The sequence below is a fragment of the Oncorhynchus clarkii genome, chromosome 18 (assembly GCF_045791955.1).
Source record: "Oncorhynchus clarkii lewisi isolate Uvic-CL-2024 chromosome 18, UVic_Ocla_1.0, whole genome shotgun sequence".
NCBI lineage: Eukaryota > Metazoa > Chordata > Actinopteri > Salmoniformes > Salmonidae > Oncorhynchus > Oncorhynchus clarkii.
This window is the reverse complement of record NC_092164.1, coordinates 24,276,489-24,420,667: the sequence shown is the minus strand read 5'-3', so window position 1 is coordinate 24,420,667 and position 144,179 is coordinate 24,276,489. Positions and strand designations below refer to the sequence as shown.

The 144,179-nt window shown below is 44.8% G+C and overlaps 3 protein-coding genes and 1 pseudogene across 3 annotated transcripts in view; all 4 read left to right on the top strand.

The window, feature by feature from the left end:
* Positions 1–27,820, top strand: part of LOC139373251 (aryl hydrocarbon receptor-like) — a 75,508-nt gene extending 47,688 nt beyond the window's left edge. Inside the window, exons 3-13 of the mRNA XM_071113552.1 lie at positions 12,513–12,658; positions 15,350–15,439; positions 18,674–18,797; positions 19,364–19,509; positions 19,743–19,945; positions 21,302–21,411; positions 21,630–21,771; positions 21,876–22,101; positions 22,307–22,536; positions 23,515–25,069; positions 25,518–27,820. Of these exons, the coding sequence (XP_070969653.1) occupies positions 12,513–12,658; positions 15,350–15,439; positions 18,674–18,797; positions 19,364–19,509; positions 19,743–19,945; positions 21,302–21,411; positions 21,630–21,771; positions 21,876–22,101; positions 22,307–22,536; positions 23,515–25,069; positions 25,518–25,643 (3,098 nt within the window). The 3' untranslated portion in view covers positions 25,644–27,820. The remainder of the gene's footprint in view (positions 1–12,512; positions 12,659–15,349; positions 15,440–18,673; positions 18,798–19,363; positions 19,510–19,742; positions 19,946–21,301; positions 21,412–21,629; positions 21,772–21,875; positions 22,102–22,306; positions 22,537–23,514; positions 25,070–25,517) is intronic.
* A 4,206-nt stretch (positions 27,821–32,026) lies between these two features.
* Positions 32,027–110,403, top strand: LOC139373250 (aryl hydrocarbon receptor-like). The gene is made up of 13 exons (XM_071113551.1): positions 32,027–32,687; positions 33,508–33,528; positions 33,653–33,843; positions 57,726–57,841; positions 69,424–69,513; positions 72,000–72,123; positions 74,499–74,632; positions 89,197–89,399; positions 92,912–93,021; positions 100,774–100,915; positions 103,396–103,905; positions 104,137–105,379; positions 107,842–110,403. The coding sequence occupies exons 1-13, from the start codon at positions 32,647–32,649 to the stop codon at positions 108,004–108,006; spliced, it is 3,090 nt and encodes a 1,029-aa protein (XP_070969652.1). The 5' UTR covers positions 32,027–32,646; the 3' UTR covers positions 108,007–110,403.
* Positions 110,404–131,826: 21,423 nt separating this feature from the next.
* Positions 131,827–136,863, top strand: LOC139372278 (leucine-rich repeat transmembrane neuronal protein 4-like; annotated as a pseudogene).
* LOC139373248 (major facilitator superfamily domain-containing protein 6-A-like) overlaps positions 133,671–144,179 on the top strand; it is a 17,010-nt gene continuing 6,501 nt past the window's right edge. The window contains exons 1-5 of the mRNA XM_071113550.1: positions 133,671–133,937; positions 141,578–142,905; positions 143,027–143,097; positions 143,327–143,381; positions 143,518–143,840. Coding sequence (XP_070969651.1) covers positions 141,580–142,905; positions 143,027–143,097; positions 143,327–143,381; positions 143,518–143,840 — 1,775 coding nt within the window. The 5' untranslated portion in view covers positions 133,671–133,937; positions 141,578–141,579. The remainder of the gene's footprint in view (positions 133,938–141,577; positions 142,906–143,026; positions 143,098–143,326; positions 143,382–143,517; positions 143,841–144,179) is intronic.

The window sequence follows — 144,179 nt, the reverse complement described above, 5'->3', positions numbered from 1 at the left end:
TACAGATAATTGTATGTGTGGGGTGCAGAGATGAGGTAGTCTTTCAAAAATCCTGTTAAAGACTATTATTGCACACAGAATGAGTTCATGCAATTGATTATGTAACAGGTTAAGCAAATGTATACTCCTGAACTTATTTAGACTTGCCATATCAAAGAGGTTGAATACGTATTGACTCAAGACATTTCAGCTTTTCATTTTTGATTAATTTCCTAAAATGTCTAAAAACATAATTCCACTTTGACATAATGGGGTATTATGTGTAGGCCCGTGACGCAATATCTAAGTGTAATCCATTTTAAATCCAGGCTGTCTCCCTGTTTTTCCTCACTCTCTACCTCAATCTTCTATGTCACCTATCCCTTCCTCACTGCTTCCTTGTCTTGGTATTTCTTCCTGGTCTCCCTCTTCTCCCTGTCTCCTTCCCTCCCCCTGAGCTCGTCCGTGCTTCATCTTTGGCATCATTGGCACAGGCTTTAGCTTGCTTCTCTCTCTCTCTCTCTCTCTGACTGTTGGCTTTGACATTGAAGGCTAATTATGTTGTATCCATCCATTCATTAACGATCCAGACAACAGTATAAACGGACCTCCAGCGATGCCTGTCCGTGCATTGCAGTCTCTTTGGAGTGTCTCTCTCTCTCTCTCTCTCTCTCTCTCTCTCTCTCTCTCTCTCTCTCTCTCTCTCTCTCTCTCTATTTCTCTGTCTAACTCTCTCTCCCTCGCTCTCTCTCTCTGTAGATGAAACAAAAATACTTGTTTGTCAGATGATTCGGGTGCTGCTGGCTCCAACCACACTTTAACTCTGCATTTATCTACTCTGCATAAGTGGAGAGCTGGATAGGATCCATGCAGCTATAAAATAGGTATTGCTGGTGCCAAGGGGGCCTGTCATGAACCATTAATTCAACATTACCTAAACTGGAGTACAGTATTGAATCTCACTGTACAATTCTACAGAAGACGCGTAGAAGGTGCTACATGTGAAAAAAAAACATATTTTATGATATTGATTTACTTGTAGTATTTGAAGAATACGGCGTAGAACAGGACTTTTTCTCACACTAGACTTGATCATAACTTCATGGAACCTGACTCAAATGTTTTATATTCTGTCCGAACTTCTGTTTTCAAGGTCTGTACGGTTTCCTCCTAACTCATAGTTTGTCGTTAATTACTCACGTCCTTCACCCAGAATCCGTTGCAAAAAAACAACAACATTAACACACTCGCCGAGTGGTGAAACGTCAAGGGGGGGGGGGGGGGGGGGGGGGGCAGGGAGAAAAACAGAGTTTGTATTTCTTTAGCAGCAAGAGGCTAGAAGTTAGCTGCTTCTAGCTCTGGTCTAGCCTGTCATTGGGGTGGGTGGCAGCATGAATACGGCCTATCGACAAATGAAACAACGGCCCGAATTTGACATAGCATGGAGGCAGGGGAATGTTAACAGAGGGATGTCTGGGCCGCACTCTGCGCTCTTCTAAAACTTATCCCACTACACACCGGGGTCAAGGGTCAGGGTCTGTTTGTGCAGCAGGTCTATGGTGCCCACATAAGCAGATAGAGTTCTACATGGACATGTGGTGTGAAGATAGGATCCAAATGGGATCAGATTCCAGTAAATCCAGTTATAACAAAGGCTCTTTATTGTGACACCAAAATGCAAGACCTCTCGCACACCATGTCGCTCACTCACTCACTCTCTCTCTCTCTCTCTCTCTCTCTCTCTCTCTCTCTCTCTCTCTCTCTCTCTTTCTCCTTCTCTTCTCTCTCTCTCTCTCTCTCTCTCTCTCTCTCTCTCTCTCTCTCTCTCTCTCTCTCTCTCTATATATATATATATATATATAGATATATATATATATATATATCTACATATATCTATCTCTTTCTCTTTCTCTCTCTCTCTCTCTCAGGGAAGGGAGTTGTATGTGTTTCCTCTAACAGGAAATAGCTCTGTAAACAGAGGACAGAGTACAGTTTGTCCCATGATCCCCCAGTGTTTAAGGTGTACTGGAGATTGTAGGAGACTGTCTGATGGTTGATGGATAATGGAGTAGTATTATATAGGTCTGTATTCTGCTTCAACGTAGGTCCATAGTTGGGTTCATGAACCTTTAGTCTCTATGACTATTTTAGACGTACCCTAGCCTTCACAGTATACAGCCCTCAAATTCAAATCTGGACCTTGAAGTCCGTTCCACTGCTTTTTGTAATTCTTCCCCTCTAATCAGGTAATGATTTAGACCTGGGACCTCAGGTGGGTGCAGTTAATCATCAGGTAGAACAGAAAACAAGCAGGATAGGATCTGACTACCTCTGGTATAGCCTATGGGGAATGAATTATTCCCAGGTTGTATAATGTACAGTAGGTTCATATTCTGCTGTGGAACCTTGAATAGCAATGTGCTGTAACGTATACCTTAGGGTGACCTTTTGGGAACATGCCTGCTGTGACTTCCAGGAATGTTGCCCCTGTTCTGTAGAGGGTGTTGTTTATGTCACCCAACGTTGGTCTTCAAGGTCCACAGTTGCATTTGAGGGCTTTATTCTGTAGTAAATCTCTGTCCCACCTGCTCCATGACAAACCATAGCTCTGTCCCAAATAGCACCCTATTCCCTTCATAGGCAAAAGTGGTGCACTACCTAGGAAGTAGGGTGCCATTTGAGATTAACCCCGATGTGGCCTAGGCATTTGCCGCCATGTCAGACCGTTATGCAACACCACACAGACGTACAAGATACCAGACCCGGTCTCAGGGAGGGCTAACTCTAGAGATCCCTTCCATCTACACTCAAACTACATCCACTGATTTAGATCAACTAACTCCACTGAGTTAGATCAAACTAACTCCACTGAGTTAGATCAAACTACCTCCACTGAGTTAGATCAAACTACCTCCACTGAGTTAGATCAAACTACGTCCACTGAGTTAGATCAACTAACTCCACTGAGTTAGATCAACTAACTCCACTGAGTTAGATCAACTAACTCCACTGAGTTAGATCAAACTACGTCCACTGAGTTAGATCAACTAACTCCACTGAGTTAGATCAACTAACTCCACTGAGTTAGATCAAACTACCTCCACTGAGTTAGATCAAACTACGTCCACTGAGTTAGATCAACTAACTCCACTGAGTTAGATCAAACTACCTCCACTGAGTTAGATCAACTAATTCCACTGAGTTAGATCAATCTGCTTTTAGTTTTTTTAGCACCTTACTTGTGGAATGAAGGCGCTCCGAAACTGGATGAATCGGTGCCTCTAGGGCCGATTATGGATCTTTTTTTTTTTTTTACTGAAGAATATGTTTATTTTCTACGATTGCTGTGTATTGGCGTGTATACAGGACTCATCTGTAAAAGAGACGTCATTCTCAGCATGACTCCCTGTCAAAATAAAGGTGAAATAAAAATGAAAACGCTCTGTATACGTAGCACACCCATAGTCCATCATCGGGACAGCTACAGCCTACTCCTGTTTATGTGTTCTGTAACAAAGTATGCCACAGGACACATTTACAGTACCATGAGTGCACATGAATGAGGGCCAGAGGTGAGACAGTAATGTCGCTTAGTAGCTGTCCCGCACATATTTTCACCAAATTGTATAATGGAAACCCCACGAAGGGTAACTTGGGGTGGCGTCTAGAGCGTCCGTCTTATTCTGCAAATAGCTCATTGGGTATAAGAACGGTTCATATTGAGAGGCGTAAAGTTGAGATGATCCTATGCTCGTTGACCACATGGAGTCAGAGGAAGCTAAGTAGCCTTTGTGCTTACCTGGGGGCAACTGTCGGACCTTTGTCAAGCCGTATAACAAATGCATAGATACCTTGTCAGAATATCTTGCTGGAGGTACAATATGTTAAGAAATATTTCGGGAGAACAAGTATGCTAATAGGGAATTGATTAAATAATTCCAAGTCACTCTTCAAAAGAGTTGTGTGAACTGGGCCTGTATACTGTATTGTACTGTACAAGGGAACCAAGGGGGTCTGTATGTTCCACTGCTGAAGAGAGAGTGTCGATCTACAGATAGATAGAGCATTGGGCTCCTCCAGAGCTCTGCAAGTTATGACCTGCCCTTAAACAAGAAAGAGAGAGAGAGATATGAGGCTGGATGAGGTTGTGCTAGCCGGCCAGACGACGAGGCAGGCAGGGAAAACAATGGTTCAATTCAGCTCTTAGGTTTCAAAGTCTTCAAAAACCCCAGTGAATGGGTGTGGGGGAGAAGTTAGGGAGAGACAGGGGAAGGATAAGGGAGGGTCAGAGGGTTTGTAGATACGGAGAGAGAGAGAGAGAGAGAGAGAGAGAGAGAGAGAGAAGATAGGGTGGGGGACTGTAGGGGTGCAGGGGGCTTAAATGGTTTATTTTCCTCTACTGTATGTACAGCGTCTGATGCCAGGAGAAGTTGTAGTAGAATCTCGAGAGCACTTAGCATAGAGCCTAGGGGAACCCCTAGCGGCTGATGAGGCCCCATCGCTTTACCTCTTTACTTTAAAGGCCTGGCAAACGAGATGTACAGAGAGAGGGGGGAGAGATAGGAATGGGGTCTGTCGTTTTATTAGGGAACTGACTGGGGGTTTGCTAGCTGCTTTCCCCAGTCCAGCTGGTTCTAATTAACGTCATAGGTAGTGCTACAGTGCAGTGTGAGATGGATGAAACAGAGTCGGCTTGTTTTCCTGCATCAGAATCTGAACCAGTCCAGTTGAGTTCCCACGGTGCTACTACTTCCCCACAGCCATTCCCTCTGTCTTTCTTTCTTCCCTCCTTCCCCCTCTTTCTCTTCCTCTTTGTTCTCCTCGTGTGTTTCTTTCGCTCACTGTTTCCTTCTTTCTCCCTAAATCTGAAGTCCTGCGCAAATGGAAAACAGCTCCGGGTTGGCCACAGAGGGCAGAGTCAGGACGGGGAGGCAGAGAGAATCAGAGAGAAGTTCCAAGTGCATAGACTGGGGGAGGCACCCGAGTATTACAGAGGAGGTCCACTGAGCATGCCCCAACACGCCCACAACACAAAGCCTAGCCTACTAAAGCATTCCTGTAGTACAGAGTACTACATTTACTAGTATACAGTACACTAGTACAGTGTACTTGTCTTACTGTATGTCATTATAACATTCTTTCTAACCCAGTAACACATTGCCACTGTTTTGGAGTTTTTTTTTTTTTTTTGCTAGTGTGAACTGTTGAAAAGGACTTTTGCAATTAACTGATTTATCACCAGAAAGAAAGTTGCTCGGGAACTGAAGAGTTTACAAACCAATGTGTGCTTAGCTTAGACACAGAGGAAATCAATCGGCCGTAGCCTACATTGTATTTCACGCATTTCACAATCTCTAACATAGCTCAGCCGCACGAACAGAGAAAAAGGCGGGAAGAAAAGGTCGCAGATGCCCTTATGTGAAATTGCAGAGTGCATAAAATCTACCTGCTGCGTTATGTTTTGCTGTAAATCATGTTAAGCATAGGAGCCGAGCGCGCCATGAGAGAAATTGCAACTTTTTGGCACGGCTCAGAAAAAAAAACTCCAGAGTTGAGAAACGAACAAGTGGTTATTTAGAAGTACGTGTTTATACATCCCACACACTGGAGCTCTCCTCTCTCTCCCTGGGCTTTGAGCGTACCATCGGGGCAGAACCTCACACGCCGCACACACATACATGCACACGTACACAATCCTCTGTCTCATGTTGTGCACAGTACTTCACTTAAACGGCTACGAAAATGACATGCAAAACAATTACATTGTTGTAGTGTCAATTTTCTCCCAGTTTGAGTCAAGAGTCGACAACAGGATACGGACCCTTTGTGTGGGTCTCTCGTTACCCCTGACTGGTCTTGGTATTGTAGTCCACCCACAGTGAGTGCTAAGGGCACTATCACACATTGGTTTACCTATGAAGTGTATGAAGTTCTTTATGTTTAGGGCAGCAAGTGGGAGGGAGTCATTAGTGCCAAACACCATTTACACACAAAAACGAGAGCAAAGAAAATACCGGGAAGTGGTCCAGTTTGTTAGCTAATAGGGTTCAGGTGCTGTCAAGGATGCAGTCTCGCTCTGCACGCGATGGTCATTAACTAGACGACCATACAAGAGCAAGAACAGATAGGGGAGGATGGGCTTCCCTCTCTCTCTCTCTCTCTCTCTCTCTCTCTCTCTCTCTCTCTCTCTCTCTCTCTCTCTCTCTCTCTCTCTCTCTCTCTCTCTCTCTGTCCCTCTCTCTCTCTCTCTCTCTCTCTCTCTCTCTCTCTCTCTCTCTCTCTCTCTCTCTCTCTCTCTCTCTCTGTCTCTTTCTCTCTCTCTCTCTCTCTCTCTCTCTCTCTCTCTCTCTCTCTCTCTCTCTCTCTCTCTCCCTCTCTCTCTCTCTCTCTCTCTCTCTCTCTCCTCTCCCTCTCTTCCCACCTCCCTCGCTCTCTCCTCCCTCGCCCTCTCCTCCCTCGCCCTCTCCTCCAGTGTAAAGAGTATGAGTCATGGCTCCCTGGCTCTGTCTGGGAAACATCAGCCGTTAGAAGGGGGATGAGCTAGTCACACGGCAGTCGGTGTGTGTTCCTATACTATACACCAGAGTTGGAGGGAGCGAGGGAGGGAGGTAAAAGAGGGAAGGAAAGAGTAAGTGAAAGAGGGAGCTGGAGGCGTGGTAAAGAGGGAGGTAGAGAGGGGGTGAAAGAGGGATGGAGGTAGAGAGGTACAGTACAACACAGCTGAACAGCACTATAGGTGGCTTGTATGGGGATGTATATAAGTATTTGTGCATGTAGACTTTTTGTGGGTTGAACATTTCCACTTCGGTGTGACAGGAAGCCGTTTATATTGGGTGTCATCATTCTATCTGTATTGTAGCAGTCCAAGAGAGGCCCTGCTCTGTAGTGATTAGATGTTAGATTAGATGTCTTTTGGCAGGTAGCTCGAACCTGGTCATTCACACACATACCCACGCACGCACACACACACACACACAAACATACATACAAAATACTGTCGCCTAAGCACGTCCTCAACAAGGCATACAGAATCATCCTTCCACCGCCTGATGACATTACAGTGAGACAACAAATAAAGACAGTCTGTCTGTGTCCTAAATAGCACCCAATTCCTTATGTATAATGTACTACTTTTGACCTTGGTAGGCTACTTGTTGATGGGGTAGACTACTTGTTGATTGGGTAGACTACATATCCCATTACTGTCACCCTGAGATTATATATATATATAGACCATGCTCATCCATTAGGTGCCCAGACCATCCCTGGCCCCTGACTCCCTGGCTCCCTGACTCCCTGACTCCCTGGATCCCTGACTCCCTGACTCACTGACTCTCTGACTCCCTGACTCTCTGACTCCCTGGATCCCTGACTCTCTGACTCCCTGACTCTCTGACTCCCTGACTCTTTGACTCCCTGACTCCCTGGATCCCTGACTCCCTGACTCCCTGACTCCCTGACTCTCTGGCTCCCTGACTCCCTGGCTCCCTGACTCCCTGGATCCCTGACTCCCTGACTCTCTGACTACCTGACTCCCTGGCTCCCTGACTTCCTGACTCCCTGACTCCCTGACTCCCTGGATCCCTGACTCTCTGACTCCCTGACTATCTGACTCCCTGACTCCCTGGCTCTCTGACTCTCTCGCTGACTCTCTCTCTCTCTGAGTAGATCTGGTTATAGCGGTGGGTGGGTAGATTGTATTCCCCTTGAAATTAGAGACATTTTATGGTTCTGTTTGGTTCTACAGAGACTACAGAGACTCACTGGTGGGTTGACCTTCTAATACTAAAATAATGATGAGCCTAGACTGCTGCCCTCTGCCCAGTGTGGACAGCTGTGGTCGGCGGACCGGCTGCCTGCCCTGGGGTGTTGAGGTGGCGGTGGGGGTTGGTGTGTGTGTGTGTGTGTGTGTGTGTGTGCGCGACTCTGTCTTACACTCTCTACTCTCTCTTCATCACTAGGTTGAGTAGCGATGGCTTGAATGTGAGAGTGCCAACGTTGTGGTTTTGAAGGGATATGTTGGCATTTCCCTAGTATTGGAAGCATTCAAAAGAAAATATCAATGGAATATTTTGTTTTGAAGTAAAAATGACAAGAAATGATGACGAGCGTAGAAGGCGTACAAAGTGCATAGAAGGCATCCGATGGTCGGTGACAGGCGATCATTAGGAAAGAAGAACTGGAGCTAGATGACTCCAAAGCCTCTGATCATAGGCTACTCTCCATAATGTACACTGGCAGCAGTAGGAATATCATTTGAATGGTAATTCAGTCCTGATGGATTGAGTTCCGCGGGCTGGGGCAGAGCTCCCGCTGTACGGTCCTACACTGACCAAACCACTTCAGACCATTCTCATTTTTAAAACTTGGTGACTCCTGTCCATTTCCAGCTCTCGGGGCTACAGTCAGCCAGTCAGCCAGTCAGTCAGGAGAGAATAGAGGAATGTGGTGTTGCTTTTTCTGCTATCTGACCGGCCAAGTGGCAATTTTGCGGCCTGGTCTGTTTTCCTCGTTTGGCCTCCCCTCTGCGGAGGCCTGAGTGTGTGTGTGTGTGTGGACCGGGCTGAGCCAGCCCTGCCAGTCATTCCTTTGCTGTGTAGTCAGAGCTTCACGTCAGTTTCGAGGTTAACCCCACAGACCAGGCCACAGATTTTCTGATAGGGAAGTCGAAGCTCGTTTGACTGGTTAAACCCAGTGAACTGCTCCAAGGGTTTGGTTTGGTCTCTGTGCTCCAGTAACAGCAGCAGGATAACAGCACCACAACACATCTAGTCCTGCCAGGGCTGGCTCCCTTTACGTGGGACAGGAAACTGCTATATTGGAGTTCTGGGCCCGTATTCATAAAGCATCTCAGAGTGCTTTATATATAATCATATTCATTATGATCTAAGAGGGGCGGCAGGGCGGCAGGGTAGCCTAGTGGTTAGAGCGTTGGACTAGTAACCGGAAGGTTGCGAGTTCAAACCCCCGAGCTGACAAGGTACAAATCTGTCGTTCTGCCCCTGAACAGGCAGTTAACCCACTGTTCCCAGGCCGTCATTGAAAATAAGAATTTGTTCTTAACTGACTTGCCTGGTTAAATAAAGGTAAAATAAAAAAATAAAAATGATCTAAGAGGAAACATTAAGCCTAATCAGCACTCTGATGCTGAGACTCTGTGAATATGAACCCTGGCCCATATTCTCTCTAGTTGGTTCACTGAATTAAACAGCAGTCTCCCTGGTTCACACGCCAGCTACACATCATATATATGCCATTTAGCAGACATTTTTATCAAAATGGAATGCTTGCATACATTTTATGTACCGTGCTCCCAGGAAACAAAACCCACTGTTCTGGCATTGCAAGTGTCACATTCTACCAGCTGAGCTATAGGGCCACAGTCATGACCCAGTCATGAGCCCTCATTGTTAGCCCAAATAGAAACACTGTCTTCTCTTCCTCCCTTAGTCATTACTGGAACAAACATGGGAAAGTAACCATACCGCATAGCCACATACTGTACATGTCTGCCAAACCCTGAAACGGTGCTGTCTCTCTTCCTCCCGCCCCTCTCTCTCTCTCTCTCTTTATTTTTTTCTCTTTCTCTCTCTCTCTTGTTCGCTCTCTCTCCATCCTAACCCTGATGTATGCTACGTAGTTAAGTACTCTGCAATTTACTGGGCCATATCGATAGTCCATCGTCCTTTTAAATGGTTTGCCTTTGACTTTGCATTTCCTCCAAAATTATCTCCCAACATCTGTGTCCTGTGGGAAAGGTATTTTGGGGTTTTGTTGCTGGAAAGAAACACTGTTGTTTTTGTTCTTCTCTCTCTCTCTCTCGCTCTCTCACTCGCTCGCTCTCTCACGATTTCTCTCCCTTTCTTTTTTCTATATTCTTCTTCTTGTGATACAGAGGGCTTGATAACGGCTGAGGATCCAGAAATAGCATTAGCTGCAGCCTGTAGCTCACAACACACACAGGAAATGACTGGGCGCCCCACCCAGCCTGCAGCCGACCGTACCTCAGGGGCAGAGCTTGCTCCAGGCTAGCCTGTACAGCAACCTCACACTCTAGCCAACTCCATTGTAAACTATAGCAGTCAGCCAAACCGTACCTCAGAGCCAGGGTTAGCTCTGTGATATAGCCTAATGTTTGCCTGGCTACCCAGACTCCTTTCACGCCCACAGACATTAGTTTCTTCTCCGCAATGAGTCTGGACCTGAGTACCTCCCCGACCCTTCATCGAATGCGAAACATATTCGAGGCTGTGTGACTGGTTCAGAAATTGATAGGTTGGGCCAGAGGCAGAACACACGTGAAGCATTAGCTTTGATACTCTGATTGGTTTGAGACGATCCAATCCCTGTTGACTTTGTCTTGTGTACAACACCCTTCGTTCCCCTTGTCACCACAGACGATGAAAGTATGTAGTGAACGACAGAGCAGCGTAAGAATTCAGTGTGAATTGTCAGGCAAGCCTAATGTAGCCTACAGCAGCCAATCTCCCAAGCTAGCTCTGTTCTAGCCAGTGTACAGCAGCCACCCTCTCTAGCTAGTTCTGGGCTAGCCAATGTACAGCAGCCACTCTGTCTAGCTAGCTCTGGGCTAGCCAATGTACAGCAGCCACTCTGTCTAGCTAGCTCTGGGCTAGCCAATGTACAGCAGCCACTCTCTCTAGCTAGCTCTGGGCTAGCCAATGTACAGCAGCCACTCTGTCTAGCTAGCTCTGGGCTAGCCAATGTACAGCAGCCACTCTGTCTAGCTAGCCCTGGGTGTCACTTATCTCTGTGATTGAAAGAATTTGTGTTGGTGAAGCAGCCCCCAGCCAGCCCAGCCAGGCCCAGCCCAGCCAGGCCCAACCAGCCCCAACCAGCCCAGCCAGGCCCAGACCAAGCTGTAGTTCAGGCTGAGCAACATGCTTTATTGATTTAAGATCTGTGGTGAAGGCAGAGAAAGCCCCCGGCTCTTCCAGCCCTCATCAGAAGTGGCTGAGCACAGTGGGTGTGTTGTGTCCAGCCGGGTATGAGGGTCGAGGGGAGGCTGCGAGTGGGAACAAGGAGGCTCTTGTTCTGGTCTGAAGCTACACACGGGAAAGGGGAAGGGGAAAGACGAGAGCTCTACGGTTCAGTCTGGACTGGAGTCTGGTGGAGTCAGTCACCAGTGTGTCTCGACTCCAGTATGTACAGCTATTTGTCACTGTCTGTCTCCTCCGTTTGTTTTTCTCCTTCTCTGTCACTCTGTCTTTGTCTGTCAGCCTCTCTCTTCCTCTCTCTCTCTCTCTCGTCTCGCATTCTCTCCCCTTTTCTCTTTCTTTCTCTATCTGACCTATTTTAAGAAGACCACCTTTGAGATATTAGACTAATGGGCAGAAATAGTCGTAGCTCATCCGGCAATTCTGAAAAGAATTGGCTATGTTTTTTTTCCCGCAAACATACTTGGTGTCTGCTGCTCTGCTTTTAGGGGACACACATATAGATTAGAGGCCTTTGGACATCTGGAGTATGTCTCAAGTCTCCAGTTGAAACATATGATGTACACGCCCGCACTTAGTCCCCAATGAGCCTCGCTCGCTGTCAGGGCTTCTCCTGGGGACGAAAACAAATGAACAAGGGAAGGAGAAAATGGAGTTAGACAAATTGGGAGGGAGGTCTTATAATCCCATCTATTAAGTCTGAAGTCAAAGTTAAGTCCCAAATGAGCCCAAAGCCAATCCTGGCTGACACACAGACACATGCAAGCAAGTGCATGCACACAGACCATATGTTTTACTATCCTTGTGGGGACCCAAAATGTATTTACATTGAAAATCCTATTTTTCCTAAACCTAACCCTAACCTTAACTCCACCTTTAACCCCTAACCCTAATTCTAACCCTTAACCTAATTCTAGACCCTAAACCAAACCCTTTAACTAAGCTTAAAATAGCCTTTGTTCTCGTGGGGGCTGTCTTTTACAATCCTTTACTCTCCTTGTGATGACCTTTGAAGATTTCCGGTACCTTGTATAGGAATACAAGCCCAGACAGACACACACACACACACACACACACACACACACACACACACACACACACACACACACACACACACACACACACACACACACACACACACACATACATACATACAAACACAACCACACACATATACGCACACAACAACAACAACAGCAGGGGTTGGAGAGAGGGAGGGAGAGCTGCCAGAGTGGCTGTAGGAGGCAGCTCTCCTTCCCTCTCTCCAACCCCCGCTGTTGTTGTTGTGTGTGGCTGTGTGCGTATATATGTGTGTGTGTGTGTGTGTGTGTGTGTGTGTGTGTGTATGTGTGTGTGTGTGTGTGCGTGTGCGTGTGTGTGTGTCTGGGCTTGTATTACCATCCTCATTGGTTTGGAAAAATAAGAAGAGAAAGAGTTGCCGACGTTAGCAGAGAGCATGTCAACAAAATATTTGGGAAGTCAGTTCCATGCTGCTTTCTCCCACTGTCCGGACGCGTGTTGCTTTCAGGATTGCGTGCCGGTGTGAAGTTATGTTTCTCTCTCTGTTCTGTTTTGCAGCGACCATGAAGAAAGGCAGTCCAGGGTGGGGGGTGGAGAGAGCGGTGGGGTTCGCAGGGACTGGACCGATCACTCTAGCGAAGAGCACAACTGCTACAACCTCTGTGGATGTGGTCACGTTTTCCGAGGGAAACCTCCTGCTCCAGGTATACAGTGTGTCTACTGTATGTTTACAGTGTCTGTCTGCCTGCCTGCCTGTCTGTCTGTCTCTCCCCCCAGCCCTAGGCCTCTCTCTCTCTCTCTCTCTCTCTCTCTGTCCCTCTGGGGTTTACCTGAGGAAGCTTAGCTGACGTGAGGGGCAAGCACCGACCTGTCCCCCAGCTCACACACACTATATGACGGCTCTCATACCCATCTACATGTAAAGAAACCAACCTCACTCCTTCCCCTCCAGTTATACGAGAAGCTATTTGTTTTACGTCTTGACATGACCGAAACTCCTCCACCTCGCCGAGAGTTAGGGATTACTGTCTCACGTTATCAGCCCAAATATTACGCATACTGTATACCATAGATATAGAACCCCTGTATACAGTCTCGAACAAATATGCCCGATTATAAACTCTTTGATATTTCGACAACCTCCATAGAATGATAACCTCTCGCACATGTATGTTCAATGCCAGCAAAGGAGGGAAAAAGAGGAAGCGGATTCAACCACTTGTCTAAAGCACACATATAGAGTCATCTTCCTGGAGTAAACACCCCAGAGTCCCTGCACTCCTGACTAAATCCTGAGTTTGACTCTCTCATTTCATTACCCGTGGGGCAATGCCTCTGACAGCACTGTCCCATTTCTCATAATGCTAGCAGTATTAGCGTGCTGTCCCATTTCTCAGTGAGGGCTATGCTAGTTCTCATTAGCAATAGCTTTATTGCTAAAGATAACCATCGCCATCTCCAGGGAGGTCTCAACGCGGACCACACACAGCACTATTCTCTCCAGTAGGGACTGGTCTAATAGAGGATAGTGCTAGACTGATTTATGACTGATTCTCTGCCTTGATAGTTTGGTAGTGCTGGGCAGTTTATAGTTTAGTCTTAACTGTCTTCACCAGTCGCTGTCCTGGTGACTACAGCGTTTGTTCTCTCCACACAGAGAACAAACGCTGCTCTTAAGAGACACAATTGTGTGTTGTATTTAAAAAAAAAAAAAAATTGTAAGCCTAAACACCAGACAAAGATGAATGGGGATAGTTTTTTCACTGTGTTTCACTATGTGGTTGATTCACCATGCAGAAAACTTGTTCAGTGCAATCTGGGAGCATATATCGTGAAGATGTTACAAACCACGTTATCGTCTTGTTGTCCTGTAGTCTTTTTCTGGAAATAATTAGAGTAGGTGGGTTAGAATCACTCACTATTACCCTCAAACACACATACAGTGGTGTAAAGTACTTAAGTAAAACATACTTTAAAGCACTACTTTACTTTACATATTTTTGACAGCTTTTACTTTTACTTCACTACATCCCTAAAGATAATATAGTACTTTTTACTTCATACATTTTCCCTGACACCCAAAAGTAGTCATTACATTTTTAATGCTTAGCAGAATAGGAAAATGGTCCAATTCACGCACTTATCAAGAGAGCATCCCTGGTCATCACTACTGTCTCTGATCTGGAGAACTCCCTAAACACAAATGCTTTGTTTGTAACACAGATGCTTTGTTTGTAAAAATGTTTTTACATTTAACCTTAATTTAACTAGGCAAGTCAGTTACAAAAAATCTCTTATTTACAATGACGGCCTACACCGGCCAAACCAAGACCACACTGGGGGGGAAATTGTGCGCCGCCCTATGGGACTCCCAATCACAGCTGGGTGTGATATAGCCAGGATTTGAACCAGGGGCTGTAGTGACACCTCTTGCACTGAAATACAGTACCTTAGACCGCTGTGCCACTCGGGAGCCCCGGAGAGACTCAATGATGTCTGGTTTGCTTAATATAAGCAATTTGAAATGACTTGTACTTTAGATACTTGAGTATATTTTTACAATTACATGTACTTTTGATACTTAAGTATATTTAAAACCAGACTTTTACTCAAGTAGTTCACTTTTACTTTAGTCATTTTCCATTAATGTATCTTTTACGTTTACTCAACTATGACAATTAGGTACTTTTTCCACCACTGCACACACACACAAATACTTTGGCCTGTATTCCTAAACCTGTTAGCTAATGTCTGTGTTTTAAATGCTGAAAACTTGCAGCAGCTTCCAGTAAATCCAGATAGGCCCTTTATTGTGATACCAAAATGCAGGACCTCTCGCACACTCTGTCTGTCTGTCTGTCTGTCTGTCTGTCTGTCTGTCTGTCTGTCTGTCTGTCTGTCTGTCTGTCTGTCTGTCTCTCTCTCTCTCTCTCTCTCTCTCTCTCTCTCGCTCTCTCTCTCTCACACACTCTGGTGGTCTATTGTTTACAAGGTCCAGGATCCTGTGCGTGACAAGAAGCTGTATTCCCCCCTGCTCCGTTGTATTGTCACATTTAACACCTGAACAAAGGAATGGCTAATTACATGGGATGTTTACCCAAACCTGAACAAACACATAGACACACACACACCATGGCTACTTCTCCCTTCTTCAACAGCCGACCAGAATTCCTCCTCTAATTTAATTTGACTCGCTTATTGCCCCTTATCATTCACTACGTCATGGAATTCATTCTTCTTTCTTTCAGTTTAAGTTTATTTGCCCATCTTCATGTCAAATAACGAAGTGTGTCTTGTTTACGTGTGAACTTCATAATAATATAATACTATTAATTTCATAAATAGTAAGTTCATAGTGTTTATTTTTGTCTGACTGTGCCTCTCTGTGTCTCTAGGCCCTGAACGGCTTTGTGCTGGTGGTCACGGCGGAGGGATACGTGTTCTACTCCTCTCCTACTGTTCAGGACTACCTAGGCTTCCACCAGGTAAAATAGGGCCTTTTGTTCCACGCTGACTGACACACAGACAGTGCACCCACATTATGCATATACTGCTTATAAATGTGTTATGTATGGGTTATTCAGGTTTTATGAAGACCCTATGTAGCTACATTTCAAGTCACCTCATAGCAGCCGCATCACCTAGCTAGCTGATGGTATCCAACATGTCAGCTTATAGCAGCCGCATCATCTAGCTAGCTGATGGTATCCAACATGTCAGCTTATAGCAGCAGCCCATATCACCTAGCTAGCTAATGGTATCATACCTGTCACCTCATAGCAACCACATCACCTAGCTAGCTGATGGTATCCAACATGTCAGCTTATAGCAGCCCATATCACCTAGCTAGCTAATGGTATCATACCTGTCACCTTATAGTAGCCGTATCACCTAGCTAGCTAATGGTATCAAACATGTCACCTCATAGTGGAACCCTCACAGGGTTCAATTCTTGGACCGACTCTCTTCTCTGTATACATCAATGAGGTCGCTCTTGCTGCTGGTGAGTCTCTGATCCACCTCTACGCAGACGACACCATTCTGTATACTTCTGGCCCTTCTTTGGTCACTGTGTTAACAACCCTCCAGGCAAGCTTCAATGCCTTACAACTCTCCTTCCTTGGCCTCCAATTGCTCTTAAATACAAGTAAAACTTCAACCGATCGCTACCTGCACCTGCCCGCCTGTCCAACATCACTACTCTGGACGGCTCTGACTTAGAATACGTGGACAACTACAAATACTTAGGTGTCTGGTTAGACTGTAACTCTTATTCCAGACCCATATCAAACATCTCCAATCCAAAGTTAAATCTAGAATTGGCTTCCTATTTCGCAACAAAGCATCCTTCACTCATGCTGCCAAACATACCCTTGTAAAACTGACCATCCTACCAATCCTCGACTTTGGCGATGTCATTTACAAAATAGCCTCCAATACCCTACTCAACAAATTGGATGCAGTCTATCACAGTGCAATCCGTTTTGTCACCAAAGCCCCATATTCTACCCACCATTGCGACCTGTACGCTCTCGTTGGCTGGCCCTCGCTTCATACTCGTCGCCAAACCCACTGGCTCCATGTCATCTACAAGACCCTGCTAGGTAAAGTCCCCCCTTATCTCAGCTCGCTGGTCACCATAGCATCTCCCACCTGTAGCACGCGCTCCAGCAGGTATATCTCTCTAGTCACCCCCAAAATCAATTCTTTCTTTGGCCGCCTCTCCTTCCAGTTCTCTGCTGCCAATGACTGGAACAAACTACAAAAATCTCTGAAACTGGAAACACTTATCTCCCTCACTAGCTTTAAGCACCAACTGTCAGAGCAGCTCACAGATTACTGCACCTGTACATAGCCCACCTATAATTTAGCCCAAACAACTACCTCTTTCCCTACTGTATTTTATTTATTTATTTATTTTGCTCCTTTGCACATTCTTCCATTGCAAATCTACCATTCCAGTGTTTTACTTGCTATTTGTATTTACTTTGCCACCATGGCCTTTTTTTGCCTTTACCTCCCTTATCTCACCTCATTTGCTCACATCGTATATAGACTTGTTTATACTGTATTATTGACTGTATGTTTGTTTTACTCCATGTGTAACTCTGTGTCGTTGTATGTGTCGAACTGCTTTGCTTTATCTTGGCCAGGTCGCAATTGTAAATGAGAACTTGTTCTCAACTTGCCTACCTGGTTAAATAAAGGTGAAAAAAGAAATACCTGTCACCTCATAGTAGCCGTATCACCTAGCTAGCTAATGGTAACTTACATGTCAGCTTATTGCAGCCGTATCACCTAGCTAGCTAATGGTATCATACCTGTCACCTCATAGTAGCTGTATCACCTAGCTAGCTAATGGTATCATACCTGTCACCTCATAGCAGCCCATATCAACTACCTAGCTAATTACACCATCACATATACACTAAAGAGAAATGTCAGTATTGTCACAGTTGAATAATTTGCTGGCCAGTTGACCTTGTTGGACATTCTAATGTGACGCCTCAACTTTGATCATCCCCATAGCATATCAGTCATAACTGAAGTAGCAAGGCTATAATCAGAAGCAGAAGTGCATGGAGTTGAGATTCATATGCCTTCGGCTCGCTTTCCCATCACAGACATTTATACAGACCACGTTTAAATGGATGTGTTTATAAGTCAGAAATTCATCGACAAACAAACTCCAAACTCTCGTTCCGTGCGTACACACACATCATTCCCAGAGAGAGACCTTGACTGAGGCCAAGTACACGTTTTTAGGGAGCCTAAGGGAGAAAAGGGAAAAGAGAACAAGCATCTAATCACATAGCTCTCTCTCCGTCAAGACCTACGTTCCCGGCGTTTTTTTCATGGCGGAGCCATTAATGGATCGAAGGGAATGAGAAAACACATGAGTCATGTGTGCTGGGAACAATAAAGTGTAGCGTGACTGCCGCTTGGCACATTGGGCCCAGAAGCACTGCTTGCCCTCTGTGCAACACGATGCATGAACCCGGGTCATTGGCCCATACACACACTTAACAGTACACACACACACACACACACATTTACAGCCAGGGGTGAACGTAAGGCGGTCCGGTATGGCATCCCGGTAAAATTCTATGATTAGGCCCATAAGCGTGTGCACACATAGGACGTCCCGTACTGGGAAGAAATTAAACATACGTTCACCCCTATTTACAGTGCACACACACACACACACACACACACACACACACACACACACACACACACACACACACACACACATACACACACACACACACACACACACACACAGTGCATGGCCAGGTCACGAGCCTAAAGACAGACGTTACACTGCAGGAGAGAGGCTCTAATGAATATGTTTTTTAATATGTTGATGACTCATGCTCCAAACAACAACACACACGTACGCACACACACCCACAGAGAGTCCTCTTGGAATATGGAGGTTGTTTGTGCCTCTGCACCTGGTGAGCTTTGCTCTTTAACGAGAGATGTACAATCCATCCCACTCCTTTCCCCTTCCCACAAAACATTGAATGAAGCAGACGGTGGAGTATTATGGCTTCCAAACCACTAGAGGGCAGCACCTGTTAGTTCGTATTATCAGGAGACATTTGGAAATGACTGAATCTCTTGCACTTCATATATTCCTCTGGACTCTGTACTGTAGCTGCTGTATATCGTCTTTTACACTCTTGTCTCCCTCTTTGTCCTGTCTCCCACAGTCAGATGTGGTTCACCAGAGTGTGTTTGAGTTGATCCACACGGACGACAGGGCCTTGTTCAGACGTCAGCTCCACTTCGCCCTTAACCCCAACCAGTTTGATACAGAGCCAGGGACAACAGAGAGTGAGTAATGCACTATGTTAGTACACTATTCTGCTATGTTAGTACTCACACCCTGGTTTTTCCCGACTGCCTAAGCCAGGGGTGTTGAACTCATTCCACGGAGGGCCGAGTGTCAGCGGGTTTTGGGTTTTTCCTTTCAATTAAGACCGAGACAACCAGGTGAAGGGAGTTCCTTACTAATTAGTGACCTTAATTCAGCAATAACGTACAAGGACAGACACTCGGCCCTCCGTGGAATGACTTTGACACGTGGACTAAGCCAACCTTTGTGGAAAGATTTGATTTTGCTTGAAAAAACGTTTTGTATAGTTAGCTGAATATACAGGATAATAAACAGGCGGCCTAGCTATTAAGTATTTATTAACTATTAAGTATTTAGCCAGTAACTGAAAGGTCTCTGGTTCGAATCCCAGAGACAACTTCGTGAAAAATGTGCTCTTGAGCAAGGCACTTAACCCTAATTGCTCTTGTCAGTTACTCTAGATAAGAGTGTCTAATAAATTACTAAAATATAAAATATATATTTAAATATACATGTGTCTGTACCGTAACTGTGTGTACTGTAGGCCTGCAGCCTAACAACAGCAGTGACATCACCAGCAACATAGTGAGCTACAACCCGCAGCACATTCCCCCTGAGAACTCCTCCTTCCTGGAGAGGAGCTTTGTCTGTCGCTTCCGCTGTCTCCTGGACAACTCCTCTGGCTTCCTGGTACAGTAAAACTAACAGTCCAACCCCACACGTTAAGAGGCCTAACGTCTACAGATTAACTTTGTATTAGTAGGTAGTGGTTAAAATACGACTTTTGCCTCTACAGAATGAGGCAATACTCAAAACAAAAACTTAGTGTAGTTGTATTTATGATTTATGTTTATCCTCATGTGATCACACAGATTGAGAAGTCCCTTACCTTTCCACCTTATTTCCCTGTGTCTCAACTCCAGGCCCTAAACTTCAATGGGCGTCTGAAGTACCTCCATGGCCAGAACAAGATGTCAGATGACGGGACCATAGACCATCCCCAGCTGGCCCTGTTTGTGGTGGCTACCCCCATCCAGACCCCCTCTATCCTGGAGATCAGGACCAAGACACTTATATTCCAGACCAAACACAAGCTGGACTTCACCCCCACAAATGTTGATACACGGTAACACTCCCATCCACTGTTATTATTAAAGTACACTACAGTATGTGCACATCCCTTAGGGGATTCGGCCATTTCAGCCACATCCGTTGCTGACAAGTGTATAAAATCGAGCACACCGCCATGCAATCTCCATAAACAAACATTGGCAGTAGAATGGCCTGTACTGAAGAGCTCAGTGACTTTCAACAAGTCAGTTCATCAAATTTCTGCCCCAGTCAACTGTAAAAGCTGTTATTGTGAAGTGGAAACGTCTAGGAACAACAACGGATTAGCTGCAAAGTAGTAGGCCACACAAGCTCACAGAACGGGACCATTGAGTGCTGAAGCGCGCAGCGCAAAAAATCGCCTTTCCTCAGTTGCAACACACACTACCGAGTTCTAAACTGCCTCTGGAAGCAACGTCAGCACAATAACTGTTTGTCGGGAGCTTCATGAAATGGGTTTCCATGGCCGAGCAGCCGTACACAAGCCTAAGCTTGTCACCATTGGTCTCTGGAGCAGAGGAAATGCGTTCTCTGGAGTGATGGATCACGCTTCACCATCTGGCAGTCCGACGGATTAATCTCGGCTTTGGCGGATGCCAGGAGAATACTACCTGCCCCAATGCGTAGTGCCAACTGTAAAGTTTGGTGGAGGAAGAATAATGGTCTGGAGCTGTTTTTCATATCTTGGGCTAGGCCCCTTAGTTCCAGTGAAGGGAGTTCTTAACGCTACATCATACAGTGGCATTCTAGGCAATTCTGTGCTTCCAACGTTGTGACAACAGCTTGGGGAAGGCCCTTTCTTGTTTCAGCATGACAATGTCTCCGTGCACAAAGCGAGGTCAATACAGAAATAATTTACCGAGATCGATGTGGAAGAACTTGACTGGCCTGCACAGAGCCCTGACCTTAACCCTATCGAACACCTTTGGGATGAATTGGAACGCTGACTGCGAGCCAGGCCTAATCGGCCAATATCCCTGCCCGACCTCACTAATGCTCTTATGTCTGAATGGAAGCAAGTCCCCGCAGCAATGTTCCAAGATCTAGTGGAAAGCCTTCCCATAAGAGTAGAGGCAGTTATAGGGGGGGACCAACTCCATATTAACGCCCATGATTTTGGAATGAGATGTTCGACGAGTGGGTGTCCACATACTTTTGGCCACGTGGTGTATATCTAATGATGGCGTTATTCCTTTGTGTGCATTATAACATTGACATTCATTTCTAAATGATTTATAAGCATTTGTGATGACTTATTCATGAACGTTACTATGAATAGTAACCACAAACTGTAGAGAAGCGAAGAAGAAAAAAACAGAGTAATTAGCGAGCGTTTCTGATGTTATTCCTCCTGTGCGTTACTGTATGTCAGAGGGAAGGTGGTTCTGGGCTACACTGAGCTGGAGTTGTGTATGAGAGGCTCTGGATACCAGTTCATCCACGCTGCTGACATGATGTACTGTGCCGACAACCATGTCAGAAGTAAGTCGTTATCACGTTTCCCAATTAATATTACGACTTTCCTCTTTGGAGGTTTGAATTAACTAACGGGTGATTGAACGGACAAATGAACGAACGACTGAACTAACAAATGGATTAAACAACGAATTAATGAAATGAACAAAAACGAACGAGTTCTATGTATTTGCTGTACCCGTCCCTGTTGTTGACAGTTCCCTCGTGTCTGTTTCCCTCCTTAGTGATAAAGACAGGTGAGAGTGGTCTGACTGTGTTTAGGCTTCTGGCCAAGAATGGTGTGTGGGTCTGGGTTCAGGCTAATGCCAGACTGATCTACAAGGGAGGGAGGCCCGACTTCATCATGGTCAGACAGAGACCGTTATCGTGAGTAGAGTCATTATCTGGACAATCCAATCCAAGATTACTCTGCTCTGTACTCTGCTGTACTCTATTCTATTTTGTTCTAACACTCCTTTTTATCCCTCAAGAAATAAGGAGGGTGAGGAGCAGCTTCGCCAGCGGAGACTCCAGCTGCCCTTTAACTTCGCCACTGGGGAAGCTGTTCTCTACGAGGTGGGCCTCTCTCTGGACGTAGCTGACGTTCCAACTCAGAGCAAGAGCCCTAAGATCAGGAAGATGGCCGAAGAAATGGCCCTGGACCCCGACTCCCTGCTGGGCTCCATGCTGAAGCAGGACCAGTCCGTCTATATGCAGGTACAGCAATTTACTCTGTTGTACCGTATTCCCTACATTATGCACTATGTTTGACCAGGGCCAATAGGTCTCTAGTATACTATGTAGGGAATAGGTTGCCATTTTGAACACCGACAATGTGTCAAATAATCCCGTAAGGGATGGGTCGCTAAGGATGACTTGACACGGAAAGTATTTTATTCATTTAATTTATTCATCCATACAGACCAGCCCCAGCGAGCCCTCCAGCGAGCCCCCCAACCCTCAGGAGCTGTGCTCCTGGGAAGACCAGGCCTTCAGCAACAGCCACGCAATGGCCAACGTGCCTGGTGATTCCTGGCAGTCCCAACACCACACTGTGCCCAAGCCGGACGCGGGCATCAGGGAGGAGTCCACTGTCCAGGACCTGATGGAAACACTGCAGCAGATCATCGGGGACAACAGCCTGTGTTCAAGGTTTGACTTCTACCATAAAATAAATCATATAAATGAATAAAAAACAACAGTAGATTATAAAATTGAAAGGTGAAGGTAGTTGCTTTGTCTAGCAACACTATCACGACTATAGCAAGTACGTAGGTTTTGTGTGTCAGAGTGCAGTATTTATTTAGTTGCACAGCACAAACGTTTGTTAGCACATTTCTCACGCTGGCTTTAGCCACAGAGGGAGCAGGCCTGCCTAGGCAAGTGTAGGCGGGTTGTCTAGCAACGCGTGCTTGGAGGGAGTCAACTTCTGCATAGCGCCACAAATTTGTGAATTTGTTCGGACCAAACAGCTAACATGACAGCTAAAATAGCTTTGAAAAAAATACGATTTCAGCTAATAGGGAGAAGTATGTAACTATTTACATATAATGAAAATGTGGGTACATTTGTGGACAGAACTTACTCAACCTTTCATTTGTTTTACTTCTTCAACTACCTCAACATATTTTCCTCACTAACAATCTTCTAAACTTCTTCCACTAGACGCATCATCATACTTCTCTCTCCAGATGATCACCTAAAACATTTCTAATTCCTTATGATTAAAAGTGTAGTAGTCTTAGTGTAATTATTTGTGATTGAATATGTGCCCCACAGTCCAAAGTAATGAGGTTGACACAGTCTATCAAAGTAATCAGACCAGATATTTTAATAAATTGAACTTCGAATATATTTCACCGCTTCACTTAAGTAAAATGTTTAAACTTCTTGTACTACCACAAAAATACTTTCAAAGAGCTGAAGCAAGTCACACCATTTTTGTTCATGGAAAATTACCATCTATTTTCTATTATTTATTGTATCTATTTCAAAAAAAATTGGTGAAGCACATTGTATTGTATTGTATTGCTATACTGTAGCTTGTATGAAATGTGCTATACAAATAAAGTTGGATTTGATGTGATTGCGGCCTGGAAGTGGACCTTATCTGATCTTATCTTGTTGCAGCCTGGATGTGGACCCCACGGAGCTGAAGGACTGGGAGAACACTCTGCTGAAGATGAGCTCCAGCAACTGTGAGATGTCCGAGGACCTTGATGACATCCTCAACCATGACATCCTGTCATATGTGGAGGAACATCTCTTCAAGGAGAACGGAGGACTCAAGATGCCCGAGCATCTGGGCTCAATGCTGGGTTCCGTCAGTGTCAACAACCCTCTCCTTGAGGTACCAGAGTGTCTTACAAATGTTGACCTGCAGGGGAATACCATGATGCCTGGAGGAAAGGGCTTCAACTGGGGGGTTGATCACCAGCAGAACCAGTTGCTTGGGATGGGAGGCTTGAGTGCGGCTGAAACAGTGAGTAACGTTCGGGGCACGATGAAGCTGACACACATGGGCTCTCAGATGGGATTGAACAGCCCCACACTCCAGCAGGCTTCCTCCAGGAACACCTTTGCCCAATCCCTGGGAAAGAACCTGGGCCTGGAGAGCCACGCTAACCCTCTGGCCTTTAACCCTTCCCTGACTGGCTCCTGTGCCCAGGTGCGGCAGAACCAAGCCAAAGGTAGGCAGCAAGGCCTCCAGGCCTCTCAGATGCTGTCCAGCCCTGGTAACGGGCTGGCGTCTTATTCCCTGAGACAACAGATGCAGTCAGGCCTTGCCAATCGGAGCTCTGCCACTCAGGTCATCCCTGCTCATATGGGTCTGCCAATCCAGAGCCAGCTGCTGGGGTGGAACATGAATGATCAGCCAATGAGATTTCAGGACCAGAGCTCCATAAGCCAATCAGATCCCTATGCAGTGCCCGGTCAGGAAACTATGTGGATGCCCTTGCCCTCCTCCATGCCCAATACCAACATGGTGGCCGACACCCTGTTGGAAACCTTTGCCCAGAATATTTCAAATCAACCAAAAGACGTCATTCTAGATCCCAACCCGGCTAGCTGCCTACAAGGACACTTTTCCCTGCAGACCCAGCAACAGCAGCAGCAGAAAATGCTGCCCACGATGTTACACCAACAAAATGGACACCAACACAATGTCATGGGCAGCTTTTATAACAGCCAGGTGTCTGACTTCCAAATTGCTCCCCAGCTCCCTATCCCTGGGCTCAAGACCCAGCCACAGCAGAACTCTCAGGCCCAGAACTACAACAGGGATCAAACAATATCAGGCCAGTACAGGCCTCAAAAGAGGCCTGCTGCTGAAGTCACCCCTCCTCTCGTCTCTTCCAACAGCTGCATGTTCAGCAGCACCAACGCCCCCTTGGTTCCTGTCAACGGGGTCTGTTTAACCCCCAACACAGCCCTTGGTTCCCTGGTCCCATCCTCCTGTCAGAGGGCCACGGCCCTCCTCCACGACCATAGTCCCTCCCAGGCCTCCTGCTACTTCCAGGGGAACTCCAGCGGGCCCATCGTGGGGTCCTCGGCAATCCCACAAGGTGACACCAACATCAGCCCTCTCTCCTGTCAGGTGGGGCCTGGTCTAACCGCTGGGGGCCTCACACCAGACAGCCTGCTGGTCCAGCAGCAGTACCTCAACTGCAACGGGCAGACACAGGTAATACAGGCACCAGTATTTGAACGTAACCTTTATTTTGACAGATTGTCCCATTGAGGTAAAAATACCTATTTTTCAAGGGAGACTTGTTTCATTATTACAACCAGATTACAGCGTTTCTAATTGCACCAGTATTTAGGGTTTTACTAGTAGGACAATTACTACGAGCCACGAAGGGGCCTTTGGGAAGAAGGTATCTGTTTCATATTTGTCTTTGACGTATATTGAAGCATTTAGAGCTAATTACTCTGTTGTATGTACTTCTACACAAATTTTGAGATTTTCTTTGTCCATTGTTGGTGGTTTCTTTGAGAAGGGTATAATGAGGATTTTAAAAGCACTCCAACAAGCACAGTTTGCTGTGGGTTGCAGGCATTACATCATCCCCTTGTCTTTCTGATCTGTTGTGGCTAACTTCTTCCTAATTGGTCCATTATTTACCATCCAGGTTACAAACTGTCCAATGGAGGAAAACATGTCGTTCCAGTTCCCGCCCCTGCCCCTGCCCCTGCCCCTGCCCAAAGGAACCATATACTTCACAGAGAACAATCAAACCAACTGTTGCGACTTCTAGAAGGTTCTACAAGGAGGAAGAACCCGCCTTTTCCGCGGCTGAATGGAATTTGTTAAGATACTGATGATGAGCCCTTTCCGCTAAACAAATAAATACACGGACACATACAGACTCACACAGCCAGGTGCCTTTGGGGATTCTACCACCACCATGCCTTACTTCACCAAGGAGACTGGCCAAGATGGCTTCCTTCATTTCTCTTCTATGCGTCTCAAATCGTATGTTTGGATGCAAGATACAAGGCGTTTGGACCAGAGGGTCGCGTGGCTTATTTTTCTTCTGCAACCAGACTCGACTGTCACTGGAGCTCCTCCTTGACTTGCTTTCACCTTGGGTGTGCATGCCCTGGTTAAAAGTAGTGCACTATATAGGGAATAGAGTGCCATTTTGGACCTACACTCACGTCTGGTGGATGTGGAGAAAAGACAGAATATATTTATTGGTTGTTTTGAATTGTACCCCCCTTTTGAATTGTGCCTCGTTGTGACCTCTGATGTTAAAGAATTTCCAGAAGATTTTGGAAAGGGAAGACGAAAGATGATGAAGTAAGCAGGAATATGGAAAAAGAGAGAGCGCGTTGAATGAGATTCCCGGGATTACTTTTAAGTTGTTGTTTTTTAAATCCCGAAATGCATCTGAATATATAGGATCTAGACGAATTCCAAAAGGAAAGGTGAGATAGTCGATGCCTGGTAAATTGACTACAGTATCACCATACGGGCAAGAAGAAGAGCGTTTGCATTTGGAAAATGCTAAATATGTTGGCATATGATATTATGGACAGGATGGATATCATTACGTACTGTACAATATGTATGTATGAAAGATATATAGTTTAAACTGTATCAAATCGTTGTTTTGATACGGGGAGAAAAACTATTCCCCAGCAATCATAATACTTCAATGGCCTGAATGAGAATTGAAAGAAAAGTTTCCCTCAGTTTGCCTTGTGATGACCTTTTGAGACTTGCCACATGTTCTTGCATCACAAACCATGATCCATTTGGATATATCCTATTATTACAACAAGATATGTTAATCAGAATGTAATGACAACAACAAAAATACATTTATTTACTCAGCTTTGTTTCGTTTTTTGAAAAAAATGCATATTTTGTATTTTTATAAGCGTTTAACCAAAACTATAAATATGTAATTGAGCCAGTTCAGTCTTTTCTGTTATTTTGTGAAGTGTCCACTGGGCACACACTGGTTGAATAAACGTCGTTTCCACGTCATTTCAATGAAATTATGTTGAACCAACTTGGAATAAACATTGAATTGATGTCTGTGCCCAGTGGGATTCCTGTGCACCTGCAGTTTTATTTGCTTCCATTGTGCTTCTATTGATACAAAACACCCAAGAAGGGGAGGTGCCTTGGTAAAGTATTCATGCAGAAATGCATCAGATAGTTTAAGTGCCTCATTTGCATAGATATGCAGATGAGAAACATATTTCCAGATGAGAAACTGATTAACCAATCATGGAAAAGCATATAATCACCAGTCAATTTGGAAAGAAAAAGTAGAGCCACTGTTCAAACTGCATTGTTGATATGCTCTCCTATGCCAATGTGGGAATATCTTTCACTTTACTTTACTTTCTTTGATGAATTATTTTATTGCCCTGCAGTTTTACAGGGAAGTAATACAGTATTGGCAGCTACAGTTTCAGAATGATCAATGATCCAATTCAATGTGGATTATTCAATGTATTCTAGGGGGATCGGGTGCTTTCAAAAATTGTACAAAAATACAGAATCTTTAATGAACACCGTTAAGTGTCCATATTGAAAGTATATTTGTCTGTGTTCTTGTCTGCATGCTTCTGCAGAATGTCGGCACTATAACTATTGCACTGAGGCCAAGGCGCCTTTCTATATGCAGTACCATTTTAATGCGTACATACTACTTTTAATTTGTATTTTTAAGTAACGTGGCCTTTATAAGATTCACACCTATTATTATACACTATTTCATACGTATGTTTTCCGCACACAGAACAGTTCATGTCTGTAAAACCCTTTTTGACCTGTTTCCTCAGAACAGTATTTATAAATATTCACCTTGTGGCTTTTGTTGTTGTTGTTTTTCTGCCTCTAACAATGTGTCAGCCATGGCGCTTACGCCTCAATTGTTATATTTCATCTCCACATTATTAAAGGGGGTTAATGACTTTTCATAGGTTTGTCTGTTCTTATCAGAATCACTTTTACTTGTCAAGTACATTTAAATGTATCAGGAATTTGACCTGGTGAGATTTATGTTGTGTTTTTTGGAAAATGTTTTTTTTTTAAATTGATTTTCACAATATTCAATAAATCTTCAATGTGATGGTCAATGGTACAATTTTATCAGCAGAGCAAATAAATACAAATTTAATAAATGTAATAAAATACAGAAAGATAAACAAAAACATACAACGTATAATGTAGATATATATGTATTATACCATACCATAACACTTGAATATGAATATATCAACACATCGTTCTAGATCAGGGATCATCAACTAGATTCAGCCGCGGGCCAATTCTTTCTTGAGAGGATGGTCAGGTGGACAGAAAATTATAAAAAAATATAGAGTTTTAGACTGAAAATTGACCGCAAGAAGCCTAAACAGATAACAGTATTTGACTAAAACATAATCATTTCAAACCTTGATTACATTTGGGAACATTGTCCTGCGTAGAGTGCCGTCTTTCGGATGGGATGTTAAAACGTGTGTCCTGACTCGGTGGTCATTCAAAATCCCATTGCACTTATTGTAAGAATAGGGGTATTCATCCCGGTGTCAAGGCTAAATTCGCAACCTGGCCACATTCCATCATGGCCACCTAACCATCCCTCTCATTCCTAATTATTATTATTTGTTTACGATCACATACCGTATGTTTCTCTATTATGCATGGGAACAGATTTCCAAAATCACTTGGAGCAGATTTTCTGTTGTTTTACATCCAACAAAAAATAAATTAACATTTTTTTTGCTCAGAAAACTTAGGGGACCAAATTAAACCACCCACGGGCCGCCAGTTGGGGTACCCTGTTCAAGATCACACCAGTTGGGGTACCCTGTACCTCAAATCACACACCATGCACCCAACAATGATCAAATATTTAAAATGGCTCTATGTATTCTATCCAGGAATCCCACATTTTATGAAAGGACTGTGGGCTACCTTGCATATCATATGTTATATTTTCAAGTGGCATACAAGAACTGAGCTCATTAATCCATTGAGGGATATTGGGAGGATCCACATCGTTCCACTTAAAAGTTATACATCTTTTGGCCTCAATCATAGCTACGGCTAAATAAATTATTAATTCCCTGAGAGGGGAGTTGTAAATCATATATAGATCACCAAGGATCGTCATCATGGAAGTTAGATGTACTTCCTTATGAAGGACCTTGTGTGAAATACTTTCAATCTCCAGCTACCATTGTTCAAGTTCAGAGCAGACCTATGTCCTGTGTTATAGAGAACCTGTTTCTGTTTTACAGCAAGGGCAGTGTGGGGACAAGTCTTTTTTAAAGAGGTTCATTCTTTCAGGTGTAAGATAAACTCTATGAATGAATATGTACTGACAAAGTTTGTATCTTGTGTTAATGTAAACTCTCTGGGATTGCTCAGTCATTTCAGACCATTGATCTTCTGTGATCTGGGTCCCAAGACACCTCTCCCATTAATTTTTTACCCTTGTGGTATATTTGGAATATTCTATTAATAAGCTATAGTGGCGTGAAAAATGCCCCCTTCTGATTTCCTCTATGTTTGCATATTTTTGATACTAAATATTATCAGCTTCTTGTAGTTGTTGATCAGTCTCTCACATCGTTGTGGAGGAATTTAGGCCCACTCTTGTATGCAGAACTGCTTTAACTTAGCAACAGTTAAGCATGAACTGCTCATTTCAAGTCCTGCCACAACATCTCAATTGGGATAAGGTCTGGACTTTGACTAGGCCATTCCTGAACTTCATATGTGTTGCTTTTTAACCATTTTCATGTAGACTTGATTGTGTGTTTTGGATCATTGTCTTGCTGCGTGATCCAGCTGTGCTTCAGCTTCAGCTTACAGACCGATGGGCTGACATTCTCCTGTAAAATTCTCTGATACAGAGACGAATTCATGGTTCCTTCTATTATGGCAAGTTGTCCAGGTCCTGAGGCAGCAAAGCATCCCGAAACCATCACACTGCCACCACCATGCTTGACCGTTGGTATGAGGTTCTTAATGTGGAATGCAGTGTTTTGTTTTCACCAGAAATAATGGGACCCATCTCGTCCAAAAAGTTGACTCAAGTTTGCCAAAAAGCACCTTGAAGCACATGGAAGATTATCAAGACACTTGGAGGAATGTTCTATTGACAGATGAGTCAAAAGTATACGCTTGGTCTCAGACCTGTTGTAAATGTAGTATTGAGTGAAATTGGGATATAGGGGGACAAATAAGTGTCCTGCCCCATATTTCAATGAACATCATTCCATACCATCACAGATTGACGTCAGAATGGGCTTTCCAGTAAACGTCTTAATATTCTTGGGAGTAAAGCAATATGGAACATATTACATACTGTATCTTGTACTTTTAGAATATGCCCTTCAATCTGAGTCCATGTAGGAGGGTTATTCTCATTAAACCAGAGAAATAGTCATCTAATCTGTGCTGTAGATATTGGAAGGCCTCACTCTTAGACCAGTTAATTGTGTAACCAGTGATGTGTCTAGTTTTGTGAGAAATACTAAGATACAAATAAATATTGTGCACTATATCTCCCACTGAAAATCCTGTGATGCAAGAGTTCTCTAGAATCTTTTGAGTCAGTGGTTCCTAAACCAAGGCAAACACCATGGGGGAAAGAGGACGCCCTTGTCTCGTACTTCGACCAATAGGGAAGCAGAGCAGACACCGTTTAATTTGTGCTCACTCTAGCTTTTGGTGTGTCATATAAAAGCTTAACACAGTTACTGAAATATGCACCAAAATGTAAATTCTCCAAAACCTTGAAGAGATACTACCATTCAACACGATCAAAGGCATTCTCTGCATCAAGTCATACTACAACTGCGGGTTCATCTGACTGTCTTGCTTCGGATAAGATATGAAAAAGGCGCCTTAAGTTATTAATGACATTCTATCTTTAATGGACCCCTGTCATTGTTAATCAATGTTCGTAGGTACTCTTCCAGCCTGAATGTGATGGCTTTAGCAATCAATTTCAAATCAACATTAATGAATGAGATTAGGCGATAAGAAGATGGCATAGTGTGGTCTTTTTTCCAGATTACAGATCAATTAAATCAAGGCCTCTTGTAGAGTTGGAGGCAACACACCCTGTCAATAATATGTTGATGCATTTCCATTAATGCATCTATTAATTGTTGTTTAATTTTTTGGTTAAATTATACAGTGAAACCGTCATGAGCCTTCCTGACTGAAGGCTCATGACTGCCCTCAGTATTTCCCCTTTGTTTATTGGCTAATAAATTCTTATCTCTCTCCGATAGCTTGGGCAGTTTTAGTGACTTCAGGAAAAGTTACTTTTTAAAAATGTCAGATTCTAAATTTTCCAGATGTTTATGTGACTCCTTTTCACCCTAGAGGTGACTGATATTATCTGCCCTCTCAGGTATGCCTGAGGGACCTCATGATTCCTACAGGATAGGAGAAGAGGGAGCAGTCAGAGTATTTATTTCCAATAATTATTTTATCTTTAAAGACATACCTTTTTCAAAGATGTATGTTATGTTATGCTGTGTTATGCTTATGTTACTTTATGTTATGATATGTTATCTGTGAAAGTAGAAGTAAGTTATGAAACGGTGTTATGTCATATTCATTTTGGTCACTAGAGGGAGCATACTCACATAACATTACCACAAGCCCTCTGAAACAGGAAAAATGTTTTTTGAGGTTATTCAAGAGTAACTTTTTTTCTTGTAGTTCTGGAGAAAATACAAGAAAGAAAGAAAAATAACTTTTAGAAGGTTTTGAAATGTCATTTTCTCACCTGAGGAAAGGTCCTCATGGTTATTTTAGTTATAGAAGGGCATACCCAAAATGAGTAAATCAAGATAAATAAACTTCTGCAAGGTTTTCCAACTTCACTAAATATATAATTGCATAGCCGAATAGCCAACCAACTTTACAAATAGTTGACAAGTTGTGCCAGTGACCAAATGGAACCTTGAGCTGATCCTATTTCTGTTAATTGCACGCGCCCTCTAACCTGAGGCCTAATCCTTGCGCGCGCCCTCTAACTCAAGGCCTCTGATTCGCGCGCCCCCACTTCTGATCCTTGCGCGTTCTTGCACAAATCTGTGCCAGTTGTCTGGTCAGTCCAGTCCAATGCGTGTACCCTGGAATAACTGGGTTGTGAGGGGGGCTGTGGGCTCAGGTTGAGAGCGCGCTTTAGCTGCTCGTGCCACAAGAGATTTGCAAAGAAGCGTTAGCGAAAAAGCGGCAATATGTTTCAATGTCGTTATTATTTCCCCCTCTATTTTTTTCCACTAATGTTAACTTTGTATCGAAACGAATGATGACATGGACTTTGCATGATGAGGAAGGCATTTAATAACGGATGTCAACAGCATTTTACGCACAGGTTAAACACCGCGGAAGGGATGCACTTGCTGCCACTTTTTGACGAATGTCAATTTAGCATTGCTTATTTGTTGGAAAACTATATTTCATTGTGATACGGCGTTCAGTTGCATGCAATGGCATTGACATAATCGTTGTCAGTATTTGTTTGTAGGCTTAATTATTTGAACCGCCTGACAAACATCAACGTCATTGATGTAGGACAAGAGGACTGATGAATCGGTGCATTGCTTGATCCATTCTTGAAAACAGTTCCTTCTGGACATGATCTGGGGATGAGTAAATAAGATAGGTTATTAGACAACCATTACCGGGTTTATGTAGATCGGCTCGGTCTACACTTAACATAGAATAATTCGGCTATACCACAGGCTACTAGTAAAGCCTCAACCATGTATGCTGGACGGAAAAGAAGAAAACCGGTGCAAAAAGGGTAAGTGAGAGTTTTTTGAACATTGTATTAGCTTGAATAATAAACTAAAATGGCCCACCATAACGTTGTTATTAGTTTTTATTATTTGATAATATATGAGTCAACGCTATATGACATGATAGTCACTCACGATCCATCCAAATAGCATGTATATATCTTCAATATTCTTTGGTGCAGACATATGTGGAGATATATATATATATATATCCATAGTATATTACTATAATTACTATATTTGATAGTATATTGTGTCAGGATAATGATGCATAATGTTATGCATAATGTCTTGAATAAAAATAACTCAACACGTAATTTGACTCATAATCATGATGAGGTCAAATGGTTGAAGTGATGTTCAATTCAAATGGAGAGAGATGATTCAATATGATGATTCAATTTGATTCGATTTGAATCTTAACGAACCCATGCCAGTGCTCCGGGCACAGGTGCAAGGCGCGTAGGCTCGTGCTCATCATTCTCAGGCCTTAGGTATTTATTTTCGTTTCAGTATTTTTCATAGTTCAATGTGCCCTTATTGTATGGTGTGAAACGTTCAAGTACTTGTAACTTGACTATTCATATTTTTTCACACTGTATTTTAAATGTTATTATTGCTTATCTATAACTGGTAAAAAATTAAAAAAATAAGCTAAAAAGGAGCAAAAATAATCATTAAACTTATAAGGAAATAAGAAAATGATTATAATAATATTGTTATTATTATTGCTATTAGTATTATTGTTGATATGATGATTATTTATTATTAAACGTATAGTATTATTATTAATACCAATATTTAATTATATGATTTATCATTCAGCATCGAAGTGAAAGACCAAAAGTGAGTACTGAGTGGCAATATGTCCACTGTTTACCTTCTTATCAACATTGAGAGAATTAGCTTACTGGCTTCATAATTTCCTCTGTGATTCCCTAATAAACCTCATGTCTCTTCTCCTGCTCAGAGAGAAACAGACAGCTCCGTCTGAAGGGACCAAGTCTAACCCATCAAAGCGCCACCGGGACCGTCTGAACTCTGAGTTAGACCGTCTGGCCAGTCTACTGCCCTTCCCAGAAGAGGTCACCTCCAGCTTGGATAAACTCTCTATTTTACGGCTCAGCGTGAGCTACCTGAGGACCAAGAATTTCTTCTCAGGTGATTGTGTGTGTGTGTGTGTGTGTGTGTGTGTGTGTGTGTGTGTGTGTGTGTGTGTGTGTGTGTGTGTGTGTGTGTGTGTGTGTGTGTGTGTGTGTGTGTGTGTGTGTGTGTGTGTGTGTGTTGGCTGCAGGTAACTGTGTGGAGGTTATAAGCTTAGGATATGCACTGTAGGGACATACAGTTGGGCAAAAAAGTATTTAGTCAGCCGACCAATTGTGCAAGATCTCCCACTTAAAAAGATGAGATAGGTCTGTAATTTTCATCATAGGTACACATAGGTTCATTTCACTATGACAGACAAAATGAGAAAAAAAATCCACAAAATCACATTGTAGGATTTTTAATGAATTTATTTGCAAATTATGGTGGAAAATAAGTATTTGGTCAATAACAAAAGTTTATCTCAATACTTTGTTATATACCCTTTGTTGGCAATGATAGAGGTCAAACGTTTTCTGTAAGTCTTCACAAGGTTTTCACACACTGTTGCTGGTATTTTGGCCCATTCCTCCATGCAGATCTCCTCTAGAGCAGTTTTGGGGCTGTTGCTGGGCAACACGGACTTTCAACTCCCTCCAAAGATTTTCTATGGGGTTGAGATCTGGAGACTGGCTAGGCCACTCCAGGACCTTGAAATGCTTCTTACAAAGCCACTCCTTCATTGCCCGGAAGGTGTGTTTGGGATCATTGTCATGCTGAAAGAACCAGCCACGTTTCATCTTCAATGCCCTTGCTGATGGAAGGAGGTTTTCACTCAAAATCTTACGATACATGGCCCCATTCATTCTTTCCTTTACACGGATCAGTCGTCCTGGTCCCTTTGCAGTAGGTATGGTGTTCTTTGGATGCAACTCAGCATTCTTTGTCCTCCAAACACGACGATTTTAGTTTTTACCAAAAAGTTATATTTTGGTTTCATCTGACCATATGACATTCTCCCAATCTTCTTCTGGATCATCCAATTGCTCTCTAGCAAACTTCAGACGGGCCTGGACATGTACTGGCTTAAGCAGGGGGACACGTCTGGCACAGCAGGATTTGAGTCCCTGGCGGCGTAGTGTGTTACTGATGGTAGGCTTTGTTACTTTGGTCCCAGCTCTCTGCAGGTCATTCACTAGGTCCCGCCATGTGGTTCTGGGATTTTTGCTCACCGTTCTTGTGATCATTTTGACCCCACGGGGTGAGATCTTGCGTGGAGCCCCAGATCGAGGGAGATTATCAGTGGTCTTGTATGTCTTCCATTTCCTAATAATTGCTCCCACAGTTGATTTCTTCAAACCAAGCTGCTTACCTATTGCAGATTCAGTCTTCCCAGCCTGGTGCAGGTCTACAATTTTGTTTCTGGTGTCCTTTGACAGCTCTTTGGTCTTGGCCATAGTGGAGTTTGGAGTGTGACTGTTTGAGGTTGTGGACAGGTGTCTTTTATACTGATAACAAGTTCAAACAGGTGCCATTAATACAGGTAACGAGTGGAGGACAGAGGAGCCTCTTAAAGAGGAAGTTACAGGTCTGTGAGAGCTAGAAATCTTGCTTGTTTGTAGGTGACCAAATACTTATTTTCCACCATCATTTGCAAATAAATTCATTAAAAATCCTACAATGTGATTTTCTGGATTTTTTTTTCTCATTTTGTCTGTCATAGTTGAAGTGTACAGGCCTCTCTCATCTTTTTAAGTGGGAGAACATGCACAATTGGTGGCTGACTAAATACTTTTTTGCCCCCTGTACATATGGCCAGTTATTTGGACACTTCCTTAAAAGAAAATAAAATATAATTATTATATATTATATGATATTATTTTTTTAACCTGTACTCTGCTGAAAATAATGTATTAGGTTGTATTATTCAATTCCTTCTAAATGTATTAAATAATTGTGTTGTCTTGGCAAGGCCTTTCTAAGGAATGTTGCAACGCTGTATCCTTTCACGTTTTCTTCTCAAGACACACCACATACATGATGTGAAGACAATCCTGAACTACTCGAATAAGCTAATCAATGACATACAAAAACGTATCTTTATACACTTTCAATATGGGGTTTTCTATGCCAGAATCCCAACCTTTTCCGCCCTTCCTGTCTTAGGATGATGCTGCAGTGCAGGCGCTGAGTTCTGGAGGTGGTGATGGGTCATGCATAATTAAAAGAAATTGAGCTTAAATCATTTATAAAACAGAGGGAGGACAATGTTTGTTTTAGACAGTCAATTTTAAAATGGCCGTTGAGGTGAGTCGAATGGAAACAGTGGGCATGACCCGACTCTGCCGTGGGTAAGAGCTGTGTTGAAGATGCTGCATGGGGAATGGAAAGTGCATAGCTGGGGAGGAGAGGAGAGGAGGGAAGGGGCAGGGTTGAGATTGCTTATGGGACTATCTTCAAGGCACACCGGAACAAAGCTCAAAGATTGTGGCGATGTTTCACCTCAATCACTTCTGGACCTTACTACCCAATGTTTATGGTTTTAAGAGAAATCATCTGAATAAATGAATAACATCGCGTAGGTTCCCTCCGTCTATTTGGAAAGGGAAGGGAGATTGGAGGTGTGCGTTTGGATCCGCGTGCGCCTGTGGAGACAATAACAGGTTTAATATTGGAGAGGACTCCACTAGGAGTTGTTTTAATGAAAACACCAGGAGCAGAGACTCCCAGGACAGGTAGAGAGATTAACCAAGGAGAAGTCCCTTCCTTCCCTCCCATCCACCACACTGCTTAACATAAACACTTAGGAGAGGAAGAAAGAGGGGAGAAGGATAGGGGAGAGAATGAAAGGAGGGGAGAGGAACCAAAAGGGCTGAATGTAATGAAGTATGATGGCTCCTCCTGAGTCCTCCATTACTGTTTTCCTGGGATCAACAATGTGATCATGTGTGAATATGCCCCGTCTCTCTGTAAGGCGCTTTGGATAGAAGTCGCTGCTCAATGACATATATGATACATTATGTTACACCATACATCAACAATTGATTAAGTGCAATTGGAAGAAACTGTGTTTCATTCAATTGATTGAATACTGAATATTTTATAGCCGCGTTATGTCGGCAGCAATGTAAATGAACTTAAACAATGTAACACTTGAAGGAAAAATACAAATCTGATCACATTTTCTGAATAAATTGTGGCTAGCTACAATAAAGCCTAGTTACAGAAAATTGCTGTGGGTCTTCCTGCATTCGATGGCACCATTTTGCACCATTTCACCCAAACTGCTGTACCAGTGTACCACTATAGATAAGGGTACCACATGCGTATGACACTCGTGTGTAGCCTATGCAGTGAACCGTTTTTTATGTGAAAATAGTACAAATGCTATTTGATGTGCAGGGATTAGAAGAGTTATGTTATGTTTTACAGGCTTTTAGTGAAGAGCTTGTGTGGTTTTTAAATGGAAGTTTAGCATAGCTCTTTAGATTCAACTGGCAACTAATACTTCATCACAGCATTTGTGCTGCGCAGTCAGATGGCTTGGGATTCTGGGTATTGGAATGTGACGTGGCTTTGATTTGATAGGTTTTGACCAATGGGAGCTTGACTGAGGTACAGTAACCTCGTACTGTACATCATTTAACATTGGTAGATCGTTATTTCCATGGTTGTCCACTTTGCCCTGGGTCTGACAGAGACTGTTAATGAGTCTGACCATTGGAGATATTCAGAGTGGCTTTGGAGCGCACAATAGGGCAATCTTTGCAGGGTTTTGTCACAGAGAAGGAGTGATCATGAGAGAGAGAGAGGTAGAGGGGAGAGAGGGATAGGGAGAGGGATAGGGATAGGGAGTGGAAAAGACAGGAAGGGTGGATGTGGGGGTATGGGTCACATAAGGGTGGAAACAGTTAAGCCAGACCGTAAAGCCTGACTTATTTGAGTTTTTCTGGTCATGTTTTTGCTTATGTCATGGTAATAGTCTCGTGTGGCTCAGTTGGTGGAGCATGGCACTAGCAACGTCAGAGTTGTGGGTTCAATTCCCACGGGGGCGACCATTATGAAAATGTATGCACTCTCTACTTTAAGTCCCTCTGGAGAAGTGGGTCTGATAAATGACTCACATGTCAATGTTAAGCTGTTACATGACTCAGCTGAACTGTTTCCAGATGTGCAGCTTAGTGTCGACATTCATTCATATGGTGACAATTAAATATGGTGTAAAGACCAGTTTACAAAGAAATGTTCACACCCTAAGGGCTCTATTGTCATCTGGCGCTAAGGAGGCACAAGTGTCAAACGCATGTCAGTTAGCAATTTCGTTGTCACTTGCATTTTCCAGCCACAGCGCGAGGTTCGGCAATTTGCCTGTCTTAACATCGGCTCCCTTGGGATGAGGTGGTAGGGTTGGCAATATTTGAGTTGTTTCCTTGAAAACAATTGTTTTCTCCCAATTTAATTGAATTTGATTAAAACACCAAACATAGCCAACCCTCCCCTTAAATCAAGACTGGTTTAAGCAACATCACATAGGTGCCTATTTTTTCTCCTGGCCATTAGCCAACTAGCCTATGACTAAAGAGGTTTTCAATGGTCCACTGAGAGTGCTTTGAAATACTTTGAAGGTTTTAGCTTTTTCGTTATTCACAAATCACATACCTGCATACGCCGTTTCACTTATTCAGTAGCCTATCCAGCCACATTATCAAAGAGCGCCCCTCATTCGATTACCGAAGACTATTCCGTCATCCATATCAACGGGTGATATTTTTAAAAATCTGCCTCAAACATAGTCAACGATACAATTGACAGAGACCTAGTATTTTGTATAGACTTGCGAATGTTATGCCTAAAACCATTTAGGCCTAAGTGGCAAATCAAATTATATTGTATTGGTCACATACATCAGATGTTATTGCGAGTGTAGCGAAATGCTTGTGCTTCTAGTTCCGACAGTGCAGCAATATCTAACAAGTAATATCTAACAATTCCACACCAAATATCTAATACACACGTCTAATTAAAGGAATGGAATAAGAATATATAAATATATGGATGAGCAATGACAGAGCGGCATAGGCTAAGATGCAGTAGATAGAATAGAATACGGTATATACATATGAGATGATATGAAAACATCATTAAAGTGGCATTACTAAAGTGACTAGTGTTCCACTTATTAAAGTGGCCAATGATTTCAAGTCTGTATGTAGGCAGCAGCCTCTCTGTGCTAGTGCACTGTGTGTACACAGTGCCACGGAACGAGAGAAGCCATTTAAGATATCATGCTTCTGACCCCATCCTGTTGCAAAATATTGTGGTGTTTTAAAAAAACAGATTGTTTTCCATTTCATATCAAGCCCTGTGCTACCCTTACCGTAAAGCCTAGGCTACTAAGCCTGGTTCAACAGCAATGTGTCATGTCTTTTTTTTTATCCTGGCCTTGCAAAGTCGCCCATCCCTTAAAAGGTGTTTAATGCATTATTCGTCAGAGTGCCTTGACTTGAAAATATACTGCTTGTCCTAAAACATGCACACATGTGCCTACCTGCATACCTCATTTAGCTTGTTCAAGTATCCGTCCCCATCTCCAAAGAGCGCCTCTCATCGGGTTAACAAAGACACTCTCCCCTCCCAACGTATTTAAATGATTCAGTCCTATAATGCGGTGTCAGCGGTAGGCCTGGGCTATATCTTGCTATTTGAGAACGTGCCTCACACATACAATAGAAATACACGGGAGCCAAGTATTTTTTATTTGAGGAGAAGTGCGATGCGTGGAGACGTGTTGGCTAGGCTCTTGCAGCCAATTACAACAATGTTGACTGCCAACACTCCAAACATAGGCTATTGAGCAAACACTGTTTTGTTGTTGTTGTTGTTGCTATTACTCGTTACTGTAGCCTATGCTATTTAACATTTAACTGTAGTATCAATCCACAACGGACCAGGACAAGAATATTCCGTGCCCCCGGCAGAATTGGAGTTGATGACGAACCAAAGACGTCAATAATCTGCAGATCTAGGGACAACAGCATGCCGTATTAAGCCAGTGAGTGGCCAAAGACGTCAATAACCTGCAGATCTAGAGACAACAGCATGCCGTATTAAGCCAGTGAGTGGCCAAGCCCTCGTCACATCTACAACTAGTTTATTCATCAAAACCCAGCCCTTTCACGCCACCGCCAGCTGTGTGAAAATAGCAAAAAATATATATCTCTGACACACCCTCAGAACCTTTAGCACCAGCACTTAGATTAATCCTTGCGTTAGGTTTGTTAATATAGAGCCCTAAAAGTTGTATATTGGTAGACTGTAAATTATGAGATAAGATTTACAAATATGTTTCAGATGAAACTGCCGGTAAATGATGCCTATGATGCCTCAAGCAACCTCAGAGAAATGAGGATATACTAAGTAAATAGAAGATATTTTAAACTCATTTATCAACCGTTGTGCCCTCCATATTGAATGTTCTTAGTCATTTGAAAGAGGGGTTGAGACTGTGTTATACTGTAGCAAAGACTACAACTGGAAATTATTTAGGCCCTGACTGCAGATTATTGTAACAGTGTGTGTGTGTGTGTGTGCGTGCGTGCGTGCGTGCGTGCGTGTGTGTGACCACTGTCTAGGTGTTTTCAAACGCTGAACGCTGTAACCCTGCTACTTTCTCTCAAACGATCTCTCAAACGGGGTGTTTGATCATAGTCTTGCCCTTTTTGTTGGCCTTTTATCTGGGTACTGGGTAGAGCTTCTGCATGTTTCCTTTCTGCTGCCACATGACAGTATGCAGGACCGACGCCAGCTTCAAAAAGATGTAAAACGTTGATTAACACATTTAGGGTGGAGAACAGGAGATCTGATTATAAACTGATCATTTACTCAAAATCAACCATTATGTCATCGTTTGTTCACCATTGATAAACTTGATCAACTGTGTTGATAAGTTTTACCCAGTATAAAACTCTGCAGTCGTTCCGTTTCAATTTGCCCACCTGCTTCTGGATTTTGTTAACATACCGTTTGATTTAGATAAAGAGTATTCCGTCTTTTCGATTGTCTCTCTCCAACTCGCGGAGAGGAGGTGATGATGGTGTTGTTGTATTTTCTGGTTGCCTCGTGCCGTTACACCAACCTGGTCACCCCCGCCTGTGCCTGCCCCCTCTCTAAGCTCTGTTTAATTGAGTGTATCTGTCACGCCCTGACCTTAGAGATCCTTATTTATTCTCTATGTTTGGTTAGGTCAGGGTGTGACTCGGGTGGGAAAATCTATGCTTTCTATTTCTTTGTTGTTTTGCCGAGTGTGGTTCCCAATCCGAGGCAGCTGTCTATCGTAGTCTCTGATTGGGGATCATATATAAGTTGTGATTTTCCCGTTTGGGTTTTGTTATTGTTATTTTCTGTTTAGTGTCTGTGCCTGACGGAACTGTTCGCTTTGTTATTTTTGTTTGAGTGTTTCTTGAAAATAAATATCATGAACACTTTCCACGCTGCACTTTGGTCCATTCTTCCTTCTGATGACAAGTGTTACAGTATCTCCATGTTTCCTATTCCCACTCTGTTGTAAACGCCTCCCGCAGACCGTTGCCACGGTTGTCTCGCTCACAAAGGACGGATTTTCCACTCAACGTGGGTTACAAACGTGCCCGACTGTCTTAAGATAGCTTACGGCACAGCCTTGGATTTGTGTCGAGTTACAACGATAGCTAAACCTCAGTGGCCGGAGTAGAGTAGATCTGCTGTCTAGATCTGGTGGGTTTTTGCCTCAGATCGCCTGTCTTCTTTACATCCATGGTTCGATTGATTTGAATGAGTCTCAACCATGACGGTTCCAGATCACATTGGTAAATGAACTCCCAGTGGTTTTGCATGAGACCCCTTCTCTTCTCACATGGAGAGAGAAGGGGGCCCTGTGCTAACCATCTTATGACTGGTCCATGATGAATTGACTAGAGCCAATGGAAAAGTGATGGATGAGGACTTTGTGGACCACACAGAGCCAGAGAACAAGACAGAGGTTTGTCTGAAACTGGTTAAAAAGCAAAAACCAAGTGAGTGGCTAGAGAGCAAAAACGAACAAAGAACCCCGTTATAGAAAGTTCAGTTCCAGGTCTTGGACATTAAAGAAATATAGCTTTTATAAGTGTAACATTGTTAAACAGTTCTCAGAACTGAGACACAAAATAAAGTGTCACTTTTGTTTTCAATGTCTTACTATCAACATATTGTCATTACATCGAGCTGAAAAGGTGCATTTGAGGATAAAAGCATTTTGGAGTAAAAACAACAGGGTTAATACACTTAAAGAGGGTTTATACTCCTTTGAAAAAGAAAATAAGAAGGGGGGGGGGGTGGAAAACCCCCCAGCAGCACAACAGAATCAAACCTTGTGGACACAAAAGGGCCAGTCTTGTGCTGCTATGTCAAGGTAGCCAGACAGGAATACATTGGTCTTAAAAGGTCGCCTTGGTGTGATTACCAGAGTGTACGTCTCCATCAACTGACCTATTTTCTCATGGTTCAACCTATTGTAGTGCCCAGTGCTATTAGAGAGAGAGATAATGAGATTCAGTAGATAAAGAAGAACTAATAGTCTCTCTCTCTCTCTCTCTCTCTCTCTCTCTCTCTCTCTCTCTCTCTCAAATTCCTGCTCTTTACCTTACACCATCAGTCTGTCAACAAGCTTTTCTTAATTCCTGGAAAAACTGATCCCGTAGTGTGTGTGTGTATGTGTGTGTGTGTGTGTGTACAAAGCACTATCATTATGTTCCATCAATGAACCCCCTCACACACACGGACACACACCGTGCTCCAGCCACAGGCCTCCATATTTTCACAACAACAGCCATGTTTATTTTGGCTAAGCCCGACCCTAGTGCCCCATCCCTCCCCAGTGTGATTGTGTGTTTGCGTGCGTGTGTGTGTGTTGAACTGATCACAGCCCTGGTCCCTTATTAGACTGAAGCTTCCATACAGATCAGTCAAACTGTCTTATGAGGAGTAGAGGAAAACAGACTCCTGCCAACACAGCTTACAGTTCTCTTAATTGCTTTGGCAGCTTTCAGGTAAACTTTGAGCATGATGACAATTTTAGCCAGAGAGAGGCTTACTGTAGATTTGAAATGGAGACATGATGAGCTACGAGTTCCCTCCTCCTTCTCCATCTCTCTCCTCCTGTTAGCACTAGTCACAGCTATCTCTCTCTCTCTCTCTCTCTCTCTCTCTCCTGTTAGAACTAGTCACAGCTATCTCTCTCTCTCTCTCTCTCTCTCTCTCTCTCCCCTCTTGTTAGAACTAGTCACAGCTATCTATCTCCCCTCTCTGTCTCTCTCTCTGTCTCTCTATCTCTCTCCTCCTGTTAGCACTAGTCACAGCTCTCTCTCTCTCTCTCTCTCTCTCTCTCTCTCTCTCTCTCTCTCTCTCTCTCTCTCTCTCTCTCTCTCTCCCCTCCTGTTAGCACTAGTCACAGCTATCAATTCATTTCAAGGGGCTTTATTGGCATGGGAAACATGTGTTAACATTGCTAAAGCAAGTGAGGTAGATAATATACAAAAGTGAAATAAACAATAAAAATGAACAGTAAACATTACGCATACAGAAGTTTCAAAACAATAAAGACATTACAAATGTCATATTATACATTTGTAATGTCTTTATTGTTTTGAAACTTATGTATGTGTAATGTTTACTGTTCATTTGTATTGTTTATTTCACTTTATTTCACTTACAGTGTTGTAACAATGTACAAATGGTTAAAGTACACAGGGGAAAATAAATAAGCATAAATAAGGGTTGTATTTACAATGGTGTTTGTTCTTCACTGGTTGCCCTTTTCTTGTGGCAACAGTCTTTCTCTCTCTCTATCTCTCTCCTCCTGTTAGCATTAGTCACAGCTATCTCTCCCCTCTCTGTCTCTCTCTCTCTCTCCTCCTGTTAACACTAGTCACAGCTACATCTCTATCTCTCTCCCCTATCTCTCTCTCTCTCTCTCTCTCTCCATCTCTCTCCTCCTGTTAGCACTAGTCACAGCTACCTCTCTGTCTCTCTCCCCTCTCTGTCTCTCTCCCCTCTCTGTCTCTCTCCCCTCTTTGTCTCTCTCCCTCTGCCATGACTTGTGAGACAGTAGAATAACTAGAGACAGTGTTGGGACAAAGACTCTCTTATCTGAGCAGGAACCCGTCCCAGCCACGGTACCCACTATTAAGGCCAGGGAATCGTCCATCATTGTGTGTCAGTCACACATTTTGCTGCTTTAAGTGGCAATTAACGCTCATTAAAATCTGATGGAGTGGGGACTGTTCCAGTGCTCTGCTGCCGAGCTGTCACAAGGCATTGCAGTCTCCTGATAGCTATCCACTACTCTACTCGCTCCAATAAAAACTCAAGGGAAAACAGTCTCCACAAAATGAAATAGAGAGGGAATGTGCTGTGACAAAAGCGTCATGCTACTGAAATGAAATCTTACCGTTGTTTAAAAAAAACTGTAATATGACATTTTGTGACATTAATTTGGACTAGCGTGTTCTTTTGACCGCTTATGATCCGACTTTTGTTCACGTAATGTTTTTTTAAAATTTGGTCATCATGACTGGAAGCAGGAGCTTTATTGCCTGTGGTTTGCGTTGGTTTTCAGCTGAGATGCTGCTGACTTAATGGTTGGACCAATTCACATTTGACATGCAGTCTCCTTCTAAAAGCTCCTTCTCCAGAGCAATGCCAGGCCACCGAAGATCCTTCTAAGCTCGGATCCCAGATTCAAGTCAAGTTTATTTGTCATATCCACAGGATACACATGGTGTACACACGGTACAATGAAATGCTGGTTTGGAGGTTCACCTCTCAATAATGTGACAACAAGAATATAAAAAATAATAAAGTATACGTATTTTTTTCTATATAATATAAATACAAGGAAGGCATTCAACACATTTACAGTACAATATTTACACCGGTGTCAGGAAGGGGGATATTGAGAGCAAAGTGTTTAAATTGTGCAGTTTAGCATTAATAAATAGATGTCTTAATAGCAGCAGTCGCGATGTGTGTGTAGCCTGAGTGTGTGTTTGTGTGTGTGTGTGTGTGTGTGTGTGTGTGTGCTTATGTGTGTTTATGTGTGTGTACACGTACCAGCAAAGCGGTGGGAAGGAGAGCGAAGGCTGTACAAATCCACACTGACAGATCCACTACTACCTGGGACTTATTGGTCACGTCAATGTTTACATTGACAGATAGCTGCTTCTGGCAGACATGTAGTAGGGTCAAATAACGTACATCTCTGTGTTTGTGCGTGTGTGTGTGTGTGTGTACATGTGTTGTGCATATGTGAGGCTGTGTGAGTGAGTTCATGTGTGCTACGGTGTGCAGAGTCAGCACAAATGGTCAGTCCCGGATCAAGTGTTCAGCAGTCTGATGGCTTGTCCCTGACCCCATGCTCCGACGCCGTCTGCCAGGCAGTACAGGAGTGAACAGTCTGTGGCTGGGGTGTGTGGGGTCCCTGATAATGTTGCGGGTCTTCCTCAGACAACCCGTTGAGTAGATGTCCGGTATGGATGAGGAACAACGTCCCCAGTGATGGACTCGTTTATGTGACTATTTCCCGCCTGGTCTCTGTCACTTTCACTGTGTGTTTATCAGATCCTTTATTTCCCCTTCTGTTTACTGTGTTTACTCCCAGAAACATTTCATGCGTTGTCCACATGATCAATATTTCATTTCTTCTGCTTTTCAACTATCGTATGGTGTAACCCGAACCCACGCGGTGTACTGTAGGCCTATGGAGCTTATGGAGTTGACTGAAATTGATACATAGGCAGAACGGTGGTATGCTGTACATTGTTGGGAGTCATTGCTACAGGCAGTTACAGAGCATAAACAGCTTTATTTAATCAAGAGGCATATTGATGTTTGTCTTTTGTAATTAGTGTGTAATGAAACCAGCAGACAAACAGGAGATCCATAAATTAGTCCGGTTAGTGCCCGGGCCTCTCTCTCCCAGCGGGGCCACCCCAAATGTGCCTGCCCTGCCCTCTCTGGCCACCCACTGGCGCGCGTGTGTTTGTGTGTGTGTGTGTGTGTGTGTGTGTGTGTGTGTGTGTACTCTCCTCTCTGCTACCCCATGAAACAGTGAGAACCCATGTCAGTGCTGCCAGTTGGCTAGCTACAGTATTGGCGCCCTGTAGGCAACATCAAACAGGATCAGGGCCACCATGCAGTGTGTGTGTGTGTGTGTGTGTGTGTGTGTGCGTGTGTGTGTTGTTGCCCTGTAGGCTACATCATCCAGCGTCAGACACTCCTAGTGGAACTGGAATTGCCGATGCATCAGTTCTTGGAAGTGTTTTGTTGTTAAAGAGGAAGTGTTGTTAATGACGAGTGGTGCACAGCGCTGAGGTTTGGCTCAGCTGGATTCAGAGCTGCTATTCCCTTACTCTACGTAGTGACATTTTACACATAAGAAAACACAGTTACAGTTGAATTCGGAAGTTTACATACACCTTAGCCAAATACATTTCAACTCAGTTTATTACAATTCCTGTCATTTAATCCTGGTAAAAATTCCCTGTTTTAGGTCAGTTAGAATCACCACTTTATTTTAAGAATGTGAAATGTCAGAATAATAGTAGAGAGAATGATATATTTCAACATTTCTTTCTTTCATCACATTCCCAGTGAGTCAGAAGTTTACATACATTCAATTAGTACATTGGTGGCATTGCTTTAAATTGTTTAACTTGGGTCAAACGTTTCGGGTAGCCTTCCACAAGCTTCCCACAATAAATTGGGTGAATTTTGGCCAATTCCTCCTGACAGAGCTGGTGTAACTGAGTCAGGTTTGTAGGCCTCCCTGCTCGCACATGCTTTTTCAGTTCTGCCCACAAATTTTCTATAGGATTGAGGTCAGGGCTATGTGATGGCCACTCCAATACCTTGACTTTGTTGTCCTTAAGCCATTTTGCCACAACTTTGGAAGTATCCTTGGGGTCATTGTCCATTTGGAAGACCCATTTGCGACCAAGCTTTAACTTCCTGACTGATGTCTTGAGATGTTGCTTCAATATATCCACGTAATTTTCCCAACTCATGGTGCCATCTATTTTGGTAAGTGCACCAGTCCCTCCTGCAGCAAAGCACCCCCACAACATGATGCTGCCACCCCTGTGCTTCACGGTTGGGATGGTGTTCTTCAGCTTGCAAGCTTCCCCCTTTTTCCTCCAAACATAACGATGGTCATTGTGGCCAAACAGTTATATTTTTGTTTCATCAGACCAGAGGACATTTCTCCAAGAAGTACGGTCTTTGTCCCCATGTGTAGTTGCAAACCTTTTTTATGGCGGTTTTGGAGCAGTGGCTTCTTCCTTGCTGAGCAGCCTTTCAGGTTATGTCAATATAGGACTCGTTTTACTGTGGATATAGATACTTTTGTACCTGTTTCCTCCAGCATCTTCACAGGGTCCTTTGCTGTTGTTTTGGGATTGATTAGCACTTTTCACAACAAAGTACGTTCATCTCTAGGAGACAGAACACATCTCCTTCCTGAGCAGTATAACGGCTGCATGGTCCCATGGTGTTTATACTTGCGTACTATTGTTTGTACAGATGAACGTGGCACCTTCAGGTGTTTGGAAATTTCTCCCAAGGATGAACCAGACTTGTGGAGGTCTACAAAAATTCTGAGGTCTTGACTGATTTCTTTTGATTCTCCCATGATGTCAAGCAAAGAGGCACTGGGTTTGAACGTAGGCCTTGAAATACATCCACAGTTAAACCTCCAATTGACTCAAACTATGACAAACAGAAGCTTCTAAAGCCATGACATCATTTTCTGGTGAAATAATCTGTCAGTAAACAATTGTTGGAAAAATGACTTGTGTCATGCACAAAGTAGATGTCCTAACCCACTTGCCAAAACTATAGTTTGTTAACAAGAAATGTGCGGTGGGGTCGAAAAACGAGTTTCAATGACTCCAACCTAAGTTGTACGTCAACTTCCGGCTTCAACTGTATGTGTTCTACTATTACAGTATGAACATGTACACTTAAGGCTCGTGTTCCAAACTGTACACTTCCATGTAGGTTAAAAAGCAGTTCTAACTTAACATGTCCTCAGCTCTGTCTTAACATTTCAGAATCCGCTTCCTTCTGTTACCCACATCAGGAAGAGAGACTCATGGTGTTGAGTTGCTAAGCAATGGGGGGGCTGAAATCGCCCCCGGCTCACCCAAAATAGATTACCCCCCATATCCAGCTATGGGGTGTAATTTGGGAGCCAGCCCTGAACAGCCAGGGATTCATTGAGTCCAAGGAGGTTGAATGGTACAGCATGGCTATGTGCTTGGATCGGATAACATTGGCAATGAGAGTCATCAGCAAACCACTGTATTCCAATTCACAGCTCATTGCGGCATCAAAATGTATCCCAGGTATTCCAGGAAGAGGAAGAAGTCCTCTTAGCCAGCTACATAGTCCTCTCCAACTGTACTGTGTCATATGCACTTCTCGCCTGTCCTGATCGGATCAGCTGATTAAAGCCGCATTATGCGACAATAGTAGCATTGCTTGTTGTGACCATGATACAGTGGTACTGTGATCATGTTAGCCGTCTGTTGTTGCTGTGCAGCTGTCCTCACCCTCAGATGAACAAAGTGCTTTCAGACAGTCTTGAAGAGGAAGAGAATGTAATAGTATACTTTAATATCCCATTGGGAAATGCTTTGCAACAAGGGGGTGTGCTTTTTAAAGACGGAATCACAAAGAAGTACCGGGGGGAAAAGAGAAACAAATGACAGATTTTCTCACTCAGGAGGCCTACTATCTTTTGATAAAATAAACATCCTAATTTTAACCAAGTTGACAGCGTCAAGGACATTTCACGGTATATGTTGTTTTTTTAAGTGTTGTTTATACAGACAGACAGCGGGATCTGGCAGGAAGCCAAACACACATGTTTTATTAGTCTCTGAGGACATCTGGCTTCTTCAAGGTTTCTTTCTGGATCATTTCTTTCAGCCATGTGTGCGCTTTCCTTTCAGTTGAGTGTCATCATGATTCATTGATTGATTTATTCAGTCGAGTGTGGTGGAGGTTATTCAACTGGGAGCACTCCCTCTCTCTTTAAGCTTTCAGTATTGTCTTGGGTAGTCAGTCAGTCAGTCAGTCACAAAAGCATTTCACACAGATGTTGAGCGTCTTTGAAAACAAATCATAATCTTGTAATTTGTGACCTTCGTATTGTTTTCCATTCAAAAAAAGTTCTAGTCCCGGATTCAGTCCGAACGCGCTTTGTCGACTGCACCTTTTAAAGGCGAAGTTCCCGTGTTCACGGTAAACACTGCATATGTCAGCTCAGTCGGAAATTACCTTTAAATGGCGCATAGCAGACAAAACGTGATCCGATTGAATCCTGGCCTAAGTTGTATTGTAGTTGTGTTTGGCTGCAGGTACTCTAGCGGTTAGAGCGTTGTGCCAGTAACCAAAAGGTTGCTGGTTTGAATCTGTTAATGTGCCATTGAGCATGGCACTTAACCCTAATTGCTCCTGTAAGTCGCTCTGGATGACACGGTCTGCTAAATGACGTGAATGTAAAATGTTGTATTTACACTTGGTTGTCCTGATTGCGCTTTATGGGCATCCAAACACCACTGTTTCCAGGATAGGCCATCTGCTCTGCTGTGATCCGAGAGCAGGCAGATTAGGGCTTACGTAACACTACATCGCTTTTCAGTTCATGTTATTATCATCTTCGTGTGTGTGTGTGTGTGCGTGCGTGCGTGTGTGTGTTGGAGCAGTACATACTGCACTCTTCAGATGTTGTTTATGCTAGTGGTAAATTAATTAATTAATGCCAGTGGTTCTGTTTTCTAAAATAAAGGATGGTTTGGGTGGGGAAGGGTTTGTGAGTGTTGAGTGTTTGTGCTAAGCTACACCTGTTCTATTTCTACTTCCTGATCCTAAGCCTCCCTGGTGTGTGTAGACGGTTAAGTCGATCCTCCCCACCCAGAGAGGCACTGATCTCACGCTAGAATAGAGAGTGGAAGTAGCCTGGGTACCAGTCCGTTTGTGCTATCATTCCACTCCTTGCCACTCCTTGTTTGGCATGACAACAAAGCACAACGACTGGTACCAAGGCTAAAGTGGAAGCCCTGTAGAGCAACTTTCTGGTGCGGTGTCATAGCACAGCATTAAAGTATCCTGGTCCCAGATCTGTTTGTGCTGTATAACCAACTCCTATGGTCAAGTTTGGCATGACAGTGACCGTAGCAGTTGGCAAGACAGCACTAACAGATCTGGGACCAGCCTGTGGCGTTGTAGTAACGTTGTATAGTGTTGTGTCCCAGGCAGCATCGCTCTCTCTCTCTCTCCTCTACTGCACCTGCTCAGCCACTCAGGAAATCCATGTGCCTTGTTGCATGGAATACTGGCTGTATAATTACTCATGTTTTGATTTAAATGATACAAAAGTTCACATCACGTCATAAGCATAGAATGGCCTTAATCACATCTTAATAATGTTCCTCATTACCAAGCTAAATATAGGGTCATGTAATGTGATTCAAAGTGTTCAGCGATGTTATTGTGCTGCACAGCATGACAGAGATATCAACGAGGCTAAAATACGATTAGCACTCATATGTCCGGGTCCAGCATCTCACCGACAGGCGAAGGGAAACATAACATAACATGAATGGAACAGTCCTCTAATGAGTGAACCATCTCAATATTGTACCATTTCCGTTCAGTCCTGGAGTAATGCTTTAAGATGTGTCCAGAATCTACAACTAGACAGTCAAGGCCTGTGCTCGGGGCTTGAACTATCACTAACAACCAGTGGTGTAGTGGTGGGTAAACGCAGGTAACCTTTTTTTTTGTTTTTTGAGAGAGCGTTTACCCAATTTTTGCAGGAATAAATGTATTGAAAATATAGGGAGCGTTACTTTAGTTTCCATTAACGGAAATCAGCGTTTTCCTACCTTTTTGTTTGTCACCTCTACGTCACTGCTAACAACCTATGATGAGGTTGAATGTTCTCTCCCCTACGGTTAGAGATGGGGTTTAGCAGGAGGATGTTGTCACCTCTACGTCACTGCTAACAACCTATGATGAGGTTGAATGTTCTCTCCCCTACGGTTAGAGATGGGGTTTAGCTGGAGGATTTGGGGAACTCACCTGGGATTGACCTTGTTCGTTTGGGCCATTAGCTACATACATATTTCAAACGTCCCATTGGTGTCTCTTGGCCCATGGTGTGGTGGCGGGCAGTTCACTCCATCCCCTGTGTGTGTGTGTGTGTGTGTGTGTGTGTGTGTGTGTGTTATCCCCACCCCTTTCCCCAGTGTGAGCTCGAGCTGCTTCCTCTCAACACACAGACATACACACATACACACACACAGACAAACAGAGACACACAGACACACACACTTTCTGGGTAATTTTCATTAATAATTCATGAATCGGGGGGGGGGGGGGGTCTGGGTTGGAGGGTTGCATGTGTGTCCCCAACACAAGCTGTCACATTTAACGGGTCACTGTTTATGTCACACACACACACACTCTATTGGTGATGTGCGATTTGTGGGAAGGCGGAGGAAGAGGGAGAAGGGGGAAGAGGGTTTCAGAGAAGGAGAATGAGAGCTAACTGTTAATTGATTCATTTGTGTTCATGGTTGAAACCTATCTGTGACACTATTTAGTAGAGTAGTTCACAGACCTTTAAAATAGTACAGACAGTAGCTGTTTACATTAGTACGGTAACATTCTTTAAAATAGTACAGACAGTAGCTGTTTACATTAGTACGGTAACATTCTTTAAAATAGTACAGACAGTAGCTGTTTACATTAGTACGGTAACATTCTTTAAAATAGTACAGACAGTATCTGTTTACATTAGTACGGTAACATTCTTTAAAATAGTACAGACAGTAGCTGTTTACATTAGTACGGTAACATTCTTTAAAATAGTACAGACAGTAAGAGATAAGAACAACAAATAATTAAAGAACAGGGAGTACAGGACGGGACTGAGCACACACCCCCGAGGGGCCCCCGTGTTGAGGATCAGCGTGGCCTACCCTTACCTACCCTTACCACCTGGGGGCGGCCCGTCAGGAAGTCCAGGATCCAGTTCCAGAGGGAGGTGTGTAGTCCCAGGGTCCTTAGTTAGTGATGAGCTTTGAGGGCACTATTGTGTTGAACGCTGAGATGTAGTCAATGAATAGCATTCTCACATAGGTGTTACTTTTGTCCAGGTGTGGAAAGGACAGTGTGGAGTGCAATAGAGATTGCCTAATCTGTGGATCTGTTAGGGTGGTATGCAAATTGTAGTGGGTCTAGGGTTTCTGGGATAATGGTGTTGATTTGAGCCATGACCAGCCTTTCAAAGAATTTCATGGCTACAGACGTGAGTGCTACGGGTCGGTAGTCATTTAGGCAGGTTACCTTAGTGTTCTTGGTCACAGGGACTATGGCGGTCTGCTTCAAACATGTTGGTATTACAGACTCAGACAGGGAGAGGTTGAAAATGTCAGTGAAGACAATTGCAAGTTGGTCAGCGCATGCTCAGAGTACACGCCCTGGTAATCGGTCTGGCCCTGAAGCCTTGTGAATGTTGACCTGTTTAAAGGTTTTACTCACATCAGCTGCAGAGAGCGTGATCACACAGTCGTCTGGAACAGCTGATGCTCTCATGCATGTTTCAGTGTTACTTGCAAGCATAGAGGTTATTTAGCTCGTCTGGTATGCTCGTGTCACTGGGCAGCTCTCGGCTGTGCTTCTCTTTGTAGTCTGTAAGCCCTGCCACATCCGACGAGAGTCAGAGCTGGTATAGTACGATTCGATCTTCGTTCTGTGTTGACGCTTTGTCTGTTTGATGGTTCGTCAGAGGGCATAGCGGGATTTCTTATAAGCTTCCCAGTTAGAGTCCCGCTCCTTGAAAGCGGCAGCTCTACCCTTTAGCTCAGTGTGAATGTTGCCTCTAATCCATGGCTTCTGTTTGGGGTATGTACGTACAGTCACTGTGGGGACGACATCCTCGATGCACTTATTGATGAAGCCAGTGACTGATGTGGCGTACTCTTCAAAGCCATCGGAAAAATCCCAGAACATATTCCAGTCTGTGCTAGTAAAACAGTCCTGTAGTTTAGCATCTGCTTGCCTGACCACTTTTTTATAGACCGAGTCACTAGTGCTTCCTGCTTTAATTTTTGCTTATAAGCAGGAATCCGGAGGATAGAGTTATGGTCAGATTTGCCAAATGGAGGGTGAAGGAGAGCTTTGTACCACCTTTAATCTCTGTGTGTGGATTAAAGGTGGTCTAGAATTTTTTTTCCCTCTGGTTGCACATGCTGATAGAAATTAGGTAAAACTGCATTACAGTCCCCGGCCACTAGGAGCGCCACCTCAGGATGAGCGTTTTCGTGTTTGCTTATGCCGGAATACAGCTCCTTGAGTGCGGTTTTAGTGCCAGCCTCGGTCTGTGGTGGTATGTAGACAGCTACGAAAAGTGCATGGGTATGCACTCAACCACAAAGCCATATATTTAAAGTATGCAGTACAGTAGCCATCTATCCCCAGTACACTCAGCCACAAAGTCACAGCCAGAGGTAGGGAAGGTTAGAGAATGCCGGTGGTGGCCCGCAACCGATGGAGTTGGTCATCTGTACACTGGCACTGAGGAGCTCCTATTCTGATTGGCTGCCACCACATTATGCCAACAGGAAGTGTGTGTGTTCAGTAAGCGGGCGTCAGGCAGGCACTCCCCTTGTTCTACGGAGTCAAAAGCAATTGCTGTTTCCTAGGCGCCCCGGGCGCTGTGTGTGTGTCACAGGCATCTGCTGCTGCTGTGGTGTCATCGACACGTAACGCGGCGCACAAATAGGCCCTGGTGTTAATGTTTGATGGCTGACATGCCTCTCCTCTGCCGGCTCTCCCTTCAACAGCAGCAGCCTGTGTGGTTCCACGACGCTGCACTCTGTCTCAGAGAAATCTCTCATCGCTCCCCTGTTCATTCACTTAGACAGGTGTGATGTAATGGCGCTTGCCGTCAAGCCAGCACTGGCTATAGCTAACGTTATAGTGGATTTTCTCGCTTGTCTGGGCTGTACGTAGAATGTGCTGGGTTGATTATGAGCATTCCAGAATCCAGTCGATCTCTATGTTGAATGAAAGAGTTGATTCTGTTGAAGAGATGGGATGAAGATGAGTTCAATGAGCCAGGGTTCTAACTGAATCCTGCTCTGTTCTGTCCAGAATAGCAACAAGGAGCCGTCTCTTCTTCTTCTTCTTCTTCTTCTTCAGAAAACCACCGCTACGCTATTTGCACCAGCGTCTCAATTCATGTTTTGTAAGGATGATCCGACCGCCCAGTTTCCCCCAATTGATGTCCAGCCTCTCTTCCACATGCTTCCCTAGCCGCCTGACTCTGGATTTCAGGTAGCTAGGGGAAACAGCCCTGCTAACTAGGAATACTTTTCCTTGTTGGCCGGAGAGAGAGGAAGAGAGAGGAGAGAGGAAGGCAGACTGACACGCTACTGCTCTACTGCTTCATTGTGGAAATGAGACACAGGTCCGTGTTCGTGAGAGCAACGTTGGGCGTGTGAGAGAGAGAGAGGGTAGCATGTTTTTAACTCCAAGTGGACAGATAGACAGGCACTAGACCCTGTGTAGTGTAGTATAATGTACTGTCGTGTACTGTACTGCCTTGTAGTGTAATATACTGTACTGTAGTGTACTGTAGTATGTCCCTTAGCTTGTTCTGTCCCTAACAGAGAAGAATTTCCCAATCCCCTTTCAAACAGGGAATGCTGTGAGGGTCATTGGTGATATTGTGCGTAAACACCAACCTCACATCAATATCAGCGGTTTTGCCTTTGAAGCCGTTATCTGTTGTCCACTTTACAGATGTGCTTGTTCATTTGCAGTTTTAGTGCTTTAAAAAACATCTGCAAAGTGCTGAATCTCATCAGAGAGGCTACAATATACACTTCAACTCACTTTACAATAAGGAATCACTGAGTAATAAAAGGTTCAAAGGTTAAGTAGAGTATTTCTGTCGTCTCTAGTCACGGTGAACCCGCATTTCCCAACCCCTTTAATACTGTTCACGGAATACTATGAGAGTTTCTATCATTTCAAATATTTATTACTCGTTTGGACAAGGAGTTTCTGGGGATCTCTGCATGCAAGGTGAAACGATTAGTATCGCTGTTTTTGCCTTCCAGTCACAGAGACTGTGTTGGGGTCCTGAGAAGTACCATTGGTTGCGTGCTGGCCGCCCGGCCTTATAGCCCTGTCGCTGGTGGAATCCAGCTAAAGCCAATGGGAAAGAGGCCACAGAACTTCCACAATGCCTTTGAAGGAACAGACCGATGTAGACCGAGGCAGAAATCTCTTTCCAAAGCTTCCCCTTGGCTTTTAACGTTTAAACTTCTCCATTTGTCTCCACCAAAACAGAGTCAAATCTTTGTCATTGAGGAGCAGGGGAACATTGTTTGGTCATGTATTAATTAAACTGTGTTAGAGTGCCTTTTTTTGAATTTTAACGGATTAAACAGCTGAAACCTTTTTCTATCACGTTTAACTTATCTTCACCAAACAGAAAAGGAATGCTGATTTCTATTCCTTTACTGATACTTCCCAGTAGATGAGTTTATATCATTGCCAAGCAGAAGGGTTTAGTGTGTCAGTATGAATCTGTGTCTGATTATGAGTCTGGGTGTGAGTTTGGGTCTGAGTCTGAGTTTGAGTCTGAGTCTGAATATGGGTCTGAGTTTGAGTCTGAGTTTGAGTCTGGGTCTGAGTCTGAGTTTGAGTCTGGGTCTGAGTCTGGGTCTGACCTCCAGCACATTGACCTGATGGCGATAGACTTAACCCCCACAACTAAGTCCTAGGATGGTGGGTGTGTTGACCTTGTGACCCCTCTATTGTCCCCTCTAGCCTCACCCCCCAGCCCCCTCAATCAAGTCCTACTCCAGATCACTATAGACCTGTGTGTTGGTCATTTAGAGCATCATGTCCACACACTGCTCAGGTGTCAGGGAGTTGTATAGGGGTCAGAGGTCAGGGGTCACGCTGAAAGACTGTAGAGTCTAATCCCTCTCCTCTCTGTGTTTGGGTGTTACAACTCAAACTTAATTTTCTCCAGTTGAGCGGTAGCCTACATCCAAAATGACACGTTCATTTCGATTTCTAATATGTGTTTCTTAGAGCTACTGTATATGTGTGTGTGTGGTGTTTAACGGTATATCCATATTGTAGAGCCAGGCAACCTCCCCACTGGTTTGAGCCTGTGATCCAGACTGTGGACCATGTGGGATGTGGAGGGGGTACTGTGGGTAGAGTACTCCTAGTTAGTTCTCCAGGGAGGGCAGACTGAGGCTCCAGAGTGATGGGCATACACACACACACACACATTGGACAGAGTGAGGCTCCAGAGTGATGCTCCAGGTTTAGAGGTGCTGTAGAGATGTCACACCTGTTGGTGACTTTTTTCTCACCGTACAACACTAATGCCTTTTCCACGTCTCACACAAGTGGAGAAAATCCCTGTCCTGTCTGTCCTTCACTTTTCTCTCTTTCACTCCCTCTCTTCGTTTTCTCTCTCTTACTCTGTTTTTTCTTTCCTCTCTCACTCCCTCATTCTTGTATTTTCTCTCTCTGTCTCTCTTTCTCTCTATCTCTCTCTTTCCTACTCTCTCTCTATCTCTCTCTCTATTTTCTAAAGCATATTCAGTATACTAATAATTCAGAATACTTTCTCAGTGTTTTATTGTAAGGCTTTAGCTCTTTTCATTCCCACATCTCCTCCTTCTCTTTCTCCCCCTATCCCCTCCATGGTCTTCTCCTCCCCCTATCCCCTCCATGGTCTTCTCCTCCCCCTATCCCCTCCATGGTCTTCTCCTCCCCCCTATCCCCTCCATGGTCTTCTCCCCCCCTATCCCCTCCATGGTCTTCTCCTCCCCCCTATACCCTCCATGGTCTTCTCCTCCCCCTATCCCCTCCATGGTCTTCTCCTCCCCCTATCCCCTCCATAGTCTTCTCCTCCCCCCTATCCCCTCCATGTTCTTCTCCTTCTCCTTCCCCTATCCCCACATGGTCAGTATACTAATAATTCAGAATACTTTCTCAGTGTTTTATTGTAAGGCTTTAGCTCTTTTCATTCCCACATCTCCTCCTTCTCTTTCTCCCCCTATCCCCTCCATGGTCTTCTCCTCCCCCTATCCCCTCCATGGTCTTCTCCTCCCCCTATCCCCTCCATGGTCTTCTCCCCCCCTATCCCCTCCATGGTCTTCTCCTCCCCCCTATCCCCTCCATGGTCTTCTCCTCCCCCTCTCCCCCCATGGTCTTCTCCTCCCCCCTATCCCCTCCATGGTCTTCTCCTCCCCCTATCCCCCCATGGTCTTCTCCTCCCCCCTATCCCCTCCATGGTCTTCTCCTCCCCCTATCCCCCCATGGTCTTCTCCTCCTTCTGTCCAGGCCAATGTTGTCTGCCTCAATGGATCATCCTCCTCTCATAATGAATGTTTGCAAACACATCAGTAGTACTTCAAACTAACATGGGCTCAGTCAGAGCCATTAGCACAGCTACAGAGAGCCAGAATAGACAGCAGCATGCGCTAGACTAGGCTAAAGAAAGCACTCCGCAATGCCTGCTGGGAAAACCTGGAACGCTGGCAGAACCCACATCAGCCTTTAAAGCCCCCTTTAAACTGTTTGAAGTTTTGATTATCAATGCCATATGATTGGTTTCATATTTGTGGTGGTGGATGGCGTTTGTTGTTTGCGAGTCATAATGAATGAGCCTGTTCAGAGATGGTGTTTAATGAATTGTTAATGAGCTAGGGACCTGTCATGCCTGTGTGTTATAAAGCACTCTGACATTCACAGCAGTTCTCTGTAAACACTATTTCAAAGACTTAAGCCCTCTCTCTCTCTCTTCACCTCTCTCTCCCTATTTCTCTCTCACTCTATAGTTGCCCTGAAGACCCACGCTTGCAATGGTTTGAAGGCCAACAGTGGTAACCATGACAACAGCAAGACAACGGGATTGGTGGATGGCTGGATGCCCGAGGGTGAACTCCTATTGCAGGTTGGTGGGCAGGCTCCAGGTGCAGGGCATAAACACACGACAAGCAGTGTGACACCCCAGCTGGGGCCTGCACTACACCATACATTCTGTGCACTGTAACTGTATCAACATATGTTTTGAATCATTGCATCAGAATGTTCCATTATGTCAAGAAATACTATGAGCTATCTTTCCACATACACACATCTATACACACACCACCACCTGTAGCCCAGGCACATCTGGTCTACTCCTCTCTACTCCAAACTGACCAGTAGACATAAGAAGACTACTCCCTCTGTGAAGCTCATCTCTTCTAGCGTGTCTCGCTTCAGATCACGCTGCCTGCCTGCCACAGTGCATAGCTACATGTCTTAGCATTTCCCCAAACTTTCTGGGCTTCTGTTCTGTCCCTTAAGCATGCCACGAGCTTAGAGAGAGAGAGAGAGAGAGAGAGAGAAGAGAGAGAGAGAGAAGAGAGAGAGAAGAGAGAGAGAGAGAGAAAGAGAGAGAAAGAGAGAGAGAGAGAGAAAGAGAGAGGAGAGAGAGAGAGAGAGAGAGAGATGTCCGGCTGAAGCGTAGCTAAGTTAAGTGAGCAGTGCTTAGATTGAAAGCTTTCCCAGGCAGGCACAGTAAGAGCCTTGATAGAGAGGCAGGTGAGACAGGAGACTGCGGGGCTCTCACACACAGCAGGCACAACATGGCAGACATGGAAAGTCTGTCTTGTAGAGGGAGTGCACCACATGGGGACAAGCATAGATATGTACAGTTGAAGTCGGAAGTTGACATACACCTTAGCCAAAGACATTTAAACTCAGTTTCACAATTCCTGACATTTAATCCTAGTAAAAAGTCCATCTCTTAGGTCAGTTAGGATCACCACTTTATTTTAAGAATGTGAAATGTCAGAATAATAGTAGTATTTTGTGAAGTGCACCAATCCCTCCTGCAGCAAAGCACCCCCACAACATGATGCTGCCTCCCCTTTTTCCTCCAAACATAACAATGGTTATTATGGCCAAACAGTTCTATTTTTGTTTCATCAGACCAGAGGACATTTCTCCAAAAGTACAATCTTTGTCCCCATGTGCTGTTGTAAACCGTAGTCTGGCTTTTTTATGACGGTTTTGGAGCAGTGGCTTCTTCCTTGCTGTGCGGCCTTTCAGGTTATGTCGATATAGGACTCGTTTTACTGTGGATATAGATACTTGTGTACCTGTTTCCTCCATCATCTTCACAAGGTCCTTTGCTGTTGTTCTGGGATTGATTTGCACTTTTCCAGGAGACAGAACGCGTCTCCTTCCTGAGTGGTATGACGGCTGCTTGGTCCCATGGTGTTTATACTTGCGTACTATTGTTTGTACAGGTGAACATGGTACCTTCAGGCATTTGGAAATTGCTCCCAAGGATGAACCAGACTTGTGGAGGTCAACAATTTATTTTCTGAGGTCTTGGCTGATTTCTTTAGATTTTCCCATGATGTCAAGCAACGAGGCACCAAGTTTGAAGGTAGGCCTTGAAATACATCCACAGGTCCACCTCCAATTGACTCAAATTATGTCAATTAGCCTATCAGAAGCTTCTAAAGCCATGACATCATTTTCTGGAATTTTCCAAGCTGTTTAAAGGCACAGTCAACTTAGTGTATGTAAACTTCTGACCCACTGGAATTGTGATACAGTGAATTGTAAGTGAAATAATCTGTCTGTAAACAATTGTTGGAAAAATCACTTGTGTCATGCACAAAGTAGATGTCCTAACCGACTTGCCATAACTATAGTTTGTTAACAATACATTTGTGGAGTGGTTGAAAAATGAGTTTTAATGACTCCAACCTAAGTGTATGTAAACTTCCGACTTCAACTGTATAGTAATAGTGTTCTAATTCTATTTCTATGGGGGAAAGTTAAGTACTGCTGGTGCTTATTGGCAGATTGGGCTCTTTCCTTAACATACAGGATCTCAGCCTAGAAAGAAAAGGTTGTACCAGGCCTGCTGAGACCAGCTGATTAGTTTGGACTTGTTTAGAGTAGCTTCAAAAGTTATGTCCATGCCATAGCCTACTTTGGTGCCATCATTCATCCCCAACTTAAAGAGACATTGCTCTATTCTGTCCTGCACTTACAGGGGCCTATTTGGCCCTGCACTTAAAGGGACAGCGTTCTATTCTGCCCTGTTATTTGAGACTGTATCAACAGTTAACTAATGAAACAAATATCAAAATATTGTTTTTGAGTGGAATTGTCCTTTAAAGGGACAATGCTCTATATTCTGCCCTGCTCTGTGCTCTGTACTGGATGTTCAGTCAGGGGAGATGTGATCTGCTTCATCTGCAGCCCCCCCCCCCCCCCTGTTGTGCCATCATGCAGAGTCACACCGTGCCAGAACAGTCAACACAGAATCTCTTAAGACAGGCTGAGCTATAGAGGGAGGGAGGGAGAAAGAGAGAGAGAGAGAGAGAGGCTTTGAGGGGAGGAAATGAGGGAACTATTGTATTTGAGAGAGAAATAATAGTAAATGGAGAGAGAGGGGGCAAGAGAGAGAGAGAGAGAGAGAGATGCTAAATGAAGGCGATGTCGTTATTCATGACATTGCTGTTGAGAGGGCCGGAAAGAGAAGGGAGGAGAAGAGAAGATATGGGGGAGAGGAGAGGCTATTTCTGACCAGGGCTGGCTGTCTTGCTATGTTCCATTTCAGACACTTGGCCATGAATTATAGAGTGACTGTGAGGACATCCATTATTGAAAAGGGAGGTAAAATGAGAGCAGAAAGGTGTTTGATATTCTCCATGTAGCCTAATGTACTTGACCTTTTTTAAGTCCACGTCATTCAGGTTACTTTTTCAGTGGATCAAAATATAATTCCACAAGCATTTGAAGTTCACTAAAGGCATGGGAGAATCAATATCAGTACAACATCAGTATAATATCAGTACATGCCAAAAAGTAAAACAACTGATTGTACAAAAAAGGAATGCACCCTTGTGTGTTCCCTATGGCCTGCCAGTCTGTGACATTGTTTGCCCTACCATACTGTGCCAGTGTTTGCCCTACCATACTGTGCCAGTGTTTGCCCTACTATACTGTGACATTGTTTGCCCTACCGTACTGTGCCAGTGTTTGCCCTACCATACTGTGCCAGTGTTTGCCCTACCATACTGTGCCAGTGTTTGCCCTACCATACTGTGCCAGTGTTTGACCTACCATACTGTTCCAGTGTTTGCTCTACCATACTGTGCCAGTGTTTGCCCTACCATAATGTGCCAGTGTTTGGCCTACGATACTGTTCCAGTGTTTGGCCTACCATACTGTGCCAGTGTTTGACCTACCATACTGTGCCAGTGTTTGCCCTACCATACTGTGCCAGTGTTTGACCTACCATACTGTGACATTGTTTGCCCTACCATACTGTGCCAGTGTTTGCCCTACCATACTGTGACATTGTTTGCCCTACCATACTGTGCCAGTGTTTGGCCTGCCATACTGTTCCAGTGTTTGCCCTACCATACTGTGCCAGTGTTTGCCCTACCATACTGTGCCAGTGTTTGCCCTACCATACTGTGCCAGTGTTTGGCCTGCCATACTGTTCCAGTGTTTGGCCTGCCATACTGTTCCAGTGTTTGCCCTACCATACTGTGCCAGTGTTTGGCCTACCATACTGTGACATTGTTTGGCCTGCCATACTGTTCCAGTGTTTGCCCTACCATACTGTGCCAGTGTTTTCCCTACCATACTGTGCCAGTGTTTGCCCTACCATACTGTGACATTGTTTGCCCTACCATACTGTGCCAGTGTTTGGCCTGCCATACTGTTCCAGTGTTTGCCCTACCATACTGTGCCAGTGTTTGCCCTACCATACTCTGCCACTGTTTGGCCTGCCATACTGTTCCAGTGTTTGCCCTACCATACTGTGCCAGTGTTTTCCCTACCATACTGTGACATTGTTTGCCCTACCATACTGTGGCAGTGTTTGGCCTGCCATACTGTGCCAGTGTTTGGCCTGCCATACTGTTCCAGTGTTTGCCCTACCATACTGTGCCAGTGTTTGCCCTACCATACTGTGCCAGTGTTTGGCCTACCATACTGTTCCAGTGTTTTCCCTACCATACTGTGCCAGTGTTTTCCCTACCATACTGTGCCAGTGTTTTCCCTACCATACTGTGCCAGTGTTTGGCCTGCCTGTCTGTGCCAGTGTTTGACCTGCCATACTGTGCCAGTGTTTGGCCTACCATACTGTTCCAGTGTTTGCCCTGCCAGTCTGTGCCAGTGTTTGGCCTACCATACTGTTCCAGTGTTTGCCCTGCCAGTCTGTGCCAGTGTTTGGCCTGACATACTGTTCCAGTGTTTGCCCTGCCAGTCTGTGCCAGTGTTTGGCCTACCATACTGTTCCAGTGTTTGCCCTGCCAGTCTGTTCCAGTGTTTGCCCTACCATACTGTGCCAGTGTTTGCCTTACCATACTGTGACATTGTTTGCCTGTCCATACTGTGCCAGTGTTTGCCCTACCATACTGTGCCAGTGTTTGCTCTGCCAGTCTGTGCCAGTGTTTGGCCTGACATACTGTTCCAGTGTTTGCCCTGCCAGTCTGTGCCAGTGTTTGTGCCAGTGTTTGGCCTACCATACTGTTCCAGTGTTTGCCCTGCCAGTCTGTGCCAGTGTTTGCCCTACCAGTGTTTGCCCTACCATACTGTGCCAGTGTTTGCCCTACCATACTGTGACATTGTTTGCCCTACCATACTGTGGCAGTTTGCCCTACCATACTGTGCCAGTGTTTGCCCTACCATACTGTGCCAGTGTTTGCCCTACAATACTGTGCCAGTGTTTGCCCTAGTACTGTGCCAGTGTTTGCCTCCATACTGTTCCAGTGTTTGGCCTGCCATGTTCCAGTGTTTGCCCTACCATACTGTTCCAGTGTTTGCCCTGCCAGTCTGTGCCAGTGTTTGCCCTACCAAACTGTGCCAGTGTTTGCCCTACCATACTGTTCCAGTGTTTGGCCTACCATACTGTTCCAGTGTTTGCCAGTGTTTGCCCTACAGTGCCAGTGTTTGCCCTACCATAGTGTGCTAGTGTTTTGCTTGCCAGTGCCAGTGTTTGGCTTGCATGTCTGTGCCAGTGTTTGGCCTGCCATACTGTGCCAGTGTTTGGCCTGCCAGTCTGTGCCAGTGTTTGACCTGCCATACTGTGCCAGTGTTTGGCCTGCCAGTCTGTGCCAGTGTTTGGCCTGCCATATTGTGCCAGTGTTTGGCCTGCCTGTCTGTGCCAGTGTTTGGCCTGCCTGCCTGTGCCAGTGTTTGGCCTGCCATACTGTGCCAGTGTTTGGCCTACCATACTGTTCCAGTGTTTGCCCTGCCAGTCTGTGCCAGTGTGTGGCCAGTGTGTTTGCCCTGCCAGTCTGTGCCAGTGTTTGGCCTGACATACTGTTCCAGTGTTTGCCCTGCCAGTCTGTGCCAGTGTTTGGCCTACCATACTGTTCCAGTGTTTGCCCTGCCAGTCTGTGCCAGTGTTTGGCCTACCATACTGTTCCAGTGTTTGCCCTGCCAGTATGTTCCAGTGTTTGCCCTGCCAGTGTTCCAGTGTTTGCCCTGCCAGTATGTGCCAGTGTTTGCCAGTGTTTGCCCTGCCAGTCTGTGCCAGTGTTTGGCCTACCATACTGTTCCAGTGTTTGCCCTGCCAGTCTGTTCCAGTGTTTGCCCTACCATACTGTTCCAGTGTTTGCCTTACCATACTGTGACATTGTTTGCCCGTCCATACTGTGCCAGTGTTTGCCCTACCATACTGTGCCAGTGTTTGCCCTACCATCCTGTGCCAGTGTTTGCCCTACCATACTGTGCCAGTGTTTGGCCTACCATACTGTTCCAGTGTTTGCCTTACCATACTGTGCCAGTGTTTGCCCTACCATACTGTGCCAGTGTTTGGCCTACCATACTGTTCCAGTGTTTGCCCTACCATACTGTGCCAGTGTTTGCCCTACCATACTGTGCCAGTGTTTGCCCTACCATACTGTGCCAGTGTTTGCCCTACCATACTGTGACATTGTTTGCCCTACCATACTGTGGCAGTGTTTGCCCTACCATACTGTGCCAGTGTTTGCCCTACCATACTGTGCCAGTGTTTGGCCTACCATACTGTTCCAGTGTTTGCCCTGCCAGTCTGTTCCAGTGTTTGCCCTGCCAGTATGTTCCAGTGTTTGCCCTGCCAGTATGTGCCAGTGTTTGCTCTGCCAGTCTGTGCCAGTGTTTGGCCTACCATACTGTTCCAGTGTTTGCCCTGCCAGTCTGTGCCAGTGTTTGCCCTACCATACTGTTCCAGTGTTTGCCCTGCCAGTCTGTGCCAGTGTTTGCCCTACAGTGTTTGCCCTACCATACTGTTCCAGTGTTTGGCCTGCCAGTATGTGCCAGTGTTTGCTCTGCCAGTCTGTGCCAGTGTTTGGCCTACCATACTGTTCCAGTGTTTGCCCTGCCAGTCTGTGCCAGTGTTTGCCCTACCATACTGTTCCAGTGTTTACCCTGCCAGTGTGTGCCAGTGTTTGCCCTACAGTGTTTGCCCTACCATACTGTTCCAGTGTTTGGCCTGTCAGTCTGTTCCAGTGTTTGCCCTGCCAGTCTGTGCCAGTGTTTGCCCTGCCAGTCTGTGCCAGTGTTTCCCCTGCCATTCTGTGCCAGTGTTTGCCCTGCCAGTCTGTGCCAGTGTTTGCCCTACCATACTGTTCCAGTGTTTGCCCTGCCAGTCTGTGCCAGTGTTTGGCCTACCATACTGTTCCAGTGTTTGCCCTGCCAGTCTGTGCCAGTGTTTGGCCTGACATACTGTTCCAGTGTTTGCCCTGCCAGTCTGTGCCAGTGTTTGGCCTACCATACTGTTCCAGTGTTTGCCCTGCCAGTCTGTTCCAGTGTTTGCCCTACCATACTGTGCCAGTGTTTGCCTTACCATACTGTGACATTGTTTGCCTGTCCATACTGTGCCAGTGTTTGCCCTACCATACTGTGCCAGTGTTTGCCCTACCATCCTGTGCCAGTGTTTGCCCTACCATACTGTGCCAGTGTTTGGCCTACCATACTGTTCCAGTGTTTGCCTTACCATACTGTGCCAGTGTTTGCCCTACCATACTGTGCCAGTGTTTGGCCTACCATACTGTTCTAGTGTTTGCCCTACCATACTGTGCCAGTGTTTGCCCTACCATACTGTGCCAGTGTTTGCCCTACCATACTGTGCCAGTGTTTGCCCTACCATACTGTGACATTGTTTGCCCTACCATACTGTGGCAGTGTTTGCCCTACCATACTGTGCCAGTGTTTGCCCTACCATACTGTGCCAGTGTTTGCCCTACCATACTGTGCCAGTGTTTGCCCTACCATACTGTGCCAGTGTTTGCCCTACCATACTGTGCCAGTGTTTGGCCTGCCATACTGTTCCAGTGTTTGGCCTGCCATACTGTTCCAGTGTTTGCCCTACCATACTGTGCCAGTGTTTGCCCTACCATACTGTGACATTGTTTGCCCTACCAAACTGTGCCAGTGTTTGCCCTACCATACTGTTCCAGTGTTTGGCCTACCATACTGTTCCAGTGTTTGCCCTACCATACTGTTCCATTGTTTGCCCTACCATACTGTGCCAGTGTTTGCCCTACCATAGTGTGCTAGTGTTTTGCTTGCCATACTGTGCCAGTGTTTGGCTTGCATGTCTGTGCCAGTGTTTGGCCTGCCATACTGTGCCAGTGTTTGGCCTGCCAGTCTGTGCCAGTGTTTGGCCTGCCATACTGTGCCAGTGTTTGGCCTGCCAGTCTGTGCCAGTGTTTGGCCTGCCATATTGTGCCAGTGTTTGGCCTGCCTGTCTGTGCCAGTGTTTGGCCTGCCTGCCTGTGCCAGTGTTTGGCCTGCCATACTGTGCCAGTGTTTGGCCTACCATACTGTTCCAGTGTTTGCCCTGCCAGTCTGTGCCAGTGTTTGGCCTACCATACTGTTCCAGTGTTTGCCCTACCATACTTTGCCAGTGTTTGCCCTACCATACTGTTCCAGTGTTTTCCCTGCCAGTCTGTTCCAGTGTTTGCCCTGCCAGTCTGTTCCAGTGTTTGCCCTGCCAGTATGTGCCAGTGTTTGCTCTGCCAGTCTGTGCCACTGTTTGGCCTACCATACTGTTCCAGTGTTTGCCCTGCCATACTGTTCCAGTGTTTGCCCTACCATACTGTGCCAGTGTTTGCCCTACCATACTGTGACATTGTTTGCCCTACCAAACTGTGCCAGTGTTTGCCCTACCATGCTGTTCCAGTGTTTGCCCTACCATACTGTTCCAATGTTTGCCCTACCATACTGTGCCAGTGTTTGCCCTACCATACTGTGCCAGTGTTTGCCCTACCATACTGTGCCAGTGTTTGCCCTACCATACTGTGCTAGTGTTTTGCTTGCCATACTGTGCCAGTGTTTGGCTTGCATGTCTGTGCCAGTGTTTGGCCTGCCATACTGTGCCAGTGTTTGGCCTGCCAGTCTGTGCCAGTGTTTGGCCTGCCTGCCTGTGCCAGTGTTTGGCCTGCCTGCCTATTCCAGTGTTTGCCCTGCCAGTCTGTGCCAGTGTTTGGCCTACCATACTGTTCCAGTGTTTGCCCTGCCAGTCTGTTCCAGTGTTTGCCCTGCCAGTATGTTCCAGTGTTTGCCCTGCCAGTATGTGCCAGTGTTTGCTCTGCCAGTCTGTGCCAGTGTTTGGCCTACCATACTGTTCCAGTGTTTGCCCTGCCAGTCTGTGCCAGTGTTTGCCCTACCATACTGTTCCAGTGTTTGCCCTGCCAGTCTGTGCCAGTGTTTGCCCTACAGTGTTTGCCCTACCATACTGTTCCAGTGTTTGGCCTGCCAGTATGTGCCAGTGTTTGCTCTGCCAGTCTGTGCCAGTGTTTGGCCTACCATACTGTTCCAGTGTTTGCCCTGCCAGTCTGTGCCAGTGTTTGCCCTACCATACTGTTCCAGTGTTTACCCTGCCAGTGTGTGCCAGTGTTTGCCCTACAGTGTTTGCCCTACCATACTGTTCCAGTGTTTGGCCTGTCAGTCTGTTCCAGTGTTTGCCCTGCCAGTCTGTGCCAGTGTTTGCCCTGCCAGTCTGTGCCAGTGTTTCCCCTGCCATTCTGTGCCAGTGTTTGCCCTGCCAGTCTGTGCCAGTGTTTGCCCTACCATACTGTTCCAGTGTTTGCCCTGCCAGTCTGTGCCAGTGTTTGCCCTGCCAGTCTGTGCCAGTGTTTGGCCTGCCAGTCTGTGCCAGTGTTTGCCCTGCCAGTCTGTGCCAGGGGTTGCCCTGTCAGTCTGTGCCAGTGTTTGCCATGCCAGTCTGTGCCAGTATTTGGCCTGCCAGTCTGTGCCAGTGTTTGCCCTGCCAGTCTGTGCCAGTGTTTGCCCTGCCAGTCTGTGCCAGTGTTTGCCCTGCCAGTCTGTGCCAGTGTTTGCCCTACCATACTGTTCCAGTGTTTGCCCTACCATACTGTCCCAGTGTTTGGCCTGCCAGTCTGTGCCAGTGTTTGCCCTGCCAGTCTGTGCCATTGTTTGGCCTGCCAGTCTGCGCCAGTGTTTGGCCTGCCAGTCTGTGCCAGTGTTTGGCCTGCCAGTCTGTGCCAGTGTTTGCCCTGCCAGTCTGTGCCAGTGTTTGCCCTGCCAGTCTGTGCCAGTGTTTGCCCTGCCAGTCTGTGCCAATGTTTGCTGTCACTCTGTCAGGGGGCATACATCCAGACCAGATGGCATACAGGCTGGGAAAACAAACAACTAGCTGTGCCATGTTGCAAACTGGAACAGGCTTGCTCTCTCCCTCTCTGATCTTTCAACCAGCCTCTTTCCCTCTATCCATTCCCCGTTCTCTCTATCATTCCCGTGTCCTGTTTTTTCTCTCTCAATCTCTCTCTCACTCCATCTCTCTCTTTTTCGTATCCCTCTCTCTTTCAATCTCCCTTCATCCTTCCTTCCTCTCTCGTGAGCTATTCTCTCTCTCCATTCCCAGTGCGCCTCTCACATCCCCTTGCCACTCTGTGTTTTGTTCTGTCTGCTGACGGCCGCTATAACTACAGCAGGCAGCGTTCTTTCATCCTGGACAAGTGCATGATGTCCACAGCCCCATGAAATATGAAAAATACATTTTTGATCAAGATTTCTGGTGACTGCCCAAGTTTCCCCCCCCCACCCCCCAGGGAGGTCTTCAGCTAGACAGAATAATCTAAATATTTATACAGAGAGCCTGAACACCGCTCTGCTTTCTGAGTGTTTATGTACAATGTGGGGGCGTCGGGCCACGGAGATAGAACTAGGAAGTGGAGGACGGGGCTGCTGAGGAGAGATGGAAGGACTTACAGATGGCCCGGGGTGACAGTGGGGGTGGCAGCTTTCTGGGTATTTTTTGAGAGAGCGTAGGGCCTGCATAATAAAGAAGAAACTGTATGAGCCGGCAGCTGCGAGAATCCTCGGGATCCCATGGATGTCAGGGTTTCAGACAGGACTAGGAGCCTTCAGGTTTAAAGACAGAAATAAAGGCAGGCCAGGACGAGCAGTTTGTGGCCCTTGAGTTCATTATAGCTTACCCAGACAAAAGCAAAGAAGTACTTTACACAACGCTAACTGGGGGAAATATGATATTGGGTCTGCCAGGTAGAATTTTAATCATATAGCTATTTACTTGCAAAAGGGATGGGAGTCATCCAACCTGATATTATCTGGGTTATGTTTCTCTGGGTGCCATCCGTGGAAAAAGGCAGATAATGACCCGTGTATGGTAGGCTATGAGGCTATAGTTTCCATCCACTGTAGATTGTGTAATGGGGCTCTCGTTGCTGACATGTTGGAAATGAATATGATGGGGTATTCGAGGACGTGAGTGTCAGGACAGCTGCCCTGTAGTGCCATCGGTTGGTTTAGGGAACGTGTACCCACGCACGTATACACACCTAGAGCGAACAGAGCGACGGAACGACTCCTTTGCCCCTGAGCATTGTGGGGGGGAGATGGAATAGCAAAGTGTGAGACACTCTGTATGGTTCTGTGACCTACACCCCCGCCCCCTCCCTTTCTCTCTCTCACCTCCCCCTCTTTCTCCCCTCCTCCCCATCTCCAGCCTGTCATTGTGTTCAGGTGACACGTCCTCAGAGTGGGGCGTCTTGCCTCTCCTCCTCCCCTCTCCTCCACTGCTCCTCTCCTCCCCCTCTCCTTCACAGCCTGAAGTGGTGTCATGCCCCTGTTTGCAGTTTCTCTTTTTGTCGCCCTCTGTTTCCCCCCTCTGTTCCCCCCTCTCTGAGTTGTGTCTGTCAGAATCGGCCAGGTTTGATAGGACCTCCCGTCCTCAGGAATCTGTCTTGTCTGTCTGCACGCTGTAGTCTGTCCTGCTGTTTTATACATGCTTGGTGTTGGCATTGAAATACAAGACACACCAAATGGCACAAATGTATCACTAGAATATGGGTTGTCACAGTCTTCTCGTGATGGACACCGGACACAGTCATTCAGAAGCTGCTATTCATTTGTGTCAATCTCCTCTCTATCCTCTTTGTCCAGCCCCAAAATAATTGCACTCGCTAAACGTCTTTGATAGCAGTACGCAGTGAGGGACATTCCCTAACTTCATGTCTGTTGTGACTTGTTCTCCCTCCTCAGGCCCTTAATGGCTTTGTCCTGGTCATCACTGCAGAGGGGGTCATATTCTACTCCTCTCACACCATTCAAGATTACCTGGGATTCCACCAAGTAAGTCTCTACTGCTGATCACAGGGCTCGCAGCCACTCAAACCCACTGGCACACGCACCACACACATCGTACATCATACACACACTGCCGCTCAAACGCGCACACACACACACACACACACACACGCAGCACACACACTGTACATCATACACACACACACTGCCGTTCAAGCACACACACACACGCGCACGCACACACACACACACACACACACACACACACACACTGAGCAGAGAGAGGAGGATTGGGCCTGCCTACAGAGCAACAGCATGGCACAGAGGGAGTCTGGAAGAGGTTAGCCTCGGCCAAGCCAGTTGGACTAGGCTTTACATGACTCTGGCCTCATTCTATTTACTATAGAACGACCCAGGGAGTGCTGGGACACGGACTGAAAACTATAGTCCTACTGGTTTTTGTGCCAAAACCGGATCTAGCGCACCTGATTCTAATAATTATCTGGTTGATAAGCTGAATCAGGTTAGTTACAACTGGGGTGGGAGTGAAAACCTACAGGAGGGTAGCTCTCCAGGAACAGGTTTGGGAGTGAAAACCTACAGGAGGGTAGCTCTCCAGGAACAGGTTTGGGAGTGAAAACCTACAGGAAGGTAGCTCTCTCTGCATCCTACCCCTTCTTTGCCCCAACAGTTACAGCCAGAATGAGGGTGAACATAAATATGCTGCTGTACAGTGCCAACCTTCACCCAACACTGCCTTGTGTCCTTGCCTGCCCTTTTGCCCCACCTCCGCCCCCCTCCGCTCCCTAGTCTTGCCCACAATGCCCTCTGGTACCCAGCCCTGCTCTGTGCTAATAAGCGCTTTAGCTTGCTTGAGTCAGGATTTCCACTGGATAAGGGTTTGATAACCCCGTCCAGAGAGGTCAAACGCAGGTTAATTAGTTAATAGGAGCTGATCTATAGCATATTTAATCACAGACCTCGATAAGCATGCATAATGTCTGTCCTACGTTTCTTTAATTGAGTTAACCCCCAGCAGCTGATTAACTGCTCTCATAGCCTTATTTATTCAGGTTGGATCACCTTTTGATAACATCCATGCTTGCGTACACAGTTGGGTTAAGCTGTATTAGCAATTATTAACACCTGTTAAAGCTCTGTCTCTCTCTTTCCTTCTCTCTTTCCTTCTCTCTCTCTCGCTCCCTATTTCTCTCTTTCCTTCTCTCTCTCTTTTTCCTTCTCTCTCTTTCATTCTCTCTCTCTCTTTCCTTCTCCCTTTCATTCTCTCTCTCTCTTTCCTTCTCTCTCTCTTTTTCCTTCTCTCTCTTTCATTCTCTCTCTCTCTTTCCTTCTCCCTTTCATTCTCTCTCTCTTTTTCCTTCTCTCTCTTTCATTCTCTCTCTCTCTTTCCTTCTCTCTTTCCTTCTCTCTCTCTCTTTCCTTCTCTCTCTCTTTTCCTTCTCTCTCTTTCATTCTCTCTCTCTCTTTCCTTCTCCCTTTCATTCTCTCTCTCTCTTTCCTTCTCCCTTTCCTTCTCTCTCTCTCGCTCCCCATTTCTCTCTTTCCTTCTCTCTCTCTCTCTTTCCTTCTCTCTCTCTTTTTCCTTCTCTCTCTTTCATTCTCTCTCTCTCTCTTTCCTTCTCTCTTTCCTTCTCTCTCTCTCTCTTTCCTTCTCTCTCTCTTTTTCCTTCTCTCTCTTTCATTCTCTCTCTCTCTTTCCTTCTCTCTCTCCCTCTCTCTCTCTCTCTAGCACTCGCTTTCTTTCTCTCTGTGTTCATCAGTGGAGGCTGCTGAGGGGAGGATGGCTCATAATAATGGCTGGAAAGGAGCGAATGGAATGGCATCAAATGTATATGATTACCATTCCCTCAATTCCGCTCCAGCCATTACCACGCGCCCGTCCTCCCCAATTAAGATGCCACCAACCTCCTGTGGTGTTCATACTGCTGTAACTGCAAGCTGCTGTAGAATAAATGTTCCCACAATGTGAACCACACCTCTCAGGCCTTGTTTCATTTCAACAACCATCACTTCACATCTACAGCGCTAACTGAAATCCTTTTGGATGTGGCTGCCTGTTGTGGAGCTGTGTGTATGGTAATGAGAGGTAGCACTGAGATGCTAGTGTGACACGGAACCTCGGGCTGTGCTGTGACCATGTCACCACTCTCTGTGTCCATGTCACCAACTCTCTTGAGGTGGTCCAGCTCATGCCCTAACCTTCCTCCTCACTGCAAGCCCACAAAACAAGGAGGTGTGTGTGTGTGTGTGTGTGTGTGTGTGTGTGTGTGTGTGTGTGTGTGTGTGTGTGTGTGTGTGTGTGTGTGTGTGTGTGTGTGTGTGTGTGTGTGTGTGTGTGTGTGTGTGTGTGTGTGTGTGTGTGTGTGTGTGCACATCATCCTACTGATTCTACAGGAGTGAACTCAGTTGTGTTTAGATCATTTTTCAGTAAGTCAGACAATAGTTCCCAGTCCTATGTGCTGGTGCACGTGACCTTTCTAAAGACCTCTCTCTTTCTCTCCTTGTTCCAGACAGACGTGATGCACCAGAGTGTGTTTGATCTGATCCACACTGAGGACCAGCAGGAGTTTAGGAGGAACCTCCACTGGGCTCTCAACCCCCCGGCCGTGCCCCAGCAGGTGGAGTCACCCCCAGGTCAGTCTTACTCTGCGTCTCACTGTCTATTCGGGGCCGACCCATTTTCACAAATCTGTCCCAAGCCAATGTGAGCCTTTCACATTACTAAACTAAACTAAAAAGAAACGTCCTCTCACTGTCAACTGCGTTTATTTTCAGCAAACTTAACATGTGTACTGTAAATATTTGTATGAACATAACAAGATTCAGCAACTGAGACATAAACTGACATGTGACTAACATAAATTGAATAATGTGTCCCTGAACAAAGGGGGGGGGGTCAAAATCAAAAGTAACAGTCAGTATCTGGTGTGGCCACCAGCTGCATTAAGTACTGCAGTGCATCTCCTCCTCATGGACTGCACCAGATTTGCCAGTTCTTGGTGTGAGACGTTACCCCACTCTTCCACCAAGGCACCTGTAAGTTCCCGGACATTTCTGGGGGGAATGGCCCTAGCCCTCACCCTCCGATCCAACAAGTCCCAGACGTGCTTAATGGGATTGAGATCTGGGCTCTTCGCTGGCCATGGCAGAACACTGACATTCCTGTCTTGAAGGAAATCACGCACAGAACGAGCAGTATGGCTGGTGGCATTGTCATGCTGGAGGATCATGTCAGGATGAGCCTGCAGGAAGGGTACCACATGAGGGAGGAGGATGTCTTCCCTGTAACGCACAGCGTTGAGATTGCCTGCAATGACAACAAGCTCAGTCCGATGATGCTGTGACACATCGCCCCAGACCATGACGGAACCTCCACCTCCAAATCGATCCCGCTCCAGAGTACAGGCCTCGGTGTAACGCTCATTCCTTTGTCGATAAACGCGAATCCGACCATCACCCCTGGTGAGACAAAACCGCAACTCGTCAGTGAAGAGCACTTTTAGCCAGTCCTGTCTGGTCCAGCGACGGTGGGTTTGTGCCCCTAGGCAACGTTGTTAATGGTGATGTCTGGTTAGGACCTGCCTTACAACAGGCCTACAAGCCCTCAGTCCATCTCAGCCTATTGCGGACAGTCTGAGCACTGAGGGAGGAATTATGCATTCCTGGTGTAACTCGGGCAGTTGTTGTTGCCATCCTGTACCTGTCCCACAGGTGTGATGTTTGGATGTACCGATCCTGTGCAGGTGTTGTTACACGTGGTCTGCCACTGCGAGGACGATCAGCTGTCCATCCTGTCTCCCTGTAGCGCCGTCTTAGGTGTCTCACAGTACAGACATTGCAATTTATTGCCCTGGCCACATCTGCAGTCTCCTTGCAGCATGCCTAAGGCACGTTCACGCAGATGAGCAGGGACCCTGGGCATCTTTCTTTTGTGTTTTTCAGAGTCAGTAGAAAGGCCTCTTTAGTGTCCTAAGTTTTCATACCTGTGACCTTAATAGCCTACTGTCTGTAAGCTGTTAGTGTCTTAACGACCGTTCCACAGGTGCATGTTCATTAATTGTTTGTGTTTCATTGAATAAGCATGGGAAACCGTGTTTAAACCATTTACAATGAAGATCTGTTAAAAGTTATTTGGATTTTTACGAATTATCTTTGAAAGACAGGGTCCTGAACAAGGGAGTTTAGCTAGCGATGTATGTTTGATGCTTTGTTGCAAATGTACAGATGGCAATACATACAGTATATATGACATACTGAAATTGAACTTGTGGAAGGGGCTGAGGTGAACTACTAGCAGAACAAAAACAAAAGATAAAAAGAAACTGCTTTGTTTCAATGTGGTAGTTAGTTGTAGTGAAGTCGTTGTTTCACTTTAAAGTGACACATACGGTGACAGCATACACCACACTGGTTGACGTTTACTACTAGCAGAACAAAAAAAACATGAAAACGTGATCAAACGAAGAACTGCAACGAGTCAGCCTGAAGTCACTCAGACCCAATGGGTTAGTCACTCAGACCCAATGACCCCAATTTCCCTAGCTGAGCTATGTAGAGAGAGGGAAGGAGATGAGAGAGAGAGAGAGAGAGAGAGAGAGGAGGAGAGGGAGAGAAAAAGAGCATGTAGAGAGAGAGAGAGAGTAGAGAAGATGGAGAGAGGGAGGTGATCTTTATCAGGCTCTCCATGACTTGCAGGGTAAATGTTAGAACACACACAGCCGTCTGTTTTATTCAGGCAGGGGGTTAGAGCTAGCTACCGTAGCGTTATCATGGTACTTTAGAACAGGGACGGAATGGAGAAGAGGGAGGGACAGACTGGAGCTACACACCCACACACACACACATAAGTGCACGCACACACAGGCACATACACACACTCACCAATCATAATGTAGGAGCATCTGGACCCTGTTAAACTCTGTTCAACAGCCATTTTAATAGACCAACAAATGAAGTAGGCATTGAATATAGTGATTTGACTTGGTCCTTGACCTGTTTCTATTCCTCAGATGGAAAGCCAGTCCCCAGCTCATCCCTGGTGACCTATAACCCCGATCAGCTGCCTCCAGAGAACTCCTCCTTCCTGGAGAGGAACTTCGTCTGTCGCTTCCGCTGTCTCCTCGACAATTCCTCGGGCTTCCTGGTTCGTAACCAATCATATTCCTCCTCTCTTAACCTCATCTGCACAGGAGTACTGGAGACTGACATGTCTCCTTTTAGGAATATTATTCTTACAATGATGTTTGAGCTCATGTTAGAGATTTGCCCTCCATTGAAGACAGCCATTGTTGGACTTATGGTCTGTGTATGCGTGGATATAAGGGAGAAGGCGTGTAAGTGTCTGTGTGTACGAGCGTCCTTACTTCCATGTGTACTGCATTTTTGCTTGCGTGCGTACGTCTACAAGTGTGTGTGTGTGTCAGATCACACCTCGAGACATCAGCTTTATTAGAAGAGAGTGTTCCTGTGACTGAGTCCCATGACTGTACTGAGGGAGGCTGAGCCATACAAGAACAAAGGACTGGGAATACCCAGACACTTCTAGTCTGGCCCCTGGCGTGGGGTGTCCCGACTCCCGCCAGAGAGCCCCAGAGGCAGGCACTTTACAGTGCTACTGTACCACCTCCCCCCTTATCCCAGAGCTACCCTCCATTACTGACCCCTGAACTACTGAATCTCCCCTAACCCCCTATGCCCCCCCACAGATCCTCCCCCTGCAGAACTCTGAGCATTCTACTTTCCAGGGCTACCTCCCCCATTTAGACCCCTACCTCCCACTTCCTCTGCCCCCCCTCCTCCTCAGAAGCCCAGTGTTATGAGACCAAAGGATTCTATTTTCTCCCAGCTAGAAACTACAGGGCTCCCGTTCACTTCTGACTCCTGCACCCCTACCTCCCCCTATCCTTCCTGGCCCTACCACCCCCTTTCTCCACTTCTCCGTCAGAAGCCCAACACTCTAAGGCCAAAGGAGACTTTTTCCCCCCAGCTACAGTAGCTAGAGAGGCTATTAGCCTGGTCAGCGTGGTGTCGTACCACTTCAGACCACGGCGGGATCAGAAGCCACTACCCACCCTCAGTAATCCGTCTTAAAGAGCCACAGGGTCGTGGGGAAAAGGGCTTTAATCTGCCTTCCAGAGGAAGAGAGCACCCAGAGAGGAATTTGCTTAGTCAGAGTAGCTCGAGGACTCCCAAAGGGCTCAATCTTCTCCTCAGACCAAGGTTGTGCTGGATACCACAGGGACAGAGAGAGAGAGAGAGAGAGAGAGGAGAGAGAGAGGACAGAGCCAGAGCACATTGACTGGGCTAGAACACAGTAACATAGAAGTAAATGTATTGCTGTAGGGGCCTACAGTATAGTCCACGTGCAGTTAGTATAGTATACTCAGAGAGCTGTGAGGGATATCAGCCTGTGCTTGCTGTTAAATCTGCATTTCAGAGCTCATGGTGGTGGTGTGGGTGTGTCATAGTGGGCCCTCCTGCCTGGTGAGCAGAAGGGGGAAGCCCCCTCCTCTCCTGCGCCCTTTCCTAGACTCTCCGTCTCACCGGTACAGAACGTGACCAGAGTAGCGGGGGGCTGGTGGTAGGGGAAGGGAAGAGGAGAGTAAGATCGGGGTATTTCCCAACTCTGTGGAGGTCATTTTGCGTGAGAGGTAAGCCCAGGGTCTGCCTCGGTCTAATTTCCATAGCATTGTTTTGGTAATCCTATTGCTATTTGAGGGTAGATTCTTGACATCATTGCACCTCACCTTATGCCCAGCAGGACCAATTAACAAGATTTTTTATTTTTTTATTTCACCTTTATTTAACCAGGTAGGCTAGTTGAGAACAAGTTCTCATTTACAACTGCGACCTGGCCAAGATAAAGCAAAGCAGTTCGACACATACAACAACACAGAGTTACACATGGAATAAACAAACATACAGTCAATAATACAGTAGAAAAAGTCTATATACATTGTGTGCCAATAAGGTAAGGGAGTCAATAAATAGGCCATGGTGGCGATGTAATTACAATATAGCAATTAAACACTGGAGTGATAGATGTGCAGAAGATGAATGTGCAAGTAGAGATACTAGGGTGCAAAGGAGCAAGATAAGTAAATAAATACAGAATGGGGATGAGGTAGTTGGATGGGCTAATTACAGACAGGCTATGTACAGGTGCAGTGATCTGTGAGCTGCTCTGACAGCTGGTGCTTAAAGTTAGTGAGGGAGATATGATTTTTGCAGTTCGTCAATTGGCAGCAGAGAACTGGAAGGAAAGGCGGCCAAAAGAGGAATTGGCTTTGGGGGTGACCAGTGAAATATACCTGCTGCGGGTGGGTGCTGCTATGGTGACCAGTGAGCTGAGATAAGGCGGGGCTTTACCTAGCAGAGACTTGTCGATGACTTGGAGCCAGTGGGTTTGGCAACGTGTATGAAGCGAGGGCCAGCCAACCAGAGCGTACAGGTTGCAGTGGTGGGTAGTATATGGGGCTTTGGTGACAAAACGGATGGCACTGTGATAGACTGCATCCAATTTGTTGAGTAGAGTGTTGGAGGCTATTTTGTAAATGACATTGCCGAAGTCGAGGATATGTTTGGCAGCATGAGTGAAGGATGCTTTGTTGCAAAATAGGAAGCCGATTCTAGATTTAATTTTGGATTGGAGATGCTTAATGTGATTCTGGAAGGAGAGTTTACAGTCTAACCAGACACCTACAGTGGGGAGAACAAGTATTTGAAACACTGCCGATTTTGCAGGTTTTCCTACTTAAAGCATGTCTGTAAATTTTATCATCTCCCTACAGCTGTGAGAGACGGAATCTCGAACAAAAATCCAGAAAATCACATTGTATAATTTATTTATTTATTTATTTTTATTTGAATTTTTTACCCCTTTTTCTCCCCAATTTCATGGTATCCAATTGTTGTAGTAGCTACTATCATTGCTACAACTCCCGTACGGGCTCGGGAGAGACGAAGGCTGAATGTCATGTGTCCTCCGATACACAACCCAACCAGCCGTACTGCTTCTTAACACAGCACGCATCCAACCCGGAAGCCAGCCGCACCAATGTGTCGGAGGCTACACCGTGCACCTGGCAACCTTGGCTAGCGCGCACTGCGCCCGGCCCGCCACAGGAGTCGCTGGTGCACGATGAGACAAGGAGATCCCTACCGACCAATCCCTCCCTAACCTAGCCGGTTACGACAGAGCCTGGGCGCGAACCCAGGGACTCTGATGGCACAGCTGGCGCTGCAGTACAGCGCCCTTAACCACTGCGCCACCCGGGAGGCCCACATTGTATCATTTTTAAGTAATTAATTTGCATTTTATTGCATGACATAAGTATTTGATCACCTACCAACCAGTAAGAATTCCGGCTCTCACAGTCCTGTTAGTTTTTCTTTAAGAAGCCCTCCTGTTCTCCACTCATTACCTGTATTAACTGCACCTGTTTGAACTCGTTACCTGTATACAAGACACCTGTCCACACACTCAATCAAACAGACTCCAACCTCTCCACAATGGCCAAGACCAGAGAGGGTGTAAGGACATCAGGGATAAAATTGTAGACCTGCACAAGACTGGGATGGGCTACAGGACAATAGGCAAGCAGCTTGGTGAGAAGGCAACAACAACTATTGGCGCAATTATTAGAAAATGGTAGAAGTTCAAGATGACGGTCAATCACCCTCTGTCTGGGGCTCCATGCATGATCTCACCTCGTGGGGCATCAATGATCATGAGGAAGGTGAGGGATCAGCCCAGAACTACACGGCAGGACCTGGTCAATGACCTGAAGAGAGCTGGGACCACAGACTCAAAGAAAACCATTAGTAACACACTACGCCGTCATGGATTAAAATCCTGCTCAAGCAGGAGGTCCCCCTGCTCAAGCCAGCGCATGTCCAGGCCCGTCTGAAGTTTGCCAATGACCATCTGGATGATCCAGAGAAGGAATGGGGGAAGGTCATGTGGTGTGATGAGACAAAAATAGAGCTTTTTGGTTTAAACTCCACTCGCCGTGTTTGGAGTAAGAAGAAGGATGAGTACAACCCCAAGAATACCATCCCAACCGTGAAGCATGGAGTTGGAAACATCATTCTTTGGGGATGCTTTTCTGCAAAGGGGACAGGACGACTGCACCGTATTGAGGGGAGGATGGATGGGGCCATGTATCGCAAGATCTTGGCCAACAACCTCCTTCCCTCAGTAAGAGTATTGAAGATGGGTCGTGGCTGGTTCTTCCAGCATGACAACGACCCGAAACACACAGCCAGGGCAACTAAGGAGTGGCTCCGTAAGAAGCATCTCAAGGTCCTGGAGTGGCCTAGCCAGTCTCCAGACCTGAACCCAATAGAAAATCTTTGGAGGGAGCTGAAAGTCTGTATTGCCCAGCGACAGCCCCGAAACCTGAAGGATCTGGAGAAGGTCTGTATGGAGGAGTGGGCCAAAATCCCTGCTGCAGTGTGTGTAAACCTGGTCAAGAACTACAGGAAACGTATGATCTCTGTAATTGCAAACAAAGGTTTCTGTACCAAATATTAAGTTCTGCTTTTCTGATGTATCAAATACTTATGTCATGCAATAAAATGCTAATTAATTACTTAAAAATCATACAATGTGATTTTCTGGATTTTTAGATTCTGTCTCACAGTTGAAGTGTACCTATGATTTTAAAAAAATACAGACCTCTACATGCTTTGTAAGTAGGAAAACCTGCAAAATCGGCAGTGTATCAAATACTTGATCTCCCCACTGTAGGTATTTGTAGTTGTCCATTCTAAGTCAGAACCGTCCAGAGTAGTGATGCTGGACGTGTGGGCAGCGATCGGTTGAAGAGCATGCATTTAGTTTTACTTGCAGTTGGAGGCCACGGAAGGAGAGTTGTATGGCATTGAAGCTCATCTGGAGGTTAGTTAACACAGTGTCCAAAGAAGGGCCAGAAGTGTACATAATGGTGTTGTCTATGTAGAGGTGGATCAGAGAATCACCAGCAGCAAGAGCGACATCATTGATGTATACAGAGAAGAGAGTCGGCCCGAGAATTGAAACCTGTGGCACCCCCATAGAAACTGCCAGAGGTCCGGACAACAGGCCCTCCAATTTGACACACTGAACTCTATCAGAGAAGTAGTTGGGGAACCAGGCGAGGCAGTCATTTAAGAAACCAAGGCTGTTGAGTCTGCCGATAAGAATGTGGTGATTGACAGAGTCAAAAGCTTTGGCCAGGTCGATGAATACAGCTGCACAGTATTGTCTCCTATCAATGGCAGTTATGATATCGTTTAGGACCTTGAGCATGGCCGAGGTGCACCCATGACCAGCTCTGAAACCAGATTACATAGCAGAGAAGGTACACTGTGATTGGAAATGGTCGGTAATCTGTTTGTTAACTTGGCTTTCGAAAACCTTAAAAAAGCAGGGTAGGATAGATATAGGTCTGTAGCAGTTTGGGTGTAGAGTGTCTCCCCCTTTGAAGAGGGGGATGACCGCGGCAGCTTTCCAATCTTTGGGAATCTCAGACGAAAGAGAGGTTGAACAGGCTAGTAATTGGGGTTGCAACAATTTCGGCAGATAATTTTAGAGAGCGAGGGTCCAGATTGTCTAGCCCGGCTGATTTGTAGGGGTCCAGATTTTGCAGCTCTTTCAGAACATCAGCTATCTGGATTTGGGTGAAGGAGAAATGGGGGAGGCTTGGGCGAGTTGCTGTGGGGGTACAGGGCTGTTAACCGGGGTAGGGGAAGCCAGGTGGAAAGCATGGCCAGCCGTAGAAAAATGCTTATTGAAATTCTCAATTATAGTGGATTTATCGGTGGTGACAGTGTTTTCTAGCCTCAGTGCAGTGGGCAGCTGGGAGGAGGTGCTCTTGGGAGGAGAGAGCCATAAGACCCACCACACCATACTGACCTCGCATGAGAGGATACATGCCGAGAGGAGAAGAGGAGGAGAAGTCGGAAAAAGGAGAGCAGAGGAGGGGTGGAGAGAGTTAGGGAGAGGTTAGTTGAGATGAGGAGAAGGGAGGACGAGGCCCAACTTAAACTCATCGATCAGAAGAAAGAAATGAATTCCACCATGTACTGTTTTTATCTCATCTTCGAATTGTTGACGTAATCACTCCAGAGGACTCAGAGCGGAGGACAAAGTATCCAGTTACATTACAGTACTTTGGTGTGTTTTATCCCTTCCTTGCATGTTCTCTAATCTTCAATGACTTCCGTTTCCCCTGAAGGCCCCCTCAGCTTTGTACAATGGTGTGTCCCAAATGACACCCTAATTCCCTATATAGTGCACAACTTTTGACCAGAGCCGTATGAACCCTTGTCAAAATCAGTGTGCTAAATTGGGAATAGGGTGCCATTTAGGACGCAGTCCAAGTCTCATCTGGTGTCATCAATTCCATCCTAAACATCATTCTCCTATTATATGATGGTTATTACATACAGTATGGTGCATTGTATCTGACTCTCGTAGGAGAATAATGAACAAGTTAATTGAATCATTTTGCTTTTCCTCATTTTGCTGAAGTACTGGGAACTCTAATTACATTTTCCCTCGAGCATTCAACTGTTATAGAAAGTAAAAGAGATGCGTGTCCATCAATGTTATTGTTTCATTTGTTCCATTCTTGTTTTCATATGGGAAAATATTCAACATGACATTGTTGATTATAGTAATGCCTATCGTCTAGATTCTTGCACGGTTTTTGTTGCTGTTAGAATCCATCAACTAGTAGGCCATGAAATCTTAAGAGGCTTCCGTTTGGCTCAGGAAAAAAGCTATTTCTTCCTGTGAGAATGTCTTGCGTCGACATTCAGTCATGTGCAATGTTATCTGAATAAAGATTGCACTGGAGACTGACTTTGAGCAGGAGACACATCCCCGTCAATATTCCAGTAGGAGATTCAAGCTGTCACACAAATGAAGCTCAAAGAATTATGCTTTTGCTGGTTTGACAGTTGCATGTCCCAGTGAATTGGCACACATACAGTAGTTTCATTAGTTCATCCTGGTCGTCTGTACTGTAGTCTCTCTTTGACACACTGTTAGCTGACCAGCGTATGCAATATTTGTTTCTGGTTCCATGATCATTTGTAACCTAGTGTAGCAAGTCCAGACCTTCTTTAAATAAACAAAAAGGTATGTTCCCCAACCAGAACCAAATCTTGCGTGCTGGCCGTGTAAACGAGAGACTAGGTCATTTGTACTGCTCTAGTAACTACAGCCCTTCATTACATAAACAGAAGGTCCAGTATGTTCCTAACCTGAAGGTCCAGTATGTTCCTAACCTGAAGGTCCAGTATGTTCCTAACCTGAAGGTCCAGTATGTTCCTAACCTGAAGGTCCAGTATGTTCCTAACCTGAAGGTCCAGTAAGTTCCTAACCTGAAGGTCCAGTAAGTTCCTAACCTGAAGGTCCAGTAAGTTCCTAACCTGAAGGTCCAGTATGCTCCTAACCTGAAGGTCCAGTATGTTCCTAACCTGAAGGTCCAGTATGTTCCCAACCTGAAGGTCCAGTATGTTCCTAACCTGAAGGTCCAGTAAGCTCCTAACCTGAAGGTCCAGTAAGTTCCTAAACTGAAGGTCCAGTAAGCTCCTAACCTGAAGGTCCAGTAAGCTCCTAACCTGAAGGTCCAGTAAGTTCCTAACCTGAAGGTCCAGTAAGTTCCTAACCTGAAGGTCCAGTATGCTCCTAACCTGAAGGTCCAGTATGTTCCTAACCTGAAGGTCCAGTATGTTCCCAACCTGAAGGTCCAGTATGTTCCTAACCTGAAGGTCCAGTAAGCTCCTAACCTGAAGGTCCAGTAAGTTCCTAAACTGAAGGTCCAGTAAGCTCCTAACCTGAAGGTCCAGTAAGCTCCTAACCTGAAGGTCCAGTAAGTTCCTAACCTGAAGGTCCAGTAAGTTCCTAACCTGAAGGTCCAGTATGTTCCTAACCTGAAGGTCCAGTATGTTCCTAACCGGAAGGTCCAGTATGTTCCTAACCGGAAGTTCCAGTATGTTCCTAACCGGAAGTTCCAGTATGTTCCTAACCTGAAGATCCAGTATGTTCCTAACCTGAAGGTCCAGTAAGCTCCTAACCTGAAGGTCCAGTAAGCTCCTAACCTGAAGGTCCAGTAAGTTCCTAACCTGAAGGTCCAGTAAGTTCCTAACCTGAAGGTCCAGTAAGTTCCTAACCTGAAGGTCCAGTATGTTCCTAACCTAAAGGTCCAGTATGTTCCTAACCTAAAGGTCGAGTATGTTCCTAACCTGAAGGTCCAGTATGTTCCTAACCTGAAGGTCCAGTATGTTCCTAACCTGAAGGTCCAGTAAGCTCCTAACCTGAATGTCCAGTAAGTTCCTAACCTGAATGTCCAGTAAGTTCCTAACCTGAAGGTCCAGTAAGTTCCTAACCTGAAGGTCCAGTAAGTTCCTAACCTGAAGGTCCAGTATGTTCCTAACCTGAAGGTCCAGTAAGTTCCTAACCTGAAGGTCCAGTAAGCTCCTAACCTGAAGGTCCAGTAAGCTCCTAACCTGAAGGTCCAGTAAGCTCCTAACCTGAAGGTCCAGTAAGTTCCTAACCTGAAGGTCCAGTAAGTTCCTAACCTGAAGGTCCAGTAAGTTCCTAACCTGAAGGTCCAGTAAGTTCCTAACCTGAAGGTCCAGTAAGTTCCTAACCTGAAGGTCCAGTAAGTTCCTAACCTGAAGGTCCAGTAAGTTCCTAACCTGAGTGTCCAGTATGTTCCTAACCTAAAGCTTAAGCAGAAATTCACAGGACAGGCGTGAACTCAAAAATACCGTCCCAGTGCACCTAGTGCACCTCAACTCCTGGTATTTACCCAAAGCCAATTAGCTCTAAGTATTGATGTTTTAACAGGGACAGAAGAAGTTCCCTTTCATTAGCTCCATGGCACTCATCACTGTCAGGAGAGGGACTGATGTGTTGCCGTGGAATCACACCACAGCGAAGGAACAGAACATAACATGGCTCTCGAAGTATCTTCTCCGATCTGTCCTGTCCTGTCATGTCACGCAAAGAACTCAGAGCGAGCCTGACACTGACATGTCGTGCACGTCATATGTCGGTTACTTACTGTGAATGTAAATAAGTATTTCTGCCCCTCCAGCGAACCGTGTGACCTGTGTGCCCTGCTGTTCTGTGTTGTTTCTCATCAAGGTGTACCACGCATCCACGTGATGGAGATAGATGGATGGTTCTACTGTAGTGTAGTGTGTGTATGTGCGTGTGTGTTTAATGTAGTGCAATGTAATATAGTTCTACACTGTCCCTCTGGGGCTCTGACAGGCAGGGGAGGAGGGTCTGAAAGTTTTAACAGTCCAAAAGCCACATGCAAAGGCTTCCCTGGCTTTTCTAATTAGCAATTTGATGAGCAGGGTTATGGCCTGCTAGGTTATCGCTGGGGATGACAGGGCATCTTGGATGTTTACAGTGTGATCGAATGGCCCCCAGGCCTCCAGCCAGCCTAGCGAGGGACAGAGAGACAGGCTCAAAGACAGGCTCAGCCGTTAAGACTGGTCTCTCTCTCTCCATCTTCCTCTCGCTCTCTCTGTCTTTGTCGCTCTCTTTCTTCTTTCCAGGGGTGACTGTTGTAAATAACTCTTGATTGCGTGCGACAGGGAGAAAACGAAACAGGCACTCTGAGTGGAGTAGGGAGAAGACAACACGTGATATCATTTTCATTGTCACAGCGGCAGCAGAGGAATGTGTCATGCAGTTGAATGGGAGAGTCCTAGTCTCTCTCTAGTCTAGACTGCTGTGGTTGGCTAAGGGAGATTGTTTGAAGCATTCACTCTCTCCTGACACTCCTCGGCTCTCATACAAATGAATAACATCCTCACTGTAGTATACAAACAGAGATATAGCAAACCTGACTGACACAGAGCTCTTATTACATTTTTAAACGGTTCAGTTTTACAGGGGTATTGTTCATTCAACCTCTCACTAAAGGTGCAATGACTGTGAAACAAAAGCTATTCCTCTAACCTGAGTGTGTGGTTTCTGTCTCTGTCCGATTTGAGTATAAAAATCATTCCAACCTACTATTTACCATTTTATTATTTGTGTTTTATCCATTGATAAAGAGAACATGCTTAGGGTTTGCCATGTGTATCCTGCGTTGGGGTTATTATAGTCATTTAGATCTTTAGTTGAAGTCAGAAGTTTACATACACCTAAGCCAAATACATTTAAACTCAGTTTTTCACAATTCCTGACATTTAATCCTCGTAAACATTCCCTGACTTAGGTCAGTTAGGATCACCACTTTTTTTTAAGAATGTGAAATGTCAGAATAATATTAGAGAGAATGATTTATTTCAGCTTTTATTTCTTTAATCACATTCCCAGTGGGTCAGAAGTTTACATACACTCAATTAGTATTTGGTAGCATTGCCTTTAAATTGTTTAACTTGGGTCAAATGTTTCGAGTAGCCTTCCACAAGCCTCCCACAATAAGTTCGGTGAATTTTGGCCCATTCATACTGACAAAGCTGGTATAACTGAGTCAGGTTTGTAGGCATCCTTGCTCGCATGCGCTATTTCAGTTTTGCCCATACATTTTCTATAAGATTGAGGTCAGGGCTTTGTGATGGCCACTCCAATACCTTGACTTTGTTGTCCTTATGCCATTTTGTCACATCTTTGGAAGTATGCTTGGGGTCATTGTCTATTTGGAAGACCCATTTGCAACAAAGCTTTAACTTCCTGACTGATTGTCTTGTTATGTTGCTTAAATATATAAAAATAATTTTCCCTTCTCATGTTCCATCGATTTTGTGAAGTGCACCAGTCCCTCCTGCAGCAAAGCACCCCCACAACATGATGCTGCCACCCCTGTGAATTCACGGTTGGGATGGTGTTCTTCGGCTTGCAAGTCTCCCCGTTTTTCCTCCAAACATAACGATGGGAATTATGGCCAAACAGTTCTATTTTTGTTTCATCAGACCAGAGGACATTTCTCCAAAAAGTACGATCTTTGTCCCCATGTGCAGTTGCAAACCGTAGTCTGGCTTTTTTTATGGCATTTTTGGAGCAGTGGCTTCTTCCTTGCTGAGCTGCCTTTCAGGTTATGTTGATATAGGACTCATTTTACTCTAAATATATATACTTTTGTACCTGTTTCCTCCAGCATCTTCACAAGGTCCTTTGCTGTTGTTCTGGGATTGATTTGCACTTTTCGCACCAAAGTATGTTCATTTCTAAGAGACAGAATACGTCTCCTTCCTGAGCGGTATGACGGCTGCGTGGCCCCATGGTGTTTATACTTGCTTACTATTGTTTGTACAGATGAACTTGGTACTTTCAGGCGTTTGGAAATTGCTCCGAAGGATGAAGCAGACTTGTAGAGGTCTAGAATAAAATGTTACTCATGTCCAAGTTGGATATATGATACAGAGGTCTTGGCTGATTTCTTTTGAGGTTCCCATGATGTCAAGCAAAAAGTCACTGAGTTTGAAGGTAGGCCTTGAAATACATCCACAGGTACACCACCAATTGACTGAAATTATGTCAATTAGCCTATCAGAAGCTTCTAAACCATGACATAATTTTCTGGAATTTTCCAAGCTGTTTAAAGGCACAGTCAACTTAGTGTATGTACACTTCTGAACCACTGGAATTGTGATAGTGAAATAATCTGTCTGTAAATAATTGTTAGAAAAATTACTTATGTCATGCACAAAGTAGATGTCCTAACCGACTTACCAAAACTATAGTTTGTTAACAAGAAAAACAAGTTTTAATGACTCCAACCTAAGTGTATGTTAACTTCCGATTTCAACTGTATCTCTCTCTCTGACTTCCCAAACTGTTAAAAAATAAAGATTGGGTTAAATGTATTTATGTGTTCAAATTGTAAATATTTCTGTTTGCTATCTAAATCATGTTAACTACATGACTATGATGCAATAAAGAAAAGATGGAACATCAGAATTGCATTTCACGCTACATCACTTATGACATCACAAATGAGTTAGTTCCGGGAATTTAAGTACATGACAGCTGTTCATTCACCTGTCATTCTGTGTTCTTGAGCTAGCTTCAATACGTGGGAATTAGGTCCAAAATCTCCAAAATTAATTCTTTGTATGTTGGTGACCTCCACCAAAATGTCACCGAGGCAGACCTAAACGAGATGTTTAGTGAGGCTGGACCAATCTTTTCTGTTTGTGTATGTAGGGATCGGGATACACATCGTTCCCTCGGGTACGCCTACGTTAACTTTTATCAGCAAGACGATGCTGATCGTGCCCTGCTCATGTTCATGAGGTCTGATCCTGACCGTACCCTGAGGAAGAGTGGGGTGGGAAACATCTTCATCAGGAACCTGGACAAGAAGTCTATAACAAACCAAAACCTGTACGAGACCTTCTCAGCATTTGGAGACATCTACTCTAGCAAGGTAGTTTGTGACGAGAATGGCCATTCCAAAGGTTATGGTTATATTCAGTACAAGACCCAGGAGGCTGCTGATAGAGCCATCGAGAAATTAAATGGCATGTTAATGGATAACGAAAAAGTGAGGACAAGCAGAGGATGGTCAGTGTCATGGCAGTGCCCAACCCCATCATCAACTCCTACCAGCCTCCTATTCCACAGGTAAATCCATGCAGAGAATCATATATCCAACTTGGACATGAGTAATGAACATTTTATTGAGAAATGCTAACTTCGAATTCCATATAGCCTTTTACTCCAATGTGCACATTCCACAGGCCCAGTCCCATGCAGCTGCCTACTACTTCAGCAACCAACTGGTTCAGCTGAGTTCCAGCCCTGGCATGATGACCATTGAGCGGATAGCAACTCAGGCCTTGGGCCAGCGCCCACATCATCCTGCCAGTGCAGATGCAGCCACTGCCATGAGCAAGCCTCAGTACAAGTATATGTGATATAATTAAATGTGCCTTTAATAAATACATAAGTACAGTACCATAAAGTGTACCAGCAATCAATATGCTCATCATTCATGTGTGAGCTGTGAGCTGTATTGATGTCTAAGCAGTTTGATTGTTGATGTTTAGTTATTCCTATATGTGGAACATACAGCCAGCTTCTCATTCATGAACAAACGTGACTGAAGCAAGCTTGGTTGTGCTCGTGAATCATTTCTCATATTTTCTCCCTTTCAGGAATTCAACATTCGCAGCTGGCGATGGCTTATGCAATAACTCTCTGCTCCCCACGGCAGTCCATATTAAAGTCCAGGAGCCTCACCAAACTAAAGCCGGACAGAAATCTGTCCCAAACACTGGAGCTTGAAGCCAAGAGAGGAACAGGGTCCTTCAAACTTCCTTTACAGAAGAAGAAAGAAAAATTTAAACAAAATTATATTTTACAGTAAAGGTCCAGTGCAGTCAAAATTATGTTGCCTGTGTTTTGTGTCATATAACAGCTGATGAAACTAAGACTGTAAAAGTATGAAAGATATTTAGCAGTGTTATTTCCTAATAGTTGCTGGTTGAAAATACAATCTACACAGGACCTTGTAATCAGCAAGTTTTGTATGGGTGGAGTTGTAGCCTGCCTGGTGACATCACCAGGCTGCATAAGTTAGTATACCAATAACAAAGAGAGTTCCAAACCTAGCTAGTTTCCAGGTTACATATCACTCCCACTAAGCCCCTCTAATTAGATCCCTCACTCAGACCACTCCCAGACAGTCCCAAAAAAGCTATTTTGGATTATTTTTGACAATTTTATTGGAAAACTGTTACAGTAAGGTTTAATTGTCACGCAGAAATGATTTAATATTAAGATGAAAACGGCTGCATATGGACAAAAAAAATAATGTCATAAGATAAGCTAGACCTTGAAAGACACAAGGGTCATTTTAGGTCTGGATAAATGTGAATATGAGTTTCCTTTGTTTGACTTTTTTTTTACTGTGTTTGTGTGTAGCAGACATGAGTCGTGCTCATGGTTGATCATGGTCTCGTGATGGGGAAGCCATGCCTGCGACTTGGCTAAAGGGAGTTTCCTCTTGGTCTAATGGATATGATGGTGTTGTTGCTCAGCACCCTGTAAACACTTGTGTACTCCATGCCCATGTTCTCCACCAGCTTACAGCACAGCTCCACGATCAGAGGGACAAACTGGGGGAGAAGGGAGAGAAGGGGGAGGGAGGGAGAGTGGAAGAGGGACAGTGACTTAAGGGATGGAAAGTTGCCAAAACACTGTTCTTCAAAACGCACACTGTGTTTTGATCCATCAGTGCGTCTCCCTCCAGGATGCAACAAATCTCGGCACATCTTAAAGGCCATCAATGGGACGACAGGCCTAAATACTGCGCAGTACATCCATGTCTTACAGTAGCTGCACCGCTCTACACCAGACCTGGGTTCAATTAGTATCCATTTTCTTTCAAATACTTTCATCTTTTCGATTTCCTCTGTCTGTGGTGTCAGATGGGCAGGGTTTACACTTTGCACTTTTGAAACTATTCCATTGGTACCAGACAAGCTCAGTCAAGTGCACAAATACTAGTACTATTTACATACTAATATTTTATTGTATTATTTTAATACTAGTAATACAATAGTATACTTTTAGTATTTACTAATAGTATTTACTATTACTAATTGAATAGTATTTACTATTAGTACTACTGTTGTCTCACGTTGCTATCCTTCCAAGTCTCGTTCAATACTCGGCTATTGGTTTCCAAACGAATACTGTATGAGGAAGCCTGGACCAACCAGCTTCTTTTTTTTTCTTCCCAGGCCCTGACCCTCCAGGGCCGTCTGAAGTTCCTGCATGGCCAGAACTGCCACCTGGATGACGGCTGCAACGTGCCCCCCCAGCTGGCCCTGTTTGCCATCGCTACCCCCCTCCAGCCTCCATCCATCCTGGAGATCAGGACCAAGAACATGATCTTCAGGACCAAACACAAGCTGGACTTCACCCCCATGGCCTGCGATGCCAAGTATGCTCACACTATTCAGTCTTACTTCACATTATGATGGGATGTTGTTAAAGTTCCACCGGTTATACCTGGTTGAATTAACTTCATTAGAACCCCTTTTAAAAACGGAACTCGTTGTAATCTGGTTCTAATGATGTCATTTCAACCAGTTTTGCCTGCTGGGGTGTTGCTAGGGTATTTCTTACTGTGAAGAGCAATTTCTTGTCATGTGGCTATAATATGTTTGAAGTAGTGGTAATTCAAACATATTTTCACTGCCATTGATGTCCTGTCTCTAATAAAAAACAAAAAAAGTGTTTTAAGTGAGAATAATCTGAAGCCGAAAAAGAAAGGAAAGTCACGAGCACCACAATACCTATTCCGCCCATGCTCTACTAAGGTTTTCAGGCAAACAGCTTTGACCTACTACAATAACTATGTTGGTATTGTACTTCAAACTATGTGTAGGCAGGATGAATAGGATTCAAACCTTCTCAAACAGTCTAATTCATACTCTTGCAGGAGGTGCTTCCACGATAATGTGATTTGTACCACATGCAAGGTAAAGTATTTGATTCTTCACACTCCACAGTGAGAAGTTCTCATTACGCTACCTTTTCATGCATTTTTTATTAAATGAAAGCAAGCTTTGCTATAAATACTTGAGACCATCAGGCTTTATTGAGCTGTTTTGTCTTGTAGTAATGTGGTGCATGCCTGTATTTCCTAAAACCTTTTAGCAAACCATGTAATTGAAAAAAATATATCATAATAACAACCTTTTTTGGTCAGTAGGTGCCTAACATAACAACAGGTGGTGTGTTGGACATAGTAGCTCAGATAGATAGAGCCTGTCTACATGCCTGATTTCTGTAACCGTTAGCTTACCTGTGTAATATTGACATGAGCTCAGAACCAATTGTGTTTCAAACAAGTTGTTTGTACTTGTATTTCTTTTTGCAATAAAGATGGTGAAGCAACATTAATACAAATTTACAATAGGCCTAGGTCTAAAAATACATACAGCCAAATGATACATAGTCTGAAGTACATAATCAACATAGATACTGTAGTAGGTGAAAGCTGTGTGCTGGAAAGCCTTGGTGGGGTGCTCGTGAATTTCCTTTCTTTTTTCGGCTTCAGACCAATGCCTATTCTCACTTAAAAATATATTAAAAATGTTATTTCTGCGTTTTTTACAACGGAAGGTGATTATGCAACATTATTATACAACATTATAATTAAGCAATAAGACCAGAGGGGGTGAGATATATGGCCAATATAAGGGCTGTTCTTTTCCACGACACAATGCGGAGTGCCTGGATACAGCCCTTAGCTGTGGTATATTGGTCATATACCGCAAACCCCTGAGGTGCCTTATAGCTATTATAAACTGGTTACCAACGTAATTAGAAAAGTACAAATAAATGTTTTGTCATACCCGTGGTATACGGTCTGATATTCCACGGCATTCAGCCAATCAGCATTCAGGGCACAAACCACCCAGTTTATAATACAACATAACACATGCTCTCCTTGTGAACCCTCGCAATGTCATGTGTTTTATCAATCGATTTATTGATAAGATCCCAGCTTATACTCCTACTGATAATTGCTCAAAGCAAATAGGCAAGAGCAAGGAAACAAAGACTGACGCAAATATTTACTATGCGATTATACAATGTAGCTGGCTAGATGACTACAGGAGCGCAAAATATGGATGAGCTGTCCGCAATGGAAGGGTTCTGAAAAATGATTTCTTGCCAAGGCGAGAAGTGATTGTGAATATATCATAGTCATCCACCTCGGTGGAAATGTCTTGGGACACATAAAGGGGACAGCCCTGGTGCGTCAGGCTGATTAGGAGGTAGTCATCCGAATGTTTCCAGGACATCGGTGGTCTACTCTGTCATCACACAGTAGAGGAGTTGGATGTTTCAGTGGGAGGAGGACATCAACAAGCGCATAGAGATGGCCCGGCACTCTGTCAACCAGCTGGTGTTTGCAATTCTCCGTGACAGGCGCATGCACACAGTTGGCCACTTTGCCATAAATCACTATGTCCTTGGGCATTACCGTAGGGCAGGGTTTCCCAAACTTGGTCCTGTAGTCCCCCCTGGATGCAAGTTTTAGTTTTTGCCCTAGCACAACACAGCTGATTCCAATAATCAAAACTTGATAATGAGTTGGTTATTTGAATCATCTGTGTAGTGCTAGGGCAAAAACCAAGGGAGGGATGGCTTGAGAGTCTGAGAGCTGATCGTTAATCCGTTCTAGCAAGATGCACACAGTAGTACACACCCCTTGCCTGCCTCTCCACAAAGTCAAAGGCTCTTTTAAGAGCTACCTAATAAATGTAACTAAGAGTGTGTGTGTGTTGGGAGGGAGGGGGCTGTCAAAACTATAAATGAAAGAATGGTCAAAATATGTATGGTATGTTACAAATTCCAATGTGTTATGGCTAATGTTAGCTAGGTGCCTAACGTTTGCTAGGCTAGGGGTTAAGGTTGCAAAGTATATTAGCTAAAAAGTAGTAAGTAGTTGCAAAGTTGGTAGTTAGCTAAAATGCTAAAGTTGTTCAAGATTTGAACAACTTTTGAGTTGCTAGACATCTGCGTTATATGCCCATCCTTCCACCCCGACCAACCACCCTTGAGACTTTTCCTATTTCTGAAGTAAATCTCTATTTGTGATGGCATGTTATAGAAGGGTCCAGACACTTTTTTTGGTGATTTGTTTTTGTTTTTGAGAACATGCCATTTACATCAAAAATAGAGATTTACATCAGAAATAGGAAAAGTCTCCTTCAAGTAAACCTTCTGTCTGATGTAACCATACCAAACGTAACATAAGATACTTATTTCAGTGTCCTGGATAAACATTCACTATGTTACTTTCAGCGGACTGGTGTTAGCTACAGAAGCTAGCAGCTGGACTTTGTACAAGTAACGTTAGCTACCTAGCTAATCAAAATATCCGTTTGCTCATATACACTTCATATGACTGGCAGGTGGGGCAAGCAGCTCTGTTGTTGCCGAGCAACCAACCCAGTGTTAGGACTATGAGTTTCGGCTAAAGATGTTAGCATTGTCAGCTACAAAAAAGGTAGATGATCGTTGTTTCTTAACAGACGCAAATGTGCATGTGAGAGCGATCATTTATATATTTAATAAACTTAGTCAAGCCGGCGTTTTTCTAAAGCCCAATAGTCACTTTATGGACTCTTTAGACTTGTTTTAATCCAGCGTCTAGAATTTAAGATAGGTAGGCGCAATAAATACTTTTAAAAATCAATTGCTAACTGCCCTATAAAAAAAATCTGCAGTTAAAAAATCTGGCATGTGGTTCTCGGTAAAGGACGAAAGGCTCATGACGAGAGGCAGGTGAGTGTGTTGTGTACCTACAAGTTGATTTGGGATTTTCATTGAGGTTGGTGTCATATATTTAACACTGATCTTTAACCAATGCCTAAAATAGACGACTATTGTCTAGTCTATAATAATGGTGTTTTTGTGTATCTTATTGCATTGCAGGGGGAAGATCGTGCTGGGCTACACTGAGGCTGAGCTCCGGGTTCGAGGCTCTGGATACCAGTTTATCCATGCAGCTGATATGCTCTACTGTGCTGAGAACCACGTCCGCAGTAAGGCTTTTACTATGACATCTCTACCTTTAATAATAATCATGGAATATTCCAAATAACATTGGTTTAGAACAGTAACTTGACACTTGGCCAAAAGTATGCTCGTCGAACATCTCATTCCAATATCATGGGCATTAATATGGACTTGGTCCGCCCTTTGCTACGATAACAGCCTCCACTGTTCTGGGAAGACTTTCCACTAGATGTTGGAACATTGCTGCAGGGACTTGCTTCCATTCAGCCACAAGAGCATTAGTGAGGTCGGCACTGATCAGTCGGCGTTCCAATTCATCCCAAAGATGGATTTGAGTTCAGAGCTATGTGCAGGCCAGTCTTCCACACCGATCTCTTCCACGTTCTTCCACACCGATCTCAACAAACCATTTCTGTATGGACCTCTCTTTGTGTCATGCTGAAACAGGAAACTTTTGTGAAACATCACAGCACAGTTGAAAAATATATGGCAAATGGAAATCAAAAAGAGATGGTGTTAAGAGACAGATGGGAGATGACGAGTGGAGCTACAGGGTGGGATTAATAACAACAAGATGACTCATGTCAAATATACTGTGTCCATAAAATGTGTATAGGTTCAGAGCTTTTGTGAAACAGCACAGTTATATAGCAAAACAGAAATCAAACTGGATGAGCTTCAGTGATAGATGGGAGGGGTTTGATGGTAGCTGAAGGACGGGATTGAAAACCAACAAAAAATAACTATTGTAAAACACATTGTGTCTGTAAAATGTACAGTACCAGTGCAACGTTTGGACACACCTACTCATTCAAGGGATTTTCTTAATTTTTACTATTTTCTACATTGTAGAAAAATAGTGAAGACATCAACACTATGAAATAACACATATGAAATCATGTAGTAAACATAAAAGTGTTAAACAAATCAAAATATATTTTATATTTGAGATTCTTCAAAGGTGAATAAGAATATTTTGAAGATAAATACACAACGCAGAGGATGAGAGGAATAAAAACTAGAGTACTAATGGTATTTGGCCCAGATGTACTGCAAGGACTTCTGATTGGTCAACCCCAGGCTAGGGTGGGGGGGTTGTAAATGGCATCCTGTCCTTTGTTCTGTGGAGAAAAGCTGAGGACAGGGGAGACTGAACATCTACCTCCTAGCATAACATCTATGGTATGTCCTTCTCAAATAAACCTATTTTTCTCCCCCTGATTTGCTTTGGAGTTTGCGTTATTGAAGAATGACATAAATTGCTAACAGTACCAACCCTTTGCCTTGATGACAGCTTTGCACACTCTTGGCATTCTCTCAACCAGCTTCACCTGGAATGCTTTTCCAACAGTCTTAAAGGAGTTCCCACATATGCTGAGCACTTGTTGGCTGCTTTTCCTTCACTCTGCAGTCCAACTTATCCCAAACCATCTCAATTGGTTTGAGGTCGGGTGATTGTGATCTGATGCAGCACTCCATCACTCTCCATCTTGGTTAAATCGCCCTTACACAGCCTGGTGGTGTGTTGGGTCATTGTCTTGTTGAAAAACAAATGATAGTCCCACTAAGCGCAAACCAGATGGGATGGCGTATCACTGCAGAATGCTGTGGTAGCCATGCTGGTTGTGTGCCTTGAATTCTAAATAAATCATTGACAGTGTCACCAACATAGCACTGCTCACACCATCACACCTCCTCTACCCATGTTTCACGGTGGGAACCACACATGAGGAAATCATCTGTTCACCTACTCTGCGTCTCACAAAGACATGGCGGCAGACCAAAGGACAGATTTCTACTGGTCTAATGTCCATTGCTTGTGTTTCTTGACCCAAGCAAGTCTCTTCTTCTTACTGATGTCCTTAAGTAGTGGTTTCTTGGCAGCAATTAGACCACGAAGGCCTGATTCTCGCAGTCTCCTCTGAACAGTTGAGGTTGAGATGTATCTGTTACTTGAACTCTGTGAAGCATTTATTTGGTCTGCAATTTCTGAGGCTGGTACCTCTAATGAACTTGTCCTCTACAGCAGAGGTAACTCTGGGTCTTCCTTTCCTGTGGTGGTCCTCATGAGAGGCAATTTCATCATAGTGCTTGATAGTTTTTGCGACTGCACTTGAAGAAACATTCAAAGTTCTTGACATTTTCCATTGACTGACCTTCAAAGTAGTGATGGACTGTCGTTTCTCTTTGCTTATTTTAGCTGTTCTTGCCATGACATGGACTTGGTCTTCTACCAAATAGGGTTATCTTCTGTATACCACCCCTATCTTGTAACAACACAACTGATTGGCGCAAACTCATTAAGAAGGAAAGAAATTCCACAAACTAACTTTTAACAAGGCACACCTGTTAACTGAAATTCATTCATGGTGACTACCTCGTGAAGCTGGTTGAGAGAATGCCAAGAGTGAGCAAAGCTGTCATTAAGGCGAAGGGTGGCTACTTTGAAGAATCTCAAATATAAAATATATTTTGATTTGTTTAACACTTTTTTTTGTTACTCCATGATTCCATATGTGTTATTTCATAGTTTCGTCACTATTATACTACAATGTAGAAATTCGTAAAAATATAGAAAACCCCTCAAATGAGTAGGTGTGTCCAAACTTTTGACTGGTACTGTATATATTATGAATAAGCTGGAAGTAGAAGCCTAGGTGTTGTTGTCCACTAGTTTACTCAAATTAGGAGAGGGGTAGTAGGGTTAGGGCAAAATAAAATAAAATCTATTTTAAAAATATATATTTGAGATTGAAAATAATGCAGACAATTAAATTGATGGAATCTACAATCTATATGCAATATTAAAGCTGATCTACCCCCCCCAAAAATGTTTTATAAAAAACAAACATGTAAAGGGCCTTCCCCAAACGTTGGAAGCACAGACTCGTCTAAAATGTCATTGTATGGATGTAGCGTTAAGATACGTTCTCCTGGCATCCGCCAAACACAGATTCGTCCGTCGGACTGCCAGATGGTGAAGCGTGATTCACCACTCCAGAGAACGTGTTTCCACTTTTTATTTTTATTTCACCTTTATTTAACCAGGTAGGCTAGTTGAGAACAAGTTCTCATTTACAACTGCGACCTGGCCAAGATAAAGCAAAGCAGTTCGACACATACAACAATGCAGAGTTACACATGGCATAAACAAACATACAGTAGGGAAAAAATCATAATAATAATAATAATAAAAAGTATATATAGTGTGTGCAAATGAGGTAAGATAAGGGAGGTAAGGCAATAAAATAGGCTATAGTGGCGAGGTAATTACGATATAGCAATTAAACACTGGAGTGATAGATGTGCAGAAGATGAATGTGCAAGTAGAGATACTGGGGTGCAAAGGAGCAAAATAAATAAATACAGTATGGGGATGCGGTAGTTGGATGGGCTATTTACAGATGGGCTATGTACAGGTGCAATGATCTGTGAGCTTCTCTGACAGCTGGTGCTTGAAGTTAGTGAGGGAGATAAGAGTCTCCAGCTTCAGCTATTTTTGCAGTTAGTTCCAGTCATTGGCAGCAGAGAACTGGAAGGAAAGGTGGCCAAAGTAGGAATTGGCTTTGGTGATGACCAGTGAAATATACCTGCTGGAGCACGTGCTCTGAGTGGGTGCTGCTATGGTGACCAGTGACCTGAGATAAGGCGGGACTTTCCCTAGCAACGACTTGTAGATGACCTGGAGCCAGTGGGTTTGGCGACGTGTATGCAGCCAGCCAACCAGAGCATACAGGTCACAGTGGTGGGTAGGATATGGGGCACTGTGATAGACTGCATCCAATTTGTTGAGTAGAGTGTTGGAGGCTATTTTGTAAATGACATCGCCGAAGTTGAGGATTGGTAGGATAGTCAGTTTTACGAGGGTATGTTTGGCAGCGTGAGTGAAGAATGCTTTGTTGCAAAATAGGAAGCCTATTCTAGATGTAATTTTGGATTGGAGATGCTTAATGTGGGTCTTGAAGGCGAGTTTACAGTCTAACCAGACACCTGGGTAGTTGTCCACATATTCTAAGTCAGAACCATCCAGAGTAGTGATGCTGGACGAGCTGGCATGTGCGGGCAGCGATCGATCGAAGAGCATGCATTTAGTTTTACTTGCATTTAAGAGCAGTTGGAGGACATGGAAGGAGAGTTGTATGGCATTGAAGCTTGTCTTGAGGTTAGTTAGCACAGTGTCCAAAGAAGGGCCAGAAGTATACAGAATGGTGTCGTCTATGTAGAGGTGGATCAGAGAATCACCAGCAGCAAGAGCGACTTCATTGATGTATACAGAGAAGACGGTTGGCCCGAGAATTGAACCCTGTGGCACTCCCATAGACGACACGGTCTGGACAACAGGCCCTCCGATTTGACACACTGAACTCTATCAGAGAAGTAGTTGGCGAACCAGGCGAGGCAGTCATTTGAGAAACTAAGGCTGTTGAGTCTGCCGATAAGAATGTGGTGATTGACAGAGACGAAAGCCTTGGCCAGGTCGATGAATATGGCTGCACAGTATTGTCTCCTATCGATGGCAGTTATGATATCGTTTAAGACCTTGACCATGGCTGAGGTGCACCCATGACAAGCTCAGAAGCAAGATTGCATAGCAGAGAAGGTACGGTTGGATTAAAAGTGATCGGTGATTTGTTTGTTAACTTGGCTTTCGAAGACCTTTGAAAGGCAGGGTAGGATAGATATAGGTCTGTAGCAGTTTGGGTCAAGAGTGTCTCCCCCTCTGAAGAGGAAGCTCCCGACGAACAGTTGCTTCCAGAGGCCGTTTGGAACTCGTTAGTGAATGTTGCAACCGAGGACAGATGATTTTTACGCCAGTCCCATCTGTGAGCTTGTGTGGCCTACCACTTTGCGGCTGAGCCGTTGTTGTCCCTAGACCTTTCCACTTCACAATAGCACCACTTACAGTTGACCGGGGCAGCTCAAGCAGGGCAGAAATTTGACGAACTGACTTGGAAAGGTGGCATCTTATGACAGTGCCACATTGAAAGTCCCTGAGCTCTTCAGTATGGAACATTCTACTGCCAATGTTTGTCTATGGAGATTGCATGGCTATGTGTTCGATTTTATACACCTCTCAGCAACGGGTGTGGCTGAAATAGCCAAATCCACGCATTTGAATGGGTGTCCACATACATATGTAGTGTATACTTGTGGGGCGGCAGGTAGCCCAGTGGTTAGAGCGTTGGACTTGCAACCGAAAGGTTGGAAAATCGCATCCCCGAGCTGACAAGATAAAAATCTGTTCTTCTACCTCCTGAACAAAGCAGTTAACCCACTGTTCCGAGGCCGTCATTGAAAATAAGAATTTGTTCTTAACTGACTTGCCTAGTTAAATAAAGATAAAAACAATCAAATATTAGTACTACATAGAGCTATCTAATAGTCTGCCTCTGAGAAATATTATCTCAGACTCAGACTGACACCACACACACCTCTGAGAGAGAGAGAGAGGTCAGCAGTAACAGTGTCCTACTTACAGTAGCATGTAAACACAATGACCCTGTTCTAACCATGGAACATTAAGCATCAGCTTCACTGCTCTTCACACACTCCATACTGCTCAGTGGTCGATAGCAAATATAACTCCCCCATCTCTCTAAGTTTACAATATCACTTCCCCTTCCATCTCTCTGAGTTTATAGTACATAACAAATTGAGCTCTTTGAGTTTAAATACTGGAGGGGACAATTTGCCTAATGAAAGTGTTAAAATAGTCTAGTGAGTGCAAAGACAAGCATGATGTTAATATCAACAACAACAAAAATCCAGTATTCATTGTTAGACAGATGGTTATTTCAGTACAGTATATGCTGCCTTTTCAAAACTTTTGACTCACAACCCTTCTTTTCTTTTAGAAAGTAGTCCAGGGTAGTAGGTCGGTATGTCTAAAAGACATGTAGGCAGAGGTTTGATTGGCAAACTGTCCGAGAGTTAGTGGAAGTCTGGTTGCGTCCTTAATAGTCTCTCCTTTTTCCCAAAGTACACTTGTTCACTTCCCTTCATGGATTTGAAAGGAAATGACTGGTATATTAAACTCCCTCTAGCCCATGCCTACAGCAATCCAATGCTTTTACATTGGTTGAGAGTAGTGAACCAGTGCACACTTCAGGAGGGATTATTGGGACAAACCATATAGACGGCGTTGGCTGACAAACGTCACAAAAATGATGCGCGCACATCGACGTGGCCGGAAGCCACGCGGTTTTTATGATTATGAGCGGTCGGGTAACTAGCAACAATGGCTAAAAGCTGCCTTGTGGGGAACCGTAGGTGGCTTGTTTCAGCTAGTTTTATCTTGTTGTTGATACCATGTCTTGTTATGAGGTGTTTTGACAGATTTCATGTCAATTCTAATATGGCAAAAAAAATCACTAGCTAGTGTAAATGATTAGTTATTGGAGAAACAAGACCAAGATGAGACTCTGGACAAGGCGGATACGGTATATTTGAGGCCTTTAATCAAGCATAGTAATATCTGTCAAACGTGCAGCACGGCTCCTATCGTCCAACCCTTAGGGAGCTTTCGGAAAAAGAGGGCGTACAACATATTTGGGCAGTACATTTATACATTGAAATGACGTAGGTAGATTCTAGTAGTCCTGGCTCCTGGTTGGTTGTTCGTAGGTGATAGACAGTCCTCTCCAGCCTGTTGTCAGTATCCCATTGGTTCTTGACAGAGTTCTTTGTCTTTGTAGCCCATCCCAAAGGGTTTTGAGCAGTGTATATTTATGGGTTGTCAGTGTGTTTTATCTTAAACCGCCACCCTGGTGGGGGTTTCCCGTGCAGTTAGTATATTGAGAAACAGAGAGATAGAGAGAGTATAACACAGAGTACAAGCCAAAATTGTATGGTTAAGCCCAGGCAGACAACAGTCAGTGAATGCGTCATTACATGTTTTAATATGTTATTACAACACTAGCTAACCAGCAACTCTAACGATGTATTTGAGAGTCAGGTGCTCATTGTGCAAATTAATTCATGTTTTCAATTAACATTTTTAAAACAAAATGTAGTCTACAATGTTGTCAGCAATTTAAGCCGATCCCGTCTGTTTTGCCTCATAGTTGCGCGTTCAACGGTTTTTGTTGCTAAACAACCAACCCGTCTCTGTGGGACACATGGTTGGTTAGAGTGGAGAATATGTTTACACATAATCCAGATTATGGAGGAGATTGTGCAGAACCCAGAGCAGATTAGAGCAGAGTACCAGTGAACAGAGCAGAGTGGTGAACTGGGGCCACATATCCATATCAGGAATGGAATAAAGATCCAAAGTCCACCAGTGTCCACTGAAAGTGACACACGAGTTTCAGCAGCACTGCAGGGGAACACTTTGGGTGTAAATCTGCTGTGTCTGCACATCTCTGTACTGCACGCCTCTCTGTAGAACAATGGGTCGACGGCGCCTCACACCTGTGTCCGTTCACCACCATGAACCTACTCCGGAAAGCTGCACAGTTCAGACGTGCTCTACTCCACAACACGCCTTGCAAAGACAACAATAGGCCAATTGGGTGAAGGATCAAGGAGTGTGTGTGTGTGTGTGTGTGTGTGTGTGTACATTTAGAGGTGTGATGGTGCATGTACACTCGCATGCAAACAGCATATTTCGGCAGACTTGCTTTTGTAAGCGTCGTGAGTGTGTATGGGTTGGTTCCATGCATGGGTGCACATATACACTGTGTTGCCTATGTGCATAATAGCCTATGTTCAGTTATGACCATACAATCATTTGGTTCTGATACATCCCCCTGACTCAGTGTCTTATGTGGTTCCAGTGATCAAGACAGGAGAGAGCGGGCTGACGGTGTTCAGACTGCTCACTAAGGATAACCGCTGGAGGTGGGTCCAAGCCAACGCCAGACTGGTCTACAAGAACGGCAAGCCTGATTACATTATCGCCACCCAGAGGCCCCTGGTGTAAGTGCAGCTTTAGCCTCCCCCTCCATAACCCAATGATGTTTTGAATACATTTTTAACCCTAAACACTTTTCTGAGTGTTAAATGTAACACTATAGAGTTGATTTAGCACTGTAGATTTTGCTGTGTCTGTTTGTATGAAGGATTTCAATGAGGTGAATGTAATGTGTAATCCTAAACAGTCAGAGCTCTTTAGTCCATAGTGTTAGGGACTTTTGTCCAAATAGTAGTCCCTAATGTTCTGGTAAGCTGTGTCTCGTCCTTCTCTTGTTCCCAGTGAGTAAGAGGGAGGACAGTAGATTGGATTTCATCACGTTAATAAAATTCTCGCGACCCCAAATATATGGGGGGAAAAAATGTAATTCACAGGAAATGTTTACTTTTTTAATGTGGGGCTTTGACAGTCAATCATTTAAATCATTTATCTTAAATATGTATATATATATATATCCCATATCCCCATGTTGTGTCTGAGCGTCTCAGGGTCAGGGGGCGTGGTCAACAGTGCGTACCGCATCTCTCCTGTCACATCCAACCTGGATCGATATTTTGGTTTTAATGCAGATGAGGGCTCTGAATCAGCATACCATGAGTTTTAATGCTCTGAGGGAGACTGCATTGTATTCCCTTTGAGTCAAGAACCAAAACGTCTCCATAGTGACCGGTGAATGCATTGTCTGCAGCATTCGGTCACATGGCAGCTTGAACAGCTGTTCAATTTCACTTCCCGGCATGTCAACTGAACCAGGATCACACTGATTTAGCTGATTTGTTATATCATTTGTTTGTATTTCCCCTGCATGCTTGTGTTCAATTCGTTCAGTTCCCCAAATATGTCTGTTACATAGGCAACTAGACACATTTTCATTACACAGAAAGTAAACAAAGTTTGTTATTTAAATCCATTGCGAATGACAACCGTTCCTCTCTCAATTTGAAAAAATCTTTCCAACACTCCCCCTCAATAACCACCAAGCTTCGGTGTGAAATACAACATTGTCATGCTCTGATCCCATATCCCCAAGTAGTTTTGTGAACAGGTGTGCGCAATGTAGTTTGCAATGTTCTACGCTCAGCTCTTTTGCCGCCAGTTGCTCTCTGTGTATCCAATATAGCTCAGTGGGTGTTGTCACGCCCTGGTCTTGTGAGTGTCTCCACCCCCTCCAAGTGCCACTTATTACCCCTGGTGTATATATCCCTGTGTTTCCTGTCTCTCTGGGCCAGCTCGTCTTGTATGTTTTTCAAGTCAACCAGCGTTTTCCCGTACTCCTGCTTCTATTCTCTTTTGCTATTCCTCCCGGTCTTGACCCTTGCCTGTCCTGTCTCTGAGCCCGTCTGCCTGACCACTCTACCTGACCCTGAGCCCGTCTGCCTGACCACTCTACCTGACCCTGAGCCCGTCTGCCTGACCACTCTACCTGAGCCTGACCCTGAGCCTGACCCTGAGCCTGCCCCCCGACCTGTACCTCTGCCTCCCTCTGGATTACCGACCTCTGCCTGCCTTGACCTGTCTTCTGCTTGCCTCTGAAACGTTAAACCATTGCTACTTCGACAGTCTGCATCTGGGTCTTACCTTGATTCCTGATAGGTGTATCATACAATGCGTCCATTTGGCAAAGGGAGACGCAGTCATAACTAAAGTGCAGAGGCCTGCCCACCGTCCCATGGTAGATGGAGCCCCATCTGTGCAAAAGCCCACCATTCGATCCCATTTGGAGTCTGTTTTTCAGCACATTGAACATCCTCTGTGCCATATCATGCTTGAGAATCGTGAGACAACAATATGCCCTCGTCAATAGCATCCCCCGACATGCGGCGAACCAAAGTTAATGCATGGGCATCTCGGCCCGCACAGCTAACATCTATTTGGAGAGCATGGGGAGGTTTGAGTCGTTCAGTCAGTTTCCTCTTGATTGCTTGCTATAGCATGAATTCTTAGTTTCACAGTGTTATCTGACAAAGGTATTGATGTGAGTTTCTATGCCTCTGTCTCCCCACACATTGTTTTCCCCATATCAATTGCGGCCAGTAATGTCCGTCTCTGCAATAGTGTGTGGTTTCATAGCGTAGCGGGCTCAGCCATTCACCATGGAAATGATTCAAGTGCAACCGTCAAGAGTGGCCTTTTCCCACGATCTAAGGGCGCTCTGTCGTTGAATTTTAACTTTTAGATATGAATAATTTTCATTCAGATTTTTTAAGTTATAATGATTTTGAGAGACAAAGAATATATATATATATATATATTTATATATTTATATATTTTTTTTACCGGGATTTTGGTAATTCTCCCACAACCCCATTTTCATATCAGGCAACCCGACATGGGTCACGACCCCTAGTTTGGGAACCACTGCTGCACACTGTTAAAATGAAGCTGCCTCCAACTTTTAAGGACTCAAAGCCTTAACTTTGCTGGAGTTTTATCCTGAACAGAAAGAGTGTGTTCTGATTGGTTCTCTCCATCCTCTCGTACCCAGGGAGGAGGAGGGAGGAGAGCACCTGAGGAAGCGTTCCATGCACCTCCCCTTCACCTTCGCCACGGGCGAGGCCCTTCTCTACCAGAGTAGCTACCCCATCCACGGCCTCACCGACTCACTCCAGACTAAAGGCAAGACCAAGTCCAAGAAGGCCAAGCTGGACAAGAACTCGTCGAAGGATCACGGTGGACTGGACCCCAGCTCCCTGCTAGGGGCATTGATGCGGCAGGATGAGTCCGTGTACGTGTGCCAACCAGCCGTCGAGCCCAAGATGTCCTTCCACAGTAGTCTGTTTAGTGAGCGAGGGGAGGGGGAAGGGCAGAGCAGTGGAGGCTATAGCGGTGGCCCTCTGGGTGGGGGTGTGGTAAAGAGCTGGAGCTCCGTGCCCAACGTGGTCACCACCACCACCACCTCCACTGGCCCCAACGGGGAGCCTCCATCCAGCTTCGACCCACTACTCGCCACCCTGGACTCACTATCTCTGGAGGGGGACGAGACATGCTCTAACAGGTGATTGTATATTTGTATGTATTGTATATAATATTATATATAAGTATTTTCAAATTGAATTGAGTGTAATGTCCCTTTGGACTGCCCAATGTACAGCCAGTCTTGCCCAAGCTTTCCATTTTATTGCCCTTCTGTTTTTAATTCAAATATTTTGTTTATCTATGCATTGCTGTACTCCCAAGTCTATATGTATTTTGAATTTGTCAAATAAAATAAATGTCTTCCTATCAGCGAGCTGTTCTCTGCTCTGGAGAACCTGGGTCTGAACGCAGAGGATCTGGAGCTACTGCTGCTGGATGAGAGGATGATCAGAGTGGAGATGGATCCGGACTACATCCCCTCGCTCAACGACCTGCTCACCAACAACGAGATCCTTGCCTACATCCACGACTCGCTGGAGAACAAGACCGAGGAGGGCCAGGGTGGGGACAGTCACGTGTCCATACCACCACCCTTAACCACAACCCATCCCCCTGGCCCTATCCTTAATTCTACCCTTATCCCTAACCTTTATAACCAAGCCACCCCCGCTATGCATATCTCTACCCTCCACCCCCAGGCTACTAACCCTCCTATCCCCCAACCCACGTTACCCCCTCACAGACTACCAAAGCAGCCACCCATAGTGCAGCTCTCCCAGCAGATGCAGCAGCACCTCAACTTAGTAAAGCCCGTTCTGGCAAAATACCCCTGGCCCCCGACACAAACTGACGTCCCCACGCCAAGCCAGCCAGACACACTGCAGCACACAAACTCACTAACCGTGGTCGATAATGGTCACTGGCTTCCCCAGCAGGAGCATCTGCTTGCGGGGCTGGACGACCACTGCCACAGCATTCACCCCCTGGTCAACGGTAAGACATCCCAGCTGGGGCCTCAAGGGTCCGGGCAGCTCAAACACCACCAGCACCAGAACATCATCCATCTTCAGAGCCAGTGGCAGCAGCAGAACCAGCACCTACAGGTCCAGCTTCAGCCTCAGTGCCATTTCAAACAGCAGAAGGCAAGTAGCAACAGCGGTGCCGCTCTCAACGGGTTGCACCCTGATCCCGATTGGCAGAGGTACGGCTACGACGACCAGTTGGAACTGACCGCTAATGGAGCCTGCACCGTCTCATACACCAACGGGTGTGCAGACACTCTCTCACGCGCTACTGGAAGTGAGGTCACTCTCACGGATTACGGTACGGGTGCTTCGACTACCGTGGGCATGGTGATGAACTGGGGTACGGTGGGGGGCACAAGTCACTACCAGGGACAAGGAGGGGTGACTGCTAACCCCTCAGACCGTCTGGAGCATCACAAACAACATTCTCCACAGGTCCCATCCGCCTACTTTCACCGCCAGTACCCCACCACACAGAACTCCTTAGATTACATCCTGGGGATGTCACATCCTCAACACACCATGCCTTCTCTGGGCGCCTACGGCATTTTGAATCGCCCCGCTTCCCAAGATGCCACTCACCGCAAGGTAAGAGTCAAAGAATAAAGCAAGATGCTCATAGATGGATAATAAACCTTTTTCTTTTGTAATTTTTGGTGAATTTCTGTGACTGTATGTTTGTGGGACTGTCTTGTTAATGGTTGACATCCCAGCATTGGGAGCACTATTTCGATGTCATGAAAGCGATGGTTCTCTGTGAAGGCACTAATATAGCACTGGGAAGCCCTTGCCTCGGGCTTGTTTCGGCTGCTGCTTTACAGTTCAATGTAAGATAAATCGACGTGAGCAGACATGTGATGTGAAACAGATGAGTGGAGAATCTGTCAACGAAGAGGAACGTAGGTCTCCCATGGAGTGGCGTTGGATATTTCAGGATTGCGCCACGATCAAGTCAACCGTTGGAAGGGATTCTGTCGACGTGAGCATCGACTGCAGTAGGAATACCCTCTCCTGCCAGGGCTGTTTCCTTGCGGGTAGCACAACATAGCCTTGACCTAAATGCCCGGGTCTGATCCTACCGCAGTTTGATTGTGACGGAAGCAGCTCTGGTCTGCAGGGACCGCCTTACAATCTGTTCAAAAGCTGATAATGTCAAGCATGACTTCAGATCAGGACACTGACTGGGAGTGAACTAGTGTCGGCTATGTCCATGGCTGCTCCTTCAGGGTGTCGCGTACTGTACAGTTGCTGTATATGTTGTGTTCGGGTCATGTAGGGTTCCAGCTCCGTTGAGTATTGAATGAGGTTGCTTTTAAGAGTGTATCACGCGCGGTGTGCGTGTCACACACACATGTTTGTACCGGTTGCTAACGTGTTGATCTGAAGTGAAGACGCTCCGTTTTAATTGCACAACAAGCCTCCGTACATTTGGAGACGAAGGTGAGATTAGGACCCGCCTCTGTGCATTTGTAACTTTGTATTTTTAATACAGTACAGGAGGCTTGTCAGGGAGGGACACAGGGGCCCAGTCGGTCAAAACAAGGCCTCAGGACAAGATGAACTGGACATTAGTACAGCACACAGTCCATTCTGCATGCTGGACACCATCTTCCTCTCCTTGTTGTTTGTTGTTGTGCTGAATTAATGTTTCAATATCCATGAAGGGTAACGAACGATAGTTGGTTGGTCTCTTTGTTGAGGGAGAGAGAGAAGAGCCGATGGTGAAGAACTGTAATGAATAGAACAAGGTTGAAGTCCCACAATGAGAGCTATAGCTCCCAGGCAGCGACTGCTAACCGGACCGGCAACCGTTCATGCCCCCCATATCCCACTCCGCCTTCCCTGTGTTTTCCTTCAGGGTCAGCGACCACGCCCCAGAGGAACATAGAGCCAAGCTGGCCAGTCAAGCATGAGCTGTCCTGACCTACAATTTTCCCATCGTCATTACCTAATACATAGAGGGGCAGAAGAATGTGTGGCAATGTGTGTGTATGCGCATGGGTGCGTGCCTACATGTGCAGTGTCACATCCCACCACAGGGGGTGCTGTTTACCCCCAGCTAGGGGTGTTGATGTGATTTGGGATTGAGTAGCATTAGAGATTAGTTGAGTTTGGCCTACCTTAACCTGGCTGGGTTTGTCCGGCTGCAGGTGCGCAGTGTCCTGCTGGCCTGCCCCTATGGGGGGCCTATATAAGTTGGCCCTATTAGGATTTCTACATGGATGATGCCTAGCTAATCCATTTAGGGCCCACTAAGCAGGATTACAATTAGGCCGATGGTAGAAACTGTCACAACAGACACACACACAGGGGATTCCCTCATACAGGGAAGCCACAAAGTACATACTCACACCTATGGAGTATAGCGAGTGGAGCTCAGTGTGTGTACCAGGGTCAGTACTCTGTTGGTTTGGCGGATATGCTACTTTGTGTAGTTAGCTAGTGTATTAGCAACTACTACAAGCTACAGTTAGCGACTCTATCTCTGCTGTCTAGTTCCACCCATCCTCTGCTGTCCACTGACCAGAGTGTGTGTGTGCCCAACTCCGCTCTCTGGCTGACCTGACCTGCAGGAGCCCTTTCCTGCAGTCAAATGACCTAGTGTCCTCATGGGTACAATGTTATTCACATTTTTCATAATAAACATTATTTCTAAAAACCCACCGAAAATCTGTTTTTATGTCAAAAGGTTTTGTTATATTTCAGTCTTCTGTGATGTATATAAAGTGTCATATTGAGATGCAAACTCAAAATGTAGTACGTTTCAACTCTATATCTGACCTGGTGTCTTCTTCTTGTTTAAGCTCATAACCATGTGTGTGAGGTGTACACTTCTGTTTGAAAGTAGATTTGTTCAAGACTATCTGACCCTGATTCAGCCCACTGCAGTGAAAGGTTAAGTGAATGGTGTCAAAGACCTCAACATGCCACAGAACAGAGCCCAGTGTAGTGATTAGAGTTTGTCTTTGGGGGGGGGGGGGGGGGGGGGTTGTGTCCTATCATATGCATACAGCTCCAATTATATTTTTTAATGTTGTTCTGTGTTTTAGATGGAGAGCGGCTGCATCCTCAACGACACCGTGGCTCACACAAGGAGCTGTCTACTGCCCGATGTGAACGGCCAGACAGCCAGCGACAGTCTCCACCCCCAGCCCGGCGCCCTACAGACCCTGCCCACCCTCCCAGACCCACAGACTACTGGCTTCTACCTCTGAGATGGGGGGGGGGGTGTCAGTGCCAGTGCAAAGAGAGACCATTGGACCATTTTGTCAGAGGGCATAAAACATTTAACAGAGGAGGAGACGCGAAAGAAGAAGAATTTAAACGGAACTGTGGATGTTACGACTTTCTATGTAACATTCTCTCCATTTCATTTGTGTACGGCGGACTCAGGAAAGAGCTCAGCATAGTGTCTCTCTGCACTCTGACAGTAGTTTCCCCACTGGCACACAGCTCAGGGGAAACCAAATGCATCTTCTCATGTTACACATTTTTGTATGGAGGGTATGGTTGAGAGAGCGGCGATTTCTTCACCACTGTGAATGTCATTGTTTTTCTTTATGGGTGTACAAAACACAGTTTCGGACAAAGATGATTAACAAGACTGTGATAAGAGACGTGTTTTACCACTGTCATAGCTACAGTGCTGCGCTTCAGTACAGTATAACTTGTTAAAGGAGGGAAAGTGAATGTGAGTATGGAAAGGATGGAGAAGGATTGATATGGAGATTAATATTCATTATGAAGAATGATGAGACATGATTTGATTGATTTGAAGGAGCTGGATGTCTGAAATTATTGTGAGGTAGATTTACAAATGTTCTGTGTTATGTTTTGTTGTGTCATCTGCCCATAGAGAGGAAGAGGAATTGATTCAGGCTTTGGTGATCTACGTGTTGGTAAAATAGTATATAGGTTGTCCTCTGACGGGTTATTGAGATTGGATATGTGAAACAGATCCCATATTATGGTCAAATGGTATCTAAATATGAAGAGGGAGAGCAGATCGGAGGAAGGGATGACCGTTTTGGGGTTTTGTTTATTTCCATGCTGCATTTTAGCCAGGAAGAAGTTTACGTTACCAGTGCAATGATGTTGTGTATTTATTTAAATGGCACTCAAATCAACCGAAGCATTTTCTTATTTTCTTGACTGGCTACAGTGTGAAATCACTCATTACGTCAAGTCCCGTAATACAGCAGGAGATGGCTTACATTCAGAAGTAAACAAGCAAATTCCAGATCCATGATTCCTCATTGAAAAGCTTTGAGAAAAATATACATTTGGATTCAAGTTGATTTCCTGAATTGAAATGAAGTTGAGCTAAAAAACTAACTGTATTCGCTGCCGAGGGCAAGAGGAACGGGAACGGCAGTTTCTGACGTGACGAGAAAGGTCGTTTCAGTGGGCCTCCTCTCTTACAGGGCCCCAGGTGATTCCGTCATGGTCATCTATCACAGTGGATCTCACACCTCTCCTCGGGGACCCCCAGAAGATTCACAATTCTGTTGTCGCCCTGAACGAGCACACCTGATTCACTTAGTCAAGGGCTTGATGATTAGTTGACGAGTTGAATCAGCTGGGCTAGCTTTAGAATAGGTCAAAAGCGTGGAAACACTGATGTATCGCACTGAAGACCCTGTTCCATGAGGATTGACTTGGTCACACGCAGACTCGCGGGCATTGATCCAAATGAGAGGACAAGTCTTTTTAAAGAGATTCTGTATTGAAAAGTTGCAATGTTGAATGTGTCGTGTATATTGTAAAAGAGTTGTAAAAATATCCTATTTGCAGTATTTCGTTATTAAAAAGTGCTGGAAAATAGTTTTTATTAATATTGGTAGCGTTAGAATTCTCTCCATCCAAAATGGCACTATATTCTCTACATAGTGCTAGACTTTTAACCAGAGCCCTATGGACCCTGATCAAAAGTAGTGCACTATATAGGGAACGGGTGCCATTTGGGATGTAACTTATTACATAAATGTCACAAACAAACGCATTTACAGACTTGCCTCTCTTTATATTTGTTTGTCTTTTTTTGTATACAGACATTTCTTATATAAAATAGATTTATTTAAATCAACCAGGAGATGTATGTAAAAAAATAAAAAAGCAAGGTGACAATCAATAACAACAACTGCTTTTTAAAAAAATTGTGTAAATAGTAAGGTATTTTTTATGACATTTGTTGCAAGCACTACTTTAAAAGCACTGGTCCTCACAAGCCATTTTTCTCTAGCACAGAAAGTAGGCTTGTAGAAAATAATTTTGGACTCAATATTATATTGACTACAATACCTACAGTTCTGTGTTTTATTTCAAAGTCATGTTTGGAGAACTTTTTATGACTTTTACTCTCAAGGATATGGTGCCATAGTGGTGACAAACTGCAGACTCACATCCCAGATTTTTATGTTTAAAGATACAATGGTGTCAATGTTCTTTTTTCTTCTTTTTTTTATCACGTTCAATTTATTGAATTTATTTTGATATTCTAACACACAAAGTTATTGTAGATGTCAACAAAAAAAAAAAGCAGTTCAAATGTTAAAATATACTATTTGATCCTGGAAATAAAGGATTTGTGCAATCACAGTTCATCCTAATCATAGTATGTTTGTGCTCATATTATTTTGTTTCTTTGAAAAGTGTTAATTGAACAATTATTTCTGATTGGTTCTATAATGTACACTATGAACTTAAAGGTGTTGATTTTTTTAAAACATTGGGTGTTAAAATCACAATTGATGGGCTGTGTATGTTCTAATACGAAGGTCCATCATTTCTTCATCCACAAGTCTCACAGCTCACTCCTGTGCCTATACAGAAACACCGTTAAAGGCAATGGCTGCTGTGCTGTCTGGACAGTAGGTTATGAGACAGACAGACAGACTTTGTGGGGGACAGACAAACATTGAGGGGACAGACAGTTATGAGACTGAAGGTCAGACACACATTTAGGGACAGACAGGCAGACTTGTAGGGGAACAAACCAAGGCGCCAGACTGGAAGCGTGCTTTCGAATTCCCAGAGGACAGCTTCGGTATTGCATTTCAACTGAAGTACGGCCCAGAAAGACAATTCCCATCGACGGCCCCATAATTCCAGAATTCATAATAAAACACTTTTAGTCATCACCTTTGTGCACACAAAAAATCCATTGAATTATTCAAATATTAGTTGCTGAGGCCAATTTATTTTTTTAAATCACTCAGCCGAAGATATTTACATTTCATATTCATGCTCCGATGTCATGAGCCCAGCTGGCAGAGTTTCCGGAGCATGTTCGCACGATCCTGCCGTCTCATCGGGACTAGTGCGCAGGCATAGTAGTCCCGGTACAAAAAAGAACAACCACGAAACGGCATATGCGAACGTGAGTAGATTACGTTGAAAACAACGGGCGTCCATCTTGGACGCTGTCTCCAGTACTTCCAGACCTAAGTGGGACAGACAGACGTTTGAGGAGACAGACAGACTTGCCCTGGAGACGGGAGTGACTCACCACCCAACCAGAAAGTGAGACAGTCTCTCTGAGAGTGCTTCTATCTCCATCCTCATTGATCGCTTCTCTCCACCCATCCCCCCTTCATCCCCTGGACAATCTCTCCCTTTTTGCACAATGGCAATGTGTGAACACTGACCCAGGAGCAAGCAAACAAACACATATTGATATCCTCCGCTGGAGACTAGAATAACTACACCCACCAACAGAGGGGACACACAGTGACAGGCATCCATTTTCTTTCTGCATGTCTGACTGACTTCCCTCCATGAAACTAGCACGCCATTTTCTCCATCACTTCCTATCTCCTTTCTGTCTCTCTCCTATATGTATCCTGTATGTGTATCATGGGCTGTGTTCAGAAGCAACGAAATGGGAGAACACATTTTGAAACTGAGTGAGTTAGACCTGGATTTCTGTGGCAAACCTTTTTGGTACGCTTTGCCCTACTGAACACAATGGACCATAATAGACAAGGTGTTGGTTGGTGGAGACAGGAGAGAGACCCTCTGTGGCGTAGCTAGACAGTCCAGAGTCCAGACAGAAACAGCCCCCTGCCTCGTCACTCTAATGCCTGCCAAGTTACAAACAGTCTCTCTCTAATGAAGTGTGACAGCCTGACAAAGTTTATTGAATAGAATCGCAAAGAAACGCTATTTTTGAATGTTCACAAAAAATCTTAGTCGAACCATCTTGGAAGCATTAATTCAGGAATATGTCAATCTTTCACTGGGGGACTTTTACATGCAGTATTATGTTGGAAGTAGTTCCTGCTTTACAAAGCTTCTCCGTTACATTTGCCTTTAGAAATGGATGTAAGTATAACAGGGTTTTATTCCAGTCCCCGGCAGCGTATATCCTGTACATGTTTATCTACTTTAGAACGATGGGGAGAGTGTTCAGAAACCAAAGAGGGACGCAATGCCCAATGACAGATGCGCAGGGTCACCCAAGCCAACCAATCCCTCCGGTCTGCCTCCCTCACTAGCCCGTTTTCATCTTTAATGACCCACATGAAATCCTTTCTGAGAGTTCTTCTTCTCCACTGGTTTCCCCAGTCAGCCATGCATGCTTGTAGCATGATCAACAGGAGGAAGCAGGGCTAGCCCCTAGGTCTTCCCCAGTGTTTTCCTGCATGTCCCACTCCATTCCAGGGGGGAATGTTTTCAAGGTGCGGATGGAGCTCATATGTATAGAAGGCAGTTATGGTGTAGATGATCCTTCTCTACACCATACCTAGCCCCTGTGTGAACAGTTGACAACAGAGGCGGTCCAAATGGCACACTAATCTCTACAAAGTGAACCACTTTTGACCAGAGCCCAATGGTCCCTGGTCAAGTGTAGTGTACTACATAGGAAGCCATTTGGACACAGCCCGTAGCACACAAAACTATATGCATTATAGATTCACCATCAGCCCTGGAACTGAACCACTGAGCACTCCCCCATTAGGTCACGACAACCCACTCCTCAATTAGGAAGCTTTCCAGGTTTTTTGTCACCACAGCAGCCTAGTGCATTGAAAGCATATAAAATATGAAACGGTTGCTCCATACCATTCAGAGCAGGCCATTTCCCTAATGGCAAATATAGGTTCTGTACCTATGCTTTGCGAGCAGCAATCTTGAGAAAGAGAGTGGTGACCTGGTTGTTGAGTGACCTGGTGACAGCAATGCTTACATTTTACATAACATTTGAGTAATTTAGCAGACGCTCTAATCCAGAGCGATATACAGGAGAAATTAGGGTCAAGTGCCTTGCTCAAGGGCACCTCGACAGATGGCCCCAACGCCATCTATGGCCCCAACGCCACTAGGCTACCTGCCGCCCTACTTGAATAGAATACAATACGCCAATACCTGACCACAGACAATCAAGGATAACTGCAGAGTAGGACTGAGAGGGCCTTAGATATGCTGCAGTTATTTTTTCCAAAAGCAACAGAAAGAGGGTGTGTTTGCTTTAGTAAGGATAGAGTTTGATCCTGGTTTCAAGTACTTTATCATTGAGTCGTGCATTGTGTCCTGGAGTATCCTCTCTCCTTTGTCCACTCCAGGGACTCTGAGTGCATTATAGATCGGTTTCTGTGTTGTTTCTTCTCTCTTCTCTTTTTATTTGTCTTCTGGGCACTTGACACACTGTGTTGCCCAGGAAGAGTGTTGCTGCTGGAGACAGATCTCTCCATCGAACCCCTCCCCCCCTTCATCCATCCCTCCCTCCCCACTAGTGCCCCGTCGTTCAGCCCCCCCCATCCCCCAACACACACACACGCCCAGTTCAGCCCCACCGCCCCATGGGCTGTCAATGCACATTACTTCCAGCTTGTTGCACACACTCCCCTTTCTCTCTCCTACTCATAGCAATGTTGATTTTTGTTGGGGTTATATATATATATATATATTAAGATCATTTTGACTCTTTTTAACTCTACTGAAAAGTCGTAGAGTTGAAACAATGAAGAAGTTGGAGCACTTTTGGTGTTTGACTGTGACTCAATTCTGTAGCGGGGAGGTGTGGTGGAGGCAGAGGCGAATGGGATTTCTCTCTCTCTTTCTCTCTCTCTCTCTCTCTCTCTCTCTCTCTCTCTCTGTGTACTTTTCAACTGTAGTGTAGAGCACCAATAACCCGAAGCCACAACAGTAGTTATTTATGCCGACACAGTGTTTAGAAACAACATTACTTTTAACAGCAGAAACAAGCAAGCGTTCCATGTTATGTTTTCTCTAATGGAATGCGCTTTCACTCACACAAAGAACAGAAAAACAGAAGACTTGTGCGCCGAGACTCTTGGCTCCCGAAGGTTGTACAGAATGTTGTTTGCTCTTAACATCAACCACGAAGAGATCAAACCCCTTTAGCTCAACAAGCCAAAGCATAAAGCAGACATGGGTCTGCCACACCTCCACATGTGAAAGAGGGAGCTGTCATGAAGGTTTAAAGAAGAGGCACGGCCAGTGTGAGAAGAGAGGGAGGAAAGCCCCCCTGAGAGGTGTGGAGCACAGTGGAGCTAGCCTGCCTTCTAGACTGCTGCTAATGCAGTAAACAGACACGGTAAATGCTACATGTCGACTCAATCGGAAATGACCTTTATATTTCTATTGTTCAATCTGTAATGGTTCAGCGATACAGATGGAACAGAGCCTTGAAATGTATATTTGTCATAATCCATGTGTTTTCCATTTTGCAATTGCGAATGAAAATGAATGAGGAAAAAACTGACTGACTGAATTTAGTTATGTAGAAATGTTAACTTTAAAAAGGGTACAGTAATATTTTCATCAGAAACACCGTCTTGGTGACTGAAGAATTCCAGACAGGCAGGAACTAGGACGGTCCAGAGCCATGTATTTATTTGTTCTAAACATGTGCCTCTTGGATGGTCCATATCCTGGCTGTGTGGGAGAGGTCAGAAATTATCCGGTGGCCAACTGAAAGCTTGCACTTAGTGTCTAGTGGGCCCACAGGGGGTGGGGCGGGGTGGGGGGTGGTTGCTAAGGGAGTCTGAATTGGTCATCAGTCAGCTAGCATCCACCAAGCCAGTTGGACACCCATTCTCCTGACCTTGTACTAGCTCCCCTGTGTGTAGACTTCAGCAGCACTCAATACTCTGCTAAACTGTAGGGACGGCATTTAAATGTCGTATGTAGAGAGACCAGGTAGTGGTTCCACGGAATGTCCTGAACATACAGTAATTAGAAATGTACATTAAGAAAGACCACACAGTTTTAATGGCAGCTTTAATGATGTGTAGAATGGAGCTGAAATAAACGCAAGCATATTGTGCCAAATGTTACTTGCACCGGAGGTTGGTGACACCTTAATTGGGGAGAACGGGCTTGTGGAAATGGCTGGAGCGGAATAGGTGGAATGGTATCAAATACATCAAACACATGGTTTCCATTTGCTCTGTTCCAGACATTGTTTTGACCGTCCTCCCCTCAGCAGCCTCCACTGGTTACTTGGGCCACGTAATGTCCATGTTGCAGTACAGACAATGAACTAATGGCTAACAGTCAGCATATACAGTGATCTCCAAAAGTATTGGGACAGTGACACAAATATCATACCCCCAAGACATGCTAACCTTTCAACCTTAAAATAACAAGGGAGGTCATCATTATTCACAATTCATACAGGTCTATCCGTAATCATGGTGGCATGCACCTTAATGTAGAAGTATTTAGAAACATATTCTATTCATAAAAGTGACTCCAAAATTACACAATACACTATTTACCATTCACAAACTTGCAGAGCCACAAACTGGATGTAGTCATTGTGGGCTATGAACGTGGGACCAAATGCTTAGCTTTTTGCTACTTTAATACACAAGTGAATTTGTCCCAATGCCTTTGGTCCCCTAAAATGGGGGGGACTATGTACAAAAAGTGCTGTAATTTCTAAACGTTTCACCCGATATGGACGAGAAGTCTGCACTTTAACCTCATCGTCATTGTGTCATTTCATATCCAAAGTGCTGGAGTACAGAGACAAAACAACAAACAATGTGTCACTGTCCCAATACTTTTGGAGCTCACTGTATCAGCAAAATCATTTGTTGTCCCCTTTTCTTTTTGTTAAAGTGTGTTTTTTTTAAGCCTTTCGTGAACTAACACTCACACTTGACTCTTTTCCCACTTACTAGCTCTGACTTTGCTGATAACTACTTTATTGAGGAAAACATTTACTTACTATGACTGTGATATGCGGTTGTCCCATCTAGCTATCTTAAGATGAATGCACTAACTGTAAGTCGCTCTGGATAAGTGCGTCTACTAAATGTCTAAAATGTAAATGTCACTCTTCATCCTCCTCATCCGATGGGAACAGCCTAATACGATGCGATGCCTCAGGATACAGAGTGACATCCCTCAACAGCTTCACTTCCTGTGGCATCTTAATGAAGTCATACAAGACATTATCATCATCGGGAAGCAGGAAGCCATCCAACCAGCCCAGGGGCTCTGCAGTATCTGGATGTGTCATCAGCTAATGCAATGTTATTCCTCCCAGCAGGGGGGGGCGGCCCAGCCCAGCCACCGTCCACTCAATGAGTTAGCACATCCAGGGGGCACCTTCAGCAAACGGAGACTGTGCCAATAATAACCCTGTCCCGCTCTCCAGCCAGCCAGCAGCCAGCCTAGTGCTTTAAATAGACACAGATCAAATCAAATTGGCAGTTTTTTTTCTCTGCAAAGGTCAGTGAGTACTTTCTCTGATAGACCTGGAATCCCAATGTACTCTAGATGGGTAACCAGCAGGATATAGAGAGAGGACTTCTTGGTAGGAAAGGTGTAGACTCTAAGAGATCTTCTGCTGCTGGGGTTAACTCTTAGCACCTCACCTCTGTGGCCCAGGTGGAGTGACAGTCTGTCATATGTGCTCTCTGTCACAGCTCTGTTCCCTGCAGTTCAGCGAGAGACCAGCGGCAGCACTCTGAGAGCGCTTGGCTTAGCGAGAAGGATGGTTCCAAATGGGAAAAACAGGGATCCCACAGATCAACCTGACCCAGCATCATGGAAACCTTGCTTGAGTAGATGCTGTATTGGATGTCCTTGGCTTGACACACAATGGTTGCATCCCAAATGAAAGCCTATTCCCTTTATAGTACCCCGTTTGGGACGCAAACCATGGGACCTGACCTCATACTCTCACATAAAGCAATACGAAATAACATTGATTAAAGTTACCTATGGGAGCCGACAGGAAAACTAGCCTAAGCCTATGTCCAATTGCCCACCGTCACACGTACTGTGCATGTTGTGAACAGTACACTGTTTGTCCGTTGGACAATAGGAGACATTCCTTCTGCCTTTGTATAATGCCTCAGTGAGCATATTTTGCAGCACGGTTTAACTTATAACCTTCTCTGGCAGTGTGTTATGGGTGACTCAAAGCAGCGGGCAACCATTAGCTTGTCTTTTGTGTCAATATGCCACAACAGGTTTTGATCAGCTGCTCAGTTGGTGAGCCCCAGTGGATGTGGAGGGAGGCAGTCAGATACAGGAGGAAACATGAAATATTCATTGTGTGGAACGAACCAGGGTTGGGGGTCAACTCAAATAGAAAGCAGTCAATTCAAGAAGTAAACTAAAATTCCAATAAAGAAAGGAGAAAGGAGCATATGTTTTAAATTATTTCTCATTAACTGAAGGCATTTATGTAATTGTTTTTTTTTTTTAATTTAGAGTTTAATGTAAATTTGAATTGACTGATAATTTGAATTGACCACCATGCTGGTCTGAGATCTTCTCTGTGCAGAGATTTTGACATAAGCAATCAACTCTGTGTACTTCCACTCATGATGCAATCATTTGTAAATTTAGCCAATTGAAATCTTTTTTTCTTGATAATTTATCCAAATTCAATCTGGTGAGACCCTTTGTACAGACAGGATATCCTGAAACAGCCATCAGCCTCTCTATACACATTGTATTTGCTCCTGCTTCTCTTCACGGACTATGATCAAATATCAAAAGACTCCAACCACCCAAGCCATAGACTATTTTCTCTGCTGCCGCACTGCAAGAGGTACCGGTGCATCAAGTCTGACACCAACAGGCTCTTAAACAGCTCCTATCCCCAAGCAATACGACTGATAAATAGCTAGCAAAATAGCTACAAGGACCGAGTTTACCTTGTATCTTGATTGACCTTTTATTTCAGTCTCTATGCACACTCACAGGGGCCTACACACCCACAGGGGCCTACACACCCACAGGGGCCTACACACCCACAGGGGCCTACACACTCACAGACACTGTCACTCCAACACAAACACAAACATTCAAACATTCACTCCGTCATCTGCTCATTCACACATAATATGCTCATACATCTATACTGACTCGAAACACCCGTACACCCACTCACATGCAAGCTGCTGCTATTCTGGTTATCTTATATCCTGTTGAGCAGTCGCCTTATCCCTACACATACTGTATCTACCTCCACCACTCCACTGTTCCTGCATGTAAATGTGGCATTGGAACTGACTTTTTAAATATTTGTTGTATATAGTATGTTCACTTTCTTACTTTATTGTGTATTTCATATTTATTCATCTTATTTCTTGTGTTGTTTTTTTCTATCAATACATTGTTATTGATTATTGCATGGTTGGGTTTTGAGTTTTACAAGAAAGGACTTTCTCTGTACGTGTGCATGTGACATTAACACTTGAAATTTGAAACCTGTAAATATTACATTTCTCTGAGACTATTTGCTGTCAAAGAGCAAGATGTGCAAGATTTGATGCCCTGAAAGATGAGATGAGTGGAAGATGAGTTGATGATATGGAGAGTTTGTTAATCCCAGCCCTGCTCTGTTGTTTTGCCTCGTAATGGAACTGACCCAGACATGTTTCTCTGTAATGCTTTCTGATTGGTAGACCGCCAAAACGAAACGTAAACAAAGGGAGAAAAGAGGAAGAGAATACCCCCCACTCATAATATTTTGATGGGGCTTCTCGATGTTAACAATTCACTGAGCTGAGGCTCACTCTAGTTTTGTCCTGGAGCTGAAGACAGCGCACAGGTGAAGCACTGTGGCCTCTAATGCAAGGCCCCCCAACCGTGTGTGTGTGTGTGTGCGTGTATGTGTGTGTGTGTGCGTGCGTGCGTGTGTGTGTGTTCCATCTGCTATATGCCAAGAGGAGAGCTCAGAGATCTTCAAGGTCATGTTCACTACACAAAATGGAGTTGGGTTTTGATAACTGGTGGTGAGATTTGCTAGCAACAACATTGAGTCACCATCCATCGATTCTTGTAAAAATGTCAATTTACCTGTAGCTATGTTTGTCCTGTACAACTGTACAACTGCGGTCCTTCCATGGGGTGCTGAAATGCATCCTTTTAATAAAAACGTTTATCAAATACAAACACCGACTTTTTCTTCATTTGTGTTCCTCGTACTACGTAGTCAGATTCAATTGGCACATGAACATTCACGCTTAGTTGAGCAACACAAATGAGGAAAACGTTAGTGGTTGTTTCCAAGTAAAAGTGTTTTATTAAAAGTATGAATTTCAGCACCCCGAAGGAGGACCGCAAGTTGTACAGGACAAACATAGGCACAGGTCACAGGTTGGTGGCACTTTAATTGGGGAGGACTGGCTCGTAATAATGGCTGGAGCGGGATGAGTGGAACAGTATCAAACACATGGTTTTCATGTGTTTTATGCTACCATTCCATTTACTCCATTCCGACCATGATTGTGAGCCATCCTCCCCTCAGCAGCCTCCACTGGTACAGGTAGGCGTTTTCAGAATTGACATTTTTACAAGAATCGACTGATGGTGACCCAATGTTGTTGCCAGCAAATCCCGGGCACCAGGTATCAAAACTCAACTCCGCCTCGATATAAGAGAACTGAGTTGAGCATTCCTCAGCTACAGCATACAGGTATATGTCTACACTATACATTCAGTGCTAGTGACTGTAAGTACTCATTCAAACTAGGCTGTGCATACAGACATCAATACTGTCTATGCCTTGCCCTTGCTATTTACCAAAGACACCTTCAACAGACAGAGGACAGAGCTGTGCTGCACAGAGAGGAGGTAAAGAGGAGAGGAGGTAGAGGAGGAGGAGAGCAGAGAGAGACCTGTTGCCTTGATGAGATAGGAAGTGACAGCAGAGTGCCTCAGACTGGCACTGGGAGCCAATTATAGGTTTAAAAAATATCAGCTGCCTACAGATATAGGATCTTAAAGGACAATTCCACCCAAAAACGTTATTGTGGTATTTGTTTCATTAGTCAATTGTTGACATACTGTAGTCCCAAAATGTTTTTCTTGTCAGCAATCAAGATTTCAAGATATGTAACTTTCAAAATACAGAAATCATCCCGTGTGTAACAGCAGATTTCCTCCTCGTCGTCGTCTGAAGAGGTGTAGCAAGGATCGGACCAAAACGCAGCGTGGTAAGTGTCCATGTTTTAATAGTATAAACTGAACATGACACAATACAAAATAACAAAGTGACTCTAAACGAAACAGTCCCGTGTGGCACAAACACTGACACAGGAAACAAACACCCACAAAACAACAGTGAAACCCAGGCTACCTAAATATGGTTCTCAATCAGGGACAACAATAAACAGCTGCCTCTGATTGAGAACCATATCAGGCCAAACACAGAAATAGGAAAAACATAGAAACTCAAACATAGACTGCCCACCCCAACTCACGCCCTGACCATACTAAATAAAGACAAAAGAAAGGAAATGAAGGTCAGAACGTGACACCCTGATGAAGCATTTTGCATCATGTGATCTAAAATGAGGCATAAAATTTTGTGAGGAAAAATCAAGTCTGAAATTTGAAAGTGGAAATTACCAACTTCAAAAGCCTTTTTAAACCTCAAATACACTACAAGTTTGACATTTTCTGCATTGCATCAAGGTTCCCCTGCAACAGGGTGATGAAATTAAGATCCTATATCTATACCTGGCTGTCCAGTCTTCCTCCCATATCCTGCACACACACACACAAAAACACTTGTGCGTACACACACACACTTAACGTATGCACATACACACACCATTTATTGAAAATTCCAGAAAATTGTTACAGACACTAAACAAACACACACACAAACATACATACACAGACATGCACACACACATGCACACACACACTGCACACACACCCTTCTACCTTCTCTCCCCCGGAGGTGTTTTCTTTATCGACCGTGGTTCTGTCTGGAGATGTTCTCTGTCTCACCTCAGTTCACTCAGCTGTGTAATGTGTACCGTCACTTTAATAGCCCGCCTGGCAGCCTCCTTCCTCTGTAACCCCAGCCCCATGACAATGACCTAACTTACCTAGCTACCAACCAAAAGGATGGTTTGGTTGGTTCTGTGCTCTACGCTGACCACCAAGCTCACAGCCCTGGGTTTGAACTCCTCCATATGCAACTGGGTCCTGGACTTCCTGGCGAATTAGGCCGCAAGTGTGCGTCCTCAGTCCTCTCCTGTACTCTCCCGTGTACCCACGACTGCGTGGCCTCACACAGTTCCAACTCCATCATCAAGTTCGCTGATTGCGTGACAGTAGTAGGTCTGATTACCAACGCCGACGAGGCAGCCTACAGGGAGGAGGTGAGGGCACTCTGATGGCATGGTGCCAGGTCAACAACCTCTCCCTCAATGTCAGCAAAACAAAGGAGCTGATCGTGGACTTTAGGTTGAACCAGGCTGGGCATTGTTAGAGAATTCTGCCCTATGTGCACTCAAGAGACCACAGGAAAACGTATTTAGTCAGAGGATAGTTTGTTTAATTTAACCCGGAGTGTACACTTACAGCAATTTGCAAACAAGACACTCAGTTCTCACAATGGTGTTTTCCCTTTTTATCCCCAACTGAGGTTCACCCCACCCAGGGTGATGTCCTATAACTTTAATACCATATAAGCTCATAATTAATAGTTGCTAATGCAAAGATGTTTCTGCTAGGTGGAGTTCAGCTTACTGTTATTTGCAGTTAGTTTCCCAATCCTTCTTCCTCCTGTTACTATCATGTGCTAACAGAAGTAAGAATGGAGCATAGTATCAACACTAACTGAAAGTATGGTTTCAACAAACAGGCATATGACTTTTGTACAGTTGACCTCTTCATGCACGTACAAAGTGTCTACCGCTGACTCTTAATCTCAAGCGAAAGCAAAACATGGATCATTGTACTTTTGTAATTACAGGTGTTCCTGTAATGTGCAGATATTATAAAATTCCTTTCAGCATGTCCCCATCCTCATCAACGGGGCCGCCGTAGAGACGGTCAAAAACTTCAAGTTCCTCGGCGTACACGTCTCAGAAGCGCTGAAATGGTCAAAGCACACTTACACCCCGTGGTGAAGGCACGACAGCGACTCTTCAACCTCAGGATGCTGAAGAAATGTGTCCTGTCCCCGAGGGCCCTCGCAGTGTTCTACAGGACCACCATGAAGAGAAAACTGTCGGGCTGCATCATAGCCTGGTACAGCAACTCCACCTCTGTCGGACCGCAAGGCGCTTGGGTGCACACAGCCTGCCCTCCAGGACACCTACAACACCAGGTATCGCAGGAAGGCCAGGAAGATCATCAGGGAACCCAGCCACCCGAGCCATGGCCTGTTCTTCCCATTTCCATCACTCATTACAGGAGCATCGTGTAAGACTGGTCAATAGCTTCTACCCCCGGACCATCAAGCTACTGAATAGCAACCACTAGTCAGCTACCCCCCGGCTGCTCCCCCTATAGACATCCCCCCTCAAGAATTCCACTGTACCCTGTAACTATATCTGCAACCCTGTACATGTGACTATTAAACTTTCTAATCTAATAAAGGACAAAAAAATAAAATAAGTAATAAGAGAAAAATGAAAGAATGGACATGAAGCAGGTTTAAGCCTTGATGACACAGTCAGTCCCTTCTCTCCACCTCTCTACCTTCTCCCCTATTCCTCTCTCCCTCTCTGTCCCCTCTACCTTCTCCCCTACTCCTCTCTCCCTCTCTGTCCCCTCTACCTTCTCCCCTATTCCTCTCTCCCTCTCTGTCCCCTCTACCTTCTCCCCTACTCCTCTCTCCCTCTCTGTCCGCTCTACCTTCTCCCCTACTCCTCTCTCCCTCTCTGTCCCCTCTACCTTCTCCCCTATTCCTCTCTCCCTCTCTGTCCCCTCTACCTTCTCCCCTACTCCTCTCTCCCTCTCTGTCCCCTCTACCTTCTCCCCTACTCCTCTCTCCCTCTCTGTCCCCTCTACCTTCTCCCCTACTCCTCTCTCCCTCTCTGTCCCCTCTACCTTCTCCCCTATTCCTCTCTCCCTCTCTGTCCCCTCTACCTTCTCCCCTATTCCTCTCTCCCTCTCTGTCCCCTCTACCTTCTCCCCTACTCCTCTCTCCCTCTCTGTCCGCTCTACCTTCTCCCCTACTCCTCTCTCCCTCTCTGTCCCCTCTACCTTCTCCCCTATTCCTCTCTCCCTCTCTGTCCCCTCTACCTTCTCCCCTACTCCTCTCTCCCTCTCTGTCCCCTCTACCTTCTCCCCTATTCCTCTCTCCCTCTCTGTCCGCTCTACCTTCTCCCCTACTCCTCTCTCCCTCTCTGTCCCCTCTACCTTCTCCCCTACTCCTCTCTCCCTCTCTGTCCCCTCTACCTTCTCCCCTACTCCTCTCTCCCTCTCTGTCCCCTCTACCTTCTCCCCTATTCCTCTCTCCCTCTCTGTCCCCTCTACCTTCTCCCCTACTCCTCTCTCCCTCTCTGTCCCCTCTACCTTCTCCCCTACTCCTCTCTCCCTCTCTGTCCCCTCTACCTTCTCCCCTACTCCTCTCTCCCTCTCTGTCCCCTCTACCTTCTCCCCTACTCCTCTCTCCCTCTCTGTCTGCTCTACCTTCTCCCCTACTCCTCTCTCCCTCTCTGTCCCCTCTACCTTCTCCCCTACTCCTCTCTCCCTCTCTGTCCCCTCTACCTTCTCCCCTACTCCTCTCTCTCTCTCTGTCCCCTCTACCTTCTCCCATATTCCTCTCTCCCTCTCTGTCCGCTCTACCTTCTCCCCTACTCCTCTCTCCCTCTCTGTCCCCTCTACCTTCTCCCCTATTAATCTCTCCCTCTCTGTCCCCTCTACATTCTCCCCTACTCCTCTCTCCCTCTCTGTCCCCTCTACCTTCTCCCCTATTCAACTCTCCCTCTCTGTCCCCTCTACCTTCTCCCCTATTAATCTCTCCCTCTCTGTCCCCTCTACCTTCTCCTCTACTCCTCTCTCCCGCTCTGTCTTCTCTCTGCCTCTCAAACCAGAAGGAACACTGAGCCAGTCTCTCCAATCAGCTTCTGACGCACGGATGCAGCCTGTTCGTCAGCAGAACGACACATCCAAATATTTATGTATGAATTACCCCATTACCACAGTGACCTTTCTCCAAAAATTCCCTCCTGGTAGTTTTCCCACCTCAGTTCCTTCTCTTCCATCTCGGCCCATTTCTGTGTGTCATCTTGCTCTGAATTGTCAGGTTCACTGACCATCTGGGTTAGCCAAAAGGAAGTGAATCTCTCTTGGTTTTATCAAAGGCTTTCTGAGAGGGAGCAAATGTTCCTTGGTCCTCTGTTGTTCTGATAGGGTTGTTATTCTGATCTTATCTACTTATGATTTATTTTGTGTAATTCCCTCCAAGGACAGTGTAGATAAAAACGTAAAGATTAAGACTTATGTAAGGTAACATTAAAACCCTGTTTGTTTGTGTGTGTGTGTGTGTGTGTGTGTGTGTGCGTGTGTGTGTGTGCGTGCGAGCGTGCGTGCGTGCGTACCTTGCACAATCAAGGCAAGTGCTAGGACTTCCTGCCAAAACCACGTGAAAGAGTCACATTGTGTGACCATAATCCACCTAATACCATAGTCCCATATTAAATCATGCTTGCACAAACAATTTACCCCTGAGTTTACCTAACACTACATTAGTTTCACAGGTTTGAGGAAATCCTCTCCAAAAAAAGCATTACTCAGAAGCTGAATGCATGAACCAGTGGGATCTGTTGCATAACTTTGCCAAATACCACACAAGAGGTCTCCACACAATCGTATACCGTGTAATAATAATATACGCCATAGCAACCTACTGTATTGGGTTGTATTGTATTGTATTGGGTGGCCACAGCAGGAATCAAACCCACAACTTTGGTGTTTTGCAAGCACCATGCTCTACTGACTGAGCCGCACAGGGCAAGAAAACTGTGGTCCATATTATTCAACATGTCTCTATGTAACACGTTGTAGTATCCACATAATAGAATAAGGAGGAGTCAAAAACAAACTCCTGTGGGTCTTTCTGACCCACATTAACAAGAAATGACTGGAAAATAGAATAGAGGATGGTGTGTGTGTGTGTGTGTGTGTGTGTGTGTGTGTGTGTGTGTGTGTGTGTGTGTGTGTGTGTGTGTGTGTGTGTAGCTCTCTGTATGTGTGTTGTGCGTTATGCGAGCGTGACTGAGCATGTGTTTGTGGGTCGGTTGGGCCTGCGTGTTCGGTGTGTGTCACTCAAACAGCGGATATAATTTGTTGGGCCACAACAACACGTACGCTGCGCAGCTGAAGCAGGTCTCCAGTCATGCGTGGCTTGCTGCCTGCCTTAGTGTCTCTTTACCGCTTGGCTGGCTAACCGCCCGGTGCCACAGGGCGTTATTTACCACCACAACTAACCTAACCGTTCATATCCATACAAACGGACATGTCCTATCTGTGCCGCCTTAGCTGACATTCCTCGAGCTTTCTCTGTCAAATTTATTTTGTAGGATTTGAGGCACGGGAGAGGCGGTACACTGCCACAAATAAGGCTGCTTGGCATTTCTAGCTGTATCTGAATCTTCCATAGCCTGTAGCCTATATCACCGTTTCTTCTAACGGAAGGCTGTACTGTATTTGAGGGACATGTTTTCTACTAACTCTTCATAGGGACGAGTCATGGCTGTCCCAGTCCCAGTCCCAGTCCCAGTCCCAGTCCCAGTCCCAGTCCCAGTCCCAGTCCCAGTGCCACATCTGTGGATCCCTGGCCCACTCCTCTTGTTGTGGCTGGATGTTGACCGACATGAGTCGCATACAATCTGAACTGGCTACGTTAATTCCCTCCTTCCTTCCTTCCACACACACGTGCGCGCATACACTCACACACACACCATCTTCTTCGCTGTCTGTCTGTGTGAGGTGCTACATTTGATCTGTCGGTTAGTGTGAACGTTCAGTCTGGCCATCCTGCTGCTCCCAATCTGTTCCTACAGCTAAGAATAATAACATTGCATTAAGTTACGTTACACTGCTGCAAATGTTACCAAGTTTGTTGGACAGCCTGGACAGCTTAGACAGCTTGGCTTGCTGTGCAAAGTGGCTGTTTTCACAGCTCTTTCTCGCACACATTCCCATAAACTCTGATGACCCAACACATATTTAAAATTAAACTGCTCAAATTGACCATAAGCTTCTGTCTGTTGAGTGAAAGTGCACAGGGTCATTGGTAGGTTCAGTTAGTTGTTTTAAAAATGCATTGTGACCTTTAACCTATTGTTTTTTGTTTGTTCCTCTGTGGTCCTCCTTTCAGTCATAAAGCTCTGTATGGACCCCCTGTTCCTCATTCTTGTCAAACATTATAAGGCAAATGTGTAATGAGTCCCACTATCTCTCTCTCTCTCTCTCTCTCTCTCTCTCTCTATCTCTGCATCCTTCTCTCTCTCACTCTCTCTCTCTCTCTTTCTCTCTCTCTCTCTGGTCTCATTTTCAGGCTAATGCATGCTGGTGGAAACAGGTCTGATGGATCTGTGAGTGTCACACCATTATCCCCAGTGTATTATACCTGTGTTCTCTGTTTGTCTGTTGCCAGGTAGTTTTGTTTCGTTAAGCCTACCAGTGTTTTTCCCATGCTCCTGTCTTTCTCTAGTTCCTGTTTAACACCACATTGGATCACTGACCTCTGCCTGCCCTGACCCTGTCCCTAAGCCTGCCTGCCATTCTGTACCTTACAGACTTTGCTCTGGACTACTGACCTCTGCCTGCCCTTGACCTGTCGTTTGCCCGCCTCCCTGTTCCTGTAATAAAACTGTGTTACTTAAAAACTGTCTGCATCTGGGTCTGCTCCTGAGCCTTGGTATGTGAGGGTCATTGACAGGACTAGAGGTCCTCAGACAGTTATTCTAATGTGGTTCAATGTGCTGATAAAATGTGACCCAAACTGGTAACCTAAACATTGTTTGAATGGCACCCTATTCCCTTTATAGTGCACTACTTTTGTTTGGGGACCATAGGGCTCTGGTCAGAATTAATGCTCTATATAGGGAATAGGGTGTCATTGCGCTGGAATACAATGAGGATAGGAAACTATCTGAATACCACATGACACTCTTCAATTGACATGATCAACATGACAGCAAAAAAATGCATTAGCAGTTGCTACATGCAGTACCAAATTCAAAGGTAGAAGGTAAAATAGAATGGTGTGTATTGATTGTAAACGAGTGAATGATACCCTCTGCTGGTCAAAAACGGAAGCACAGGAGGAGTCATTACGTCACAACCACCACAACCCATTTAGGCCCTGTTTGTTTGGGCTGCATGATGGTTCTAATAAAGATTTGATTCGGGCATCCATGTAGATGTAATGTATATTTTTACACACATTCATCCACCATTGTCTTTAATCCTTAGATGGCTGTGGAATGGGTAGAATTGGAAATAACTGGGTCTAATGTTGATTTCATTCACTCATTATTTCTGCTGCCACTGATAACGTCCATTGTCCCTACAGCTCTGGCAGCACGGTGTGTAGAGGTGTATCCTACTACAGAACCATAATATAGTATGTTCAGAGAGGTCATCCCAGCCCCTTGTGAGCTTCCATGGGACATTCTCTCAATCCAACTACTCCAGCTGTCATGTCTTTAATCAATCATGTATCCCACAGCTAGGCTGGAGCAGGTGGCAGGTGTCTCCATGACAACCCCTGTTCCTATCACACCACAGTGACAGATGGGACTCTGGGAGACAGGGACAGATCAAGAGCAATGTGGAGCATGGGGACGTCACCATCACTGTGTCTGTGCAATCCGGGGCAGGGATTCGAAATTCATCACTGGTATTCTTACAGTAATTCACAAACCTTCTGATGCTACTGACTACTGATAGAGATATTTACATGGACTTAAGCCACTGTGAGGTTGTCTTTTATAGCTGTAGTCTTGTGGCTCTGACCAGAGACCATCCTTTGTTTATAGGACTTATAAGAGGGAGGCTTACCGATGCACTCCTTCCAGTACCGGCCCCCTCTCTGTTCTTACATGTGGACAACAGATAAAAACACTGGATATCAAATACTGTTTCAATGGACAAGCAGGAAAAGGTGTGTGTTGCTACCTTTACACTGCCTGTTGTTTTCCTCCACAAACATGACATTATGTGTTTGACTTTTGGCTCTCTCTATTGAAGTCATTCAAAACATCTTGATGGCGAAAATTAAGTCCATCTACAAATGGGAAAGCCATAGGGGAAATTAAAGTAATGTGATGTTGTTTCAGTAAGATTGATAGTAAAATAATATTGGAAAAGTAAAGATATCCAAACACGATTAGGGTAGTACATTAGTAAAAAAGTATATATTTTAAGGACTGTGACAATAATGTTTATCAATTGCACACGCTTACTTTTCTTTAGGCATGTAACTAAATATGATCTAGAATCTGTCCAGTCAGTCTTCTATAAGTATAGTGAACAAAAATGTTTCATGAGCTGAAATAAAAGATCCCAGAAATGTTCCATATGCACAAAAAGCTTATTCCTTTCAAATGGGGCAGCAGGTTGCCTAGTGTTTAGAGAGTTGGGCCAGTAACCAAAAGGTTGCTAGATCAAATACAAATCCTGTTGCCAAAGAATTTAATGTTAAATTCTCTATCATAAGCCGCTTCCCACGTTGTTTTAGAGAATTTTGCAGTAAGTCGAACCGGCTCACAACTGCAGACCACGTGTCACCACACCAGCCCAGGACCTCCACATCTTGCTTCTTCTTCTGCAGGATGGTCTGAGACCAGCCACGCGGACAGCTGATGAAACGGTGGGTTTGCACAACCAAATCATTTCTGCACAAACTGTCAGAAACCGTCTAAAGGGAAGCTAATCTGTGTGCTCAACGTCCTTGCCAGAGTATTGACCTGACTGTAGTTCGGTGTCGTAACCGACTTCAATGGGCAAATGCTCTACCTAGATGGATGAATCCCAATTTCAACAGTATCGGGCAGTGTGTAGTTTGGGCGAGCGGTTTGCTGATGTCAACATTGTGAACAGAGTGCCCCATGGTGGCGGTGGCGTATGGTATAGGCATGCATAAACTATGGACAACGAACACAATTGCATTTTCTCGATGGCAATTTTAATGCCATGATGAGATCCCATTGTCGTGCCATTCATTCGCCTCCCTCACCTTACGTTTCAGCATGATAATGCACGGCCCATGTCGCAAGGGTCTGTACACAATTCCTGGAAGCGGAAAATGTCACAGTTCTTCCATAGACTGCATACTCACCAGACATGTCACCAACTGAGCATAGTTGGGATGCTCTGGATTGACGTGTATGACAGCGTCTTCCAGTTCCCACCACTATCCAGAAACTTTGCACAGCCATTGAAGAAGAATGCAACAACATTCCACAGGCCACAATCAACAGCCTGATCAACTCTATGTGAAGGAGATGTGTTGCACTGCATGAGGCAAACGGTGGTCACACCTGAAACGGACTAGTTTTCTGATCTAAACCCCTACCTTTTTTTAAAAGGTATTTGTAACCATCAGATGCATATCTTTGTTCCCAGTCACGTGAAATTCATAGATTAGGGCCTAATGATTTTATTTCAATTGACTGATATCCTTATATGAACTGTAACTCAGAAATTGTTGCATAATATCTGTTATATTGAAATATCAATACTTTGTTTCCAGTCACAGAGATAGAATTGTCCAGGTCAGGCCTTGCTGGAAAGTAAACCAGGGGCCAGAAGGAAATTCAAACCCCTAAACAACTCTGTCTTAACTTCTCTTTCATAGCAGACACCTTATCTAAAGCAGGGTTTACCAAACTTGGTCCTGGGGCCCCCTCTGGGTGCACGTTTTGGTTTTTCCCCTAGCACTACTCAACTGATTCAAATAATCAAAGCTTGATGAGTTGGTTATTTGAATAAACTGTGTAGTACGGGGGACCCTGAACTAAAGCAACATACAGTTCAGTGAATGCATACCTTTTTTGTAAGCTGTGTGGGTATTAGATCAGCCTTTCTTAAAGTATGAGTAATGGGTCGCAGCCCTGTTAATGGTGGGTCGCGAGGTGTCAGAGTACATTTATAATTATTTCATTAATTACTGGAATTGATTTTGGCCAAGTGCAACTGCACTCTCTGTTCCGTACGCTCTCTACTTTGCAGCGGTGTTTCTGCTCAGTCTGGCAGCTGCGTGAGAGGAAGATGTCCAGTGTGCTTCGCGGTTTAATTAACATATATTTTTTCGACAGTTTTCTTGAAGATCACTTCGCGACACACATGCTGCAGTGCTGTTGTTCAGCAGCAGATGATGCGCTGTCAGCCACTGGCTTGTAATTCCCACTCGCCATCACTCACCGCTGTCATCGAATGGACTCAAGCTAGCCACAAGATCTATTGTCATTAAACGCAAATACAGCGATGGGTTTCTCTCTCTCGGTTTCATACAAACTTTGAGAAATAACGAGGAGCGCCCACAATGGGTTTTGTGCAGGGAAGTGCTAAGTAATGAGTCTCTCAGAATCGAACAAATTAAAACGACAGGTCCTGACCAAACATCGACAGCTTGACGGTAAACCCAGGGAGTTATTTTAGAACAGGGCAGAATACTTCAGGAAGCAGTGCTTTGACAGTGGAAAAGTAAGTCAGCTAGCAAGGTATTGTTGTAATTGTATAACAGGTGATGATAAGCAGAAATAAGGGGAGTACTACTCTCATAGTAGTCGATGTGAGTTTCTCTTCAAACAACCCCCTGGCCTTTTACACAGCTAATAGCTAACATTAGCCAAAGCAAGCTATCTAGCTAACGTTACTGATAGTGCAACCCTAGTAACAGTACAGATGAAGATGAAGGGGAAAACTGTTGCTGTTCAAATACAAGCAATCGTTTTTATTCTGAACTGCAATACACTGATAGACGCAAGATGCTTTTTGAGGCTGAGAAACTGACTGAGAAAGCAGTAGATGGTCTGATCCTGTTTGGCACCACGTACCTGTGCGAGTCAGGGTTCTCAACTGTCAAAAACTGAGCCCAGAATAGACCTGCTTGTTGAAAACGTCAACCAGTCACACACCTATCATTAGGACTGTGTGTGTGTTGAATGGTCTACATCTGTGTGATGTGGTCGATCAGTTTATTCCTTTGATTTATTGTATTTTAACAGCAACAGGTCCAACCTAGACACAGTAGCTGTGTATATGGGGTATTTCATTTAATTGTTCTATGTTGCATTTGTTATTGGGCATAAGGGCAACTCTATGTACCTATATGTACATAGCTTGCATGTTTTGTAAGCTTGGGTCCCAGGAAACCACAGAATTTCTCATTTGGGTCCCAGGCTGAGAAAGTTGAACCTGTATTAGATACACCCAAGAATTGAACCCACAGCATTGTGGATGCTAGCGCCATTGCGCTTGCCAACTGAGCTACACAGAGCTACACAAGCATCCACCATGAGGTAGCAATTTCTGCCTTTCACATGGTGATCGGGAAAAGGCTTATGTGGGTAAACTGAGATGTCAGATTAATGTAGGTGGATGGATTGATTGAAGGATAGATAATGAAACTAAGTTAGGGATTTGGTTGGAATTACTATAATATTGCTCAACTCCATTACCCTATCTAGAATCCAGTTCCGAAATTACTACACAACAACATGCAAATAGACTGTTGTTGCTGGTGTACTTAAAGTTGTTGTACCTGTGTATTAAGGCTGTATGTTAAGTGTTACCACATTTTCTCTGTCTCATTTTTACAGGTGTAATAAGGGGTCAAAATGCAGTACTTCTTTTGTCTCCTACTGTTGATGAAGGTTTACACCAAGTCTCACGGCACCCAGTGCGAGATCGCGACAGTCGCAGCGACTGTCGCGAGGAACTGAAACTCTCCGCTTTGCACTAACGCCCTCTTTACCCAACCACATCCCTCCTTACACGCAACACCCGGACCTATCTATGAACCTCCTAACCTTCCGAAGAGTTCCTTCCAAATGGAAAGCAAACTGAAGAGTTCTGCTTATAAAGGACAACAAAATCAGCGCTGTGGCTGATGTATTGATGTATTGATTGATTAAACAGGATCTCGTCCCTGAGCGAGAGCTTCTCTGAACGCTCTTGAGAGAGCTGCAGCTGAGCCACAACCACCTGCACACCCTGCACAGCAAGAGCTTCATGCACCTGGATGGCCTACAGAGGCTCAACCTTACTGGCAACGCCATCCATAACATCCAGGTGAGGTTGTTTTTACTTTTGTTGAACAACATCAAATAAGGTGACACAGGACTTATGCAATTTTATTCTGTTCTATTTTACTATATTATATTGTGTTTTATTTTATTCTGTTCTATTGTGTTTTATTTGGTTTTATTCTATTGTGTCTGTTCTATTCCATCCAGGTGAGGTCCTTTGGCTCCATGTCCACCTTGCGGCAGCTCCACCTGGAGGACAACCATCTCGTCTCCCTAAACAATGGGGTGTTCTGCATGCTGAAGTCCCTGGAGGTCCTCAACCTGCAGGGGAACCAGATCAACAAGACCCAAGAGGGTGTCTTCACTGCCATGATCTCCCTGGCCCTGCTCAACCTGGCCCACAACCAGATGAGCACCATCTACTTCAAGACCTTCCTAAGCATCCACATGTATAGTACCCATATCCTGTTGGAAGGAAACCCATGGAACTGCAATCGTGACCTACAGAAAGTGTTCCATAAGCTTAGAAGTGTTCAAAGGCTGTTCTTGGATGATTACTATAATCTTAGCTGTAATGCTCCGACAGAACTAGCGAACTACAGGTTGATGGATGTGGATACGGAGCTGTGTATCGCCGAGATGGTTATTGTGCTGATTATCACGATCACAGTGGTGATAACAATGTTGGAGGCCATGGTCATGGCGAGAGGAAGAGAAAGAAGAAGAAGAGGGGAAGGCATTGGACAGAGCAGGGCAACTTGTCTGACTCAGATCACAAGGGATAGACTTCTTCTCTGCAACACAATCCTTTTTTGTACACTTGTACAGTAACATGAAGAAAATATCTCAGAGACCATTAGAAACATTGCCATATTTTAAAGGACATTTAGTAGGCTATTATGCAACTTCACCAATTATTGTACACAAATGTATTAATCAATTACTCAATATGTACACTTTCTGCATTTGTAATATTTTATTAGATACTTTGATATACAATATTGTAATGAAACAGGCAGGGAGCAGGCCTCGAACCCTCGACCTTCCAGCCCGAAATCCAGCGCGCTATCGACTGTGCCGCAAAATCATGCTCAAGCGGCAGAGTCGAATTATCCGCGCTTATAAACCCTGGGTTGTTGCAATATGAACAATACTACAGGTGTGGAAAATATTAAATTAAACGAAATTGAAAGGTGCACAAGCTGCATTCTATTCTATATATTTTCTTTATTATGTAGGAAATATAGATTTTATAGATGTTATAGATTTTTAGAAACAATAACAATTGCACATATTGCCTTTACAGTTCGTTATAAACATGCTTTTAAGCATTTACAGTAGTTGGTGTATGTTGAAGGGCAGCGGGACAATATTTGGGAGGTTGGTTTCACTTTAACAGATAGCACAGACGTCACACGAAACCCATCCTCTGGGCGTATCGAGTTCGGAGTTCCCATCTGAGCGAAATGGCCTGAACGAAGGTGTGGTTGTAGGTCGGAGTATTTGCATGAGTCTTAAAATATATTACTTACGGTGTTATCGTTCATCTGTATCATGTATGCATAGGAAAACGACGAAATAAACTGTATTGTAGGCAATGCAGGAAGCGTTCGATTTACGACTGGGAGACACAACTGCCACCGTCGAACCTGCGTAGTCATAGTTGAGAGAATAGGAATACGGACCGGTGACTTTGTCAGGTAAGCTTGATGAGAACACGGGCGTCCAAGCTCATATTTCCATGTTAAAGAGAAACTGCGCTAATTTTGTAATATTATTGCGAATCTACGATATTTTGATGTAAGTGCTCTGTTTAGCACTGCTTAAAGTAAACGTACTTTTTACGTCTTCAATTTGGTGTTGTGTTCATTATTTGACAGTGAAACATGCATTTAGTTCATACTACCGCATTGGACGGTGAAATGTATTTTCTCACCGGTTTCGCCGGTTCTTCTGATATGACACCCACTCACGAGCAACATGAGTTCTTAGGTTGTAACAATATTACTATATTTCTTACACCCATTGTGCAACTTGTGGGTAGCCTTATCTTTATTGTAGCCATGCTTAACATGTTTACTGTATAACATAGTGTTTCAATATGCTTTGTGTTGTAATCACGATATATAGTTAAGCAAATTTTACTATGCGTGTTGTTAACCAGCACATCAAGTACACGAAGTCAGTAAGAAACAAGTGGTTCCGTTTCCTGTGTAACATCAAAATGAGTAACATGAATATTGCTACACGTTCTCTTTTTTTCTACAACAAAGGCAGACTCCACCTAACTTTGGCATGTAGTCCATGTCTGCAATCATTTTGAATGTGAACTGAATGTTTGTTTGTCTCTCACTGTCTATTTGTACACACACACACAGTACCAGTCAAAAGTTTGGATATACCTACTCATTCCAGGTTTTTCTTTATTTTTTACTGTGTTCTACATTGTAGAATAATAGTGAAGACATCAAAGCTATGAAATAACACATCATGTAGTAACCAAAAAAGTGTTAAACAAATCAAAATATATTGGAGATTCTTCAAAGTAACCACTCTTTGCCTTGAAGACAGCTTTGCACACTCTTGGCATTCTCTCAACCAGCTTCACCTGAAATGCTTTTCCGACAGTCTTGAAGGAGTTCCCACGTGTTGAGCGCTTGTTGGCTGCATTTCCTTCACTCTGCGATCCAACTCATCATAAACCATCTCAATTGGCTTGAGGTTGGGTGATTGTGGAGGCCAGGTCATCTGATGCAGCACTCCATCACTCTCCGTCTTGGTCAAATAGCCCTTACACAGCCTGAATGTGTGTTGGGTCATTGTCCTGTTGAAAACAAATGATAGTCCCAATAAGTGCAAACCAGATGGGATGGCATATTGCTGCAGAATGCTGTGGTAGCCATGCTGGTTAAGTGTGCCTTGAATTCTCAATAAATAACCGACAGTGTCACCAGCAAAGTACCATCACACCTCCTCCTTCATGCTTCATGGTGGGAACCACACATGTCAAATGTGATGTCAATGTCAAATGTCCATTGCTCATCCTTCTTGGCCCAAGCAAGTCTCTTCTTCTTATTGGTGTTCTTTAATAGTGGTTTCTTTGCAGCAGTTTGACCGTGAAGGCCTGATTTCACGCAGTCTCCTCTGAACAGTTGATGTTGAAATGTGTCTGTTACTTGAACTCTGTGAAGCATTTATTTGGGCTGCAATCTGAGGTGCAGTTAACTCTAATGAACTTATCCTCTGCAGCAGAGGTAACTCTGGGTCTTCCTTTCCTGTGGCGGTCCTCATGAGAGCCAGTTTCATCATAGCGCTTGATGGTTTTTGTGACTGCACTTGAAGAAATGTTCAAAGTTCTTGAAATTATTGACTGACCTTCATGTCTTAAAGTAATGATGGACTGTCGTTTCTCTTTGCTTATTTTAGCTGTTCTCGCCATAATATGGACTTAGTCCTATTTGGTAAAAGACTATCTTCTCTATACCACATGTACCTTGTCACAACACAACTGATTGGCTCAAATGCATTAAGAAGGAAAGAAATTCCACAAATGAACTTTTAACAAGGCACAGCTGTTAACTGAAATGCATTCCAGGTGACTACCTCGTGAAGCTGGTTGAGAGAATGCCAAGCGTGTGCAAAGCTGTCATCAAGGCAAAGGGTGGCTACTTTGAAGAATCTCAAATATATATATAAAACAAAAAAAATTGGTTACTCCATGGTTCCATATGTGTAATTTCATAGTTTTGATGTCTTATTCTACTATGTAGAAAATAGTACAAAATAAAGAAAAACCCTGGAATGAGTGGGTGTGTCAACTTTTGACTGGTACTATATATTTGTTTTTACTTTCTTTGATTTACATTCAGTCTTTCAGTTGTATACAGTAGGTCTTTGGATGGCCCTACCTGTGAGTGGCTCAACTCTCACGCTGTCATCTCATTGCAACTCTGTGAAATCCTTAGAGGTATTGTAGTACTTTGCCTGTCTCTCCTGACTTTCTTTGAACTTCTCTGCTGACCATTAATTTTGTCATTCCTGGTCTCAGCAGATTTTCAATCATTCGCACTATTGTCTTTGTACGTCTTTCCATCAGTGCCATTGCAGGGCTGCTGTCTGCTTGTGACGGGGTATTTCTGTGATCCAGCATGACTAGGTATGGGTCAGCACCTGCTCTCTTTGCTTTTTCCATCAGTCGTTTGGCTGTTTTCGCTGCGGATTCCAATTTCCCATTACTTTGCGAGTATACTGGAGACAATGTTTAGTGTTTAAAGTCCCAGGCCTTGCTGAAACTTCGGAGCTCGCTTGAAGAGTACTGGGGGCCATTGTCTGAATATAGGATGTCAGGTATGCCGTACCGTGCAAAGTGTGTCTTCAGTTTTCAAATGACCGTTTCTGACTGTGTTTTCCCCCAAATTGTCCACTTTCCAGAAGTTTGAGAGTTTTCAATCAACTGTGACCATGGAGTCTCTGTTGAACTCGAACAGGTCCATATTTTTCTCCCAGGGAAGCTTTGGTGCTTCGTGTGGTTTCAGCGTCTCTTTCTGCTGCTTCACACCCCATGCAGTGCAGGTGCTACATTGTTCCATGTATGTTCTCAGCTGTGCATTCATGCCCGGTCAGTAGACACACTCGCAAGCTCTTCTCAGACATCCCTCGATTCCTATGTGTAAGGAATGGATTCTTTTGAGGGCAGCAAGCACAATGACTCGCTCACCTCTGAAGATAACTCCACTTTGCACACTCAACTCATCTTTGTTGTGAGAATACATTGCTCCTTCCAAGGGTACATGTTCTTTCACTTCTGGCCACCGCTGCAGGATCACATTCTTCAGCGTCTGGAGCTTCAGTGGCTCTCTGGATGGCCTTTAGTCTCTCGCTTGACACAGGCAGGTAAGTGTATCATGTTGATTGATTCCACAGGGCCTCTGTTCTCCTGTTCTGTGACGCACACCCTGCTTCCACATTTTTTTCCAGGAATCTGAGACTGACCACAGGGGTCTGTGCAATGGTGTCAGCTGATTTTTCTTGAAAGCCAGCTCGAGTCCTTGTGTGTTAGGTGTCACAGCGGGCTTGCAGTGCTCCGTGGCGTGGCTGCAGAACTTGGATAGGTCGTTTACCATGCCCAGGAGGCGCTGCACCCCCCCTGCACATCTGTAGGCCGAGGCATCTGTCTGATGGCTGTCGCTTTTCCCGGGACCACTTTCAAACCCCTCTGATGTTAGGTGACCAATGTAGGGCACTTCCTTCAGCCTGAGCTGCAGCGTCTCTGGATTCAGCTTGATATTGAGCTTCCTGCATCTGTCCAGGAGCATTCACAGGTTTTTGTCATCGTCCAGAATTGCTGCTTCATCGTTGTCTTCTTTCCCCCATAATCAGGATGCCATCTGCAGTGATTTTTATTTATTTATGGACTCCTCGGCAGACCTTCCATTCCCTGTTTCAACTTCCTCTGAAAGATCTCTGGGGCTGAACTGATTCCGATTTGGCATGCGCAGCCACCTGTAGCGTGTCCCATGGCAGTCGAGAACGTGGTGAGAGAGCTGGATTCCTCATCCAGTTCCACATGTCAGTTGTTTTTTTCCATCACAAACAAGAGAACACACATGCTCTGTTCAGGTCTGGCACCACGTCTTCAATAGTGGGAAGTGGGTAATGGCTCCACTTTAGTGCCTTGAAAGGTTTTGGATCGATACACACTCATCGTTTTCCAGATGGTTTATGCATTGCGATCAGGCTGCCAATCCAATCTGTGCTTTCTCCCCCCCCAACTGCTTTTGGCATGAGTGGTTTATATAGTGCTACTGGACAGGCTCCACTCGCTCGTCCACTCCCAGCTTCAGTTTGCCGGGTAAGCATCACTCTCCATGGAATACATCAGCGTACTCCTGTTTTCTTGACGGCCAGGATGCTGTGATGCTGCACACTAAGCAACTCCATTGCCTGGATAGCCTTGCTGCCTACAATGGGGCCTGTGCACGTTCTTGTTGACTACGATGAACTCACCTCTGTAGGTTTTCTTATTGCGTGGATTGATCACTTTTTTTTTTTTTTTAAGCGTGCACTTCCCCAGTGGCGTCAGACTACTCTTGTTACACATCACCAATACCTGACTGCAGGGCTCTAGGTGACTGTCTTTTGTGAGGTTTGCAGGGATAACATTACAACTAGCACCACAATCAGGCTGAAATCTGACTGAAATCTATCTAAAAAATCATTTTGTTGACCAGCATGGCTGCAAAGAGAGCAGCATTGCGGTCAGTTATTTTGTATCTTTTATTCCTGGACCACGTTGATTCTCTCTGACTTTGGCCTGTGTGATGCAGAGAACATCCTCACTTCTCTCCAGTTTCAGCTGACGCATTTCACATTGCCAGGACTGTTTCTCTTTGCTGGTCCCTGCACTTTTTCAAACCGTAGAGAAGGGATTTTTTTCTCCACACAGGATTTACATTTTTGTCCATATGCAGGGTATTTTATTTTTTCATTTTTTTCCTCGTGTCCGTCCACAGTGTAACAGCGCTCCCTTTCTCTAGTCTGCTCTCGGTCTCTCTTCCTGTTACTGCACATTTGACTTTAGCTCCTTGTCTGGACAGTTCCACAGCTCTTCCAATCTGTATGCACATAATCCAGTCCCTGATAAGTCGGTGATTACTACAAAGTTGCAGGTGGCCGCTAGAGTCCTCAATTCAGTGAGATATTTGTCTAATCGCTCATCTTGGCCCTGACTCCGCATGACAAAAATGTATATCTCTCAATTGTTTCATTTTTCTTGGGATTACAACATGCATCTTGTGCTGTAATTACTTTCTCAACAAAGAGATTGTCTCTTGTACTGCCCACACCAAGGGTCTCACAAATCCCTCTGCATTTTCCCCCAATTAGGTAGTACAGTAGCTTCACTTTGTAGTCATCAGGTTTTTCTCCCATTGTAAGAGCTATGTACAAATTGAATTCCTCTTTCCATCTTTTCCAGGTAAGTGCTAAATTACAATCATCAAAGTCTATTTTTTTTGTAGAATGGAATGTTAGCTACTCACAAATCTGCTTATGTCCAATAGACAGTTAGCTTTTAGTATAGTCATTCTATAATCAGCTAGCATTGATGTTCGGCACGATGACTAGCTTGTAAAAGCAGAACTTTTCCAAACTGGCGCCTGGGAGGCTTTTTTTCACTGCCACCATGTTTCAATATGCTTTGTGTTATAGTCACAACAAAAATATGATTTGTAAAAATCCAAATAATTTCACAGGTCTTCCTTGTAAAGGGTTTAAACACTGTTTCCCATGCTTGTTCAATGAACCACAAACAATTAATGAACATGCGCCTGTGGAACGGTCGTTAAGACCCTAACAACTTACAGACAGTAGGCAATTAAGGTCACAGTTATGAAAACCTAGGACACTAAAGAGGCCTTTCTACTGACTCTGAAAAATACCAAAAGAAAGATACCCAGGGTCCTTGCTCATCAGTGTGAACGTGCCTTCGGCCTGCTGCAAGGAGGCATATGTGGCCAGGGCAATAAATTGCAATGTCCGTACTGTGAGACGCCTAAGACGGCGCTAACAGGGAGACAGGACGGACAACTGATCGTCCTCGCAGTGGCAGACCACGTGTAACAGCACCTGCACAGGATCATTACACCTGAACATCACACCTGCGGGACAGGTACAGGATGGCAACAACAACTGCCCGAGTTACACCAGGAATGCACAATCCTTCCATCAGTGCTCAGACTGTCCGCAATAGGCTGAGGTAGGACTGAGGGCTTGTAGGCCTGTTGTAAGGCAGGTCCTCACCAGACGTCGCCTAAGGGCACAAACCCACCATTGCCGGACCAGACCAGGACTGGCAAAGTGCTCTTCATTGACAAGACGTGGTTTTGTCTCACCAGAGGTGATGATCGGATACGTGTTTATTGTCGAAGGAATGCGCATTACACCGAGGCCTGTACTCTGGAGCGGGATCGATTTGGAGGTGGTGTGTCACAGCATCATTGGACTGAGCTTGTTGTCATTGCAGGCAATCTTAACGCTGTGCGTTACAGGGAAGACATCCTCCTCCCTCATGTGGTACTGTCACGAGAATTTTCAATCCCAATGATAACTGACAAACAATAGCTCTGACCAATCACTGAGATCTGTAAGACCATGGGTTTAATAATAATTAGTCAAAGACTCAGCTTATGCAAGAAGAGTACAGTTTATTCAGAGAACGTTCTCAAGTCCATTATACAAAGACATCCATTTTATAGCTGCGCACATACTTCCACACAAACAGTAGGTATCCTACGCACGTACTTCCACACAAACAGTAGGTATCCTACCCACATACTTCCAGGTGAGTTTTATCCTTCTCCATAGTTCTCACCACTGTGTATCACTGCCCAGGCGACAGTTCCATTCCCCCGAGATTAGGGGAACCTTGAGAAGTACTCTGAATGCTATCATAGGTTCCTCAGAGGCCTAGCCAGGTCGGTCTAAACACAGTTTAACTGTTCTCCGTTTTTTTCCTTCGGCACACACATACAAGTTCAAATCCTAAACTACGCCTTGCTCAGACAGTCTGTGTTTTTCCACTATACAGATGCATTGTTTAACCTAATTCTGACTAAAACTACACACATCATCAGATTATAATTTTACGATTCTAATCAATTTCATACAGTTAAAATAATTCCACTCTGAAACGTTATCATTATCTTTCAACATATACATTATTTTATCAGGTACCCTTCCTGCAGGCTCATCCTGACATGACCCTCCAGCATTACAATGCCACCAGCCGTATTGCTCGTTCTGTGCATGATTTCCTGCAAGACAGGAATGTCAGTGTTCTGCCACGGCCAGTGAAGAGCCCGGATCTCAATCACATTGAGCACGTTATTTGACCTGTTGGATCGGAGGGTGAGGGCTAGGGCCATTCCTCCCCAGAAATGTCCAGGAACTTGCAGGTGCCTTGGTGGAAGAGTGGGGTAACATCTCACAGCAAGAACTGGCAAATCTGGTGCAGTCCATGAGGAGGAGATGCACTGCATTACCTAATGCAGCTGGTGGTCACACCAGATACTACCTTACTTTTGATTTTGACCCCCCCCTCCCCTCAGTTTATGTCTCAGTTGTTGAATCTTGTTTTGTTCATACAAATATTTACACATGTTAAGTTTGCTGAAAATCTTCGCAGTTGACAGTGAGTTTCTGTTTCCTGTGTAACGTCAATATGAATAACATCAATATTGCTACACATAGACTGTATGGTTATAGACTGTATGGTTATGATAATCAATGTAGTCTATTGTATAAGTTACAGTAAACATGAATCTAACTTCCTGTCTTCCAGAGATGGCCGCAGACGATAAAGTGGTCATCCTTTCGGATGATGAAGAAGATCAAAAGAGGAAGTACGTCCTGGACGAACCCTTCAACAATCTTTCCCTGGAGCTTCAGATCGACGGAGAGCCAGGCTCCACTCCAGTGTCTGCTGCAGCATCAGACACACAGTCTGCTCCAGAGACACCCATGGCCTTACCACTGAAAGACCTAGGCTGCTTTGAGAGGATGTGCCTAAGAGTCAACTCCCAGCTCCTCATCTCCAAGATCTTCTACTTCTTCTTCTATGCAGCATACGGATCCCTGCACCCACTCCTAGCCGTCTACTACAAACAGCTAGGGATGTCGCCAAGCCGTAGTGGACTGTTGGTTGGGATCCGGTACTTTATAGAGTTCTGCAGTGCGCCATTCTGGGGAGTGGTGGCCGATCGTTTTAAGAAAGGGAAGCCATTGTTGCTGTTCTCTGTGCTGTGTTGGTTGGTGTTCAACTGTGGCATCGGCTTTGTCAAACCAGCTGCCATGATCTGTAAGGAGAAGGTGGACATCCCCACTGTGGCCCCACCAATACTGCCCTTGACTACTGTGACACCAATTAACGGCTCGCTACCGGACGCCTCCACCAATCACACGAGAAGTCGCCGGGATTTGTTTCAAAGTTACTTTCCTAGCTTCCCTTTTGTTTTGAATGGCCTTGATTCTGGCTATAGCGTACGCCGCAGGCATAGGAGAGGTGCTGATAGCAATACCACTCTATCCACTGGGGTGCCTTACGAGCAGAACAATGCTACTACAGCTACGACAACAGCCACTCACACCCCCACCGGCGTCCAACCCAGAGTGGTGCCTAATGAGCAAGCCAATACCACTCAGCTTTTACCGAATACCACAAATATGCCACTGACCACTAAAACCCCCACCCATGCCCCCACCACCACCAATTCCACATTGATGCCTCACGAACAGGGCAATACCACTCAAGTGACTCCAAATACTACAACAACCACTATGGCAACCACTACCACCACCCCTGCCCCCACCCAACCTAAAGAGTACATCATTGAGTACAACGAAGATCAGGTCGAGAGCATTTTTCTCCTGATCCTCTTGGTCATCATCGTGGGGGAGTTTTTCAGCGCGCCGGCGGTCACCATTGTGGACACAGTGACGTTACAGTACCTGGGGAAGCACCGGGACCGTTACGGCCTGCAGAGAATGTGGGGGTCCCTTGGCTGGGGCGTGACCATGCTGCTAGTGGGTATCTGGATAGACCACACCCACATTACGCTGCTCATCGACGGCGTGGTCGGCTGTATCCTGCCCGAGTACAAGAACTACCAGGTAATGTATGACATTGAACATGTGACAAATAATAAGCAATGGGTCATTAAGGGCAACATAGTTGATACGTAAATAAAAAATGTAGTTAATGTGTTCATTTCTTCACTCGTTCCTTCCCCAGGTGGCCTTCATAGTCTTTGGAGTGATGATGGGTCTGGCCCTGGTGGTAGCAACACAATTCTACTTCGACAGGTAATAGGGGCGGACCCAATTTAAACGGTTTGAAACCCCACTTTTTTTTTTTTTATAGCTTTTCCTTAAATCAATGATTTTATTGTTATTTTAGACTTTGTTTTATGTTCTTTTATTCATCTATTTTATAGAATTGCTGTTTGTTTTTAATATCTTCTATTTGATTTATTTTACTGTAAAGTTTGTGGTGATTTTTAAATGTCTTTTGAAATTAAGTTTGATTTGACAGTGGGGACTACAGACAGGAGTTGCCTCAGAGGGCCCAGGAGGTAGAGATACCACAGGTAAATCAACTGGAAAATGAAAACTCACACTAACACTAAGTGGAAATAGTCTTTCTAATTTCTTTAGCCGAAGCAAATACTGCTTTAAATACAAAATTGTTATTTTATTCATTTTACACCATTTTCTTGCACACAGGTAGATGGGAACGTGGCATCTCCAGAGGAGAGCTCCACCTCGGACCAGACCCCCATCACCCCAGAGTCCACCACCACCGAACAGCCTTTCTATTACAGTGACCTCCTCAGGCTGCTGTGTAGTGTTCAGTACAGCACGGTGCTGTTCGTCGCCTGGTTCATGGGCTTCGGTTACGGCTTTGTGTTCACCTTCCTGTATTGGCATCTAGAGGACCTGAAGGGGACCACCACGCTGTTTGGTGTGTGTTCGGTTCTGAGTCATGTGTCGGAGCTGGCTGCTTACTTCACCAGTCATAAGTTTATCGAGCTGGTGGGACACATCAGGTAAGGATGGGGTTGTTGGTGTTCTTGTTTTTGGGAGGGTGGTGGAGGAAGGGATATCACATTATCCATCTCTTTTAACCAAATATTTGACCAAAAACAGCAGCAGCAACAACAACTACCAAAGCGCACAGTATTTTCTGAAACTGAGGATTTCCACATTTGCTATCTCGTTTCACCTCAACTAGACATGCGGCATGTAAACGATCGTGTTCGTTTAGAGTGCCTCTTGCTTGAACGTCACACAGGCCTTGTGCGTATACTATAGTCAGACAGACTGACCTAGCACAGAGCAGGGACATTTGAGAGTGTGGTGTTATGTTTAAGGAGAGAGGCCCATCC

Bases quoted from the DNA above. Each gene is read 5' to 3' on its own strand.
- LOC139373250 (XM_071113551.1), top strand. From the start codon at position 32,647: ATGTATGCTGGACGGAAAAGAAGAAAACCGGTGCAAAAAGG. The intron at 103,906-104,136 runs GTGATTGTATAT...TCTTCCTATCAG, and splicing joins GACGAGACATGCTCTAACAG to CGAGCTGTTCTCTGCTCTGG. The intron at 105,380-107,841 runs GTAAGAGTCAAA...TCTGTGTTTTAG, and splicing joins AAGATGCCACTCACCGCAAG to ATGGAGAGCGGCTGCATCCT.